General features: G+C 35.0%; 3 protein-coding genes across 4 annotated transcripts in view; 1 reads left to right on the plus strand and 2 right to left on the minus strand.

Annotated features, from left to right (window-relative positions):
* Positions 1–590: 590 nt before the first annotated feature.
* LOC128866181 (CD81 protein) lies at positions 591–37,584 on the plus strand. Its single transcript, XM_054106712.1, has 5 exons — positions 591–1,001; positions 27,808–28,002; positions 28,682–28,861; positions 29,008–29,223; positions 31,431–37,584. The coding sequence occupies exons 1-5, from the start codon at positions 936–938 to the stop codon at positions 31,578–31,580; spliced, it is 807 nt and encodes a 268-aa protein (XP_053962687.1). The 5' UTR covers positions 591–935; the 3' UTR covers positions 31,581–37,584.
* A 23,709-nt stretch (positions 37,585–61,293) lies between these two features.
* On the minus strand, positions 61,294–73,588 carry LOC128866189 (Kv channel-interacting protein 1). 2 transcript variants are annotated; one of them, XM_054106733.1, is made up of 7 exons: positions 72,376–73,588; positions 69,705–69,774; positions 69,477–69,547; positions 69,201–69,395; positions 67,709–67,957; positions 66,394–66,591; positions 61,294–65,821 (listed from the first exon to the last, which is right to left on the minus strand). In XM_054106733.1, exons 1-5 carry the CDS (start codon positions 72,529–72,531, stop codon positions 67,829–67,831), a joined length of 621 nt encoding a protein of 206 aa, XP_053962708.1. In that variant the 5' UTR covers positions 72,532–73,588; the 3' UTR covers positions 61,294–65,821; positions 66,394–66,591; positions 67,709–67,828. The 2 variants fall into 2 exon arrangements, with proteins under 2 accessions (XP_053962708.1, XP_053962700.1); XM_054106725.1 differs by having other exon boundaries at positions 61,294–66,591.
* A 50,226-nt stretch (positions 73,589–123,814) lies between these two features.
* The window catches only part of LOC128866202 (gamma-taxilin), a 3,939-nt gene continuing 3,003 nt past the window's right edge, over positions 123,815–124,750 (minus strand). The window contains exon 6 of the mRNA XM_054106747.1: positions 123,815–124,750. This exon is cut by the window's right edge and continues 568 nt beyond it. Within this exon, the coding sequence (XP_053962722.1) occupies positions 124,320–124,750 (431 nt within the window). The 3' untranslated portion in view covers positions 123,815–124,319.

The following is a 124,750-nucleotide window of genomic DNA, read 5'->3' on the forward strand; positions in this document are numbered from 1 at the left end:
ACCACTCCAATGGGAGACTAAAGTCAACGGATGGATTAAGGTTAAATTTTATTGGATTTGGTGCTACAGTTAAAAAAGAGTAAAAATATCAAAGTTAAAAAGCATTTGGGACGCATTTACCACATATTATTGTTGCTACTTAATGACAGTACTTGACAGGAGACATATGTTCGCCTGCAAAAATCTATATGAGTGCGTAGCACAGCGTAGTTTTTTAAATTATAAGGCATACATTGTTTTTTTAGTTTCACGCAAGGAACATTGAACAGATAGTAACAGTAGAGACGCTGATATGATTTATTTATATTTATTTGGTCTGTAAATTGTAAAAGTTTGTTAAGGGATTGTTCATAGATTTTGACACTTTTTGTTTACTGTACTATTACTAGCTACCGCTCCATGTGATTGTTGATTTAGTTAATTAAGTTTTGTTAGTTAATTTTCATATCAATTCAAATTTAGAATTAAAATACCAATAGTTTTTTAAAGGTCACGATCGCATATTGGCAGCCCTGTCTACGGCCAGAGCGCCTGCATGTTCCACACGCACTCAAAAAACGCCATTCAGAAATCAAATGAGCAATGAACAAATGAGTGAATTTCGTAGAAAAACAGAAACAGAAGCGGATAGAGAAGCAACCATTGTACAACCGATAGAAAACGCAGCGGAAGCAGCTAAATATTTCAAGTAGTAAAGATTAGTGCAGTAGAAATTTGCAAAATTTCTCCGAAAGTTGAATTAAATAGTGATAAATCGGTGGAAAACTCGAAAATAAGTGCGACAACAAATAAAAAGATGCAAAGCCCTGCATAGTGCGGCTGTGTATGAAATTGTGTGGAATATACCATAGTTGTGTAGTGATTATCAAATTGAAAAATACCTACTATAAAAAAGGTCAAAGAAGAAGCAGAAAAGCAAAATACAAAGCGGTAAAATGGGCTTGAACGGCTGCTGTTCGTGTGTAAAATACTTGATGGTGCTCATAAACATCTTATTTTGGGTATGTACTACGTGGAGGCAATTGTTGGAAGACAGCAGGTGAATAGCATCTGAATGGGTGGGATGTGTTGTTGGGTGGTGGGAGTTCAGTCGATTTACGACTGTCTTCTAACATGAGAATGAACCAATTTATATTTGTGTGTGTATATGTGTGTCGGATTCGTGTGATGCTCTCCAAAGTATTTAAAATGCGCTAAACAGATATTTATAGTGGAAAAATTGTACACAAGTTAAATAAGGAATGAAAAATTATGTACAAATTCATAAAATCTTCTATCTAACTATCGAAAATCTCTTCAAATGCCCTTGTCCTTTTTCGATTATTACTTCATGTAAGCCTCTTACTTTGGCTTAAGCTGTTAGCTGCCTCCTCCCGTAAGTCATTCGTTTGCAAATTCATTGAATTGGTGGGAGTTGTGAGTGCCAAGAGCGATCACTGCCGGAAATGTGTGTGTATGTTTTGCAGGATTAAAAGAATTGCTTTAAAACATACGGATGTTTTCTTTGTTTTTGTTCCAAAACCATTGGCCCCTCTGCCATCATCTTTACTGCTATTATTGTTGCCGCTTTCCCCAGCCCGCAGGTATTTAAACGCCCTATGTTGGAGTTTGCAGTAAATTAACTAGTATACAATGCACGCAGCCTGCATTGGCGCTAGCCTACACACGTGTGTGTATATACAGTGACGACATATGTACAATGCATGCCTGCACAAAGTGTCATTGCTTCCGTTACGTTGTCACTCGACTACATACATAACTTCTTACATACGCATATAAATATGCGCACACATATGGTATCTACGTCCAATGTATGACCCTATATTGTGCCAGGCTATGCACATATAGCTATGCGTAGCTATTGTTGTTTTCATTGGTATACCCCTGTATACTTGTTTCTTGATAGTACTATAAATGAGTGAGTGCTCCCCCGCGCTGCAGCCGAAGTTGCCATTGCGGTAGCTGTTGTTGCCACACCAGCCGCAATTAGCGTAGTGTGTGTTTATGCGGTAAATTTTATGCTTTGCTTTTTTTAGTTTTAGGCGAGCTGTGTTTGTCTGCCTACAAATTATTGTTTCTTTGTTATTTCTTTTATACAAAATTTCTTATCTTGTTACTTTTTGCGCTCGGGCATGCAGTTGCTCCGCACAACCTTTCCCAATCAAGTTTTCGAACGTCTAAGCTGCCTGTCTTTTGGCTTATCTGTCTGTTTGTCAGTCAACACAACCCAATGTGCAGATCGCCAAGTCAAGGCAGTATAGGGCGCACAGAAACAACCATTCAATTGTGCCATAAGGAGAACTAAATGAGGAAAGTTAAGAGGAAGCAAAGAAAAATGGCTATAGGAAGTAGTGGCATGCCTTTGCTAGATAGTTTGCGTCCCTATTGTCATTTATTGCTATTGTATGCAATGTAGGTTGGATTGAACAGGCGGTGGCTGCGTACACTGTGTGTATTTGAGGTGCGTGCGAAAATGTGAGAATCAAAGGCAATATTGCTGTAATCGTAGTAGAGGGCCTTGTGAGCCATGCAGTTTATTCTGGATTCGTGCACTGTGGGCATGAAGTATTTAATGATTCTAATAGCCGTTGTTCTTGCACGGGCAATAACGATAGTCCAAGTTTTCGTTCGGAAGCGACATATAACTCAGGATACCTCTATTTGTAGGATAACATCAAGCCACGCTCTTAAAATTGGACGATAAATTCGGCCAAACAGCTAAAAAGGAATATACATCTGTACATAGAGAACAAGCGAACATGGATTTTTAAGGCCGAATCGAACTTCGGCCGACTTCAGCCGAAGCTGCATTGAAACGGAACCGATCATTTTAAAAGACCCATGTAGGTTAGGTTAGGTTTTTTTAGGACAATGGTTTTTTTTTAAATAACCTACTTTTTTAAATAAAAATTTAGCAAAATTGCATAAGTTTCAATCATATTAATTTCAGCTCATAACATAGACTTGTGACCACATAATTAAGTCAGTTAAGATGTTAAGAATTTTTCATATAAAACACAGCTTCCGAACTTAATACTCAAAATTCAATAATTTTATATTAAAACGTAAAAACATTAACTTATCGTTTCTGCGAATATTTTGAGTTTAGCAAATTTATCAATTTATCACTAAATGGAAACGGTTAGAAACAAAACTTTTATTAGCTTCATATTTTAGGATGATGATGTTTGTTTATTTTTCTTGCTTCTTACATTAAAATACATGTTTTTCGAAAAAGTGGACTTAGCAACTTTCAAGTTAAGCACTGTTTTAGACAATCAAGAAAGAAGTCGAATTTATTGTCGTATTACTACCGAAAACCAACCGACATCGAATAGATCCAAAGCATCCATGTTTTTTGAATATCCCTAAGTCCTGGGCAAAATATAACAATACTGAAATTTAAGTGTGACTGCTGACCAGAATTCAATTGCGTTCTAGCCGAACGGCCAGACACAACCGTCTATGCCAACTACCTCAGTGTTAACCTTCTCAACGTCGCATATGAAACCCGGCGTTGATAAACTCATTGGACCCTCTCTGTATTAACTTAGGCATAGAAAATCTACCAGGTATTCCTTACATACATACATTACGCCAAGTCCTGGGAAAAATAATCATAAAAATCATCGACAAGCATTTAAATTTTCCGATTTCAAAGCTGTTGTCGATAGTGAAAAGAAAGTCAAGTGAAGGAAAGTTGCTTTATGCCGCATAGATGGATTTGGAATCGCCACAAAATTTAACCGGCTTCGTAAAAAAACATTAACCTGAATTTGAAAGGACTCCTCCGAGGCGTTTACTGAGATTTCAGTTAGTGGGAATCTCTATCAAGTAATTTTTATCATCTGATATCAGAGAAGATGGTGCTTAAACTTCTGCGCACAATTCAAAACGAAGTAGAAGAGCACATGATGAGAAAGGCGAAAGGCTGATGGGTTAGTTTAACCAACTACGAAGTGGCTAGGAAAATGTGTAGCGCGCATACGTTTGTAGATATATTGACTCGGTTATATCGTTCGGTAGAAGAAACTGTAGAACTTTAGTTGGTGTATTAACAGGGCACTGCCTAGTTGCAGCGCATGTCTACAAGCTAAATCTAACACTTAACGATGCTTCCAGGAAATGTAATGAGCCGGGTATCATAGAAACCCTGGAGCATCTCCTTTGCTGCTGTTTGGCTCTCTCGAAAAGTAGTTTTGAAAAACTAGAATGTATCCCTGAACTGGAGCTTGAGGGACTCCTAAACTTTGCGAACAGTGCGCGCATCTTGAGCGATGCATATTTTCGCTAAAAATAGAAATCTTATCCTCTGGACTAAAATGGTCTTTGCTTCATTTTGGCCAACCAGTATAATTTAACCTAACTTATCATAGAAGATAGTTTCAGCTGTAAATATCTCTATCAACGAACATACACAAACTTTTGTTGATCTGACCAACCCCCTACCACCCTAGCCACCCTCGGATTAAAATACGCTTCTGCCTATTTCTTAAAATGTTTTCGAACTTTTCCAGCGATGTGGTCATAATCTTCTCAATTGTGTCAAATTTTTGTATTTTCATCGGTCTTTCTAGTTTTGGAAACAGGAAAGATCACAAGATCCAGTGAATGTGGTGGCTAATTCTTGATTATGATTTTATTATTGGCCAAAAAATCACGAACAGCAATGATGTGTAAGCTGGCACATAGCCATAGTACAATACCGTGACAACGAAAATGAAAACGAAGCATACCTGTAACTATCAAAAAGGAATTTCGTGATTAACGACTTAATTCGGAATTATCTCAGGAATTAAGTGCAATTAATGCGGATTGACAACTATTCTTAATTTTTATAATTTAAGTGGATTAGGGGAATTTTTGATGGTAACATTTGCCGAAAAATGGCAGTTAATATCCATTGCTAATGAAAAATAAAATAAAAATTCCTTAATTGTTTTGATATTTCGTTGCAGTTTGAAAAATTGCAACTAAAAATATTTTTATTAAATATTTTTCCTTAGTATCAGGGTAGTATTTGTTGCCTGCGGTCCATCTTTTATTGACAAAACTATACAATAAACAAATCAGATGTCTACTAATCCGCTTAACAGCCGTCTGTCACACTACAATTTTAATCAGAATTAACTGCGCCGGTAATCCCGATTAACGCCTTTGTCTATCTAGGCTATAAAATGGTTGATAAAGTCAGCATATGTTGGAGACTTATGTACAAATATACCAAATGAAATCGAAAATGGAATGATCACATGAATGATCGCGAAATTTAAAGTACGCTCTTTTTGAGCAAATCTCGTACGGAAATCTCCATCAACATTTGAATCAAAGATTTTTTTTTTACTTTGATATGTCAGAAATTTAGTTCATGGTTAGATATTTTCAAATATAAGTCTTTCACTTGAGCAAAGTTGGGAAATATTAAAAAACCAGTGGGAACGGTGATGTCAATTGTCCGCCTAGAAGCTGCGCTTTTTCTCCATCAGACTATGTTTTGTTGGGCACAGTTAAGGATAAATATTACGCCTATCGTCCAGAGACGATTTAAGAGTTGAAACATGAATTGGTGAAATATTAGTGTCAAAACTCGCGAAAATCTACTAAACAATCGATTGACGGAATGAGCTTTTGTAAAGCCAGACGAAGTTAGTTTTAATTCAAATGACTTGTCTTGTACTGCAATGGTAAAATCTACTCTTTCCAAAAAAGAAAACAAAATTCATTGAAAAATATACATACGTCTTTTATTTATAGCTGTACTAAATTATAAACGCCAGATGGACCACCCTCTACATATAATTCGACTATCCTAGGGAATTTTAGAATATAGTACGCATTTATTTAGTTGAGTGTGTGCGTGCATTTCGTTGGCAGGCAACCGCAATTTGGAAAAGCGAATGTCGGTCATTGGCTGCAATATTAAAAGGCATAAAATCAAAAGATTTGCCGCTTGCTAGTAATTATTTTCAGTTTAATAATAAGGAGCACACATTTCGTAAGCATAAAAACTACATATACTGACTTGACTGTGCATACATGTGTGCCTACATATGCATGTATGTGTATGACTTGTATATAACGATTTCTTGCGCAAATGCAGCAATCAACAGTGTGCACATTACTACCGAATATGCGGTAGACCTACAGCATTTTTTTTTTAATTTGAGGATCTACACATCTACAGTACAAGGCTTGAAATCTACCGCATTTTCGGATGCAAAACTTGTTTCGTTTTGTCTGGCAACTTTTGTTCAAAATATTGAGCTTCGTGGCAACATTTGAAAATAAGATGCTACAAAACCATGTTTTGCAGCAACTTCATATCTAGCTGGTGGCTGTTTTACTTAATGGCAGTGCGGCTGTTATAAAAATCATAAGAACCGAAAAAATTGGTTAAAAACTGAGTCCATAAGCAATCTTAGTACAGTGTATGGTATATAGATAGTTCCTGAAGAAATATATAATGGAAATAATTTATATGAACCCCCAATGACTTAAATATTTTTGCGCAGAAGTATAAAGTTGTGCATGGAATATAAGTTACATCAAATAAATCTTAAACGCTTTCTAATCAATGAAAAATCTTTTTGTATAGCAAATATTTATTATATGTGCTTATAAATACATGTGAACACAGTGTATGTGTATTGTGTTTAAAATAAATAATATTCTATCGCATCAAAACCAATAAGTTTGCACACTGGCCATCAACTCCAGCGCATCTCTCAACAACCCGATGTAGGCTTGTGTGTGTGTGTGAGTATTCTACCGATAGCATCTGTGCGCAACAAACACAAAAAATGCTCTTGCCATTGGGGAGCTACATGGGTGGGTGGCGTCACCATCACTGCGGCGCGCCGCAGACAATACAAACGTAATCTGCCCAAAACTTACAAATCCATAAATAATTGTATTAATATGGTAATGGAATACGCACATTTCGTAATTTCCAACATTTCATTGGTTGGCCAAGTCGTTTCCTCTGCAGCGACTAGGCGGTCATTTGTTACTGTCGCGGTAGCCATTTCAAAAGAGTCGGTGGTGATGACAATTGTTCAACGCCTTTGGCTATCATACCTACAATATATGTGCATATTAATTTTCCATTTCTTAATTTTTTTTTATTTTGCTTTGTTGTTTTACTACTATGCGCCGCTGATCATGCATACATTTCCCCCCGTGGTGTGACGCGCCCTATTTCACACATTGCCATACGTACACAGCAGCATTGCAGTTTGCCGCAGTGAACGAGTGTATGCATGAGTGTGTGAGCTTCCTCTCAAAAGGTATGCTTGTACATACTCTCATACTATGATATGCATGTTTTTCAATATTATTTTCTTATTTCATTCCAATTGTCGTGCTTCGAAAGTTCCTCCCATTCCTATCAATCTCATCGCAAATGTACATACATACATGTATTTATTAGTCAAGATCTATTTTAAAATATCAATACAATATCGATGCCTTGTTGTTTTTTTTTTTGCTTGAGCACTCATTTCTTGTATGTATGTACTTGTGGACGTATTTGTTATTATTGCACCGTTGCGCATTCACAATGCATCATAGTTTTAATATATGCATACATACATATACATTTCATAATTCTCCTACACTTCTGTTTTGTGACTCTTCTTAGTAATTATTTTTGAAATTTTCTCACGCAATCAGAATTTTAAAAAGCGACCAAACATCGATGCCAACTAAAATTAATAGAAAATGAAATAATTTACGTATATAATATATGAATGTATGTATATCCATACATATTCTTATGAACATATACAATTTATAAAATAACAATGACAACAAGTGCTAAAAATAATTAAATATATGTACATTCTTCCACATAAGCGACCAGCTGTTGGAAAGTCAGAAATAAATTAATAATCATGTTTTTATTTTTATTGTTGTTTTTTCATTCTCTGGGGTGGTACATATGTACCATAAATCTGCAATGTCAACATACAGTTATGTGAAAACTTATAGAGACAAACTCATTTAGAGAACTGACATTAGAGAGTGGCAGAACTTACAAAAAAATGTATTAAAGTGCAAACAATGAGAATATAAAAAAATAAGTTGGGTTTATATACGTTTTTTTTTAAATGCGTTACTTACTTGAATAATATATATAGAATAATTACGTACAACTTTAGTGGTCTTATAATATAAGATTCTATTTATATAAAATTCGAAGCATTAGAATGTAATGGGGTGTTTTCTATCTGCATGAGAATTATCGATATCGATAGCTATTGCCGAGAATGGCAAACTATGACATTTCTGTTCAGCTGGGTTTGACAAGTCATCAGGAATCCTTTAACGTCAGAAGAATGCCTCCAAATTGGGGAAATTGAAAAAAAAAAAAAATAAATAAGTTCGCGAAATTCATACACGTTGCGTTGAATGGCGAGCGCTACCGAGCCATGCTGACTGAATTTTTGTTTCCAAAAATTAATCAGCTAAACATCGACGACATTTGGTTCTAACCAGACAGTGCACCTTGCCATAGAGCGCGCTTAACAATCGGTTTATTGCCAGATTTGTAAACTAGCTTCGATTGAGGAATTGGAAGCCAGCATTACTAAAGTTATTCACGAGATACCGACCGAAGTCCTTCAGCGAGTCCTTCAAAATTGGTGTTTACGGATGTTCGAATTACGGCGCAGTTGAGGGCAATATTTGAAAGGGATTATCTTTAAAAAATAAATGCCATGAATGGTTCTACACAAAAATAATAAAGATACAGAAATAAAGATTGCCCAATTAATTTGAATTTTTGTTATTTAATTTCAATTTAAAATCCAATACCTCTAAATTGATCACCCTTTATTGAAATAAAATTATTTCTTGCTCACAACTAAATACAAAATAAATAAAAATAAAACGAGCTGATGCGAAAGAGAGTAAAAATGTGGTATTCTGCGCTTGTTTGTTTAATTAAAACTATTCTATGAACCTTCAAAAGGGCGTGACTCGCAAGTCCCTGTTGAATTTTATGCTAATAATATTTGCTGTCTAATTAACTGAATAAACACATACATACATATACATATATGTATTGTACGTCAGTCTGCAAATGAATTTAGCCTTCCAAACCATCTTCATTACTCACATCCATTTTGAACATTTTATTTATTTTTTCGTTTTTTTTTATATTTTGTTTTCATACATATACACATACATATTTGTGTGTACATAGGTATACTTTTTGCAATGCTCTAACTACCATTAACAATTTTGAACGGAACTAGGTCATTGCGGCCAAAAGGGCTTTGTACGCTCTCACTTGCACTCTCGCATGAATTGTTACTCTCAGGCACTCGTACTTACGTAGTTACTACCAATATTTCTCTATACTATACGAAGCTCTCTTTTTCCATTTTTTTGTGTTTTGTTTTTGTTTTTGCAGCAAAAAGGAAGGATAGTAGAAAAGTGGTGGGCGTTTTGACCCATCGTAGGTTCTGTTATCCTCTGAAGGCAGTGTGCCACCAATCGACGAATACCCAGACAATTTGGCGCAATGACACTTGTTTATATGTAGCCGACATCCTCGCCCTGCGCCTGTGCTCATATGGCACACTGAGCCGTATGCTACCGTTCTACTTCTTAACATACCAATTTTCTACAATACCATAAATATGTACATACTATATGTACTCGTATATCCGCAGGTACGTATGTATGTGTATATGTGAACATTCACAGGAGTACGTGTATTTCATACATGCGCATGTACTCACTAGGGCGCTCAGTCCAGTTTCTAAACCGATTCTGTACAAACATTTTGAATGTTCCATGGCCACCCTTTTTGAATATGTGGATCGCACAGAACATAACAAATTCCCGTTAGTAAGCGCATACCAAGCCGTAAGAATAAGTGAGTTAGGTTAGGTTAGGTTGAGTGGCTGCCTTCGCCTATATCAAGGAAAGACATTATACATTCGATAACGCAGAGGGCCGTTGTAATACCATCGTCCACCCTTGTTCCGCTTTCCAAGAAATATAAACAGTTTATCCCTTTAATAAAGCAAACGAGTACATGATGAGTATTGATGTAATATAATTAGCCGTCAATTAAGGAACTGGGTCTGGATGAGGTACTGTGATGAGTAGAAGAAGTGCAAACCTCCAATAAATCTAAATCTATGCCGTCACTAGAACGTGACAGTGGAAAAAATAATAATATAATCGATTTTCCCATCTCCACGACCCCTATGGGAAAACTTGATTGCCAGAATTCTCATCCACACGTGTGCGTCTCCATTAGAAAGCGAGCTGTCCATGCTGCAGAAGGCAGTCTTTCGAAAGTCAAGCCGCGTGGCTTACAAGCAGTGCAAACTTACGCCTCCCCGTTTTATCCAAAGTTTTTTATTGAATTTCTACTACCTACAAGTAACTCGTTTTACGCCAGTCGGTCGTTTTAAAAGCAACCGATTTCTTTGTCATACAAATCATTTTCTCAGGTTTTCTGACAACAAGATACAATCGAAGGCCGATTATGTTGCTCTCATGCAGCAGGATTATGCAGTTAGCGGCTATTATATATTGGGCTATTTATGAATTTGAGCTTTAACAAGACGATAAGCTAAACCGTAGTTAGGATCTCTGCTTACCTTTACTTTACCTACCTAACCTATTATTACAATTATATTAACCTACCTTTTTTGACTCAAAGAGGTCGTGCGACAGTTTATTCATGAAAGCAAAATATTTGACAATGGAATCCAATACCCGCTTCTTGACCATCTAAACATGATTTTGATAAACTCGCTCCCAGAGCTCAATTAATGAAATTTAAGTTGTACCATCGTTCCCTTCCCACAAGATGGAATACCGTAGGCGGCGAAATCTCTCCCACCATGGATCCAAAACTGTATTCCCGCTCCTTTACAAGGCAACTGGACTCCTCTATCGCGTCTCCTGGATGATGATGGTAGCAGTCGAGAAGAAATCGGATACTCCATGTGCCCACCCTTAAACAAATCCCTGAATATGTTTGTAATCCTAAAAAAGTCATTCGCTTTAATTCTACTGGAATCCCCAGGGTCAGCGGAACCGAGGCAGTCCTAAGAGCTCATGGCACCATTGTATCGAAAATGAAATAAAAGCTGGGAACAAAATCCCGCGTGGCAGCAAGTAAAAGCAAAGCGAGGGAACAGAACGGAGTGGAAGAATTTTACTTTTGCCCTATGCTTCGTAACGGAGCTCGAGGAACTATGATGATGATGACACGCTTTATTTGCGGTATGATGCTGCCCGAAAGGTCGTGGAATTGTAACTGCCAACCAAGATGCACCTTTTTTATTCGATTCAATGATATGAACAGCAGTTTTGTCCTCCTTCTTCACTCCTCTCGAGTGAACTCAGTCTTGCGTTGGTTTCGTTAATCTATTTTGATTTCTGACAGGGTAGGAGATTAGCCTGCCGCTATGAACAACAGTAAATTGCTTAAAATGTTGTTTTACCTCCCAAAGTTATCAAAAGTTAACGACTACTGGATTGTCTGAGTTTTTCATATTTGCATGCGAAAACACATTTTTAGAAACTGTAAAATAAGCAATAACCCTAGTACGTCTGCATCAGCCTATCCGCCTATTCCGCCTCACTGGAGCGTTGCAGTCGTACTTTTGGTTTTATCGCGTGAAATGCACTGTTTCCATCGCTTCCCGCGCGGAGCCGCCACGTCTCGTGCTCCATAAAAACATCAAAAGTCGATTTGTGGTTATTTTGCTAGGCCATGCGCCTGAAAGTATGTCACATGTTTTTGTTCGCACACGTGCATGCATACATGCATGTGAAATTTTCTTTGTTACTTTTGTTTGTTTTTGGTTTTGGTGTTAATTTTTTGTTTGCAAACTTTCAATCTGATTTTGATGTGCCACTTAAAAAGAATCTTGCTGGCAAGATATTCCACATTGGAGGATTCAGTCAAGTAAATTAAGTTTTATACAAAGAGAAAACATGGGTGTAAAATTCGATTGTAGATATAAATTTAAAAAGTAGATAGAAATATGAGAACAAATTGGGGAACAATTATTTATGTAAGTTTCCAACACGTCCAATTAACTTGATTTGCATTAATTGTTGATTTTGAGGAGTCAGAAAGCAGCGCCAACTCATCCTTGCAGAACATTTATACCATTTATTTGCATATGGCTGGTGTGTCCGTATTTTTCGCAAAGAAATTTACGAACATTTCACCCCGGTTTCCTTTACCAGCAGCCACGTCGGAAAACATTAATGTCCGTTCGTCGAATTAGTAGTCGTATCAATACTTTGTCGATGGCCTACTACAAATCTAATACTAAATTGAAAAGCCTAAGTCTGATGAGTGCAGAGAAAGCACCTTGTCCTACCAATGTTTGCATTTTCTACACTTTTTGTGTCTTATAAAGCCCAGTTTCGATACATGTACTGCCAAGAAACAGTGCGCCATCAGCAGTTGAACTAAAAGCTTTGAGTTCTCTCTTTTAAGATACCATCAACTAAGTTCTAAGCTACTAGTATTTTTGAAGTTGGCCTGTCCTGAATACCACCTTCATCAAAAAGGAATATATTCATAATAATTCAGAATTCAAGTTTCTTCCTCAAAAGTGATATTATCGCCTTCAAAGTACTCCCCATCAACTGCAACGCATTTATGTAAGCGTTTGATTCAGCTCTCGAAATGTTTCTGGAACTCAATTTATAGTACTACTGTGGGCAAAAAGTAAGGTGAATTTATTTGTCAAACTTCGCGCGATTAAAATTTCGCTCTAGTTATTATTTTCATGAGTTGGCAGCACTGTTAATAACATCTGGACCAACTTTCATGTGAATGTCATTATCAGTAATATATTTACGCTTGTGTTTACCAAACAACCAAGAATGCATTTTTCGATTTTTACAATGTCTGATTTGATTGAGCAGAGAAGTGCCATAAAATTTTGTTTGCGGAATGAAATTTCGGCTGCGGAAACGTTTAGCATGTTGCAGAAGGCATTTGGTGATTCGACCATGTCGCAGAAAAATGTTTATAAGTGGTGCAAAGACTTCAAAGAGTGTCGGGTACGTGTTGATGACTTGGAGCGCTCCAGACGACCATCGACGTCAACAGACGACCAACACGTCAATAAAGTGAAGGGGTTAGTGCTCAAAAATCGTAGGTTGACTGTTAAAGACCTTACTAATATGATCGGAATATCAGAAGGATCTGTGAAAACCATTTTAAAAGACCATTTGGGCCTACGAAAAGTCAAATCTCGTTTGGTACCGAAAACTCTCAATTTCTTGGAAAAAAGTCGTCGCGTTGATGTGTGTGAAACAATGCTTTCAGACTATCAGGACAAGCTCAAATGCATCATTACGGGAGATGAGACTTGGATTTATGCTTACGACCCTGAAACAACCGACCAATCAAGCGAATATCGTGCTAAAGGCGAGGCCAGACCGAAAAGAGCACGTCAAAGTCGTTCAAAAATAAAGGTCAGGATGACAGTTTTTTTCGATTTTCGTGGTGTGGGGCACTATGAATTCCTTCCACCTGCCCAAACTGTTAATAAGGAATATTATTTGAGCATTATGCTTCGTTTACGTGAAGCAATTCGTCTAAAAATACCAGAATTATGGTCCAACAACTCTTGGTTTTTGCATCACGATAATGCACCGTCTTACATTGCACTCGTTCTTCGTGACCATTTCGCCAAAAATTCCACGCATATCGTTCCGCAACCACCGTATTCGCCTGATTTGGCTCCGTGTGGCTTCTGGCTACTCCCGAAACTCAAGAGACCACTCCGGGGAACGCGTTTCGAGTCGATTGAGGAGATAAAAGCTGAATCGAAGAAGGTGCTGATGGCTATACCGGAAATGGACTATTTGGCACGTTTCGGGGATTGGAAAAATCGTTGGCATAAGTGTATTTCATCGAGAGGGGATTATTTTGAAGGGGATGAAATTGATTTACAAGAATAAATAAAGATTTTTCATTTTACAACCAAATTCAACTTACTTTTTGCCCACAGTAGTATATAGCCATCAGAGCCATCTTCGATGTTCCATTAAAACGCGCACCCTGTAGTGGTTTTTTGACTCGATCAAAGAGAAAAGAAATCGCAGGGAGCCATATCAGGTGAATTCGATGGCTGTTAGAGGGTATTCGTTTCTTGGTCGGAAATTCACGGATAATAATGCCACTGCGATTGGGCTTAATTATGGTGCAAAATTCACGCGTTGTTTTCCCACAAATAATTTCTTTTTCTGCGTGTAATAGTGTTTATTAATTATCTGACCTTCTGGCGAAAATTCGTGGGGCACAATAACGTTGTAATCCATAAAAGCCCTAAGTATCCCTTTATTTTTAGGCTAAAAACAACGTGATTTGTTTGGTATTGGTTCATTCGGAGCTCTCCACCCACTCGCCTGATGTCTGGATTGAGTATTGTGCTCATAAACCCACGTCTCGTCTCCAGTAATGATACGTTTTATGAATGTTAGATCCGATCCGCCTTGGAAATCATGCCTTCGGCGATATCAAACGGTTCTTTTTTGCATAAAATTCAGATCCTACCAACGCTGGGACCAATTTTGCAGCAACACGACGCGAACTCAAATCATATACTACAATGCCCTGTAAGGATCCATAAGTAATGTTCAAGTCCTCTGTCAGCTATCTGATGGTTATTTTGCGCTTATTGATCAACTTTTCTTTCACTTTATTGAATTTTTCATCAGTTTTCGATGTCGACTGCCTGCCCGTTACCGACCAGTTTTCCCAATCCATTCTTCCCAAAACTTTTTTCCCAATGCTTACTTTCCCCAAAGGCAAATGTTCCCAAATTTTTTCATCCGAACTGTTTTTCCCAAGACTTTTTTCCCAAAAGTCATTTTTCCCAAAACTTTTGTTCCCAATAAAATAAATTCTTTAGAGGAGTTCTACGCAAAAATACGGTGGATTGCGTAGCCGGAGTCGGACTGATGAGGGTTATTTTTTTGAAGCGCGGCCGAAGGCCGCCAAGGCGAAAAGGAGTTCTACGCAAAAATACGGTGGATTGCGTAGCCGGAGCTGGACTGATGAGGGTTATTTTTTTGAAGCGCGGCCGAAAGCCGCCCACGCGAAAAGGAGTTCTACGCAAAAAAAAAAACAAGTTTGGGAAAAATAGGATTTTAATTGAATTTGGAAAATTGTTTTTGGGAAAATTGGCTTGGGAGTTATTTTATTGGGAACAAAAGTTTTGGGAAAAATGACTTTTGGGAAAAATGGATTGGGAAAAGTGTACGGTAACCCGGCCTGCCACTACGTTCGTCATCCGCCGTGCTTAACAAACGATGTAAGGTTTTCGATTCGCAGCTCTTCATTTGACTTTCGTCGTACCATACGGCGAATTGTGTGCTCTATATGAAACTATTTAACCAATTCGATTTTAACAAACTGCATTTTATGAGCTATTCACCACTTCTCTGATCACTATCTCTATGCTCGATTAACTTGACGAAACATTTGCATGTGCAAGCAACAACAAAGTTATCGAGTAAGATTCACCACTAGCGATAATTCACTATTTTACAAGCAAATGTAATTTAAGGGGTTACATACATATGTCCAGCAGGGCCAAAAATGCGCTAAAATAAAAACTGTTTTTAAAAGGGATAACAATAGAAATAAATATAAAAAAATTATACATTATTTATTAGTACTTAAACTTAATAAAAAAAAAATTATTTTAATTTTTCTTTACAAAAATTATATATGTATATAATTGGCGCGTACACCCTTTTTGGGTGTTTCGCCGAATTCCTCCTCCTAGGCGACTTTCAGTTTCAAGCCGACTTCGAACGGCAGATATTTTTTTTTATGAGGAGCTTTTATTCATGGCAGAAATACACTCGGAGTTTTGCCATTGCCTGCCTAGATTGACCGCTATAAGAAAAAAAGTTTTCTTCTTTTTGATCTTTCACCGAGATTCGAACCTACGTTCTCTCTGTGAATTCCGAATGGTAGTCACGCCCCAACCATTCGGCTACGGCGGCCGCCAACAAAAATTAGTATATAAAAAATCACGTGACCCAAAGTACAATGAAAAAAAGTTGCTTCACAGTCTGCATCATTTCTCCTCGAAATGTTGATGGATCTGTAAAAAGCAAACAAATTATAGCAAAATAAAGTTGTAGTTATAGTCGAGCCGGATCTTTGATTTTCGAAAAATTTTACAACTTACGGCATTTAAAAAAAAAGTATGCGTTTTACGTCATAAATGTCCCCCCGGTTTATAAGGTAAAAAAAATCAATTTTTTTTTTTCATTTTAAGCGATTCCTAATATATTTCAGAATATTCACACAAAGTTACAGAGCCTAATTCTCAATATTTCCGTAGATACAAAGCCTAAGGTAGGCGAGCGTTAGGTAGTTACGCTGTGACCGGACAGCTATAGTACAAACTTTATCTTCTTTTCTCGACTTTTCATTTTTATGATTTCTTTGAATTGGCGTACATGAATGAAAAAAATCTAATGAACCTTTTGAAATGAATCATAGCTTGTTCCCTTCAGTATTGAATTCTCTTCTATTTGAACTAACAAAATAGATAAAACAAAAATTTTCAAGATTTTTATACCAAGTTGAAGTGAATTTTTTTTTATAGAAAGGCATTTTTTTCTTTAAAACCTCCAAAAAGTTGAAATTTTGGAATTTCTCTCAGTTTTCTTAGTTCATCTAGAATAAAAAATCATGATAATTAGAAATCCATTTGAATTTTTTGCTTTAGATAATAATTACGAGCTGTATCTTGTACGCCAGTTGGAAACTCCAGCGTTGCAGCGCTCTACTAATTTCTATGTTAAACATTTTTTTCAACTTATTTTAACCAGTACAAAAATGTTTTATACTTTTTAAATGTTCATTAAAAGATAGAAAAAACTTTGCAGTGCTAAATTAATTTTTTCCTTAAAAAAAAATCGCAAAGAGATGCAATTTTTAGACCTCATAAACCAGGCTCCCCCCTTAACTATGTTTATAAAATTTTTTAATAAAAATATCAAAAACCAAATCTATAGAGAAAACACTTTCTAATATTATATTAAAAAAAAACTGCATCAAAAAATATTAAAAACTATGAGTTATCATGCAGAAAATGCCGGAAAAAGTAATTTTGAGAAAAAGTGTGAGGTAGAGGAGTTATGTACATGGTCCGCCATATAGCTTTACGGAATTAAAAATGCTATAAAAAAGAAACTACTCAATATTTTTTCAAACTGTTTTTTTTATTTTGAAGTACAATCTTTCCGGTTAATGATGGAACACAACTTCATTCATATGGCTGCCTCGGCTAGCCATGCACCATCCCATACGATCGGTCCAATTTTTCAACACATTTTCGATTGTATGCGGCTGTATTTCAGCTATGACATCGCGTATGTTGGTCTTCAGTGCATCAATTGTTGCTAGTTTGTTGGCATAACACTGGTCTTTGACGGCACCCCAAAGATAATAATCCAACGGCGTCAAATCGCAGCTCCGAGGCGGCCAAACGATATCAGAATTTCGAAGAAAAATGGACCAATGATGCCTCTCGACCAAAATCCGCACCAAACAGTGACTCGTTGTGAATGCATCGGCTTTTCTTCGAGTGCGTGCGGGTTTTCTGAGTCCCAAATGCGGCAATTTTGCTTGTTAACATACCCGCCGAGATGGAAATGAGCTTCATCCATACGCTTCATTCGGTGCTTTTCTTCTTCCCATTGCCGTACGTAATTTTCGTACAATAGTGATGTTAAACAAATGTTAAACAATATAAACGATGATGAATGTTAAGAAGTTAAATGTTAAGAACTGTTAATGGAAAAACAATAGATTAAATTAAATAGTTTTAGTAACAACAAATAGTAAAAATGAATGTTGGATGGAAAAATACAATTGCAACTGAGCTTTTAGGTGGCGTGATGCTTTTTGTTTAACTGTTCATAAAATGCAGCTTTGTTTTAGGTAATAAGCAATTTATTTTAGAATGTCCAGATTAGTCTTAAGTTGACGTTGAAGATTAAAGTCATGTTTTCTGCAAACTACTCACTTCACTTTAAATAAAGGGTGGCGCAAAATTAATCGGGTGGCGGAAAATTAACCATTCAACTTTTTACTAAAAATGGTTGCCGTAGGACGATATTTGCAAATATTATAAATCTTTCCATAATTGATTAATTTTGCGCCACCTGTTATATAATTCGCGCGGACCGCTCTCTTCTTACATAGTTAATGGGCTGTAGAAGCTATAATACTGGAAATTTCCACATGAAAATTTCACAGTATTTTCTTAAGATACTATACTTTTGAAATAACGAAAAAAATCGATTTTTTGAAAATTCTGGACGTTGTAACCCCTTAAGGCAGCTCTATTTCCGCATTGCCAAGATTTATACCAGTTGTTTCATCTATTCGCCACTTGCTAACACTTGGCGAAAAGAAGAGGCCTAATATTTATTATACGAAATATATTCACCATTGGATATAATGCCTTCATATTTGTTTTCCTATTGCCCACATATGTATTTTCAACAGGCTTGGCATCAGGCAACTGTGAAGGTCACCAATCCCACATTCCAATCCCATTTTGCTGTTTCCACTCCACACACCTACGGCTGCGATGCTTTGGACTCGTCGATCTTCCAAACATCTTCGCACCTGACAGCAGTAATTGTAAATTTTATTCATTCAAACTGCATTCAAATTGGCGGTAAACACAAATAAAAAATCATTTGATTCACATTTTATTTTACAATATTTTGCTCTGTTTTATTGCATTTCCTTTTATTTTTATTTTTTTAATTTGATTTTCTTTTACTTTACTCTGTTTTATTTAATTTATATTATCTTATCTTATTTTTTACTATTTTTGTTTTTATTTTATTGATATTTTTATATACTTAGTCCTGCCATAAGTTCTGTTACAAGTGAAGTCCGTTATACATATGAAATTATAATACTTTTTGACGTGATAACGTCTTATAAGTCGATTTAGCCGGCTGCACGCACGAAAAAATGTGTCGTTACCTTGCTCATTAGTGTTACCTTGCTCATTTGTCGTTACCTTACTCATTTGTCGTTACCTTTCTCATTGCCGTTACCTTGAATGAACTGCAAGCGAAAGCGCGGAACGAACGGCACCGTTCGACATCTTGCTCTCTCCTACTTAAGTGAGCGTATATATGTATGTATATCCGCATATGTACATATATAAATTCACGTATTTGTATTGTATTTGTACTTGAAGAATTTAAAATAAAACCAAGTTTGTTAATAATACCTGTTGTCTTAATGTTATTATTATTAATTTTTTTATAATATATGAAGGAAAAAATGTATGGTAATATTTACCACATACCTTATAAGATATGTTGTATACTAATATATGTATATAAACATGCATATACATATACAATTTCGCGCAATTTTCAAAAAGAACAAATCTATATGTAAAGATGCATACAAATCATATGGACATATCAAATATACGAATCTATGTATTCCGTACGCAAGCAAATGTAAGCTAATGTGCTTGAACTGCAAGCGAGAGCGCGGAACGAACGACAAAGAGCACAATCGGCCCCCGCGTTCGGCAACGTTCGACATCTGGCTCTGTCCTACTTGAGTGAGCATATATATGTATGTATATGCGCATATGTAGGTATATAAATTCACATACTTGTATTTGCATATGCCTTCTTCCTGTGTGCATGGTAATGAACCATTTCTCTGTTGAGAATAGAACGATGATAGAAAAAGTAGGAAATGAAAGGAAGTGTTTCGAGTTTAAAGTGCCTTGAAAAAGGCAAATCGATGATGGTGGCTCTTAGTTGACTTATTAACGTCTGATGCACAATCGAAATTGAAGATATCTTTCATGAATTTGATAAGTGTTTCGTCATTTTTCACGTTTGTGTAAATGTAACTTGACCTATTCCATTGCAATTCCATTTACTTCCTCCTCTATATCCATACAAAATATCTATCAAACAAATAAAATTAAAATTTTGTTTTGAAAATTGCAACCCTTACATCAGTATTTTCTTATGACGTTTTCACGTTAAACTATCGTCAGTAAACCGACTTTACAGACAACCTCTTTTTTTTTAACGAAGTTAGTTTTACTTAATCATGTACATAAATATTAAAAAAAAAATTACTTTTCATTCGAAATGGTCACCATTTTCTTATATTCCATTTGCGTACCTTCAAACGATTAGGCCATTCAGCTACTACAGCACGCACGGTTTAAATGGATATTGACGTAGCTGCTCGAACCAAAGATTTTTTGAGACTCTCCAAATTTCTGTAAGGCCATACTCTTCAATTCTGATCACAATTGTAGTCCAATGGATTCAGATCTGGACTTCCACACGGCCAATCTTCTGCGGCTATAAACCCAGGAATATCAGGAATATTGTTTTTTAACCACTGTTGGGTGGTTTTTGCCTTATGGGCTATAGCGAAATCTTGTTGGAAGATTCAACGCTCTCCATTGAAGAGAGTACTGCTCAACTGCTTCCCCACGCCGTTTTAGACATCTTCTCGTACATTTTGGCCCGATTTTAACCATTTTTTTGCAGAAATGAAGAAATGTAACACCTTTGCAAGACACTCTCCACCAAACCATTACGGAGGCTGGACGGTGGCCACGCTGCACCAGTGGAGTTTTAAAATAGCTTTTGTTATTTTGCTTTAAAAAACTTCTTCAACAGTGAAAATTGTCTCATCTGTGAAAAAAATATTTTCATGGCCGTTGGCTGCGTGCCACCATCTGTCGAATCTAATTTTCTTCAAGTGCGTTGTTAAAAGATGACCAGCCGAGCGGCGGAAGGTTTTCATGTGAAGAGCACCTCTAATTAGTCTTGACATGAATCTGGTCGATACATTCATTTCCCAGGACATGATTTTATGCTTCCTAAACGGATTTATGCGAATTCTTTCTCGAACGGCTTTTATGGCTGCACTGGTGCTAACCGCGCTAAGACGACCACTTTTTTTCTGCCTGTCACTTCAGACGTTGGGGAAAAGTTAATTGAGTTTGATCGTGCGGTAAACAAACATTCTCGATATATTAAGTTTTTTCAGCAATTCGTAAATCTCACTTGCACTTTTACCACACTTTTGTAATGCAGTCACTGCAATGCGATTTTCCTTAGCTCCCACCTCCATTGTTAACACGCGAAATTTGCCACGAAACTGAGTATAATTTATGAGTAGAAAATGCATTTGAACAAAAGGAAAAATAACCGAACTTTTTTCTGTGAATCTCGCCATATGCATTGAAATGGCAAAACTAAGTATAAGATTTTATTTTTGTTTTTTTATTAGTATTTTGAATTTAAATCATTTGACTTTTATGTTTAAACTTTATTGTATTTTGTTTAATCTTATTACACTTTATATAAATTTTTCTTTTCTAAATTTTATTTGAGTTTATGTTACTTGACTTGATTTTATTTTACTTTTTTTATTTTATTTTTAATTTTTTTAATTTTATTATTATTCATATTTTTTGTTAATTTTACTTTGTTTTATTTTATATTATTTTTAACTTTATTTGATTTTATTTCACTTTGCTTTATTTTTTTAATTGTACTTTATTTTATTTATTTGATTTTATTTCACTTCACTTTATTTTATTTTACTTTTTTTAGTTTTATTTGATTTTATTTCACTTTACATTATTTTATTTTACTTAATTTTTCTTTTTTTATTTTCGTTTTTTAATTTTATTTGATTTTATTTCACTTCACTTTATTTTATTTTACTTAATTTTTTTATCGTATTTTATTTTCTTTTGTTAATTTTATTATTATTCATATTTTTTTTAATTTTACTTTATTTTATTTTACTTTTTTTAAATTTTATTTGCTTGATTTCACTTTGCTTTATTTTATTTTAATACATTTTTAAATTTTACTTTATTTTATTTATTTGCTTTATTTCACTTTGCTTTATTTTATTTTACTTAATTTTTTATTTTATGTTATTTTATTAATTTTATTATTATTCATATCGTTTTTAATTTTATTTTACTTTTTTTAATTTTATTTGATTTCATTTCACTTTGCTTTAGTTTATTTTATTTAATTTTTTTAATTTTACTTTATTTTATTTATTTGATTTTTGTATTATTATATTTTATTTTGTTTCACGAGTATTTCAATAAATTTTCCGTATTGAAGAGCAATAAACATTTCCTAAATTTATGGCTAAAACATCGATTTGTATTTACTAAACAAGTGTATACGTATTTGCATATGCGGATATACGAAAGTTTATTTGTATTCCAAACATTTCACGCCGCTTACGCACGGTGGCGCTATCGAATAGCCGGGAAAAGCAATACACATTCACCATATGGGCACTTTCAATTGAATCAAACAGAAATTGCAAACATGCCATATACGTATACATGCACACATATGTACGTATGTTTATTCACTAAGTAATAAAAACAATTTAAAAAAAATTTGTGAAATGTAAAAAATTTTGTGGTAGTGTGTGCTATGAATTATTGATATGGAAACTTATGAACTCGAGTGCGTCCAACCCACAGCTAACGTAGACAAAGAAATTACACCAAAAAGAACTTGATATACATACATACATATGTATGTACTTCGATATAAGAATACACATACTTCGTATTTATTGAACATAAATATGTATGTATGTACATTGAACTCATAATATAACATATTTATACAAAAATTGGCTTCAAATATTATAATTTGGTCTCATATAATTGTAAATATTTGAATGAGGAATCGCATTAAAGGGAGGAGAGGAACTACAAAAGGGTACATAAAAGGTGCCGGCACCTTTTAGGATTCATAAAGGCCTTTACTTTACTTTTTACACGATTTTGAAATGACACGGTTCACTAACAAATTTTTATACACGTTCTTGCGCGAATCTCAAAACAAAAAATGTTGTTCAAAGCAAAACGTAATTCTTACAATTATACAATTATTAACTAAAAATCTGTCATGTAAGATAAAAGCAATAAGTACATTTTAGAGCTAACCAAGTCCGACTGGGCATTAACATTTCCAGGTCATCTGTAGGCCACGTCTGGCTGAATAACAAGCATTGTACAAGGTGGCATAGGAATAATCATCCCATTTAGTTTTTGAATCATTTTTTTTTTTACTGAAAAAAAAATTATTTCGAGTGATGCGCATCTACTCGTATAACTATATTTTGAGCTTTAAGCGCTCCACTACTTGTATGTTTTTATACTGAAGCTGTCTAGCGAATGCACAAGCGTCGGATATGACGTAATTTGCAAAAATTGTATTATTTTATTAATTTTCCGTTAGGATGATTAATTTTGCGCCACCTTGATAAACAACTCGAGAAGCCAAAAAAACAGTCGCTAATAACAGACTTTGTTGCAACGAAAAAAACAACAGAAGCCGTTAATAATTTCAATAAAACCCGACCCGACTGGACATATCTGACATACGTAAAACATTGCTTTTTTCTTAATTTCAATTCGAGTTTTTACTCAAATATTAACTTTTTTGTTTTTTGTAATAAAAATCAATTGTTTTTGTTCTATAAATATTTATGTAATATGGACTTCATTAGTACTCCTTCTGCACGGTTTTTTGAGAAAATATTTAGGTTTTTCATTTTACACGATTTTTTGAAGGATATAAAGGGTTTTTCAATTGGCACGGGTCGATTTTGGCGCCCTGTGGCAGCCATTTTGTTTTGGTGACATCTGTCAAATCTTTTGTTTATTATTCAGTTGTTTATGCCAAATCATCATGGCAAGTTACACGATTGAACAGCACGTTCAAATGATAAAACTTTATTCAAAGTCGACTCTTCAACGTTTGGTGGCCAAATTTGAGACGACCGGGTCAGTAAACAACCAGCGAACATCCGTACGTTCAAGGAACGCAAGATCAGCCGAGAACATTGCCGTGGTCCGTGAAAGTGTACAGCTGAACCCGAGACAGTCTATTCCTCGCCGTGCACAAGAACTTGGCCTTTCGCAGACTTCAACTTGGCGAATTTTGCGTCGGGACTTGGGCCTACACCCGTACAAGATCCAACTGACCCAGGAGCTCAAAGTTGATGACCATAGACAACGCCGTTTGTTCGCTGACTGGGCGTCGAATCGTTTGGAAGAGAACCCCAGTTTTGGGCGAAAAATCATCTTTAGTGACGAGGCGCATTTTTGGATGAATGGCTGTGTTGACAAACAAAATTGCCGTATATGGGACGACACCAATCCACACGAGGTTCACCAGGTGATAATGCATCCTCAAAAAGTTACCGTTTGGTGTGGATTTTGGGCCGGCGGCGTCATTGGTCCGTCCTTTTTTGAAAACGACGTTGGTTAGGCGGTCACCGTCAACAGCGAGCGCTACACAACGATGATAACCAATTTCTTATGGCCCATATTGAACCATATGGACCTAGACGACATGTGGTTCCAGCAGGACGGCGCTACGTGCCACACAGCAAACGCCACGATTGACATTCTGCACATCTACCCGCCCTTATTGAAAAACCCTTTACTAATCTCCCAAATTTACTATGTATATGTCGCATGTACATATTTCTTTTTTCTACAGTGTAAAAACAGAGTTGGATGTATTTTGTTGCCGCTCATCGATTGTTGGGAGGTTGTTTTCACCAGAGTACTACTATGGCAATAAATTATGAAGCATTTTAAGAATTGCAAATGTTTCTGCCAGACGAATAAAATAATGATCGGCATGGAATACGCTTAGTAACCACTTTTTTATGAGTTGGCAGGTTTCTTAAGCATCTTCTGGCTAATCTCACGCTTATACGGAGTTAAATGCTTTGCATATCGCCAATTGCCATAATAATATATTAGTTTGGTGAAAAAGAAATCCATTAATTTTGCGCAAACGGTTTAAAATGATTTCCAGAGCGGATGGACACCAAATTGACGCAATATAAACGGACTTCTCTAAAGGCTTCGATAAAATCTCCCATACGATTTTAGTAACTAAATTGACATTTCTCGGTTTCCCTTGATTGGATTCGATTCTATTTAATAAAGAGGTGCAGCACAATAGTTATTGATGGGGTTTCGAGACAGTTTATTGATACATCTGGTGCACCTCTGCGTAGCATTTTTAGGACCTTTGTTATTTGTTTTGCTTATTAATGATATCTGTTCGTGTTTCTTCCTTGCTAATTTTTTTTCCTATGCTGATGATCTAAAAGTTTGTGGTGAAATAAGAAATTCTAATGATTCAGCCATCCTACAGTCTGAGCTGAATATTTTAACATTAGATAACAATAAATTGTTCTGCTTTCCGTCTTGCTGCTCAGAATCGATCGTTGGACCCATATGCTTCATAAAAGTGGCATGATACGTAGAATTGCTTTTGTTGACCTAAAAACTATCATTCAACAAATTTCAAAGAACAATTCTTACATGCATACATACAAGCAAACAAACTTCTCTGATAGCAGAATTAGTCGCTGCAACGTTAGCCGAGCACTGGCTAAGGAGTGAAGGAGTCAAGTCTACATACAGCAGCATAATTTCATATTTCCCAGAAGGTATACAATAACTGAAAAAACTGTTGATGTAGTTTTTTTCAGAATTCATATTTATTTCAAAATATACAAAATATAAATTATTTCACTTGCTTCATAACAAGAAAATAAACCATACAATAAAAAAGCGGTATGACAAAAGTACGCATACATCCATTTGATTTGGTTCACGCAAGCAAGGCAAGCATTGGAAAAGTAGCTGTAAAGTATCGTTCTCCGAAAGTTGATAAATCGTCGTTGCTATTACAAACATGCGATTTTTTATTTCTTGGTTTGTCGCTAGTCCTGTCATGTGGGTAAAATAGTGACCCCGAAAAAAGATTTAAGAAAATTGTTGTTAAGCACAGAAAAGAATATACATAAATCTTTCGGCGAAATTGCAAAAATAATAATAATAATAAAAATTTGAGACGAACAACGGTAAAAATGATTGTTACAAACACAGAAGAGACTAATTCGTTTGGAAATAAAAAGCGAACCGGCCACCCAAAGAAGCTGTCCAGAAGAGATGTAAGCTCCATTTTAAGTGAAGTCGACAAAAATCCGCGACAGTGTGCTCCGAAACTGGTCCAACATATGTCGAGACATCCGGAAAAAGTGTTCATCCAAGAACTATTAAAAAATATCTTAATATTAGCTGATATTTCAACAGGACATCACGTAAAAAGCCTCTGATTTCAGAAAAAACCGTCGCCTTTGGCTTGAGTTTGACAAGGCAATGGATTTCTGGTCTAAAGTTTTGTTTACGATCAATCAAAATTCAATATATTTGGAAGTGATAACCGTGCGAAAACAGGGAAAAGTAGGAATGCGGATATGGAATGAAAACTTTGATACCTACTGTCAACCACGGCGGAGGTAGCGTAAGGGTCTGAGGAGCTATAGCTGGGAGCTGCATTTGATGTTAGAAGATTCTACGGACAGATTTAAATATAAAAAACATTTTGGAACAACATTTGAGGTCATCAGTAGAATGTTTCGGTGTTGAACAAGATTGGGTTTCCAACAGAACAGTGACCCTAAGCATACTGCACTAAATGATAGAGCATGTTTGGGAGCTTTTAGAGCGAAAAATTCGACAAAGTATAGTAACACCAAAATTAGGAAAAAAAAATGTCTAATAGCGGTCGCCCCTTGGCAAGCAATGACGAACCTTCGATTGTATTTCTGCCATGAAAAAGCTCCTCATAAAAATATCTGCCCTTCGGAGTCGGCTTGAAATTGTAGGTCCCTCCATTTGCGGAACAACATCAAGACGCACACCACAAATAAGAGGAGGAGCTCGGCCAAACACCCAAAAAGGGTGTACGCGCCAAAATACATATGTATACATATATATATCCATATATAGTAACTGACGCAAAACCGTTACAAAATAGTTGATGGAGGCATGGAAGCAATAAATGCGGGAAGAGCTTGTCCAACTGGTTAGATCAATGCCACGACGCCTTCAAACAGCCTACTAAATACTAAAAGTATTCAGCAAAGTTAGTTTTAAAATGAATAAATTTGTTTTTTGTTTTAAGGTAATTGAACTGTAGAGAAACTTTTGCCATACCGTTTTTTTTTTTTTTGTTTTGTTGTGAAGGGAAATAATTAAATTTTTATATATTCATGAATAAATATGAGTGCCAAAAAAACTACATCAAGAGTTTTTTTCAAATATTGCATACACTCTGGGCAATAAGAAAATATTATGCTATATGTAGACTTAATTCCTTCACTGTATGTGTAAGGGAAAATGGTAAACACATATGTACATATGTACATACATATATGTTCATGCGCATACATATGTATGTAATTCTTTTAGGTTAAGTGGGTAAAATTTGCAAATATTTAATTCTTCCGGAACTTCTCCGATATTTTCTAATTTTGTGTTTTCGCACGCAAACAAAGCAGGTGATGTATGGATGGCCACTTTATACATTTCTACTCGAACAAAAGGTCCGGAATGTTTCGCATTGGAAGAAGAAACCATTTACAGTCCAACATCATTCAATCCTCATTCCCTCTTCATGCCCATTTTTCGAATACAAAAAAGCTTTCTGAGCTGTTTTGGGCGTTCGCGTGTTTGCGCGTTATATTGGAAAAAAAATAAACATTAGCAGACCACTTTGTTAGCCTGCCCATTTTCACTCACTTAAATTCACATTTATCTAAGTTTTATTTGCGAATTTACTTCCAATAATTTTCGAATGTTATAAATTTTCTCAATTGCGATTTGTGTTTTGGTTTCTTTGCAGATTATTGGTTTGGTCATAGTGGTCGCCTCGGTATGGATGCTCACCGATCCCACATTCGTACTCTCGATGACGCAATCGTATAATCACTACTACATAGCGCTCTATGTCTTCCTTGGCATTGGTGTGCTGATCACGCTGGGCGCTTTCTTTGGCTGTTGTGGCGTTGTGAAAGAGTCGCAATGTCTGCTTGTATCGGTGAGTTTTACATATAAACATACACATATGCATATCATATACATATTTATGGTATGATACATTTAATTTTATATGTCATGCGACAACCTCAAAAATTTGTGGCTGTGAATTCCAATTATCGCCCATAAAAATCAATTGAAGTGGACGCTATCGCCCACGCCTTGAACGGCTGCACTCTCCAGCCGGCGATGAGGCGGTGTACGCATTTAGCCACCCACTGCGCGCTGTATAAGTAAGCGTGCTGCCATTCGTAGCGCCGTAGGCGCCATGGGTATGTTTGTAGGCGACTCGCGAAAATTCTTAGCAGCTGCAAACTGGCGGCGTGTTGCATACATTTTTTTTATGCATATGTACTTGCATATCGCTCATTTGCTGCAAGAGTGTCAAAATCAAAAAAAATAAGTATCATAAATTAGATAACTGCAAAAATTAACGCAAGCTCTTATTGTATGCTGCGTAAAAAATACGTGGTCATATCCATTGACAGTATCTTATTAGATGGAGGCCTGCCCTTACTTTTACTTAGGGAAACAAAGTAAAGTGAGAACTTTGAAGCCGTTTTTCTCAAAATAAGTCTTTTTTTTTATTGTGACACTCTTGCAGCAAAAGAATGATGTGTATTTTTATTCTGTTTTTATGATTACGAACATGATTTATGACTTCAGTGTTTATTTTGTAGTTCTTCTGCGTAATTTTGGTTGTGATGGTGGCCCAGATTGCCGCCGGCGCATGGGCATTCCACAATAAAGACAAACTCGATGACATTGTACGCGCTTCGGTGAAGTATTCCGTGCAGGAGGAGTATGGCCAATTGAGCATGAGTTCGCGCACCGTCACATTTGATACCATACAGAAGAATGTATGTAGATGCCATAGATACGAGTGGAATGTGCAATGTTTATTTATTTTCATATGCACAGATTTTCACGCCTACAAATGTAAACACAAACAAGTTGATACTCAAATTTCTTCTCTTTTTTTTTTGCTATTTTTACTTCGTTACAGTTGAAATGTTGCGGCGCTGATGGACCGGCCGATTGGGCAACGAGCCGTTTCAATAATGTCGATCGCACAAATATCGTTGATATTGCCATTTCATCGATGAATGTATTCTACAATATACCCGAGTCGTGTTGCAAAGATGAGCTGAAGGAAAACGTGTGCGAGATGTCGAGAAAATTGAAATTTGGTGGTTCACTTAATCAGGCAATATATCAACAGGTTCGTTGGAAACTATACTTATTGACATACCAGGGTTGTTTGAAAAGTTTGTGTAAAAATAAAAACCACTTAATTGTTTGGCGCAATCCTTTTTTCATTTTTCTACATATGATAGTTTCCTTTTAGACTTATACAATTCGTCCAACGCTGTTCTAGTTTGTTGATCCCATTCGAATAATAGAATTTATCCAAGTCTGAAAAATAATAAAATTCAGAAATCAAATGAATAAAATATTTTTCCCGCCAGCCATTTTTGCCAATGCAACTAGTAGTCCGTGGTATCCGAGAGAGACAAGTCTGGAAAATAGGGAAGATGTGAAACAAGTGTGAACCCTATTTCCATATTAATTTTGCGCCCACAACTGCTGAGGCCTGAGCTGATGCGTTGTCGTGATGGAAAAAAAATCAATATTCGAATGCCAAATACAAAGAAATATAGCGATCTGGCCAAAACTTGGTGTGTGTTCCTCCAAGAGATGCTACTAACTAAACATACTTACGATACGCGCCAGCATTGCCATGTCTCCGACTTTGTACAGACTTTTCAAACGACCCTCGTACATATAGTGTTTTCTTTTCTCAAATTTACTTTTCAAGAATTTCCTCGCACGCCCTGTGAAAATGTTGCTTATTTCATATGAAAAAAAAACAGAAATCTAGTAAAAAAAAATTGTAATGCACCTTATTTCAAACGTCAATACTGACAAATATGAAACGAAGGGATGCCTATAAACTCACTGCAGTGATAACTGGCTTGTGGTCTATTGGAAAACAAGCAGCCAAAATAGGCATCCCTCACAACACACACTGTCACAGTTGTAAACAACCGGAGAAAAAGTAAACAATCTTCCATTTCCTCTGTGAATGCCCTGCCCTTTGGAAGGAGAGAAATTCAACCCTTGGCAAACCACTGTTCGAGAGTCCCGAACAACTGTCTGGCTTGGACGTCAACAACCTAATAAGGTTCTTAAACCACACAGTGAAGGTTCATAGATCCCCTCCCTTCTGAGCCAAGAAGTAGCAGTAAAACGTCCTTCGATGGGAGATTAAATGGTCTAGCGTGTATAAGTCCTGGGTAAAATCGTTACGGACCATGTGCTCGTCGCCGTCATAGGCTGGTAGTCTCCCAATAAGATTGCATAGATCGTTTGCGACAGTGAGGCCAACATCCATCAGTTTTGATGCATTTTTGTGACCCACCGCACGGACATTTAGGTAAAAGCTTTAGACCCTACTCGTAATCCAATGTTTTGCAAGATTTAGTAAATTGATTTTCCTATAGTTCGTTGTTATTGTTGTTATAGTAGCTTGCGAATCTCTTCTTAAAGCGGAGAAGCCATCATCAAGTCCGCCTTATTTCTCAATGAGGGGGAAGAACATAGAACGTGGACAGCTAAGTATAAACTTCCCCATAATAACTTGAGAAATGCTGCTGGTGTGACAGTCATTGGAGGGGCATAAATCCAGTACTGGGCAGTGGCACAAAATTTGCTTTAAGATATTGCAAGATTACAAACTGTGATAGGTGTACTGTGCACCCGTCCTAGTTTTGTCGGCGGAAATGGTGAAAGGCAGTGCCCCGTTAGCATCGCTACTCCTAGTCCACTATCTGCCCTTGGGAATATTTAAAAATATTTGGCGAATCATATTTATGAGAGTACTGTAAAATGTTAATACAAGGTGGCACGAAATTAATCATCCAATAATGTTTTTGAATAACTTTTTTATGAAATCAAAAAATGATTTGGAGTGATGAAAATGTATGATGATGACCTTTACGCGCTCCATTGCGTATCTGTTTTTTATACTGCAGCTGTATAGTTCACAAGTGTCAAATATGAGTCTTCCGTTAAGGTGATTAATTGTGTGCCACCTTATCGATACCACAAGACCTTCACTTTATTGTTGTTGTATCATTGAAATATCTAGCTCAGTTCTAAAGGAGTCGAAAGAGGGGTAGATATGTGGCATGTTGACCCATAATAGACCTTATTATGCCCTTCTAGTCTATTGTGCCGCGACACCCTGTAGATAGCTTGTCGTCTGTTAGCGCAAATAATAACGCACATATTAACAATTCAACTATTTAACATTTTAAGACTTCTTATTTATAGTCCTCTTATTTTCATACAAATAAATTAATTTAACTACTTTTTTCTTCTTTTCCATACCCAATTCATCTGCATACACACATGCGACTGGAGTAGGGTTGCGTTGACAAATTAATTGAGCTCATCTACGAGAATTGGGTACTGCTATTCGGCATCACCGCGGGTGTGATTCTATTGGAACTGTTGGCGCTGACCTTCTCATTGAGCCTTTGCTGTGCGGTACGCAATCAACACTACAAAGCCTGAGAATTACTGAATTCCCAACGGGAAATAAATGACGACGAAAAGTACTAACAAACCAAACCGAAGAGAATGAGGGCAAAAGCATATTAAATCGAAAAAAATGTGAACAAACAAAACTTGTAGGAAGCAAACTCAGCTATGGTGAAGTTGAGGAAAATTAGAGAAAATTATTTAAAATTAAGTGCGGTGTTAAATAATTTAACAATTTTGAAAGTACTGTGCTAAGCTAGTGAAGCCAAGTAGTAGAGCGCAAAGAAATTGTGAAATGTAAGTGCGAAGTAAATTCGAAAAGTGGCATGCAAGTAGTGCAAAAAGGTAAGAAAAATGATTTAAGCGCTTAAAGGAAAATAGTAATATTATGAAAAATAACAGGACTTTGCAGACAGAAAACGTTAAAAAACAAACAAACATAGCATAAAGATATCTAGAAACATTCTAGTAAAATTTTTCACAAAAACTTTTTGTATTTTCCAAACCTTTTTAAAGCAGCAAATAAATAAATAAAACACTCTTTATAAAGGAAACTGAACTTTCATCTTCATACAACAATAATCAAAATGCATAGATACCAAAGCGAATCTATATAAGGCGGCACTAGAGCGACAACCGCATTTACGTGTATTTTGTTTTTGCAGTTTGGTGTTTCGAATGTTTCAAATTTCCATGAGCATGTAAACAAACAAGCAATGTAAACAAAGAAGCAGGTCACTTTGACATTCAAAACATCAAATCGTAAAATGAGCTGCTCTAATGCCACCACCTGAAATGTATTCGCCCCGATAGATACTATAAAAAATAAGGAAAGCACAAAATAGTTTTGATGAAAATTTGCAAATAAATGTAACAAATATAATTTTAGTGCTCCCATGCCCAACTGCACTACTTTGTATAGTTGAAGGAGAAGTTAAAATATGCACTTTGATCCCAACATGTAACTATTTTTAACACTTTATGATGCCAAATTTACGTTTTGCGAAGCACAAATTAAATAATTAAGTAAATATGTTGACAAATAATTTTCTTCAACTGAACAAAAACTGTATAAGTTTTGAGTCTTCCGCTAAAAAAATGTATGATTAGTTTTTGCCAAATGTAAATGTAACAAAAATTTTAATTATTTAAAAGTAAAAAAAATGTTATGAGAATCTCTCAAAGTGAAAAGTACAGTGTGAGATGAAGATGTGAAACTGATTATTTTTTTTTTATTATAATTTTTGTTTATTATTTATGTAAGATATTTTATTTAACATCCTCAACTCATAAACTCATAAATCAGCAGGTGATTTGCTGCAGCGGCATTTTGAAGGTCGATTTCCTAATAGAATGCAACATCTGGAATACGGAATAGTCATGCACGAAGAAACGTCTAATTTCAAATTGCGTGGGCGCGCGCTATACACAATTAGAGCTGCCTTTAGGTTATGTAGTGCTGGCTGTTCTGTACAAAATCTCACTTTCTCCTCTCCTCTAGTGCTCTGTATTTGGAGTCGAAGATATTATTTTATGTAATTCTTAATGTACCTCTTCGCGAGTTTTAACAAGCCGTTCAGCCTTTAGTCAGCAATATCCTTCAAGAATGCGAAATATTTTGATCCTAAGCCCATTTGCCGAGTCCTACAAAGGGCAGGGCAGTGGCAATGTGGGTGTTCCAAAATACGCCTAACATTCGCTTCGTTGCTTGTGTTACACGCATTGGCATCTTGGCTGCATGATGTGGGGTGAGACAGTATCCCGTCAGTACTCCAACCAGAGTTGCCTTTTAATTAGAGAAGAAATTCACATCAGAAAATCAGATTAGGTTCAGTGAACGGCTTGAAATCCAAAATTATGAAAATTTTCCTTTGCCCAATTATTTCATATGTACGTACTTACATACCGAATAGGCTGGAGCGTGAATAGCATTCGGGAGTGCGTAGGTTCGAATCTCAGCAAAATTATAGAAAAAGTTTTTTCTAATAGCGGTCGTCCTCGGTAGGCAATGGCAAAACCTCCGAGAGTATTTCGGCCATTAAAATGGGTCTCATAAAAATATTGTCTGCCATTCTTAGGTGGCACAGAACAGTAAGTCTCTCCATTGGTGGAAAAACATAAACACGCACACTACAAATAGGAGGAGAAGATCAGCTACATAAGTAACCAATCAAAGGTGTAAGCGCCAATTTTATACTTACTTACATACAATAAATGCTGAACATGTGCTCATTATGAATAGGGCCAATGTAATTTTTTAATTTTATACAAAAAATTTCATTGTTTAAACAAAGTCCAAAGTACAAGTTAGCTCAAATTACATTTATGCCTAATTTGCTTCTTTATATATTTATTTTCTCGAAATACAACAATGTGCCATTAAAGATCTATTTTTTACAAAAAGACTTTTCCTTATAAAAGTTGTTAGGTACAAAAACTTTATTTATTTTTTATTTTATTTTTTTTGTATAAACATATCCCAATATAAGGAGTGCTTTGCCATTTTGCTCACACTGTACGTATTAAGAAATTTATTTTTGTACTACTTTTTATGCAGATTTTTTTAGAGTAATTTTTATGGTTTGGAGTATTGACATTCCATAAACAAAGCAATTAGAGATGGGCAAAGGAATGAGAGTCAAGAAAAATTTTAATTATAATTTAGCAATTTTCTGATTTTTTTATATTTACTTATATAATTTTATTTAACGACATTTCTTAAAATGATTGTATTAAAAATAATTAGTAAGAAACAAAAAAATCAGTCAAATAACAAAAATTTTCTTAAAATGGTTTTATTAAAAATAATTAGCAACAAACAAAAAATCAACCTATTTGTAAAAATTAAAAGCTCTCGTCTCGATAAATCGATTATATTCTTCTGTTCGATTATCAACCAAATTTTTTATAAATAAATGATTTTTCAAAATATCACATAAAATAATTATGCCAATGCGTATAAAAGTTATGTTGTGTAGTCGCATAAAATACTTTCCAAAAAATGTTGAAAAAGATACTGGGCATCGTTCTGGCAGCGTAGAATCCACTGCCGTGGAATTGTGTGATGTTATTTTATAGTCGGTATTTATAAGACAATCTCAGAGAAGAACAAGAGAGTAAAAACTTAAATGAATATTTTGTAAAGAATCATTTTTTTCCTCTTTTTTAAATGAAATTAGTTGATGATACCCCAGATTCAAGCGATAAATTTAATTTTTTGGCAATTGGCATAAATAAAAGATCATAGAAAAGATGCAAAATCCTTATTTTTTATTTAAAAAAACAACGTTGTTTGAAAATATATTGTATACATATGTATATACGTACGTTGTTTACATATTTGAAAATTTTTAATGGAAATTATTTAAATAATTGTCATAAATTGACCTGCAACTAAACGAATTTCAAAGTTATGCAATTTTGTAGACAATTTTGTCTACGTTTTTATTTTTACAAAAACTATTACATATATTAAAAAGTAATATTTCATTTTTAACGTCAACTTCATGTCAACAAATAATTGCAATAAATTACGAAGCAGTACAAAAACAAAAATCCTTCAAAACGCACACCCCAAGTGGGAGGAGGAGCTCGGCCAAACACGCAGAAACGGGTGTAAGCGCTAATCATATAAAAATCACAAAATGTGCGAGCTACAGTGAAACCTCAATGCAACTAGCCTTGATAAAATTAAAAACTCAATGTAAAAACATTTCTTCGGACCCCCGAAAAAACCGAGTTGTTGCGAAATTTTTCATACAAAAATGGTCCATAGAAGTAAACATGAAAACCATCGGAATATAAGTATTTACGGTTAAAGTCACGTTGGTAAAAGTCTTGTTCAATCTAAGACAGGCAAAAAATAAAAACCAAAAAAACTAAACTATATTTATAATGAATTTTTTCAAAAAGTCTCCTTGCACTGATGTGTTGTTATGCCATAAATACGAAATATCGAGGTCTCACTGTACTAAGTTTATTTTTGTACTGTAATGTACTTATCATTTATGGATATGATTGTTCACATGAAATTCGCGTTGAGGCTGATTATATTTAATTTTTTTTATTATTAAAAAATAACAAAAAATAAAACTAAATAAGCAAGAAATGCATATTCAAGGAACTTAATTTCGAATTCTTCGAACTTTTTTCAAATGAACCCATCTCTATGGCGAAAAGTGAAATGAACGGTGATGTAGTCGAGTATTTAAATGCATGCCAATCAATTTTTAATTAATGTTGCACATACATACTCACATATGTATGGCAAGTGTAAATACCTAACCGGCCCCAAGCATAAAAAATCTACGTTTGTCACAAACTCCACGAGAATGTCAAGAAACACAAATCTATTTTTCTACCCCTTGCTTTTAACGAATGAATTTATTTTAGATACGAATATATGTATGTATGTGAATTTAGTGATACTTTTTTATTCTAAAGTCCGTTATTTTAATTTTGCTTCATGAATTAATTTATTATTTTTTTTTTTTGCTATTTTTTTTGTTGTTTTGGTTTATTTTTTTTTTTTAAGAAAATTTTAATTTTATTATTTTTTTATGTTATTTGGCTTTTTTTGTTTTTTGTTTGTTTTTGCTTGAATTAATTTATATTTTATTCTGTTATAGTATCTTTTTATTTAATTTAGAAATCATTAATTTTAATTGAATTGAGTTTCACTCTTTAGTTTCGTTTTATTTAATTTCCTTTTATTTTATTTTATTTTATTTTATTTTACAATATTTTATTTTATTTTATTTTATTTCATTTCCTTTTATTTTATTTTACTTTATTTTATTTTATTTTATTTTATTTTATTTTATTTTATTTTATTTTATTTTATTTTATTTTATTTTATTCTATTTTATTCTTATTATATTTTTTTTTGCGCTTAATCCATCTCGGCTATTGCCGGAGATTACACATCCCGGATAAAACTTTCAAGGGATTGTGCTCTGGTGGAGCCTAGTCGAAGTTCTACGCCCAGGCGATTGCAATTGCTTAAATACCATATTTAAAAACTACGAACTATTGCACATGTGTCCAGTATGGTCGACTTCTGCATGTCTTCTAAAAGGTGTTGGCAGTCATACTTCTTCAAATTTTTGATTCGATGCTTAGGCACTAATCCAGTGGACGATATAATTATTGGAACTATATTCACTTCCATCGCTTTGTACATCCGTTTTAGTTCTATGGCCAAGCAGCATACTTTGATATTTTGGTGGAGTATGTGCTTTGGATGTTACGATTAAGAGGCACCGCTATATCAATTACTTCGATTGTTTTACCTATCATGTCGAACAAGATGATGTCAGGTTTGTTGGCAGCTGCGGATTGATCTGTGGAAATAAATCTGTCCCAGTATAGTTTAAAATTTGCATTTTCCAATATTGTCTTTGGTTGATATATAAAATACAAGACTTCTTGTAAGAGACCGTCTTTTATCGCAAGTTGTTGGTATAGGATCTTTGCTATATTGTTATGTCTCATGACATATTCACGGGGGGGGAGGGGGGGCAAATACGTTACATCCAGCAATTACATGGTCAATTGTTTCACCATAAATGCCGCACCTTCGGCACCTATCTTCTATTGCCGTTATTTTATTTTATTCTATTTTATTTTATTTCATTTTATTTTATTTTGTTTTATTTTATTTTATTTTATTTTTCATTAAACATGCAAATTTTAAGTACCTATTCACGCCTTACAAATTATTATAATTTTGTTACAATAAATTATTAATAATTTATGCATTATATATTTCTCTATTTTTTTCATTTATTATATGCAATTTTATTTCATTTAATTTTTTTGATTTTATTTTTATTCATTTTTTTGATTTTATTTTATTTTTAATTTTTTAGAATAAATTTTAAATTACAATTAAAGACATGTTTTTATTGTTTTTAAGAGAATTTTAGTTTTGTTGTTTTTTGCTATTATTTTATTTTCTTAATTTTTTTCTCTTTACTTGAATTAAATTATATTTTATGCTTTTGTATTATTATTTTTTTTTTTATTTATAAGTTATTAATTTCAATTGAATTGAGTTTTACCTTATTTAATTTCACTTTTTAGTTTCAATTTATTTGCAAGGAAATGTAATCAATCCTTTTATTTTATTTTTTAATGTTTTGTTAAATTGTTTTTTTTTTTTTGTTTTAAGAAAATGTTAGATTTGTTAGTTTTAACTGGTATTGTATTTTATTATTATTAGTTTTTTTTTTTTTTGCTTTAATGGAATTATGTTTAATGCTTTTATATTATTATTTTAAAATTTAATTTATAAATTAATAGTTTTAATTGAATTGAGTTGTACTTAATTTAATTTCAGTTTCCTTTTATTTTATTTTTTATTAAACTTGCAAATTTTAAGTACCTATTCTCACCTCACAAAGTATTGTAATTAATTTTTGAATTTGTTTCGAATTTTTTTTATACATGCATACATTTAAATTTGGTCTGATCTGGTATCGCTATGGACCAAAATCGCCTCTGCGTGGCTTCGGCCAGCCAGTACGACCTAACCTAACCAAGGTTTAAATTAACTTTTATTAAATTTTTTTTATTTTATTAATAAATTTTTGTATTAATTTATTTCATTTTTTTACATTTTGTAAAATAAACATAAATTTTTTTTTCGAAATTTTCGTGTATTAACTCAACTAACGAACGAACGCGCATCAACTCACAAACATTCATACATACAACATAATGTTAAAAAATATGTATAAATTGTAAGCATTTTTAATTAAGTTTAATGTCTACGATAAAATATTTTTTATATTGTAACTATATTAATATTAATTACAAATGTAATTGTAGCACAAGAAATCCACACAAAGAAGTTATTTAAGCAAAATGACATAAAATGATTGTTGTTATTATTGATTAAATAAATTATATAATATTTTGAAAATAAACTTATTATTATCAAAGCCCTGTTTTTGTTACTTGAAAGTGTACACCTTTTAAATTTTACATCAAATATACAAAAATGTCTCAAACAAAACCAAAATACAGAATAATAGAGAAATTAACCAAAAAATAAAAAACTTAAAAAAAAATTAAAAAGAAATGTAAAGTGTTAGTAAGTACTGAAACCCGCACTCGTTTTGAAGTTGCCATCGTAGCGAAAAAAAGGAGAAAAATAGCAAAGTAAAAAATAGTAAATAATAAATATAAAACCGAAAACAGAAAATTCTGGAAGTGAATTTAGTTATGAAAAGAGTTGTTAGCAAAAATTTTACTAATATACATATACACTTTGAGAGCAAAATAATTGTAGAATCGTAAGTAAAAGTGTTTGGTAGTGTAAAAATAAACTTAAGAATGTGATTAGTCAATGAAATGCAATATTTTACAGTGGCGGAGTGCAGGTTTGATTCAGCAAAAAACAGAAAAATAATAAAAAACCAAATAGTCAAACAAACCAGAGCTTAAGAATCGATTGCACTAAATTTTGAATGCATTTGAAAATTTGCAGTGAAAAATTAAGATTTATTGTCTTGCACTCAAAAGTACACAGCTATGTTCATGTAAAAGCGCTGGAATGCTTTAAAACCTTCAAAAATCACCAATAAAAAAAATTTCATTTTTTCCACCTTCCTTTAGCAAACCAAAAAACACTCGCATGCCATTGAATTTCTTACACATGCCACATCTATGCATTCAAATTTATTTATGCCATAGAATATTGGAATGTCACTGCACTCTGCCTTCAGTAAGAGAACTTGCGCCAGTCAGTTTAAGGATATAAGAAATCCCTATTTAATATGAACGGATGAGCAATGTTTAAATTAATTTTACATTAACTAAAATATACACAATATTTAAAAATATAAAACCAAAATACTAAAAGAAGAACTATTAAAAAAAATGGTCTAATAAAATTGTAGGTGAGTTAGATGCACTAACTCAACCAACCAGTTTTGGAAAGTAGCAATAGTGTGGTAAAAAAAAACGGTAAAAAATGATGGATTTGGAAAAAAAAATATTTTTATGAATTATTAAAAAAAAGCTATTCTCACCGACTTAGTATATTCTGCAAGTGCTATAATTTAATTATAAATTTCTTATGAGGAATATTAGTAGAAAATCAAAAATTTTACGAGTAATGAATATCGTCCAGATTTACCTGTTCAAATATCTTATTTACACATCCCCAGCCAATTCGCCATCTCCTGCGACTCCATTAATCGAATACATGACATCGCCAACTACTTTTCCATGCATTGAAGTCAGATTATAATTGACCTTTAAGGAAGTTATCTCCTCCACAACCATTTTGCTGTAGGCCTAGAAAATGAATTGTTTCGATATGTTTGGGGTATCCTCTGTGATATGCCACTTAACATGCGAAGTGGGTGAGGGCTAACGTGTACTTTGCACACCGCGCACGTACCTGTACATTCAATATGACAGGATCAACTCTGGATAAGTAGGCGTTGAAACCAATGCACCAGCCTGCACAAAGTTACGTGAGAATAACGCGAGTTTCTCTAAAGAAGTAAGAAGTTTTCATCAGCTATGCAAATACTGCTAAAGTGAAACCACTTGGCCGAATATATCCTGATAATCTCATCATGCTCCAAGTACGGCAAGCAAATATTAGTCCATTAGTTGTCACTGAAGTTCTACCTAATCGAGAATTTATTCAGTGATTATCTCATATAATTTCAAATCTACTAGAAAAATCTCCACTGATGTCTTTTAGCACGCCAAAAAGTGTCCATTCGACTGGCCTTCGAGGTATTTACCTAACAAAAACTCTCTGTTCCGCAATGTAGGTATTCTCTGAAAAGGAGCATCTGCTTGCGGGTGTGGTTCATATATCTGCATACATTAGAAAAATCCCTAGGGCTGCTTAAGGGGGTATGGCCTGCCTAACAAAAACCTGACCGACAAACTTCAAACTTAGGATTCCGTTATAAAAAAAATTTAAATGTTTCTTAATATATTACAATACGCGTTGTGCACAATTTGTTAATTTTGTGAGAAATTTGGAAAGCGTACGAGGTTTTTACAAAATGAGTTCCGCGTATGAGAAACGATTTGAAGTAGTGCTCCTAGGTACGTCAAAACATGTCACGTGAATATGCAGCAAAATATTTGAAGAAGTCGAAAACGTTCATAAATAAATGGATGCAACGGTATATCGAAGTGAAAAACGGTGCCGACCTCCCTGAACGAGGCCCAAAATACCTCTCCAAAGCAGAATCAGAAGATCATTGATTGGTTTGTAACAAAACCGGACTTATCGTTAAATGAAGCTGAACCAGTTTTATCGAAAAGTGGTGTTAATGTCTCCAAGGACACAATTCAAGGACGTTTACCTTATTAGAGGAGACCTCAAATTCCAGAGCACATTGAAAAAACCACTGCTCTCATTATCACACATTGATAAAGCACTTACGTGAACTAAGGGAAGTTCAGAACGGAATTGAGCAAACGGTTGAATCTTTATTTTTGGGCGAATAGTTGCATAAGTCGGTCCCAATGTTCTGATGATAACCGATAACTTCAACGAACTGTTAAGCATCCAGTTAAGGATTATGTTTGGGGCTGCTAATCTGAAAAATCATTTGGCAGTTTATTTGTATGCATCGCCAATTTGAATGCCGTTTTGATGAATAATATTTACCAAAAAACATCATTGCCATCAGCTGCGAAGATATTTGGAACAACTAGCCAAGCTTGCATTTTACAAAAGCACGATTCCAAGCGTCAAGGCCGAAGGTGTGTAAAGTGGAAACAGCAAAATGGGATTGAAATATTGGATTGACCTTCACAGTCGCCTGATGCCAACCCTATTGAAAATGTTTGGGCAAGAGATAAGCAAAAACTCGAGGGAAAGCAAATAAGGACGCTCAAACAGTTGTCAAGGCAAATTAGGCTGATTTGGAGCCGATTACCTCCACTACTGGCGCAGAAATTAACCTAAAGTATGACTCGAAGATGTACAGTCATTATAGTTAATGGTGGTGGCTATAGATTATATTGCGTATTATAAATCTTATAAGCCCATTCAATGCAATTTATTAAAATCGATTTCATCAAATAGTTTCCAAGTTATGGAGAACACATTTTTATTAGACAGACTGTAAGTGCATGTTTACTTTACTACATTACTCTGGTGATGGATCCGTGTGATTTACTATGTCTTGACCGCTAATTTGTTAGTTGCCAGTGAATTGAGGATCCCGAAAGAAAAACAAGCTATCCAAGCAGACGCCCAAAATCAAGTATTCCCTTATGACTGGTACTTTTCGTCAAACACATACATTCATAGCTAAGAGCTCATATATCCTGTCATTCTTCGCGCATGCGAGGCAATTCAAGGCTCCTGGTAGAGAATGGCCAAACAAGATTTTATATATGCATAGAAAATGCCCGACATCAAGAGTAGCTATTTTCTCAGACGGTCAAGCAGTTATCAAGGCCTTAGATTCCAATTCCATTTCATTAAAACTAATTTCCCGGTCATAGGAATATAGAGGGTAATGAGACAGCAGATGAGCTAGCAAGAAACGAGTCGGCATTAGACAGAACAGTGGCGATGGCAGTTGCTAACCCATTCAACACAATAAAAACATCCAGTGCTTCACACTACCATGCTTTAACCGAAAGAGCAATTCACTACGCGTACTACAACAAGAAAAACATGGCCATCGTACAACAACCAGACGACGAATTACCTGTTAGGAGGCTTTCGCCCAAACATCTCACGTATCACTGCAACCCTTAGAGGTCATTGGAAAATAGGGGATAATGCAGGCAGACTTAACCTTCCTTTCAATCCCATCTGCAGAAGCTGTCTGGGGGAAGGGTGAAAGAAAGTCTTTTCCACATTTATGCGAATGTCCAGGTCTAGCTAGAGCAAGACTTCCCTCTTTCCCACAGCATATTAATGAAATCTTAAACATAGAGATAAAAAGTTTGCTGCTATACTTGGATCTCAAGAAATGTATCTCACTCCAAAAAAAGAAATCTATAAAAAGCAGGACATCACAAGAGAACAGTGGTAATAAAATGGCGCTCGATTGCTAATAAGAACTATTTCAGTAGAAATACTGAAGAAATTCAAAAACAACAACGTTATTCCTTATCCGAATTTGTGGCTGACCTTCCTGAAATGGCATTGTAATTCGCACATCTAAGGCGTCTTCACTATTTATTGGGATAATTTCTGTCGAGTTCACCATACAGGTCTATTTGATACGAGAGTCAAGGAACGTATAAAAATAAGCAGACGCCGTTCCCGTCTAACAAAATTCGCATAGCACATTTTGCCCCACAAAAACCAATTGGTGCTAAATTGACTCCAATGACGCGTATTTAGAAATAGAAAATGGAGTTTTTTTAAATTAAATATACAAATCACTTTTAAAGGCGATGGTTATCAGCAAAAAATATATACAATATTAAATTTTCTTTGTGTAAATTGAACCAATTTTATGCCAAAAACTATCCCAAACTTGCTCAACTATTTCCGTTTTGGTTTGTGATAAGGAATTGCACCAGCAGAAAATAGGTCAAGTAGTTTACAAAAATAATTACAGTCGATGACTAAAAATATAAAAAACAGCAAATATAATTCCAAATATAGAAAAGGTGTTATTTTGGGAAAAACGCATTGCGTACGAAATCCATAAATCGATCTTTGAACTAAACTCTAATGAAGGATGGTGATTTGTTCAAATTAGATTTTGTGAAAAGGAATGAATTGATGTTAGATCCAGAAATGCGCTTCGCTATTTTTACATCGTCCAAAGTGCAAAATGAAAATGCGCTCATAAAATTGAACAAGTTTTTTCACAGATCTATAAAATCTTAATAATAATTACATACAATAATTGTGAAGAATTTTCAGGCGTGTAATATTTATGTATTCAGGATTTTTTGCGGATGAAAATTTAGCCAATTTAATTGAGGAATCTCTTTGAAAACATTGATTACTTTATAAAAAAAAACAAGTCAATAAATAGAATACTCGAAATTTTTTACCAATTATGTAATAAGGCCTTTAAAACTTTGAATAAAAATAATATTGCGCACTCTAAATGTATCAGAATATGCTGTCAAAGTATTGTACCTTTTTGGGATATTTTTTTAAAACGACTAGAACCTTCGCGTTGAAGTGTTCAAACTGTGGCTTAATTTAAAATATGAAAACCCATGTACAAATGTGTGGCATGTGAACTTCACGTAAAGTGGAATGCTCAAATAAAACGAAATCAGTTGATAGAATTCTTAAATTCACCATAGCTAAGTTCAAAGCCATTATGTGGTTGAGCCTGTGGGGAAATGTATGGAACAAAAGCCGGTTTTTCAGTGCAAGTTTAATTGTGGTTTATCTGGCGGGGTTGGGCTAACTTTAAACTATTAGTTGTTTGGCTTTGACTATCAGTAATTAATGGAAATTTAAGAAAGGTAAATTTAAAAAAATTGTAACTATAAAAATGTATACCTTATCTAACCAGAGTTGCTATTAGTGATCTAGAAGTTAATTTGGCCGGGTTAAACTAAGTTTGATCTATTAGTTGTTTAGCAGACAGCGTTGACTATTGATAATTGATGAACATTTAAGAAAGGTAAATTAAAAAAAATATTTTTTTATTTAAATTTAAACAAATTGTTAATATAAAAATGAGTACTTTACAGTGTACTCTCTCTTAAGTGGAACCCTAAGGGATTGAAAAATTTGCCCGCTTATCAGAAAAGTGTAAAAAAAGTTAAAAATATGTTATGAAAAGGTTGTCAAGAGAAAAAAACTTTTAAAAAGTCTTAAGGATTTGCGGTATGTACTGAAAATAGTGTCCGCTTATGGGAGCTGTACACTTAAGAGAGGTGTCCGTTAGGAGAGAGTACACTGAATTTAATTTTATACTTAGAAAAAAGAGAGTTGTTAGCTAAAAATATTTCAAAGTTTGATTTTCGCATTTTTTCAAAGTTTGATTTTCATAGTTTGATTTTTTTGCTTACGCCCAAGTCTCACTGACTAAATTAAATAAATTATAAGGTGCGCCAATTAAATTAAGACTTATTGATTTCAAAGTTCAAGCCATTGTACAAAATTACAACTAAAAACACTCTTCTTCTTCCTATTTTTTTGACTGGCACCTAAGTGTGTGATGGTGTGAGTGATTGGTCTTTCTGATTGAGCCTATTGACGAGGTTGTTATACCAAATTAGAATTTGTATGCTAACATTAAAAAATAATAGAATATCGTCACAAAAATCCTACTCCGATTTTGTCAAAGTTTTTTTCCTTTGGCTGTGGTTACAAAATTTGAAGCTCACAATCAGTAAATGCCGAAATTCATAGCTAGAAGTCAGACATTACCTTCTTCTTCTTCTTCTTGATTGGCGCTATAAACGCTTATGCGATTTTGGTGCCCCAGTAATTTCTTACCGGTGGCAGTTGGTCACACCAAGTTAGGCCAAGTCTTTCTCCACCTGATCTTTCTAGCACAGAGGAAGCCTTCCTCTGGTACCACCAGCTGGTACCCCATCGAATACTTTTAGAGCGTTTGTATCCACATGACCTAGCCAATGAAGCTGTTGGATCTTTATTCGCTGCGCTTTGTCTATGTCGTCGTAAAGCTCATACAGCTCATTGTCCCATCGCCTACGATACTCACCGTCACTAACGTGCAAAGGTTCAAAAGTCTTCCGCAGAATCTCTCTTTGAAGCACTCCAAGCGACGCCTCATCGGATATTGTGATCGTCCAAGCTTCTGCGTCATGCGTTAGAACGGGCGTGATGTGAGCCTTGTAGAGTGTTAGTTTTGTTCGCAGAGAGAGGAGAGGACTACCTACCCAAAGTAACACTTGTTGGCAAGAGTTATTCTTCGATAGATTGAACATTCTGTTAGGTACTCATATTAGGAAGTCACCGCAACTGAATGGATTTGTGTGTGACCACCACTCGCCAGGGTTCAAATTCGAAACCCACAGCAGGCAGGAAACACAAAATAATAGAGGAAGGTTTTTTCTAATAGCGGTCGCCCTTCGGCAGGCAATGGTAAACTCTCGAGTTTATTTCTATTAACAGCTCCTCATAAATAACCATCTGCCGTTCGGAGCCTGCATAAAACTGTTAGGTCCTCCATTTGTGGAACAACATCAAATCCCGCACCCCACAAATTGTAGAAAACGCTCGGTCAGAAACCTAACAAAATGTTTGCCCTCCAATCATATATGAATTCAACATGTATTCTTACCCAAACATAGATGAGACTTTCAATACAAAGTTTATTCTACTTTCCAGCCGAGTACGTGTAAATGCAAGGAAAAGTAATTCCAGTTCTTTCCTCTAACAAAACTTGGTTATGAAGTTTGATTACACAAAATGCTAAGGACTCAGCTAAATTATGTTTAAACATATTCACCACAGTTGAACAGGTATTCGAAAACAGAAAGATGGTGAAAAGATTTTAAAGATGAGTGCTTTAACATACCGTTATTCGGCTCTGAGTGAATTTGATAGAATCAGCTGATGGGCTGACGTCACTTGAGGTGAAAAAATCAACCAATGAAACTTCGTTGCCGTCTGAGCAAGAACTGATTGAACGAGTGTGTGAATACATGTAAAATGATCATGCAGAACTCGTCCATGGTGAAAAGATTTTATAAGTGTACTACCTAGCAGACCGTTATTCGGCTCTGAGCGAACTTGACAGTTACGTCGACTTAGCTGAAACACAAAATGATCGACGTAGGATCCAAAGTTCCCCTCAATTTTTTTTCACCATACCTAACGAGCAAACCTGGTATCTATCATCCTTGGAATTCGGCTGCCGCATACCCAAGTGACGTGGCCCTCAAAACTCCCCTCACAATTTTCTTTTCCACCAAAGTTAAAGAGCAAACCTTGAAATCTAACACCAGCTTCTTATTTTTATGTACATACATATATGTATTGTTGTAATGCATGTACAAATACAGTTACAGATTCTGTTTTCATGCAGTTTTGAAATAGTGCGGTTTTTAAAAAAAATAAAAAATTCATGTCGACCTATCGGGAGTTGTATAAACAAGATTCTAAACCAGCTAAGCTAAAACTCATCACAGATTCATCAGAAATGCTAGCCCTACAAGTATGGAACCGCCTAATTCACCATCTTGATCAGACGTGTACATTTCCTAAAGTGACGAAAGTGATTTTACGCCAAATCCTAAACGAATGCGCAATATGCGGATATTGTCTGATTCTATTTCTGACGATGTAAATTTATTTTTCGATTCTGACGTTTCTTAAATAAAGATATAATTTTCAAAAACACAATTTTTTGTTTATGCGATTTTATTTAATTATTTCTGATTCATGCGGTCTATAGAACGTATCTATAGTAATAATATGAGACTAGTACCCTTTTTTATGCGATTTTATTACATTATTTCATATTTATGCGGTTCTTAGCATTTTTGAAACGTATCTATAGTTTTACTGTAGAACTGGTAGCTTTTTTTATGCTGTTTCTTGCGGAACGTATATACCGCATAAAAACAGAATCTACTGTATATCATATTTGTTGTGACACAATCAAACTTCGCTGAAATAGAACGCAGGTTTAAAGGCTGAAAACCGCGAAACTCGTTGCTCATAGCTTTCCATGGCTTAGAACTAAAATCAATTATGAATTATTCCACCACAGTTTTTCAATTTTTCGCCTTCGCGAAATTCTCTAAATTAGTCGCTTTAGCCAAGCGTAAAGTTAAAAAATTTTGAAAATAAAAATGTTTAATTAAAAAAATTGAGATAGTTTCATTTGTCAAGTGATTTCCCTTTATTTTCTGATGTCAAACGACGCATTGTTGCATGTGCCAGTAAAAAATGTACTTACTTTACAAAAAACAAAAAAAATTGCCATATATTTGTAAAATTATGCATCAAAAGTAAAAAATATGGGAACATGAAAAAAATAAATAAATAAACGAAAAACAATGAAATTGTGCGCTCAAATGCATACAAATTTAAAAACCGACTTTAATTGATTTTATAAGCCCTGTTATTTTTTTTTTAACTTCATATTTTCCATGAATTCTGGTTTAGAATAATTTCAACATCAAATATTTTCCATCCTAGAACTTGATGGCATTGCATTTTAAGCGTGCATTGCGCACATATACACATACATATATAAATGTATAGGAATACAAATTTATAAAAACCGAAAAACGTCTACTTTCAAAAACAAAAAACAATAATTACATGAAATAAGATGAAAAAAATAGAAAATATTTCAAATAAAAAGGAAGCAAACACTTATTACTTTAAATACTTTTTACAGGAATGTTAAATTAGCAAATGAAAAACAAAAACAAAAACAAAAAAATGTATGCAATAGTGGCATATCTTTCTTTTTGGTTAATACGAAAAATGCTCATAGAAGTGTCGACGCTCATTCTTCACACTACTTACGTTAAATTTTGAAAAAGTAAATAACATCAAAAATAGGTACATATATCTGTTAATATTAAATAATAAAATATAATATTTACTAGCTCGTAAGTTCTTCAAAACACATTCTACATACTGATAAATCAAATTTAAAAACAAGAAAAAACTCAAACCATTGAAATCATTAAAATAAATAAAAGAAAATATTATAGAAAAATTGACGAAATTTTTAATTTTTTTTTTTTTAATTTTAATTCCTTCGATGAGCATTTACTGTAAAATCGACGTACCAACAACAGCTTAAAAGTTTTACTCGCTTACAGTGGCGGCATAAAATTGATTGCACCTGAACTCACATTTTCTATTATTTCAAGAGTGAAAACATGTTTTATATGAGAATCAGTGAAAATAAAATTAGATTAAATTTCAAGGGCCGATGTTGAATGTAAACCACACCTAAACGTCAAGTTTTTTCTGCATTTCATTTGACATTTTTCAATTTCAGGCTAACTCAAGTGGAACCATGGAAAGATACACAATCGAGCAACGCGTTAAAGTTATTCAGGCTTATTATGAAAACGGGCGTTCAAATCAAAATGCATATCGCGCACTTCATAGTGATGAGACACATTTTCACCTCAGTGGATTCGTCAATAAGCAGAATTGCCGTATTTGGGCGAATGATAATCCAAGAGTGATCACCCACAAAGAATGACTGTTTGGTGCGGTTTATGGGCCGGCGGCATCATTGTGCCGTATTTTTTTCCAAAATGAGGCCGGTCAGGCAGTTACTGTGAATAGTGTTCGCTATCGTGAAATGATAACGAACTTTTTTTGGCCCGGATTGGAAGATATGGATGTGGAGGATATGTGGTTTCAACACGTCGGTGCCACTTGTAAGACAGTTAACGAAACAATGGCTCTTTTGCGCGAAAAATTTGATGGCCGAATAATCTCACGTCGCGGCAATGTCAATTGGCCGCCAAGAACATGTGATTTGACACCGTTGGACTTCTTTTTTTGGGGTCATTTGAAAGAAAAGGTGTACGTGGATAAGCCAGCAACACTTCAAGAGCTAAAGGATGAGATAATTCGGCACATTAACGGCATAGAACCTCAATTATGCCTCAGCGTCGCGAAAATTTGGACCATCGGATGGAGGTGTGCCGCCGAGGCCGCGGCGGCTATTTGGCCGATATTTTATTCCATACGTAATTGAGCCATACTAATATTATCATAATAAAGAGAAATTACAATAATTTCTTTAAAAAATTGTATTTTATGTAAAATCAATACCGGCCCTTGAAACTTAACCACCCTTTATATTGGGATGGGGAATAAGTTCATAACGTTTTTATATTTTCTTTTATTTTACAACGAGTTGTTTGCTATTTGGCAAAGGGTAAGTATTCATTCGATAGAACTCTTTCTGCTCTACAAAACTATGTCAATTGTATTTTTGAGTTATTTAATTTTTTATTAGTTTTGAGGCTTAGAAAGAGAGTACCCAGGAGGTAAAAATCAACATTTTCGACACCTGCTCTTCTTTGCTTTTCATCGAGGTCAAAAAGCTGCCGAAGTAGCTCGGAACATTTGCGTCGTGTACGGAGAAGGTGCCATAGGCGATTCTGCAGCACGAAAATGGTTGGCAAAGTTCCAAAGTACCGACTTTGACTTGAATTTGGCGACTTTGGCTTTGATCAAGAACGTCTCCAATCGGTTTTGAAGGCGAACGGTCGCCAAACTAGTCGTGAATTGGCGGAAAAAATTTAACTGCGTTCGTAAAACGGTGGAAGCCTGGGTGCCTCACGAGCTCAATGCAAAAAACAAAGAAAGTCGCCTTCAAATTGCTTCTCAGCATCTAGGACGCCATCGAGAACACGCGGTCATAAACAGCGATTTTTGTACCTTATCGTCAAGGGAGATGAGAAATGGTGCCTATACATATCAATGAAACAAAGAAAGGAGTAGGTGGCTCCAGGAGATATGCTTTGGTGGAAGGGCATGGTGCACTGGGAAATGCTCGAAAGGAATGCCACAATCAACAAGGAGCTCTACATTGCCCAGCTACACCGCGTGAGTGAAGGTATTCGGCTGAAAAGACCTGATCAACATGGTCAAACCATATTCTTTCACGACAACGCCAGGCCAGGTGTAGTAGTGTAAATCGCCAGAGTCAGTAAAACACTCGTCAAAAACAGTTGAATTACTCAAATTATTATGCGAAGTATTTCAATATTTTCAAATAAACCTGATCTAAGTGCCAGGACATAGAAATAAAGAAGGTAATTGCAAGAAATTATACAACTCTATATATTCACCCAGATAATTTACTATTACCGAATTTCCTTAGCTACGCGCAAATTATTAATATCAATGTTGCCAATGCCCATTGGAGGCAATCACCTTTTGCCAAATAAGCAGGCGTTACTTGGCTGGAATGGGACCACGGCCGCACAAAATCGCTGCTGAATCTTAGGAGACAGGATATGAGAAACACGATAGGGGTACTAACAGAGCAGTGTCCAATTGGAAAGCATGCAAATAGACTGGGGGTACCACGTAATGACTTCTGTCGAAGCTGTCAAGATATTAAAGAAGAGGGAACCGTGGAACAACTCCTGTTTGCATGTACAGAAAAAGACTTTAAACTCTCGGATTCACTTTACTTGACAGAATTGAAGAAGTCTCACAAATTGCGTTACCGAAATTAACAAAATTATTATACAAAATATCAAATTATTTATTTATTAAGGTTTACATAACAATAAAATTATTATACAAACTGAAAGTAGTGCAGCGCTAGCATCGGAGGCTTTCGGCTGGCAGGTTGATTATGTCTCGATTAGATCCGACGAAGTAGATCAGTATCTTTGAGATAGTTATATAATATAGATATGTTGGAAGACCTTTGCAACATTTTTTTGTATGCCCAAGTTTTTGACAGGACTTACATCTCATGGGTTGGACGAACGGACAGAATTCTCCAGGCAACTTCAATTTTTTCCGGTAATTTATATTTATCAAAAGACAAAAGAATGCAGCCAGTAGGGTTTGATACACCATTTGTTGTTTTTACAAATTTATATATAGATGTAACTCCATGTGGCTTAAGTCCTTCGATAATATCAACATCTGTCACATTCGAAAGAAATAGCGCAAATATGGTTCCTTTTACACAGTTGAGTTTGTCGTGTAGTTTGACTTTAATTTCACACACTCCTGGTAGGGATTTAGCAGCGAGAAACTTTTCCGCAATTTTAATGTTTTTGACGAGTAATAGCAAGCTTCCATCGCGGAGCTCAGTGATGTTGTTAATTTCCTTGCTTATGGCTAAAATACCTTTGTGTACAGCGAAACATGAAAGAGAACTCAGCGGTTTATTATCATCCAAAGAATTAATTGTGATGTATTTCGGATCATCTTTTTTGACGGTAGGTAGTTCTGCGTAGATTTCGAGTTTGGTTGATTCAGCTTTCTTTCGTTTTGGTCTGCTGCTCGAAGGTAGCAGGGCAAACCTGTTATCTCCGAGATTTGTGGCCCCAGGGGGCATCGCGACGGGTTTTTATTCACAACACTACAACTGTTAACGGAGCTTAGTTGGACAAGAGTATGTAGTAATGTAGTATTAATGGAAACAATCTTTTACGACACCACTACTGGTTTATTAGGCACAATAAATAACCGAAATTTACAACTTGCGGCCAACTTTGTCACCCGATTCAGATATTGAAGAAGATTCAAAAAAAAAAAAAAAAACGAAATTGTTAAATAAAACTCGAATAGATTGTTAAAAAATTTTTTCCGAGACAATTTTTTCACCGGCAACTTCTGTACGAGTATGTATGAAAAATATCAAATTAACCACAGGTTGGTTTAGAGAAGACTCAGACAAGTAAGGGACGAGCTCCGATGGTAACACAATGGGACTATTCAGGCGTAAGTGTGTCGGATGACTGCCACTCAACCTAACCTAGCCTAACTTGCTAACGGTTTTCTGCTTCTCTTAAGTTTTTTCCCGGACAAGAAAAAAAGAAATCAAGAATAATTTTTATTTTTCAGCTTTTTATTTAAAAAGTTAATTATTGTTGTTAATTACATATTATAACCAAAATAAATGATTTAAACTGTTTCAATGGCCCCCAAGCATTCAGATCTCATGTTTTTTTTAGTTTATTTTATGTCTTGAGCTCACACAATAACAATACGAAAAATAGAAATTAATAATTGCGTTAGGTTATGTTAAGTTGAATCGGTTGTCCTGTAGGACACATTCAGACTCATAGCGTATTCTGTTGCCACCTGGGGAGCTTGGCCTTATCTCTCTTAAAACCAGTGCGTACTTTTCAAAAATTTTAGAAGGTCCCTGATTTCCACAGTACTAAAATCTTTCAACTGATGAAAGAATTGTCTACCAAAAATGGTAAATCTGCGTCTGGATGGAGCAAGACAATGACACAAGAAATTCGAGACCGTCTCTTACTCTTCCTCATCTAGACAGCTTCAGCAGAAGAAGCCTATCCTGGGTCGTGCCTGCCCATTAGGCAGTGCCCCGCTATAGATGAAATCACTGTGCTTATTTTGGCTTAGCAATGATTCTGTGCGCTTAACATTTGACAAATATTGCCATTGTCTGTGTACTCATCGGTCAACTTGGTGCCAAGTCTCGCTAGTTCATCGACTGTGCAGTTACCCTCAATGCCAGGAACCCACCTTACCTTTGGGTGAAATGACTCAGCATCTCCTGGCTATCTTGGAGGTTGTCGACTGTTTTGTGAGGAATTTTTTCGCCGTCTGGCCATCAGTGAAACGGTAAAATATCATCTCCAGGTATCGCATCGCCGATTTTTAGAAAATTGGTGTTGTTGTAAAGATGACTAAATGCTCTTTTCTTTGATATGCATAATTAAATACTTTGTATATTAAAATAAAAATAAGCTTTTAAATTAAAAATTAGTCACAATTTATTAAAATATGAGGTTTTGAAATTTTCGAAGATCTGATCTTTGGCACCTAATAGCACCTGTAATGAAATTTTTTGAGAAAAAAATTATATCCTATTTAAGTAGATGGAACAAGCGGCTCATAACGATATTTTTCCTTTTTTAATTTATTTGTACACATTAATTTTAAATATTTTTTTACTAAAGCCCCTTTTTGGAACTTCAAAGGCCCATATTTCGATTTCGGAGGTTAACTTCGAAAATCGGAAAAATTACTTTTTTACTTATGACTCAATCTTTAAAAAAATTGGTTTAGTCCAATACCCAGCCGAGTGTTGTACAGTGTAATTGCTTTATAATTCTACAGTAAATGTGGAAAAAGATAAATTCAAAAACTAATAATGTAAAGATTTCAATTTTCTTAACTATATTTTTTATTACATAAATTGTAAACGCCACCCCAACCAATTTCGTTTCTGCCTCTGCTTCAAGACTTATTTCCCAATAATTTAATTAAATAAAAAACTCCATTTTGTTTTTTAATTTCATTTATCAATTCTATTGCATAATTTTTATTTAAATTTTAATTATTTCTGTACTGTTATAATTTTTATTTTTACATTCTATTTATTTATTTATTGTATTATTACTAATAACACATATCTGATGCATAAGAAAATATGTAGTAACAAATTTAGCCATAAAATACATTTTTAAGAAATAAAATGATTTGAAAATGTTTCATTTACAATAGAAATTAAACTTATCAAAGTTATTTCTGGTTTTTTCAATTATTTTTCAGTTGTCTTACACTTTTTTTTTTTTACCCCCTGTACCCTTATAAATTGTTATGTGGCATAAGCGCCTAATCAGCGGCCACAAAAATGGCACATATGTATGTACAAACAGGCATATGAATGTGGATGCCGATATAATTGCTTGGATTCTCAATTCTTTGTAACACCCTGCATTGCATAGATCAGAGAACGTAAATGTATTTATTTACATTCTCTACGTTACGTTCTCTGCATAGATCAGAAGAATGTGACCATACTCAAAATGGTGCATAGTGTTTGTCCGGCATAAAAATCACATTCATAACAAAATGTGCAAAATCCCAAAATCAGCTGCACCTTAAATAAATTCGAATTGAATAGTTTAAAGCCCATTTCCACCAAAAACTTTATTGCACTTGAGAGATCTGTTAAGTTTCAGATACGACAACGATTACGTGAGAATTTGGGCATTTGAAAGCGATCGCTGTAGAACTAACTGTAATTAAGGCTAGGTTAAAATAGGCAAATTGTTTGTTATTTATTTAAGTCTATGATATTGGTATTTCCACACTCAAGACAAGAATTTTATTTTGAATGTGAGCAGCCAATATGTAGTAATTATAATTGTTCAGTTACGCGATAGTAGTTGTAGTTGTCTATTCTAATTGCGTTCAAAGTTTGTTCCTTCTATGCTACCTATGTTCGAGTGAAGGAAACTACTTATATGAAGCTAGAATTCCACACCAGTCCTTTTCGAAGTTGTTTAGCTTTTACAGTCGTAGCCGGCAAACATGTTTAGCTTGTCATGCTTGCTTTTTTTTTTTTGCTGTGCTTTACTTTGAAAGATTATGTGGCCAAATGTTAGCTTTGAATGTCTTCTGAATAATATGAAAATATGAAGCGGCGAGTGAAATTGAAAGGTCTAAGGCCGACAAAGCAATGTAAATTCAAACTTTTCGCTATTAGAAACTTCAAAGCCCTTCAAGAGAGAGTAGCAAGGCTGCCATTTAGCCAACTTTCATACATTACAGGACATTTCTATTCATTTTTGTAAGTAAGCAAATTTATGATATTTAGGCCTGAAATTTCTTCTACTTTTTGCAACGAACATTTGTGGGCAGTGCAGCATTTTATTATTTATTGTGATTTTCATTTTTAATACGTAAATAGCAAATGAAATGCAGCAACGAACAAAAAAAACCAAAATGTGCCTATTTATGTACAAAAGTGTGGGGAAGAATTTGCAGACATGTAAATTAACGACTAAATTTGAATTCAACTGTTGCACTGTAGGCCTTCTTCAAGAACGTATTAACTTAAAAAAAGTACGTATTAGCTTCTTCTGTTATTAGATTGTCAATATTTTATGCAAAACTTGTATAGTGTTGTAGCATAGAGTTATTGATTACATTGTTGCTGTATTCACTCGCACCAGAACTAATGTTGGAAACATCTACATACATACATACATATGTATTTGTCACCAACGGCTGAAACATTTATAAAAAGAGGAAAATTTGACTACTTTCAAGCGTTCTGTTCATTTCGGGCTTCGCTTGTGGAGGCGTTTTCATATATAGAGCATAGTTCATTTAATTTATCTTTCGAGTCATAATCGGCGTACGAGGCAACACCTGAAAGGAGCTCTGGCGTGACGACCAATCTAGGCAAATTTGTGCCAGCTGTTACTACTAGAGCAAAAACATTTTTCTTTTTTTTTGCAATTCGGTCATTTGAACGCCAAAGAGATCTGCTTTTTAGTTGTAGCTTTGTTTCTTTATTTTTATTCTGATTGAAATTTGAACATTCAAAACGACCTAATTGCAAAAACAAAATACACGTACATAAATGTGGCTGTTGTGCTAGTGACTCCACATATTGGATAATATTCGAATTGCAAATGCAAGGTGCACAATATGCATGGTTTGCAAGCGCAGCATGCACAAGGTGTTCATGCTATTCAATTTTTCACAAACAGTCCAGGAATTGATCGGCTGTTATTATTTACGTACAAACCTATACGTACCTATGCATTTAAATATACACACATGTATATTTATTTCCGTTTTTTAATCATTTTTTATTTTCTTTAGTTTTCTATTTTCTAGCTTAGTATTTACGTGCTACCAAAAATTATTGAATACACATAATTACATATACATATGTAATGTTGTTTAAATTAATATACATACACGTACTTTTGTATTTTTAAAATTGTATTTATGTTAATTTTTGTTTTTGCTTTTTTTCATCTTATGCTTAAACATTCCAATCACTAACCACAATTTGTTGTTGCTAAGTTCTTATTACTTTTTAACATTGTTGTGAGTTGTTGCCATATTATTTCAGATTAGTTCTTGAACATAATTTAGTTATGTATTATTATAACATTTTTCCTGCTTGTTTTACTTGCTGAACAGCTCAACAATATTTACTAAATAATATTCATATGTGACTGATTTATATTTTTATGTTGTTTTAGTAAAAATTGTTCAATCGAATTTTTATGTTTAATAACAAATGTATTTTATTACACAAAAGATAAATTGTTTGCTTAAATTTTTTTAATATTTCGTTTATCTTTCAGCTCCTAATTTATTTTAGATATATTTTAGTACTATCTTCTTCAGTATTTACTGCATTGGAGCTATTTTATGCTTAAAACAAAAATTCATTCTAAAAATGTATTATTCTCTTAAATTTTGTAAACAGCTCAGAAAATTAAACTAAATATTCGCACTAAGTATATCCAAGCTGGACATATAAGTTATTACTTTTGTTTTCTAACTTAATTATTTTTAAATTATTCTTATTTTGTTTAAGGTACATTTTGATTTGCAAATTTTGTTAAAATTATTTTTAAAGTAATGCTAAAAAGGAACTCAAACTCGTACGTTGAGATCACAGAAATCGAACTTAAGCATCAGTAAAAAGTTCAATGTTTCTAAGAAAATGTTTGTCAAAAAACAGTTTTATATATTAATATTAAATACACTTACATGTAAGTAGTTGCCTAGTTGTGTATGCTTTGTGTTAATAAAGTAATATTTTTAACATTTTTTTTTTCGTTTTGGCTTAATACGTATATAAGATGAAATATATATGTATATGTAAATTTATATTTAACATATATTGTTAATTTACACGAAATGTACAAACAAATTTACGTAGCTTTCTAAAACTCAGAAATTCTCGAAAGCAAACTCTCTAAAAACGTTAATTAACAAAAAAAACTAAAATAAATTAACAAAACAGTTTATAATTTCATACAGAACAAATGTATGAAAAACTTGTCCAATTGCTTTAGACTCTCTCTGATCCACATATGTGACTTGCTTTGCATTCCGATTCCTTTTGAGTAAAACACTAAACAGTTCCTCAAATCAAAATACATCTCAAATCTGTATGATTTAATTTTTCATTCAATTAGAGATCGGAACCAGGCCAACCTTGCCGAAATTTCGCGAATCGTCTTCGCAAAAAATTCTGAATCCGATTTCGTAACGGGTTAGAAATTTCAAATTTGGAGAGATTTATCCATAAATGTTGTATATATGTCCATTAATAAATCAGTGCGAATTTTTTTGGCAGGGCTTGGGAACAGTTCATGTCTATGTTGGACTTTTAAAACACAAACTTTAATCAATTAAATTAATTTATTAATACATAAAATAAAAAATAACCGCTTCATACAAAATTTTTAGATGTTTTCTTGTGTTTGAAAAGAAAGTTGGAGAAGCGAAAATAATTGTGTTCGAAAAACTCGAAAGATGAATACTCTTTACAAAAGGTAAAAAACCGCTGATATCCTTAAATGTAAAAATAGTAAATTTGCATATTAAATATAAGCACATAAGTTTCTTGGAAGGATATTCGTTCCGCTATACAAATATAGGACGTTAAATTATTCAGTTTTTCCGTAATTATGTTTTGAATTTTTATTTCCTTTTTTCTAAGTTTGATAGATAAATATTAAATATTAGTAGTAGGAGTAGTAGTCACCTTTTGATTACTTAAATCAAGCGCTTGTAAGAGCTTTCATGAAGTTTCCGTCTTTAAAAGCGCATTGAATGTGAGCTTCACTAAAATTCACGGCATTTTATCACAATTTCTTCTAGTTTTTTTTAATTTTTAGATTTATGTGAATACTTTCATAAAAGTACTTGCAAGCGCTCATATGAAACTAACACTCAAAATACTGCCTTTGCACCACTCTGTGATTTTGGAAACTCAAAATACCTTTCGAGATAACCGATAACCACAGAGTGACACATACGCTAGCATTATCAAAAATACAACAATTCACATGCACATAAAGTTAGTTAGGATCTTAAATACATTCATGTATATATGTACAAATATACATACCATATGTTGTATACATAGTGGATATTTTCGGTATTTTTTTTTAGTAATAGTTTATTCGTTTAGTTTAGTAGCTTACTAAGTAGCCTAGACACACACAGTTTTGGAAGAATCTCTAATTCGATTTCGTTCTTTTAGATTAATTCATTATTTACCTAAATGGAAGGACAGTTAGTTAGTTTGATAATTACCTTCTTTTTTCAATTTCTTGTTCATATTTTTTTTAACCATTGAGAAAAGGAAAGAGTTGCAAAAAAAACCAGAACTTGCAAAAATTAACTTTTACATTTGAAAAAAAAGAGTTAAATCGAACATTTTCGGTCTTATAAATTCACTGCGTGTGCTGAGTAATAAATAGTATATTGTAATATTTGGGTTAATACAAAACTTTTCAAAAATGTGAACCCGCTTTGATTGTCCATTTCGTTTTAATACGTGTTGTACTAATACATGTGTATGCCAACAACAGCTTCGTTAAGCGGAAAAAATTAAAGTCCCTTTAATTAATACATTTGGTAATAAGCGAATGATAAATATTTCATAGCAGCATTTGTTTTTGTTTTACAGCAAAATAATAGTATATATTATACAATACAATTATATTAAAATTCTTAAAGTTGTTGGGAATTTTGTCTTAATCCAGTCTATGGTATTTGTAAATTCGCACACAAACTTTTAAAGAGAGCTTTCCCAAACACGTAATGGAATAAAGAGAGGAAACGTGAGTATTTGAATGCAATAACAATATAAAACAAATTATCGTTGAATTCTGGGAGAACTTTAAAGTAATATATTTGAGAATGAAGAAAGTAATAAATATTTTGAAGCTTTCATTTTTTTCTTTTTTTATACAATCCTGCGTAGTTCAAAGAGTCGACTTACGTCCAGTTTTCAGTGCTAGTTTGGCTGGTGAGTTTTTAAACAGAATTATACAGGGTGTATGCGGCAATTTAATACATATATATACACCCTTTTGGGTGTTTGGCCGAGCTCCTCCTCCTATTTGAGGTGTGCGCCTTGATGTTGTTCCACAAATGGAGAGACCTATAGTTTCAAGCCGATTTCGAACGGCAGATATTTTTTATGAGGCGCTTTTTCATGGCAGAAATACACTCGGAGGTTTGCCATTGCCTGTCGAGGAGCGACCGCTATTAGAAAATTCTTATTTTGTTAATTTTGGTGTTTCACCGAGATACGAACCAACGTTCTCTCTGTGAACTCCGAATGGTAGTCACGCACCAACCCATTCGGCTACGGCGGCCGCCACAGAATTAGACCCTGCGAAATTGCGCATCTAAACTTGGTTTAACTCGAAAGTTGGGTGTAGCTTGCAAAAATTTTAGAAATAAATTATACTTTGAACAAAGACAATATAAAGACAAGAAAGTGTCATGGCGAAAATATTTAAAAGGCGAGCTCTTTAACCGGCCTTTACGAAGTGGTTTGTTTACGAAAAAACTAAGATTGTGTTAGTGATATACGAAAAAAATTAACCAATGACACTTCGTTGCTTTCTGAACAACGGCTGATTAGACGAGTGTGGGAATACATGTGAAATGATCGGGCAGAATTCGGCTGCCGAATGTCCAAGTGATGTGCCAACCGAAGCTCCCCTCACAATTTTCTTGTATACCATAGTTGAAGAGCAAACATTGTAAATCTGTCATCCTTGTGCCGCACCATTAAAAATCTTTTCACCGTGAAAACCAATTCGAATTTAACAAGTCCCTGTCTAGTGAGTTCTTCTGCTCAAGTGAAAGTAATAGGTATTATAGCAAAATAAAAGTTCGTGAAATTATTTTTGAGGAAAAGAGGTGCTCAAAATTTAATTTTCCAATTACTGGCTAATGTACTGAAAATGTTTTCTTAAAAACCGAACTTGCTGGTGGAACTTGAGGTGAAATAAATAAAAGACAAAAATGCATAAAAATGAAATGTAATATTAAGTGCTTCAAAGGAATTTTTATACTCATTTTACATAGAATTTTACATATACACAAGGTGGCACGAGCTATCGGAAGATGTATAATTTTTGCAATTAGCTTCGTACGTCTGTCACATTTGACACTTGTAAACTGTACAGCTTCAATATACAAACAGACAGAAGCAATGGGCCGGGTAAGTGTCAAAATAAAGATGTCCATCATTCAGAATAATTTTTTAATTTATTAAATAAATCATTCAAAAACCCAAAGGAACATTAATTTTTGGCCACCTTGTAATAAAGCATTGCTGAAATACTCGTTCATTTAGCCGTTTCGTAAAAATACGACCACATTGAACTTATAATGAACAGGAGATTTGCCAAGCTATGGACAATACCAAAAATGTTCGAATCAATTAATACTGAAAAAGTATTTTATTCTGTCTCTCTAGCTGTTGAATCATGTTTCGATGATTTATACATGTTTATTTATTGTGAGGCTAAATCGAAAGACTTAGAAAAAGGTACTTAACCAGATACCCAGATGAGTCTAATATCAAAGAATTCTGATGCTATCGAAAAAGAAGTGTGGCATTCCCTGAATAATTTCGAGTAGACATTTACTTCCCTGACAGTTGTTGCACAAGTAAGCAGCCACTCTTATCTTCTCTACCTCTTTGATTGAATGTGAATTCGATGGAGGTGCTCCTTGCAGATTATTCCTTCATCCAACTTCACGCCATCCGTGAACAGCTTCACCAGTCCTTGTGTCCAGATGCTGCACCCGAGCGGGGGTGTACATTGAATTATTTAAGTACAGGTTCGCTTTTTTTGGAGTACTCTTGAACTGCACTCTGAAAGCTCACATTCACCCGAATGTCTCGAAAACCTAGCGATTAGTCAGTGTTAACTTGGGAAAATAAATCCATTATTTTTGCGTAAAATTTTTAGGCAAGTGGTTTAAAACTGTTTTATGGCCGATCCTTAGCTCCTGGGCGATGCTAGAACTACTAACATGCCGGTCAACTTTGATTATTTCTGATTATTTCACAATTACAGCGGCCTGGATTGCATCTTCGCCTTTATCAAACAAAAACTGTAAAATGTAAGGAATTTTCTCGTTTTTTCCATTGTTAACACCCTGTAACTCACAACTGAATGGAACAAACAAAAAAAACAAACGCATTTTTTAGTGTGAAATGTCTCGTTTACAACGAGCAAAAACTTTAAATTGCCATCTACCAAGGAAATATGGATTTCTTTTTCCTCAATAATATTATCCTGTAACCAAAATAGCAAAACAAAATACCCAGAATATGTGAGAATATATGTATGTATACAATGCTATTGTAATGTATAATATCATGCGTTTCCTCTTTGGTGCTCTTTGTTCCAGTAGGTGACTTGAGTGCTCAATAATTTTAGATGCTGGTGTTGAGATCAAAGCCAAGGCGTATTCATATAAGGTGAAGTTACTAGAGCGACTGAATGTTTTTTTGTTTTGCTTTTTGGTGGTTTCAACGTTTGTTCTTTATTGTTTTTCTTCTTATTTTTCTAACATTCTGATTTTCACATTCAAACCGCCAAATTGCAAACACAAAATGCATGTAAATTTTGTATTGTATTTTTTGTACTGCAGCTGTCACCTTGTCTGGATGCGCCTGGATCAAATCTATTGCGTAAATCATTTTTTATATGTTTCCTTTATTATAAGTATGTATTTGTTTTTTATTTGCGTGTAACATTTTACAAAATAATCAATGTTGCGTATGTTTGTAGTTTATTAATTTTTTTGTTATATTTTACTTCAGGTATTGCTTACAGCTTCGGTGGAATTTGGCTCCATATAAGTGAAAAATTAGATTGAAATAAAACGAAAAAACAAAACAATTCCAAAAAGTACATAAATACATACATATATTATTTCTTTTCTATTTTTGTAAAGTGTTTTATACAATTTTCATAATTTTTTGTTTTTATTTTCACGTGTCGACTAATATTATTTTTACAATAAGAACACGCTATAAGCTGCATTTTACGTTCAAATTCATTTTGTATTTTTTATCCTATTGGCGCTGGGCTATCGGTGCACGAAATTCATTTTTGTAATTTTAATTTTTTAATTTTTTGCTTGTTTTACATTAGTTGGACTTCTCTGTCTATTAATATTTATTTTGTCGTTATACTTTTTCTCTATTTCTTTATCATTTAGGTATTATTTGCTGTTTACAAATGGATATTTTAAATGTTCAAATGAATTTCAATACATTTTCAGTTCTTAAAAATAGTTAGTACGTGTACTATATTTTTGTGAGTTTTGAGTTTTTTACGTATGAATGTACTTAAATGGAATCTTAGAAATAAATTGCCTTTGGAATTACATTTCAAATTGTCATTCATATGTTTCGGTTAAGAATTAATTGACCGGAAATACGTAATAACAGCAAAAAATTATAACAACAGTGGTTACGACATTTATTCGTACATAAGTAGAATTATCATAGTTGGCAGATGTGTTTACATAGTATACTAATTACTAGAAATATTGCCAAAATTCACGCGGTGTATCGTTCCTTTAACTTACTTTTAATAACTCAAAGTTGTACTCGTCTAGTTAATAAAGTGAATTATTAAATTTAACATAATATTTCCACAAATATTAGAAAACTTTACTTGTATTAGGAAACTTTAGATTCCAGCAGAGAAATCCTGAAAATATTTTAAACGAAATGAAGTTTCATCTACAAGTTATTCATGCAGTAAGAAAACGTATGTATGCAAGTACGTGCTTAAATAACCAGTGTTGCCGTTTGTATGACCACAAACTTCAAATTGCTTGCAACTACAAACTTCAGAATCGAATTCAACTCAGCTCGGAGCTTAGATTCCGACACTCAATAACTCTGGACGAGGTCCGTGTAAGCTTACGAGCGCTATGACTGCCCTATTCCTTTAATCGCTATTGACAATAAATTATCCAAACGTTTTTTTGGGTTGAACAAAGAAGCATGGGTCATCACGCACATAGTCATCTCTACCGATAGTTCAAAACTAAACCCAGCCTATTGTTTGGCATTTGGCGATTGGCAGCAATAAAGGATGCCGACTGCTGTAATTTATTATGGCTACTCTGGCAGCCGAGCTATATTTAAACCTAACGATACCTTTTCGCAGGTAGCTATGTATGCATAAGGGTCCTTGACGTAGCACGATAATAGTATTTTTTTTTCCTTGTCACAGGGGCATCGATGGAAACAGCGCCTCAGTTGAGCTAGCAAGTAAAACGACCGTATTACTCTGGTCGCTCGATTCTAAACTACGCTGCGCCGGTCTGGTAGCCTGGCACTAGCGATTCGCAGTGGACAAAGCTTTAGACGTGCCACAATACTGATATCAGGACAGCCAGAGAACCTCCTGATGTCTCACCTGCAACAAATTCACAACGAGGCTTCCATACTCCCGGTTAAGGAGTGCAGTAAGTTGCTCAGACAGCAATTTCTGTGAGGTGTTACCGTAGGAATCACGTCTGCAAGCACTAAGGTACAGCCTGAGCCACCTCCCAGGTGAATCAGAATGCATCTCTTCGACGAGACCCAGGACCAAACTCGACTACAACTACTGGATCGGACAGTGTACAAACAGATATTAAATGACATTCATCGAGAGCCTCTTACCACCTTCCTAAACGACCGACTATCAAATCTCGTTATTGGAATATAACTACAGCCCTTGTAATTTTGGCTCAATTACTTTCTAGATATTGTAGCAGGTCAAACTCCTAATTATCCAGAATCCACCCCGACATCCTCAAAATATGTCCGGCATGTGAAAATACCCCATGATACTAAACACCTATTCACATCCCCTCTTAAACCCACTCAACTAACACCCCTCTCCCTCTGGATCCCACCCGTTGAAACAGCATGCTTCCTGGGCCTACCGTTAGATGAGTTAGATGGTGACGATCGGTGACTGTACTGCACTCGCAGGGCTTAATGAACATTTACAACGACAACAACAACCGAATTACTATAATAAAGAAATACCTTTCTTTTTTTAAATTTTCATGTCACGGAATCCACATAGGGTGGCCAGAAAGATCAGACTAAAAGTCGGCAAACAATGTATCTGGGTCATTTTCATATAAGGTTATTGGGTGCAGACGTGTAGCGTTTTTCCTCGACTTTCTGTAGCAGCTACAAGAACGACGAGGAGGTAGAGTATGTAGATTTTTAGCTTTGCCACCGACCTGTTTTGTTCAAAAAGCGGCACTGCTACTTACAAAAGTGGTTATTTGAATACCTGGTAGGCTTAGTTTCTGCGAGCATTCGCAACATTCTACTCTTCGTAAAGTTGGTGATTAAATTTCGTGAGAAGTTGAAGAGAAGCATGTGTAAAATTCTCTAAAAGGCTAGGGAATGGGTAAATTACTAGTGTGCTTTGGCAGTCATCTCAACCGAATAGAGTAGACTGGTTGCAGGGTTAAAGCTCAAAGTAGTGGTGCCATATCCACAACTCCATAAATTTGCTGATTGAACCAACATATAGTATGAGTGTTACTGTAATAGATTAGAAGTGACATGCCATAATTCCGTAGTCATAACCAAAACCAATTGAATTTAGTTTTTTCGCCGTAACCGTAAACAGCTGATTGTTGATGAATAAATTTCTAATTTCCCCGTCAGTGCTCATGTTGTTATCTTTTCTTTGGTTAGGTAAGCATGTTGCATGCAATTAGGCACACAATAAAATACAAATTCCGTAGAGTATTAAATAAAAGTTTTGTAAAATGATGTTTGTAAGTTTAGTTTTAATACACTAAAATTTCGTAATCTAATGCGAACTGAGAGAGCTTAAAGCACGATTTGCAAAATTTCGCTGCTGGCAAAGTCAATATTAGTGTAGAGTAAATTGCTTTAAAATTTTCAAATTTAAATTAAAATGTTGAGATTTTTAATTAACAAATTTTTCCATACGTTCACGAAATTTTTGTTTTGGTTTTGTTTGTACATATTTTAAATTTACTTCATTTATTCCTTTCTTTCCTTTCTTTAATACTTTCTCAAAACATTCCATCACACTTTGGTAAATTATACGATTTTATTGTTTTGCAGCGATTATTACTAATACCCTAATTTTTGCAACTTTCATACTCTATGTAATTACTGTTATTACTAATAAGTAAAGTAATTCTTTCTCGGGATTTTGGTTCTACACTTTTCGATTTATTGAATCTTGTTCGATATTTATTTCTTAGTGCTTTGTCGCATTTAACTTTATTCAATTCAAGAGTAACTGTTCTAGGTTTGACACTTGACAGCTGTTCAAGGCCGATTTTTCAATGGCCTTGAGTAGACCATTGACGCAAATTTAAAATAAACGGCAGAATTTAAATTTTTTAACTTTGTCCACTCTAACTTTGTACAAGTTCTTTCAAAGCTGTTCGCCAACGGTGAAAGTTAAATAGTCCAAAATTAAAGTAAAATGAATTGAAATAAAAAAATACACATAATGACGCGTACATAATTTGTTAGGTTTTCGGCCGAACTAATAAAAAATATTAAGCTTCAAAATATTCATCTGCTTTGAAATCTTATGCTCGTTCGTATAAACTGTCTAAAGTTATGTTTACTAAAAATGCCTTCTGTTAAGGACATGAGACATGTACCTGACCAATGCACTTGGCTTACCGCTATTACATGAACTTGATCAGCGTACTTGGCTTAATACTGGGTACTCACCACCCGACTCTCCACTCACGCCAGGTAGACTTGTAATTGCCTGAGAAAAAGGACAACGGGACATTCTTTCTTGCGCGCTGTTAGGCATCGGCGGTGATTCAATTTATTTTTAAGCTTAGTTTTAAAATGAATGCAAGAAATGTGCATTTATTGTAATTAAAAGGCGTATACAACAAATTTAATTAAATAAAATGGCATAAAACTAAAGAGACTAAAATGTTTTAAAAACAAAAATTAAATTATATAAAAACAACAATGAAATAATAAACTCCTTCATTTAGCCCCTGCTGCCAACAAAAAAAAAAAAAAATTATAATAAAAATATGTTCCCATATCTTCTCGTAACTGGTGGATATTCAGATTTATAGAAATAAGTACGTATTTTTGTAAAAAATTATGTGCCTTTCCAGCGAAAAATGTCAACTCTAGCTCATTTCTTTGCCGCTGCTTCAAATATTCTACATGCATTCCTTTATGTACTTACTATAATTTTTCTTGGTATAATTAGTATGCTATATGTATTTGACTTATTGGAGCATTCAATTCGTATTTAATTCCTAGAAATTTTCTATGTCTATTTTCAATTTGTGTTTGTATCCGTTTTTTATTTATTTTGTACAATAATATTTACTATACCCAATTTATTGTAATTTCCACCTAAATTACAACATAGTTTTTCCATTTACCTATTCGCGTACACGGCAGGATGAAATTCTCAGACGCATATCCAGTGCTAAATGCTTTATACAAATGCACCACTTCATACGGCTTGTTACCTTGCATCCACGCTTTTCCCTTTTTCACTCAACTCAATTTCATTTTTACAAGTTGCAGATTTTCTCGTAATTTTACGTTTTCTTATTTTTGTTCAACGGCTTACTCGTCTGTAAAACAAACAAAAAATTAGAACAAGAAATTAGACCAATTTTCGATAAATGCTCAATTGCCATTTTCACAGTGTTAGGTTAACGTCAAGTTGAATTTAACACGGTGAGGCGCTAACCTTCAAATAAAAGGAAGGGTAATCAGCTAATTTCCCTAATGAAAGCTATATATTTCTTTTAATTCATCGCAGCTACTAGGATATGCGGTGATACATTAGATAGCAGATTTTCCTCCATAAATGAAGCACAACTGAATTTGTCGAAAGGTTTTTATTTTTTATTTCATCATGTTTTTTTTTTTGCATTTCATCTGTTAAATGCCTACAACAACGCCTACGGCCACACTGAAAGCGCGTACTTCTTGGAATAATTCCTGCTGTAACGAGGTTTGTTTGAAAAATCCGTGCAAAAATAAAAACTACTTAATGGTTTGGAGTAAACCATTTTTTTATTTTTCGAGACTATCTCCTTTTAGGCTTATACACTTCGTCCAACGCTATTCTAGTTTGTTGATCCCTCCCGAATAATAGAATTTATCCAAGGCGAAAAAATAGCCATTTGTTTCTGCAATCACATCCCCGCTTGAATGAAGAATAATTGTCCTGGGATTCGAGAGACACAAGTCTGGAAAAAGTGAAGCATTTAAAACAGGTGGGAACCCTATTTCCCTTAATTTTGCGACCACAACTGCTGACGCGTGAGCTGGTGCATTGTCGTGATGGAAAAGGAAAGGAAAATCACGCGACTTTCTCGATTCAAAGTAATGCCAGAAACACAAAAAAAATACATCGATCTGGCTGAAATTTGATGTGTGTTCTGCCAAGAGGTGCTACTAACTAAACAAATCCTAGATATGCGCCAGTAGTACCATCTGTCTGAATTTGCACGAACTTTTCAAACGAATAAGGAATAATTTGAGTTTTACATTCATATTTTAATTTCAACGAGCATTCAAATTGCTAGACACTAACTCACGTTTTATATTAGCAGTAAACTTTAAATGAACTTGGTACTATAAAATTGAAGAGAGTTAAGTCGATAGTTAACTGCCGAATGCGAATTAACTCACCACTGTTCAAACGGGCAAAAGTGATGTTTTTCTCCTTCTTGCACTTACCTGGGGATTAACGCTGGTTTTTCGTGCATTCCTGTCATTATTAGGTTTACTTTCTCAGAGATCTATAAGCGATATAACTTCTTGATTATTCAAAATACTCTCGAAGTCACTCTCCGACCATCAGGGATCCGAGTGAAAGACATGAAAAGAATTCACTATGGTTCGGTTGGTGAGCAAACCTTTCATCCACATTTCGAAATTAATGTAGCCGACATTGTGTGGATCGAATGAACGGAAGGTACGTTCCAACTGAAAGAGGAAAGAAAAATGTACATTTATATAAGAAAAGTGGCGGATTGCATGCTTAAAACTACTTAAATTATATTCTAATGAGGACTTTAATACGAGTAAGTTCTTTTCTGCGATCCTCCTATTTTAGGTCACCATCCTCCATTATTATTCCCATTTACGAAGTGAACTATTTTAACCTTCTTTTCGCTACACACGAGGGAAATGAGTTGATTGGTTTAACTTCAGCACAAGGCATTACGCGATTCTTTTGGCCGGCCACATTGTCTGACTAAGTTTGTGCATGACCCCCAAAGGGGATCCGATACCCACTGTAATCATGGCACATTAAATGATAGAACAAATTTTCTAATAGCGGTCGCCCCTCAACTGGCAATAAAAAACTTCTGAGACGTTTGTACCATAAAATATCTCCATAAAAAGTATTTGCTATTCTGAGACTCTCCTATTTGTAGGAGAACTTAGAATAAACCTGCCTAAAGACTTGCAGCCACTAAAATAAAATAGGTCTGCTTACAGACGGTTTATGTACAGCCCACTCTTTAGACTTTATAGGACTCACAAATGTAATTTTGAGGTTACAGGCAACAAGCGCTGAAATGCAATATAAACAGTACAAGTTGTAAACCCTTGACAGGAGAGAAAAATACATTAAAAATTCTTCAAAAGCAAAATTATTCAAATTCAGAAAGGGCGAAGGAGCTTTTTCATGGCAGAAATACACTCGTAGGATTACCATTGCCTGCCAAAGTACAGCCGCTATTAGAAAACCATTTTTCCATAATTTCCTGTTTGATCTACGGAGATTCGAACCTGCGTGCTTCCGAATGGTAGTCACGCACCAACCGATTCGGTTACTACGGCCTCCTCTTTTGGTGTTCGCGTCCTGTTTTGAGAGAATTGCTCGCTCAAAAGAGAAAAATGTAAAAGATCCCTAAGGATACTGAAAAAAGTGTCTGCTTAGAGGAGGTGTCCGTTACGAGGGAGCACATTCCACAAACTTTTTAGCAGATTTTGCAACAATAATTATTAGACTTCACCTACTCGTATGGCATTACTGGTCTGAGATAAAGAAAGTTTTTCATATAAAGGACTGTATTTTTAATAGCATTATAAGGTTTGAATGCATTAAAAACCTTTTCAAATTCATTTGCATACTTTTATTTTAGTGCAATTTATTTGATTTGTATTTGTCATCTTCTAATAACTGCAATTTTCTCTATTCAGTGCCATTTCATTTTACCTGTTCTTTGGCTTTTCGGTCCTCATCAGGTTGGTGCGGCCGTCGTCCCATTAGCTCATGTATCGAATGAAATAAATCACTCATTTCACCGAGTGTTATTCGACCATCAGCATTCACATCGTACAATTTGAAGGTCCACTTAACTTTGTCGTACACTGTACCGCGCAACAGTGTCGAGAGGATATTAAGAAAGTCCTATTGCGAAAATTGTTTCATTAAAAAATTACATAACATAAACTTAAACTAAATCGATTTTTTAAGTGCGTGAATACTCACCCGAAAGTTCACAGACCCAGTACTGTTTATATCGAATGTCCTGAACACATGATGAGCGTATAAACTGGAGTCTAAAATATAAAAAAAAATATTACCTTTTTGCACAAATTTGGAATTATAAAAATCACACTATAAATATTTATGTATGCACGTGTGCGTTCTTAATGTAATACTGTTGAATTCTGAAAATCACCATAGTTTTCAATAAAATATTTTACTGATACTTACTACCATGTGGAAAGAACTTGGCGTAAATTTCTTTGAAGCATTCCTCATGTACAACGCCTTCGGGACATTCCTGCAAAAGCAAAAATAAAGCAAAGTAAAAAAGATGTGGAGTATAAGTGCATCCATTAAATCGCAATGATATCGTAAATATTTTATGCGCTTATTACTTTTTATAAATAAAGCAAATTATATGGACATAAGTAGTCATACGAGATGGTCCATGTAATTCGGCTATAAATAAAAGACGCCTGAATATTTTCCAATGAAGTTTTATTGGAATGAGTAAAAAGTGTCATTAAACGTGGAATATAATTTCATTCAAATGACGTCCACGTTTGGCTTTACATTGCAGCTCATTCTGCTAATCCAATTTTTCACGAGTATCGACATTTTTCTCAGCAATGATAACTTCAATGTCATGTTTCAACTCTTAAATCGTCTGGCGATGGTTGTAAAAATCTAACCGTAAACTAAATTTCTAATAAACCACAAAAGTTACAATATTTTAGCTATCAAAGCCAAAAAATTGATGGTTGAAATTCCTAATGCTAGATGGTCCAGCATGTACGAGTATGCATATGCATCAAAGCACATTAAACGGATAGCAGCAGTAAAACGAAAACAGTAAGAGCAACGTATTTTGTTTTTGCTTTTTGTACCTAGAATGTCAAAATCTATAAACAAAGTTTGACAGCTTAGAGTTACTTAAGGGGGTCTTCTGGTCTCCAGCGAAAAAAAAATCGATTTTTTTTTTTTGCATAATTTTGTTGTATGTGTATGCGAGAATACGCCACAGAAAGGATTTTTTGAAAATCGCATTTTTCACATTTTTCTGGGCACCGAAGTGTACCCTCCTCCGGCCGTTTTCATCATAAACTTTATCTTTAAACGCGTTTCTCCGAAAATCGTGTTTTTTAAGCATTTTGGTCACACTTTTCATAGTAGTTATACTCCGATTTCAATGGTTTTGGTCTTAAAAGGTTCGGAAAACTTACCGCTAAGTTTCCCCGTGTACGATTTTTGAAATTTTTTTTCATTCCATTTTTATAACCTTTTAAAGTTCAAAAAATGAGCAAAAAAAAATTTTTTTTTGCAAATTGTTGCAAAACTTTTGAAAAAAATTTAAAAAAAAAAATCTGTCACGGGAAAACTTAACCAGGGCAACTCTGAAGACAACGCATATCTAATTTTTGCTTTCTGATTACCCAGGTGGAAAAACCGTGACCAAAATGGAGACCTGTTTCGTTTGGAGGTGGACGTCTTCAGCGCCATTTCAAGGTCGCGGGTGTTAATTTTTTTCAAAGTCAAAACCATTTTTTAAAAGCCAAGACATGTACCTTTAAAATAAAAAAAAAAAATTTTTTTAAATATTTACAGGATTTGTCACAATCAATCCCCAAAAAAACCCTTCATTTCAGGGCCTCGAGACCAGAAGACCCCCTTAACAAAATTTGACAATTTAGAGACCAATTACATAAAATGCAATCAAAATTGCAACCCTACTGCTGCTACCTAATTAATATGCCCGGATATGCGTACGAAATTGCTCATCCGATTTTCTTTTTCGCGGCCGCCGTAGTCGAATGGCTTTATACGTGACTACCATTCGGAAGTACATAGGTTCAAATCTCCGTGCATTAAACACCAAAATGAGTTTTTTCTAATAGCGGTCGCCCCTCGGCAAGCAATGACAATTTTTTGTTGTCTCCATAGTAAATAATCATAAAAAAAGAATTGAGAAGGTGTCGAAAATAACAGACTATTATCCGGCTCTCACTGAATTTGACGGAATCAGGTGATAGGCTGACGAAACAGGGGATGTATTTAGAAATAAATTGAGATTGGTGATATTCGAAACAAATCAACTCAACGTCATTTCGTTGCCGTCTGAACAACGACTGATTGGACAAGGGTGTACATATGTGTGAAATGAACGTGCAGAATTCGGCTGGCAATAAGATTGTGTTAGTGATATACGAAAAAAAAAATCAACACAGTCTTCGCTCATGTTGCTTCGTTGTCATCTTGGTAACGATCGATGGCGCGAGTGTGTAAATACATGTGAAATGATTGTGCAGAATTCCATGGTGAAAAGATTTTGAGAGGTGTACTACCTAGCAGACCGTTATTCGGCTCTGAGTGAATTTGACAGATATGCCGACGCCATTCGTTTTGTGTTTCACTAAGCTAAATCTAAATTTTGTGAAACACAAAACGAATGACGTAGAATCCAAAGTTCCCCTCAACATTTTTTGTTCACCATACCTAACGAGCAAACCTCCTTGCATCATCCTTGCAGAACTCAACTGCCGAGTCCCTGTAACGTGGCAGCCGAGGTTGCTCGCACAATTTTGTTTCTCCCATAGCTAATGGCCAAACCTGGTAATCTATCATTCAAATAATTGTATTTGCTTTCGAATAAATTTTGTGTATCTACCTTCGTGGAGAGACAAGAGAAATAAAAATGGCTGACATTCCTGGAGCGTTCGATTTGGACCTTAACTTTAAACTAAACTCTGTTTCGCCATGAAATTAACCACAAAATGTAACCTTAAAGTATTTGTGTCGATAACAAAATATTCTAATATAGTAAAATTCAATACTCCTTACAGGATTTGTTTCCTTCTTTATTTCACATACATAACTATTTCTTAATTCTTTCATCACTTACCGTTTTAAATCCACGATACATAATTCGTATTTCCTGCTTTGAGAACTTCGTTTCGCGATACAAATCTTCTATCGTTACGTTTATTGGCTTAGGCACTCGGGTGTGTTCCAATTCGAAGACAACCTCTTCGATGGGGCTTTCCGGTGGCGAAGTCATATTGTTTTAATATTTGTATATTTCGTTACGTTTTGTTTGTTTTGATGAAACTGATGTGTTTTGTTTTTGTGCTTGCTTTCGTTCTAAGAAAATGAGAATTTTCCCTACCTGTGAATGCCAAACGCAAAGGACCTATAAAGGCTTGTCTTTATAAAGACTTGTCTTTATATGTTCTTTGCAGAATGTCGATAACGGGATAAAGGAGTTGTATAAAATGGCGATTGTGGTGGTTGAAGTAATATCAATTATAAGTAAAGTTTGTGTTAAGTTGGAGTCAGAATTCGTTGGCTAATTCTGTTGTCCTTAGAAATTTAGAAATCAGTTGAACTTTTTAATTAAATTGACATAAGCCGATAGTAGTTTTGCGTTGGCCGATAAGAAACTTTAAATTTTTTTAGTTGCATTGCAATGCGTGATAATTCTGTTAAAATCAATTCGACTGTTTAGTTTTGTTTCATGCTTTTTATTGTTTATTGGTTAGTTGGATGGTTGGTTAATTAGTCAGTTCGCTGGTTGATTAAGTATTTGGTTTGGCTTGGCTTGCTACCAGGTCGTGGGTTGCATTCTTTGGTTGACCGAAACGGCGTTTAGTTGAATAGCACTTGATTAAACAGTTGTTCTAGTAATAATAGTGGTTATTGTTGATTAGTGAACAACAACTTGTTCGTTTGTGGTACTTTTTGGTGTGTTTGTAGCTCTATTTGTTGTTGTTTGGTATTAATTAGGTAATAGTTTTTGGTTGGTTACCCTGTTAACTTTTTGTTTCGGCGGTTTCGAATTTATTTTATAAATTTTTTGTTGTTGCTATATATTGTATTTACACATTTTTGTTTTGTTTTATTTTATTTAACTATTCAGTTCTTCCTTGAACATAGTTGTTCACTGCAGTGTGTGGTTGCGATCAACGCAAATTATACACTTTTTGTTATTACAAAATCAAAATCCTCTTATTGCTGCCTGCAACTGAAAGAAGAATAAGGAGAATAAAGTATTACTATAAAATATAATAACAATTGTTAATGCGGTTTTAGTTTATTACCTAAAATGCCCCAAACAAAATATAGGCGAGGTTTATACTAATGAAAATTGAGTAAGCTCAGAGGCAGTAGAACTTTCAGAATCTCGACTAAGAATGTCGTGTGCTAAAACTAAAAATAATAATAATACAAGATTTCGAGATATTATTCCCGTTATAAGAATCTCTGGCTGAGTAAAAAGGAATAGTGGTGTTTGAAGATTTTTGGCAGCGTGGAAAACGCGAGCGTGAATGCGTTAAGAAACTTTGAATTTCGCAATAGCGGCGCCAGAATATGCATTTTTACAAGAGTATTATACGGTGGACAGATGCCATATAATAGGTTCACATATAACTAGATTATCTACTTTTTCGAGCTTAGCTCCCAATATCCGTAATTAAAAAATGTAATTACCCATACAAAATTCCTCTCCCGAAATCCGAGAATATAAAATAAATATTAGATTATAAAATAATCTAATATTATAAAAATACTTTTTCCATAGAACCCTGTGTTTTCTGTATTATCGATGATTACACAGGCCTGCGAAATTTAACTTTTTTCAGTTTCTAGAATGGCTGTACTTGTTTCTTGTAGTTTTTTATGCGCTGAAAATGAATCTGACCTTCAAAATGCTCCATCACGTCAGGATTTTTGGTAAATGAAGCCTAAAAGGTCAAAAAATGGCCATTTTAGCCATTTTTGATAATTTTTTTTGGGATAGAAAATTTTCGACGAAAAGGTCGCATAGTACAACTCTTTAGCTTTAAAACCCATTTTTTTAAATTATTGTACGATTTTTAAAAAAAAAGTTATGACATTTTGAAATTAACAGTTTCAGTTACGCCAATAGACGTTATACCCACTGAAACTGAACTGAAACTGTTAATTTCAAAATGTCATAACTTTTTTTTTAAAAATCGTACAATAATTTAAAAAAATGGGTTTTAAAGCTAAAGAGTTATACTATGCAACCTTTTCATCGAAAATTTAAAAAAAAAATTTTCTATCCCAAAAAAAATTATCAAAAATTGCTAAAATGGCCATTTTTTGACCTTTTAGGCTTCATTTACCAAAAATCCTGACGTGATGGAGCATTTTGAAGGTCAGATTCGTTTTCAGCGCATAAAAAACTACAAGAAACAAGTACAGCCATTCTAGAAACTCACCCTCGCAGGACTGTGTTATTATTATGAAGTAATGGTGCTCACACTCACCAACGTAAACGCAGGCTTGTGTCAACTGACACGATGAAACTAATGAGAGCCCCATGTAAATGAACTCTCACCACCGTTCCGTTCGGTAGTATCGTAGATCATTGTTTTATCGGGTCAGCTGATACGGGCGTACGGGCGTAAGTTTACATGGGTGAGTGTAAGCACCATAAGGAGAAACGTGGAAGTAGGTTAGATTAGGTTTTTGTGGCAATATTTTAGAATAACCAACTCCACTTTTGTAAGTCCATGTAACACGGGAGCCATAGTGTTTGTTTTTTCGTGGAAACACTAAGACGCTCATATGAAGCGTAGGATAGGTTTTATCCCAACACCTGATAGTTCCGCAAAAGAGTCAAAAGAGTATTTTCCTTACAACCTTGCTCTACTCCTAGCTAAGGCTGGACAATTACAATGGAGGTATTCTACTGTTTCTTCCTGTTTCTCTTCTCTACAGCATCTGCAGTATTCCTGAGAAAACACTCCTTACCTAGAAAAGTGCCTCCCTACCGGGAGCAAAAGCCACGACAATTGAGGTTGAGCTATTCTCTGACCTTTTCTTATCTATTTGTGGTCAATTACGCTAGTTGTAACACAAGTGTTTTCTTCTCTTCTTGGCCTATTGACCTCGTGGAGAATATTATTTTTATCCTTAATTTGCAAGTTACCATAGGAATTCGAATATTGCCTCTGTTCTCAAGCAATAGTAGCCTTTCTGTCTAAATCATCATACTTCTTAGCTAGCTAGCACTTTCCTTCAATAACACCATGTCCTGGAACCCATATTAGGCTGACCTTGAAGACAGGGCTAATATCATTGAGAGCTGCCAGGCAATCCTGAGCAAACTTTCATCTTAGTATAACTGCCTTCATTGATATGATAGCAGCCTGGCTATCCGAAATGTTAAGTATCGTAGTTTTCGTTACTGCCTGTGTATTAAGGTACACAGTCACCTTCTTTATGGCTGAGACTTCTGCTTGGTAGACGCCACAGTAGTCGTGAAATTGGACAGATATCTCAAGTCCTAATTCTTTTATAAAAAACTCCACAGCCTACTTTGTTTTCTAGCTTGGATCCATCCGTGTAAAAACTTATTTCTCCTTCAAAGTAAAAACTAAATAACGCCAGCAAATAAAAGAGGTTTGCAGACATAATTCTAAAATCAAACGGTTAGATACGATATTATTAATTATGCATTCATATTACAGAAAAAAAAACGAATGTATATAGACACTTTGGCGTGTTATTGCTCGTTATAAAATGGAATATCGAATTTGGCATACGCATTGCATTGCTGCAACCTCGGTAGACGTCGTTTACGGATTTCCTCCAACTGGCTATTCATCAAATTGCGCATTTAAATTAACTATTGCTTTAAACAAACCAAAAACACTGACTATAGAGAAACCTTTCAAAGCAGTCTTAACAGCTCATTGTCAATTTTGCAACTAATCTGCCATACGTGAACGTGTAGATTATTTTTTTGGCTTTATTGCTAATCACTGCATATGTGAACGTACTTCTAATGTATATTGAGGGCAATTGCACAACGGAGCAATTGCACAACGGTCTCCTTCTCCGAAAGGTCCTCACAGCTTCTGCAATGGGGATTAAATGGTAACGCTAGCTGTGCTGTGCGTGTCCGAGGGTCCAATCACCGTTCAGATACGAGTTTGGAAATTAAATGACGTGGAGTCCCCAGCGTCTTGCGTCTATTGTACTGGGGCCAAAGCAGAAGCAAAAACGGACTATTTAAAAATGCTGAAAAATGAGCGCCACACCATCTAGTTACGGGTACGAGTAAACGTGCATATGTATGAAACTTCTTTATGAAATTCTAATAAACTTTGTGTAATATGGCATTTGATCTCATCAAATCATCTTCATTTGATTTTAAAAATTATTGAAGTTATTAAAATATGCCCAACAATACATCCACCTCCCACCCACTTAAAATTTTGCTCTCCGTCCGCGTTGTACGCATATAAATTTAGCTTAGTCTCGCTTCAGTATTTGTTTAGCTTTTTTATGGCCTATTATACTCGCACTTAAAGCAGTATCCTTATCAATAATATAGTAAAGCGTTTTTACAAAATCTTTAGCACAGTGGTTTGACTTTTTACTTTTTTTTTTGTTTTTTTCGAATTGTACACTCGTAAAAGCATCCACGAATGATGAAATAGAAGATTGCTCCATTCCAGCATAGTGACGTACATACAGAAAATAAACAAACGAAAAGAAGAGGAAGAATAAGCGGAAGTAAGTGGAAAACATGTAACACTTGTACATACATACACGCACACATCCTCACATAGAATTGTTAGCAATGACATAAATGTTGAGTTTATCTTACTTTCACTGCTTCCTGCTATTTTCGAGAGCATACAAAACATGACATAAAAATACGTTGTGCAACAAAGTTATGAAAAATAGCTACACGAAAACTTCATAGAGAAAATGTGTAAAAACCAGAAATCAGCATAAATATTCATTTAGATGGCGTGACATTTTTTAAGTATGTGAAATAGTTTCTAAGTAGTTATGTCTATGGGTGCGAAGTAGTGCATGAGAAGGAGATGAAGCGTTAAATCGCAAATGGTTTGATGCACGCAAAACATTGCTTTGAAGGACTATGCCATGTATACCCTAACCTCCTTTCCTAGTCAGTGCCACAAAGGACGGCTTGCATGCTGACATGCAATGCGTGAGGGAGTGCCACCACGGCGTATGGCGCCTCCACAGGCTATAGCAATACATACATGCCTACACATATGTATGTACGTGCATATGCGACACCGCTACCACCATCAACAGTTACAAATGGCAGCATTGATAAATAAGACAACTTAACAAATTGTGTCAAGTACAGTTGTTGCACTTAAACAAGCAAATAAATGAGCGAAATAGGCTGAAATCACTTACAAACCAACTAAAAAGAAAATAAATACTATATAAAAGAAATATGGCATAACTAAAATTTAATATACTTCAAATAAGTCAAAACCGACCAAGCCCACTGAACGTTAGAAACGGCGGCCAAGGCGCGATTATATGTGCATGCCCATATAAGACGCGCCTCTAAACAACTCTACATGACACAATTACGCGCTCAAAACAAATTGCCCAAAGTCATTCCAACTTTTGTTCTTCAAACCGTTTTTTAAGCATTTAAGCCAAAAGCCAAAAAACGGTTCATCGTTCGCCACATTGACTTCATAAGCCTTGGGTAGCGTTGCCAAAAATGTGGGCAACCATGATGACAAAAATACCCCCGACTACGAGTGCGAGATTTTACATAAATCAACGCCAATAATTGTCATTTATTTTTTGTCAAATTAAATATTACAAAATGACCTCAAATTTGTGGCGATAAGGCGGAATTGGCAAAATTACAAGAAATTGCTAAAAGTTAAGCAAAATGACAACCGAAGTCGATTTAGGCAGCCAAAAACATATTTTAGCAGCACGCGACTTAATATTAAATAAAGAAAAAACACATAAAAGCATATTCACTCACAGACATATGAAATGGTGTGCATGAGAACACTTATTAGATACTATCGATTTTTTTTTTACTCTCTTAAATTATCTAATCATTCGTATTGAACGGATTCATGGATTCCCACAATCGCATATAATACGTATGTATGGCATGATGGTAAGATCGATTGTGTTTTTTGGTGCACAGGTTTGAGGTGTAGGAAAATATGAGCCAGTAGCGAGAGTTTTACATTTCTTTATTAAAAAAATTGATAATTTTGGTTGCTCTGTTTGTTTCTCCCAAATGACAGAGTTCCTTCCGCATATCTTTGCTAAAGAGACTGTGCGCCTTGGCGTACACTGGGTTAAAAAAGGGAAAGATTTATCACAAACTGTGAATATGTAACCTCTAAATGTGTTTTCTTCTGCTTCTTTGAGGGCATATATTCAGTAGTTTATAAAAAAACTAAATAATAAAAAATAATTCTCGGTATTTTTAAACTCAATAAAAAAATCTACATCTCACGATTTGTATCCGGGTTTATCACTTACAAATATCAACAGTTTCAGTGACGACTTTTCGCTTATGCTATAAATTTGATCTTTCGTGCAAGTCGAAGCCGTTCTTGAGGGAAGTTGGTGTTAGTATCGTGTGCTGTCATCTATTAAACGACGGCGAAACAAGTTGTAGACTGATTGATAGGTTAGTTTCGATTTGGCAGCTATTCGAGTAAGACGTATGTCGTGATTTTTGTTAAGATGAAAAAAGAGCAGTACCGTTCGGTTATTCACTTTTTGTTTTTAAATGAGAAAAAATGCGAGGAAATAGGAAATTTGGATGCGGTCTATGGGAACGCTTCGCCATCTATGACCACAGTTAGATATTGGTTCAACGAATTTAAACGTGGGCGAACATCCGTTTTTGATGAGAAACGACCAGGACACCCTACAGACGTGGTTACCGAGGAAATCATTCAAAAAGTCCACGACATGATTCTCGCTGATCGACGAACAAAAGTGTGCGAAGTAACAAAGACCATAGGTGTGTAGACCGGAGTGGCAATTAATCTTTTACGTGATAAGTTGTTGATGAAAAAATTGTCGGCTCGATAGATGCCGCGATTGCTCACGGTGGTCACCAAGCGGATGCGGCTTTAACTTCGAAGCAGTGCTTGGAACAATCTATGTAAGTGAGATCCGAATGAATTTTTGCGTCGAGTTATCACCGCTGATGAAACCTGGATTCATCATTACACTCCAGAAACTAAGCAACAATCAAAGCAATGGATTTCTCCCGATGAATCTGCTCCAGAGAAGACAAAGACAGTCCCATCAGCCGGAAAGATCATGGCGACGATTTTTTGGGATGCGAACAGCGTTATCCTCATGGATTTTTTAGAAAACAAAAAAACGATCACTAGACAATACCACAGTGAGTTATTGAACCGCTTTCATAAAAAATTTAAGGAGACACGGCGACATTTGGCGAAAAAGAAGTTGCTGTTTCACCACGATAACCCAACAGCACATTCATCCGGAGTTGTTGCCGCCAAACTGCACGAATTGCGTTATGAATTGCTGCCGCACCTCCCGTATTCACCCGATCTGGCTTCGTGCAACTTTTTCTTGTTCCCTAACATGAAGAAATGACTCGCGGGAAAAAAATTATTTTTTGGAGGGGTTAAGAAAACGGCCAGAGCTTTGGGAGAAGTGTATCTTTCTAAAAGGGGACAATGTTGAAAAATAAAAAAAAAATTTTTAACAAATCGTGTCTTCGTTTCTAACACGGGTACTTATTGAACCCCTCTCGTACAAATTTTCGTTGTAAGTACTTGGGTGAAAAGACATTGGATTTCTTAAATATAAACACGTTTTGAACGGTAGTGATTATAAAGCTCTGTATATAACCTTATCTAGCTGCCTCAAATACAGGGAACTTGTTCTTAATAAATTCTCGTAATTTCCTTGTTATTTGTTATGTACTGATTAACTTATATTTTCATTTAAGGACTACTTTTGAATAAGTAAAAAATAGCTGTGTACCAAAATGCTATTTTTATTCGAATGGCCCTCTCACAATATCATCAGTGTATAGCCCACTCAAGCATTCTATCAAAACAAAGGAGTATGAAAAATTCTTTAAAACCCTTGGAAACAGGTTTCTAGCTGGAGGAGACTATAATGCCAAACACACCCATTGGGGATTCCATCTCTCCACCTCAAAAGGTCGCCAACTATTGACAACCATCACGAAATTGAACCTCACCGCAGCCTCTTCAAGCTCTGCAACGTATAGTACCAGATCTCATCGACTTTTGTGTAGGTGTTCCAGCTAATGAAATAACCTGCAGCTCATGTTATGAACTATCTTCCGATCACTCTCTTGTATTTGTCACATTAAATAAAGATTCAGCTGAATCACTTGCCCACCAACTGGCCGTTTTTCCGACCCCTTATTACTTCTACCATTAACTTCAATTTTTTTTTCGTTTTAAGCGATTCCTAATATATTTCAGAATATTCACACAAAGTTACAGAGCCTAATTCTCAATCTTTCCGTAGATACAAAGCCTAAGGTAGGCGAGCGTTAGGTAGTGACGCTGTGACCGGACAGCTATAGTACAAACTTTATCTTCTTTTCTCGACTTTTCAGTTTTATGATTTCTTTGAATTGGGGTACATGAATGAAAAAAATCTAATTAACCTTTTGAAATGAATCAAAGCTTGTTCCCTTCAGTATTAAATTCTCTTCTATTTGAACTAACAAAATAGATAAAAACAAATTTTTCAAGATTTTTATACCAAGTTGAAGTGAATTTTTTTTTTATGGCTTAAAATCACCAAGGTTGCGAATTTCAAAATCGGTTTTATGACAAAAAAAATTGCAAGCTATAATGATGACTATTAGCTTATACTGTTGCTTAATTTGTATATTTTTAAACCTTTACAGGGCAGCGCACAGAATTCTTTATTTTTTTAGTAATATTGCTTAGCAGTAAATATCTTGTAGAAAACCATCATTTCGGGAACGTTTTCCTAAGTTTCATAAAATCCGCAAAAACCAAACAAAGCGCAGAATTTGAGCTTTGTTTAAAAACATGGGTATATTATATATCTATATTGAATAAGCAATAATGAAATCAATACATTCAAAATTTTCTACAAGCAAAATACGTCAAAAAATTAAAGAAGTTGCTATTGTTCCGCATAAAATTTAAGAAATTTCAAAATATTTAAAACTCTTATAATCAAATTAACGTAATATGTAAAGAACAAAAATTCTGTAATGTAATAAATATATATATAATATGGAATACCTCCATTTATGCGTATTTTATTGAAATATTGTAATGTTCCCGAAAATGATCAACCGTTCCCGGAATGACAAAAATGTTCTCGAAATTATGATATTGATATAATTAATTAGGTAGAAATAAGGAAATATTTAAATTATAAACAACCGTTTAAAGAACTTAGTTATTTATTTATTTATTTTTTACAAAACTTATTATTTTTCAAAAACATCAATATCATTATCAAAATAATAACATTCTTGACTTTTTTCTTTTTTTAGCGTCGGTGTTGGAATAATACTGATTATTTGCTCAAAATCAATATATGATATATCCTTAGATACCAGATTAAATTTTCTAATATTGTTACGCACAGATCTCAAAAAGGGTACTAATATTTCTTCATCATCGTCATCGACACATGTCTGGCAGGTAGCAACATATCTGAAGCAAATATTTGGCTTCTCAGTAGGAACTTTAACAAGCAATAATGTCCCAGGGGATACGAGATATGGATTCTTTGCAATAAGACGTATTTGCTTCAACATCAATCTGTTTAACTTTAATCTGCTGACGACGAGATATTGTCTCTAAATCTTCATTGTCCGAGGAAGATGACCAGTTTCAGATTCATAGATGCTTACTCTATTTTTAAATCTCAAATCGTTATCTGTGATCATGGGCTCTTCGTCAACAGGAGATTCAATTGCAGGCATTAAAACTTCCTTAGGTTCAACTGCACTCATATTACAAAGGCTAGAAAGCCTCGATAGTTTTAGCTCTTTATGAAAATGTTCGTATCGATATAATTATATTAAAACGTCTAGTCCTTTTTGCCAGTACACTTTTGTGATGTCCATTATACCTGGAATAGCATCCAGAGACTTCGGAACGCGGTTTTTCTTCTAAATCACGTTGTCTTCTGGGATTACTTTTACTTCGATAGCAGCATTTTTGAACAAATCAGCGAATTCTGAGGCTGTTCTAACATCATTACCCATCAAGACATGTCTGTCAGCTGTTCTTTTTAGGTATCTTCCTACACCATCCATTGGGCCTTTACCATGACCAGCCTCGCCTTTTTTTCTATAATATTCTCTGTCCTTAGCCCGTTTAATTTCTTTCTGTTCTTCAGTCATCTTATCCAAAAACTTTCTTCTTCTAGCATTCACCTTTTATCTTTGGCGCAAATAAGCTGCAATATCCTTTTTAAGCTTTTTTTGAGATTTTTTTTTTTATTTTTTTCTTTATCAGGAGTTTCCATTATGCTGTAATTGTAAAGAGACAAAATTTTAAAATAAATTTATTAAAAAATTCTAAATGATTCGCCCTTAGAAATATTAATCATCATTCCGTGAACGCAACAGTCATTTCGGGAACGTGTCATCATGTCCGGGAACGTTCCCGAAATGACCGTTCACGAAATGACGATTTCAAATAAGCGCGCGCTTTGATTAGACGGCGGCCATCTTAAATGCGATCTGGGCTTGCCAATAGGAAAATGTGTGAGTTTACTTTGTTATTTCGTGTCGTAAAAAAGAATTTCATCAATAATTAAATGTAATAATTACGTTCACGAAATGACGGACTATTGATGTACGCTCTACGAATAATGAATTGAAAGGTACTTACCATTTGGATTTATTTTATTTGACGATAAATACTCTGACAGCCCGCTTTGTTATTGTTTTCTTCCTCGGCTGACGTTAGACACCGAATGGCTGCATTCACTTAAAATTATTTTTGATCTATTATCGAAACGTTCACTGAAATGACTTGTGCGGTATCGGACAAACTATATTGGATATTTTTATAGTTAAAAATAAATCATCTTTTAGTATCCTTTCTAAAACTAAATTTTGTATAAAAAATACGATGTATTAGGTAATGAAATGGGTAACTTACCTCAAATTTTTATATTTAATTTTGGACTTGTTGCTGAAGATTGTACATTAGGACGCGTTCCCGAAATGATTATCCATGCATGTATATTGATTTTATTTAAAATTTGCTTTATTAATTAGTTATATTGTTTCATGTACACACAAAACAGGTTAGTTGAAGTAATTTATTAATTTTTTTTCTCAAATAAGTCAAGATTTAAGATATTAAATTGCTAGCAAAGCCAATTCTGCACCTTGGTGATTTTGAGCCTTATAGAAAGGCATTTTTTTCTTTAAAACCTCCAAAAAGTTGAAATTTTGGAATTTCTCTCAGTTTTCTTAGTTCATCTAGAATAAAAAATCATGATAATTAGAAATCCATTTGAATTTTTTGCTTTAGATAATAATTACGAGCTGTATCTTGTACGCCAGTTGGAAACTCCAGCGTTGCAGCGCTCTACTAATTTCTATGTTAAACATTTTTTTCAACTTATTTTAACCAGTACAAAAATTTTTTATACTTTTTAAATGTTCATTAAAAGATAGATAAAACTTTGCAGTGCTAAATTAATTTTTTCCTTAAAAAAAAAAAATCGCAAAGAGATGCAATTTTTAGACCTCATAAACCAGGCTCCCCCCTTAAAACACCCACTCAAGAGTCCAACATACAGCATAAAACTCCACACCAAGCAACACCACACACAGATATCCCTTAAAGTAAAAGAAAAATTGGAGGAAAACCGACAGGCAAGACAAACATGGTAAAGAAGCAAACGCCCTGAGAACCAAAAACACTTAACTCACTTACTGAAGAGCTCAAAGAACATCTTAAAAAAGAACACAACTCTCAGCTCCAAAACTATCTCAGCAAACTTGATGCAACCCCTGCCACTGACTACTCTCTATGGAAAGCAACCAAGGTAGTATTATGGGCCCCATTTTATACTTGCTATACACATACGATCTACCAGCTTCTGAAGAAACAATAGTTGGAACGTCCGCGTTGCCGCACTCACAATTGACCCCCACCACCACCCATGTGGCCCCCAAAAACTCCAGAAAGGACTTGATAAAATTACTGATTAGTTAAAAGAGTGGCGCATTAAGCCCAACGAGGCAAAATCTTCCCAAGTCACTTTTACACTAAATCGAAAAACTTGCCCACCCGTTAAGCTCAATAATATAATCATCCACCAAACTAATGTCACAAAATATCTCGGCATGCGTCTTGATAGCAAACTCACATGGGTAACCCATATTTTCACCAAACGGGAGGCTCTAGGAATAAAACTTAGAAACCTAAATTGGTTACTACATCGAAATTCACTTATTTCTCTCGAAAGTAAGCTCTCACTTCACGGCATTCAGCTTTGGGGCACTACACTACTACTACCAACATCGAAATACTTCAAAGATTCCAGTCCAAAACTCTCAGAATGATCGCAAGCGTCCCTTATTATATCACAAATGCACAAATTCATCGTAATTCTAAAGTACCCATCACACAACACACGACTCCAATCGCACTCAAACCCTCTTGTCACAGGAATAATTGCAAATCCCATAACCTTCACCCGGCTCAAAAGAAAATCTACAAAAGATCTCATTATTATTTATCATAAAATTAGTAAATGGTTGCACCACTGGGTGTATTCCATAAATTTTTTTCTTCTCTTAAATTAATCAAAAATTTTTAAGTAAAAATATTGCTTAATGTTTCAAAAACAGATCGCAATAAAGAAATAGATTAAACAAACAAAAAATTAATATATATAAAATAAAGAATATCATATATATAAAATAAAGAATATCAGTGGCATCTTATCCTTAAGCACAGCCATGGTTTCTCCGAGACGCTTGCATCAGCACATCGAGCATAGATGGACATCAAAGGTATTAAGTCACTTGTTGAGCTTTAAAAACGAAATATTTAACTGGACTGGACAAAGATGTACAAAAGAATGTTTTTTGGACCTCTTGGATTACGAAAAACCCTCGTTACTAAAACATGATAAGCTGTTTGAAATTGGGCAGACACTGAATATATACGAAAAAGAAATCCGTCGCATAAAAAATCTTTACTAGAATCACACAGCCGCAGTAAAAGTTGATGATCAGCTGACCAGCGAAGTGCGCATTTTTAAAGGACCTCTACTTTTTAACGCGAAACAAATTTTCATAGAAGCACTCCACGATACTCATGAGGGTATTAAAGTCAATAGTGTTCCTATAAATAACACCAGATACGCCGATGCTACCACCCTATTAGCAAGTAATATCGAAGACTTGCAAAGTGTGATATCGAAAGTAACTGGTAAATAATACAACATCAAGTTAAACGTCAGCCAAACTAAACTCATGGTGGTCTGTAGGAAAAATATATCCAAAAATGTAAAATTGTGTATTAATGGCCAAGGAATCGAAAAAGTAAGAGAGTTTAAGTATCTACAATAGGGTAAAGTATCTGAAAACTAGGATTTCTGCTCAGATATTAAAACGATAATAGAAATAGCACGGCAATCGTTTTGAAAGTACAAAAAAATTACAACTTAAACTTAAATCTTAAAATACGCTTTGCCAAATGTTATGTTTTATCAAAATTTGCCGCTGATATGAAATGCCGCTGCAAGCAATAGAAATGTGGTTCTTCAAACAATACTGAAATATTGAAATTTCTCCATACTGATCATGTTTCTAACAATGAAATATTATTACATATACGAAAAGACCGAGAACTTCTAAAAACTATTGTATTAAACGGAAAAAACCAGCGTACCTCGGTCATATTATCAGAAATCCGAAATATCATCTGTTGCAACTTATTTTAGAAGGAAAATAGAAGGTAAACGTGGCATTGGGGGAAAACAAATGTCTGGAGAAAACAAATGTCTAGGATGCGAAATATACGCCATTAGACTGGTATCGGAAGATTTGGTGAGCAATGCTGCAAGGCAGAGATATGGACTTATATAAAATCATCGTAAATAGTATAAAATAGGTTCAGTTTTGTTAGCTGAAAATTATATTTATTTCTTTAAGAAGTGGGATCTGTATGATCGCTTATAATTCGAAATCGAATAGACATAATAAAGAAGAAGATCATATATTTTTGTTCCGACTCTATCGGAATGAGTGGTGCAATAACAGCCGCAGATGTCGATGCAATTTCTCTTTTACTACGTTCATATCAACTCGCTTTCTTTTTTATCCGAGATTTCAGCAGCAACTTTGCAGGCGGTTTTTAAGCAATTCGCCGATGAGCTAGAGACTCAAAATTTTGAATATAGCTCAAACCCTGGCTGCAGTTCAACAAAAACTATTTTTCAGGTTTTATCAATAGTTTTTTAATCAATAAGGTTAAATTGTCAAAACAAGGCTATGCGAGGAGTTATGTAATTAATCTGTGATTGGATGCAGTCAGTTTGCGTCATTTTTGATAATTTCTGCTACCACCTAAAAGTATGCTTCAAAATCTTGGCTTTAAGCACTCAATTAATAAAAAATTGCTATTCATTGTTATTGAGTACGTGAGAACGACGAAACAATACTTCCAATACGTCAAAGTTTTGGGCGCAACAATTAAATGAATTTGCACAGGATGAGTTTCGTCATTGCGCAATGGGTAATTTGATCAATTTTTGAAGCAACAAGTCGTGTTTTTATTGTTAAAAATTAACGTATACGTATGAACAAATGGTCAAAGATGTAAGTGAGCAAAGTCCGAATCTCCACTCAGTGCATTTAGCCGAAAAAAAGGTTTAAATTTCAGGGTCTGTATAATCTATCTAATTTCCATGCTTTAATAAATGCATACATACCCACATACCCTCATATCTTCATACAGTCAAAATATTGTCGCGTGCGTGTCTTTTACCGCTAAGCCAAGTCTAGTCCGGAACGCATTTGAATCGCCATTCCATTTCTGTGTTTTATTGTTGTTTGTTTTCGCGTCGTCGACAATCGGGTTAATGCATATTTATTTGGTAAGCGAAGGATGGTCGTAAATTATTTGATGGCGGAAATAAATTAAACAAAGCAATAAATTTTCTCACAAAAGCCAAAAACGAAACCAGCTAATAGCAAACTAAACCGCAAAAAAACAAAGCGTAACAACAAACCCCGTTAGGTGATTCACAAAGTATCACAGCCCGAATGGCAGTTGTGAAGTTATTAAGTTTTAAAATATAATGAAATATACGCTTCTGGGAATTCATTCAAAATTATTTTTGTTCTTGATTACAATTTTTTTCTGAAAAAGAGAATTAATTACCGAACATCGGAAAAAAACAAGAAAAATGCTATTTTTTAATATAAATGATGATATTTATTTCATTATAAAGAGGAAGGTATGCCGTTAATAGTGGAAAATAACATGAAGCAAATGACCACCACGACCATGCTTACAGGACAATATCCTTTTCATGAAATTTTCCACAACCGAATTGCAAAGTGGCTGCCCTATGTCCTCGATATCCTCACGAATTCCATCTTTTAATCGACTTTGGGCTGTTGGCGTAGACCTTCTCTTTCACGTGGCTCCAAAGAAAAAAGTCACAAGGTGTTAAATCACAAGATCTGTGTGGCCAATTGTGATCACCTCTTCGAGAGATAACACGTTCCGGAAACTTTTTCGTAAAAGATCAATGGCTTCGATGCTTGTGTGGCAAGTAGCACCGTCTTGTTGAAAATAAACGTTGGCCGGCTACAAAAAATCGTTAATCAACAACCCATAACACCTGCCATTGGAAAACCCTTTGTTTTGTTATGGTTTCCATCTTACTTTATAGTACCATGGATAGCTTTACAGCAGCAATATGAGCATATTAAACTAGGAAAAATAAAGAAGGCACAGTGACAATGCGGCAAACATGAGCCCTCAATATTCTTTCCAATTGGTCTTCGTATAATGCACACTACAATAGTGTCTGCTGGGTAACTCTGAGAGCTGGACTTACGAAATGAGATGTTGATGGGACAATCCGCCACCATCAGACAGAATGCTGATTGTAAACGATCCCAAAGAGAATTCCACAGATTCCCTGAGATTATTGTTCATCGAGATCTGGCTGGGGCAGTGAATTACCTGGATCAACTACTTACTTATATACGCCGACAACTCCAAGATAGATCATGGAATAGGAACTTCAGACTTTCAGACTTCAGGAAGGCTAGAAAATCCATTTTCTTCAAATCCTGATTTTGCACGTTCTATCCAGCCAGAAGTGCTTCCTATTGCAGAAGTCTTACGCCCTTTGAACCCCGAGGGTTAGTGTAGCTTAAAATAATGACTACAGAAGCTGCTCGATGAAAATAAGCAGAAGATATTTGAGCTCTTGCAGTATAACTTTATTGTGGACGTATAACTACTACGGGAGCGTATAAATAAAATTAAAAATTTTGGAAAAAAGCTGGACCATTTTAACATAGTCAACACAGTCACAGTGTAGTATGGAATAAGAATGGCATTTATTTCATATTTGGACGTTGAGTATCTTCACCGTCATCTTAACCTATCCCCTCTTGAAAAATATTGACATGACTACCCAGTAGTAGTACGTATACAACTTTGCTTCCGTTGTTTTTCGATAGATGACGGCAGTGGTGAGCGCTAGTTAAAATTGGTAGTTACAGAATATTTTACAGTAAGCTTGGACATATGTGAACATACTTATCATTTAGAGGATGAGCGTCAATCTGAGAGGTGAGACTGTAATTAGAGAAAGAATGCGTTGTCAGTAGTATGAACGCTTCAAGAATGGTGTCAAAAACCGACATGGATTTGTATCACAGGGGGCCGCAATGGAACGCAATCAATGGATCTAAGTCGAACACTGAAGGACGACGGTATATCAAGGGAGACATGACAAAGTTATCCTTCGGCAAACTGAATATTATATTCAAAATATGTCGAAAATCATATTAAAAATAAAGCCATGAAATAATCTACCAGGTTATACTAAAAATATTCAGTCCAAAAATATTTCTGTTTTGTATTATCATTTTAAGTTCTCAAGCTCTCAAATAAAAATGGTCTCTTAGAAACACTAAAACAGGAGGTCTTACCTCATCCGCCTTACTCTACAGATGTTGCTCTCACCACTATCATTAGGTTCGATAGGGGTAGTTGCTCGGTCTGAAAAGCCGTTCCACTCTTATAAACATGTCAAGAATTAGATCCGTTAATGGATTGTCTCAAAAGACAAGGAACTCGGGAGCTATTTTCTAAAATTTTGCGGAAAAAAACGGCGGAAGCAAAGTTGGGTACTTAGTATCATTTTTTATATTCAGCCGAAATATTAACCAGGTTACCCGTCGGAAAATCAATGTAATTTTTTTTCTGTGATGTAACATTCGAGTAAAGAAATAATATGTCATAAAAAAAAATCTGAAGCATACGCTCATGTCTCATTTTTCATTACAATTAAAAGTTTTCAAGATATTTACACGTTAAAAAATTTTTTTTTTTACAAACATGAAAATTTTCAAGAAACTAATCATTCACTTTTGTTTTGGAATAACTTTTTTTTATTACATAAAAAAAATATTTTGAGTAATGGAAATCTTTATTTTGATCTTAACGCGCTCCATTGCTTGGCTGCAATATTTATTTCATATAAATATAAAGGGTGATTTTTTAAGAGCTATAGGAACGTTTTTCAAAAAAACACACGTAAAATTCAGAATAATGCATGAAATTTCTATTTAAATCGATAGTACAGTCCATATAATTTAATGTTTGAAGATTATTTCATGCAAATGTTCACCGCGACTGCGCTTCAAATAGTCCATCCGCTTAGTCCACTTTTGGCATACTCTTTCCAATGTTTCGGCCGGTATCTCACATATAAATGCTTTAATGTTGTCTTCCAATGCGTTAATTGAAGCTGGCTTGTCTGAATAGACATGAGCTTTAACATAGCCTCACAAAAAATAATCTAAAGGCGTTATATCGCACGATTTGGGTCACCAACTGACAGGTCCCGAACGTGAAATAAAATGTTCACCGAACTCATCTCTGAACAAGTCCATTGTTACGCGTGCTGTGTGGCATGTGGCACCGTCTTGCTGAAACCACATGTCATGCAAGTCAAGCTCTTGCATTTTGGGCAAAAAAAATTCGCAAAATTTTCCACGTTGTTGAGTAACAGAGGCCCAATTGCTGCGAACGTCGACGAATCGATAATTGATGGTCATCATTAACACTGGCCGATACAGCTGCGATATTTTCTTCAGTTCACACTCTACGTAAGCGTGTTGGTGGTTTGATGTCCAATAATGTAAATTTGGTTCTAAATTTAGTCACAATAGCTCGAATAGCCGCTTTAGTGGGTCGATTAAACTGACCATAAAATGGAAGAAGCGCGCTATAAACTTTCTTAACAGAACACGCATTTTTATAATAAAATTCAATGATTTGCAAGCGTTGTTCGTTTGTAAGACGATTCATGGTTAAATTATAGACCTAACTGAAGATGTTTGGCAGTGAAACAAATCACGAAACGTGCGTCAGCTGTTTAAACCAACTGTTTAAAAGGATAATAGCTAAAAAATCACCCCTTATATTTCATATAAATAAATAAATAAATATAAATCTTCCGATAAGATGATTAATTTAGTGGATTTTCAGACTTATCGACGATTTTAAATTAAAAATACTACATCATCAATTATCTATGCCGCTGTGTTATCACTTCGCCTCTTTCTCTATCCGCTGGTTTTTTTTCCAATACACCGATTCTACCGCTGTCATCACTACCTCCAGTGCAGTCTATTTAATTTTTCTGGCGCTCTACACACACACACATACACTTTTTAAATAACCTTAATTTTCACTTTGGTCGTTATAGGCCCTGTGAATACCCCAAATAACTAGCTTGGCGTACGATGTTTTTGATTTTTCAACCAGAAATCAAAATAGCAAGAGTAACAAATGATTTTATGTAAACTTTCTGCTACACTTTTATAACACCACCGACATACACACGAACCCTTGCGTATTATGCACACAATTAGTTTTTTTTTGTTTTTTACAAAACTGAAATTACATTTTCGACAATGTTTTCTACTAAAAAGTTGCTTTATTTGCTTATCTTTGTTTTGTTTTCTCAATCTACTGCTACCCTCTAAGCGAATATATGCTTTTTAGTGAGCACTTAAGCTTTTGATAGCGCCACATGTGTATGTATGTATGAGTTTCTATTTTCGAGCAGTCCAAAGTTGCGAAGCGCACACCCGCGCTTTCAAGGAATAACAAACTTGTGCAATAAATTTAGCAACATTTTTCGCTGAGTACGCGAAATTTATATAGAATTTTCACTAGCCGCTACGTTGTTTCACCCGCCCTCATCAATGGCAAACTTTTACTTTTACTATTTTACTGGTGGTTGAATGTGTTTTGGTTTTGAATTTGGTCTGCTGTGGTCGTTTGAGTATTTACACGCACACTCGGTTTCGTTGGACTGAGCTGGACTGAGCTGGACTGAGCCGGGCTGTGCTGGCATGTTTGGTTGATATTATACAGACTGTTTTAGAATTTTTATGTTTTTTATTTTTAATTTTACCATTTTGTTATTTTTGTTTTTCTTATTTATCCACACATACAAGCACACATCTATGCATATACTTTGTATTTAGTAATTTCGGCACACCAAATTCCTTGAATTTGAATTTCGTGTGACCGGAAACGAAAGGAAAAAACTTCTGAGGCAATAAGAGTTTTGATATTACTCTCCATGTAGTTGGTGTAGTTTTCGTGTTTACTACTTATTTGCCCTCGTTACTTTGCAGTGGTTTAAGCAAGTTGCAGAAGGAAGGCCACTTCTTAAGTGAGCTCTTTAATTTTTATACCCGCGCGTTAGGATATTGCAATTTGATCACATAACGGTAGTTTGCAGATATTGTAGATATGTGTGTACTATAAATTTGAGTATTCAGAATGAAGAAAGGAATTGCATTGGCTATGGCCCCTATTATGAGCAACATTCGATCTTCGACTGTAGTCGAAAGTGCTGATCGAACGAATTTTCATTTGGTATTATGGTGCTCATTCGTTGAAGAATAGGACTATTGTGAATTTCGATCGCTCGACGCATTTACAATAGATAATTTTTTCTCAGCTGATACAGCAAATCAAAATAAAAGAACAACCGATTGTGTTGAAATTCTTTGCTAACAACATTTTTAAAAGTTAAAAAAAAGTATTTTTTGTGAAAATGAGTACAACGGAGTTGTGGTGCGACGATTCATCGGACGATGAAAGATTAGTGGAACTAGCTAGAAGTAGTAAACAGTTGAGGGGCGCATCCAACCCCCTAGAAATTGCTTCCACTGAGTAAGTTTAGAATTTTCAAAATGTGTTGACGTACATAATATTACAGAAATTTCCTTACAGTTTTTTAAAGAACTTTAGATTATCTAAAGAGCCGTTCATGAACCTACTGTCCAGTACAAAAAACCAGTTGCAGCAGTGCACCCGAGCCAAGAGCTCTTCACTATTCTCCAAAAAAAGCAAAACAAATTATTAATGTGTGTGCAGCTTTGCACAACATTTGCTTGTTTTATAATGTTCAACTTCCGGATGAAGAGTTATCCGATGAGACCCTCAACGATGATGCTGAAGATATTGAAGTGGAGCCAAATAACGGAGAAGCAGAAAACATAAGAAATGAAATTCTTAGAATATTATAGAAAAATCTAAAAAGTATTAAATAGAAACCTTTACGCCACAGTTTCTGTTTTATTTTTGTTATAAATTTTCTTTATTCAATTATTCGTCATTCGAAAAAATATGTATTTCAGTTCCTCTACGTATTTCAGCCCATACCTACCAAGGGAAAATAAAAATGTATTTCTATAAACATAAAAAAAACCATTATTAAGCTTAATTCATTTTGCTGCCGTTTTCACTGGTGGTCCCAAGCAATTCAGCTCCGTTGTAAATTCCTCCCATTTTTTTGCTGCTTGAACTTTGGTGCAAATCCCTTTTGCGAATTGTGGATTCGCCTTTCTAATTGTTGTTTGGTACTCACGACTTTCGCCCTGCATAAAATTAACAAAATTAGTATATATTTATTATTTGGTTACTATAAAACCATAAATAATCGCAAACAACTTACACTTTAACAAGTTTTCCCACAATACGCTACACGATCGAAAGCAAAATTGCATTCGACTCTAAATTCGGTAAGCAACGAAAATTTCGATAGGGTTGCACCGCTCATAATACCAAATTAACATTCGATTTTCGATCTTCGACAACCAGCGAATATCGAAGATCGAATGTAACTCATAATAGGGGCCTATGTCTGTCTGTCCGTCTACGCATATGGTAATTTGAGTAAACATTTAAATATCTGAACAAAGCTTGGGTGAGGCTGCGTGGTATTAAAAATCGAACATAAATGGTGTTCATGGATTATCCATTCAACAGTAAATGTCGAAAATGCTTAAACGGCGGCAGCTGTAGCCGAATGTGTTGATGCGTGGCTATCAAGTGCACTGGTTCGAAACCCCGGACCAAATAATAGAAAAATGATTTTCTAATAGCTGTTGCTCCTCGGCAAGCAAAGGCAAACCTCCGAATGTATTTCCGATATGAAAAAGCTCCACATCTGCCGTTCGTGGCATTAGAACTGGGTCCCTACATTTTCGACAAAATTTCAAGACGCACACCGCAAATAGGAGAAGCAGCCATGCAAACCACCCAATAAAGGACGTAAGTGCCAATTATATAAAGAATAAACATCTGGAATATAGCGAAAGTTCATTTATTTTAAAGTCTTGGAAGTGGTGGTACCGCTCTCTCTTGTGTGTGTGTGAATTATCAAATATGTTTGACTTTCAACTTTTTCGATTAAATTAATTATATATTTAATATTTCATTGTTGACGAACCTTTAAACATAAATACAGAACTTTTGTATACTTCTTCATTTCCTACCTCAAAAAGCTATAGCCAGTATCAATCTGAATACTTTGCTCTTCTACATATACCAAAAAAAATAGGCGCAATAATGTCAACAATTTTTAAAATATGTGAAAAATTTCGAAACCTTCGAAAGTTTGAGTATGTATGGAGCACTTTAACGCTTCTGCCATGATCTATTTCCGTTTTTTATTAAAGTATCGGTATTTGAAAAAAGCTGTTATGTACATATTGGTCTTCATACTTAAGGATTGGACTTACACACCTTCTAAAAATATCAAAATTTACCTCTTCGGGCCAAAGCAATAAGCAAGCTTTAAACAAATATTTTCATGATAGACCTAATTCAGATTCCTAATCATGTATTATCAAACTTAAATTCTACCTGCACATACCACCTTGATCAAAAAGTTCCCAGAACAACCGCCAAGTGACGATCTAAGTCAACTGGTGAATATTCCTACCAAAATTGTATCGCCATTGCTTAACATTTGTAAATAGTATGCCGTCTTGAGTAAATCTATAATACTTCCGCTGGTTTTTTCGACTTTGAACAGTTTTAAAAATGGATTTGAGTTAGTATCAAATTTTGCTTTAATCATGAATTCAATGGTACGGATCCTTAGAAATCTTGGGGAACTGTTTCGGTAACGATACTCTAAAGAAAACAACCGTTTACAAGTGGCATCAACATTTCAGAAAAGCCCATCGAGCATGACGAACGTACTGATAGGTCGCCGACATCGAAAACATCAATAAAGTGAAATAAAAGTTGATCAATAACCGCAAATGAACTATCAAAGAACTGGCAGAGGACTTGAACATTGCTTATGGATCCGTTCAGGAGATTGTAGTTTATGATTTGGGTTTGCGTCGTGTTTTTCCCAAACGACCTGCATGTCATGCGGTACAGAGTACGTTGATAAGATATAGTTTCCCAGGCTGAATCCAACCCAATATTCATAAAACGCATCATTACTGGAGACGAGACTTGAGTAGAGGTGAGTGAGTGAAGAGCTCCGAATGAAGCCTTTTCCTTTCAAAAAAGCCACGTCGTTTTCAAAAAAGCCACGTCATTTTCAGTTAAAACAGAAAGCGATGCTCACGGTTTTTATTGACTATAACGGTATTGAACACCAAGAATTTTTGCTATAAGGACGCAGGTTAATAAGGACTATTATTTGGGCGTTATGAAAGGTTTATGTGAAGCAATTCGCCAAAAAAAATATTTGTGAGAAAACAGCTCGTGGATTTGCAGCTTGATAAAGCACCATCGCACAGAGCCAGCATTAATTGATTGAATTTTTGACCAAGAACAAAACGAATACCATCCCGCAGCCATCGAATTCACCACGATCCCTGCGATTTTTCTTATTTTTGATCGAGTGAAAAAACAACTACAGGGAGCGCGTTTTAACAGCCAAAAGAGAGTTATGGAAAACTCAAAGGCCGCGCTGATTGCTATTTCGAAAATAGGGTTCCAGAAATTATTAGAAAACTGGATCAAACGATATCATAAATACCTTGCAGTTGATGAGAAGTACCTTGAAGACGATAGCATCACTAAGAATGAACTTATATTTTGAATTTTCTGAATAAATTCCGGAAACTTTTTGATCATGGTGGTATTCTATTTATTCAAGGAATTCAAGAAAAAGGTGCACACACGTAGGTGTACGGAGGCTCTGAAGAGATTAAGATCGATTTACATAATATGAATGCATATTTTTTAAGCGCGAACTCTTAAACTTATTTCAGTAGCTTCTGAAATATGAAATATACATATGTTGAGTTGAGTCTTGCAACGAAAACTAGTGTAACGTAATTAAAATCATATGCATAAAAACGAGGTTAGGTGTTTGGCCGGGCTCCCTCTCCTATTTGCGACGTGCGTTTTGATGTTGTTTCACAAGTGGAGGGACCTACACTTTTAAGTCGCTTCCGAACGGAGCTTTTGCGTAGCAGGAATACACTCGAAGGTTTGCCATTGTCTGCCGATGAGTGACCGCTAATAGAAAAAGGTTTTTCTATCATTTTGCTCTTTCATGTACGGAGATTCATATCTACGCACTCGCGAACGGTAGTCACGCACCAATCCTTTCGGATACGACAGTCGCCTATATTAATTTTATACCTTCCTTCACGTTATACGTTACCAACTTTCTTTTTAAAATTTCGTGATATGAATAAAACTTGAACTCAATAGCCAGAGCTGAACTCTTTTGCTACAACTTGGAACTCAAGCTAATTTTTATGAAAAGAGACCCATAAACTTCGAAAAGGATTTATATATGAAAAAATATGCAATTTTTTATCCATCAGAACAGATGTAATATTAATATTTATAAAATTGAACTAAACTAATTGTGAACTAAAAAAACATTATTCGAACTCCTTCCGTGATTCTGCACGTTAACATTCAAGAATGTTTACTGTAGGAACTATTCTCCCACCATTCACACATCCAACGTAACAATCATTACTATTTTCACCTTTGACTGCCTTAAGACGCCTCTCTAACCAAATTAATAAAAATTTAAAAATTCAAGCAAACTTTTACTGTGAGCGCATTTCCGGTATACTGTAGAAGCCACACCGTCAATCAATGGTTTCATCGTTTATTGGGCTGTCGGTCAGTCAGTCAGTCAGTCACTTAAAGAGGCAGTTAAGATATCCTGTGAAATCCGCCACTACTTAACTGCTTTAACTACATATATTTAGTTGTACCTCCAGCAAGCAGTTAAAAACTATCACCGAACAGGTCATAAAAAACGAGCGAAACGATTTTTAGTGCCTTAGCACACGTGCACCCGAGCTCATGAAAGGTTTAATGCGAACAAGTGTAAAGGAATTCACGAACACAAACATGTACTACCTACATACATACATAGAAAATATGCATAGTATTTGTATGGCATATATTCACATATGATTATGACGGTTTACCACAAGTACAAGAAAAGCTCTTCATATGCAAATTAGGGTGCGGTTTCAAATATACGTTTGCATGGCCCCCTAGGAATGGGCATATGTAAGTGTTTTGTCGCTATTTACTATTGTTATTTGGAATCAAAATACTTAACATTCTTCAAGTAGCTTTTCAATTATTAAATATAAATTGTATATTAGCCGAAAACGACATAATGCATCTTTCCAGCCATGCACCAGCTTTGGAAAGTAGAAATTGTAGGAACGTTTTTCACACGTCTCTCCTGCGTAATTTTCCAAACCAGAAAGACATGAAAATGTAATGAATATCAAGTGTTCCGCCTTTGTCCCGCATTTTATTCGTTACTTTAAAATTCACGGCAGCAGCCCTTTACTGATTAAAACATAAGCCGTTATCGCTAGTAACTACCAATACCCTTGAGCATATAATTATTGCAAAGGCATTTTCGTGAGTGCTATGGAGTGATTGAAGATTGAAGTTGAAAAAAAACTCTCTTTGTTATGATAATTTTTTTGCTGACGGTATTGTGCACTTTCTTCCATATAAAAAAATTTAATAGGCTATAAAATTGCATACCAAAATATTTTCTAGAAACTCTAATTAAAAAGCTTGAAGCTCTGATGAAGCTTTGTTAATTTTTTTTTTAATTTTTAAGCAAAGTTTAAAATTTGGTTTTATATGCTTATAAATTTTGCTCTATAATGAGCTATACATTTAAAAAAAATGAATGAACATCAAACAAACAAAAGAAAAATAGTCAGAACTAATCAAAATATTGCGGTATTATTATTTTGACAAGCGCTTTATCTTCTGTCATAGCAAACGTACGTACGAGACCACTTGTATTAGTTCCTGCTGATTCCTCCTGATTAGCCTGCCGTTGTCTATCTTTATTTAAATACCAAATTTCAAAGCTAATGTGGAAAAAAATATTGCTTAAATATATTTTTCTTGTAACGAACTCAAAAGAAGGTAACGCAATATATATATTTGGTCGTTCGTGACGCGCAATCCAGTTTTTTTTCGTTGAAATGAAGCTTAAATGCAGTCGAATTTGCAAAAGCATTGTCAGGGCGTATGAGTGATATTTGTATAGGCTATGTCAGTAAGATATTCCAGATTGACATACATTCTATTATTGATAGGTAGGTTTAACAATTTTCTATTGCAGGTATGGTAAAGTAAAGAGAGTTTACAAGAGGCTTGAGATAAAAGGCTCCGCAAAGTGGTGGAAATCCATTAAAAGCTTTCACTGACACAAAATATCAAACGGGACGTCTTATGAGTGTGTTAACCGCTTCGTTCTACTGATAAAATTCATCATTGTTGGAATCTGAATCTGCTAAATCTGAAAACGTTGTAGAAAAGACAGGCTTTCTCCATTTGTGACTAGAAGGATATCACGACCTTTCCACAGACAGCCCATAGGTGGTCAAGGGAATCATAATCCTCTCACTTCACGGGAAACCATCGCATTGCCATATTCTAGATAGCTGACCCCTGCAGCAGTTTCCTGTAATACATATTCTTGTGAATAGGTATTCAAATGGTCTTAATTTGAAAGCATTCAAATGTGCTCGGGAGCGATGTCAGGTATTTCCGACTTGTTTCGAGCGCACTGTCAGCCAATTTTTATTTCCTTGACAGTTATCATAAAGGGTGATCAATTTACAGGTATCGGACTTTAAATTGAAGTAAAAGAACAAAAATTCAAATTGATTGGACAATATTTATTATTTTTGTGCAGAACTATTTATACCATTTATTTTTTATAGATAATTCCTTTCAAATATTGGCCGCAATTGCGCCGTACTTCGGTCATCCGTAAACACCAATTTTGAATGACTCGCTGGAGGACTTCGGTCGGTATTTCGTGAATAACTTTAATAATGTTGCCTTCCAATGCCTCACTCGAAGCTGGTTTATCCACAAAGTATTTAGGATTTACATACCATTAATAAATGTCCAAAGGTGTGATATCACACGATCTTGGTGGCCAATACACTAGTCCGAGACAAGCGATAAATTGCTCACCGAAACGACAACGCAGTAAGTCCATTGTTTCATGGGATGTATGGCAAGAAGCGCCGTCTTTTTGGAACACATTGTTGTGGATATCTCAGGTTTCAATTTTCGCCATCAAGAAGTTGTTTATCATGGCGCGATTGCGTTCGCCATTCACTGTTACATTGGCGTCAGCCTCGTCTTTGAAGAAATATGGGCTGATGATTCCTCCAGCCCATAGGTCGCACTAAACGGTTATTTTCAATGTATATAATCGCTGTTCTTGAATGGCTTTGAGTTGCTCTTCAACCCAAATATGGCAATTTTGCTTATTGACGTAGCCATTAATTCAAAAATGGGTCTCATCGCTGAACACCATAAGTGAGCCTAAGCGCGCGATGAACACTTTTCACAAAGCGTTGATTTTCGCAATAAAATTGTACGGTTTGTAAACATTGTTTAGGCATAAGTCTTTCCATGATGAAATGTCAATGAATACTGAAAAAAATTGTGTATTTAGTTGGCAGTAGTCACACGCGGTCTGCCAAAAAACTCAGTTGGAAAAAGTACCACCAATCTGATCACCCTTTACAAGAGAGCAGCCAATCAACTGGTTCTTTGATTGCGGCTACCACCATGAAATTGAGATTGATGGGTAGATCCTCTCGGAACACCCCTCCATCAAACTTGATGTCCAACTTTGAGCTATCGACAACAGTAAAGGAGGATACTTCGTACATATGTAAAGTAATTTTACAATTAAATAATTTGTCACTTCACCCTAATGCAAAACACAGCAAACATCTGCATATAGAACAGGCATTAATCTTTATATTATACATACTTGCATACAATAGCGTATAGTACACATCAATATGAATGTGAGCCTACTCGCATGAGCCAAGTTTCTCAACAACTTTTGTTTGGGTATTAAATTTAATCACACATCAATTTGCGCGATGGTGTTGTTATGAGGAATTCTACAGGCTAAACTACCTTCACTTGAGAATGACTTTGAAAAGTTTGTGGTGGAACTAAGTGGCGGTAATGAAGGCGGAAAGTACTTTTGCAAATTCCTTTGTCATAATTAAGAGTGAAAATTCATTGAAGGCCATTAAAATAACATGAGAATTGTTGCGCAACACAACACACATAAATTTAATGTAAACCAAAAACAACCAACAAAATAAAAATGAAGGAAAATGTAAAACAATAAAAAAATAATAATAATTCAATTCTAAAAAAAAACTATAAATACTAAATGCAAGTAAAGAAGCAGAAGAAAAATTAAGCAAAATCAAATAAGAAAGTTCAGAAAACAGATGTGCAGAACAGTGTGCTGCACCACTGTCAATCGCAACTGTCACACGTCCCCAGCAGGAGCATGTCAAAGTTGATTAGCACTGTTAATAGTGACAATTATAGGATGTCACCGTGCAGTCGACATACATGCTCATTCGGGCTCGAATCGCGTCAACGTACACCCTTCAACAAGCGATACAGAGAGTCACGAGTGAGCATTTGAAATAAGGGAGCGATATTTGGGGGGAACATTTGTGGAACAACATCAAGACGCGCACCACAAATTGGAGGAAAAGCTCGCCTAAACACCCAACAAAGGATGATTATATATATACATATATAAATACAAACATATTTGTGGGGAAGTGAGATTCCCTTCACAAGTTTTAAATACCTGCTTATGTGTGTGCAATGTTTGCCTGCCTAGTAGCCAGTCTACGTGGCAAACTGGACATATAGCCCACATACAGCATTTATACTCACACGCCCGACCGTAGCGTGTATTATACGCGAATATTTGTTTATTCAGTCAAACACTTAACAAATATCGTAATAGCCGAGCGTAAATGAAGGGATGGGGTGAAATGAACAGTACAATTTTTATGTTGGTTATTTATATGCGAATGTGTCCTAAGCGAATAGTGGCGAATGCGTGCATTGATCTGTGTTCGGGTGTGTGTGCGTGTTTCTTAAGGATAATACATATATATATATATTTATATATAAGTGAGTGTGTGTATAAAGGTTAAGCAGTGTACAAACTTTTATGGCTAACTTGCAGCTGGAGGCGCCAGTTTGTGTGCGGCTTGTTACGCGCGTATAGACCCAGAGCTTGGTCGTTACTTTAGCGTAAATTTACATATTTTATTTGTGTTGTTTGTTGTTTTTTTTTTTGTTCTTTTATGTAATATCGATTTTCATAATATCTTTTGATGACTTTTTCTTTTAATTTCTTATTGTTTTGTTTTTCTGTTATTATTACTACGTTTTCTAAAAAGTGTTTCTGCCTGACTCGGCGTGTTGGCCACGAATTGGAGTCGGTCAATGCCATGCCAGCTCGGTGAAGCCTTGCTAAGAAGAAAATTGTGTACGACTAAAATGACCATTTGTCTTTCCAAATGCGAAAATGACAATAATAAATGATTTGAGCGATTGTTTATAGTCCGTTTTTATTTTTTTTATTTTTGCTGCTCGGAAATATGCATATGTAAAAATACCATAAAAGTGATTAATAACTTCATTTCACGTAATTCAGTTATATTATGTCTGTACGTTTGCGTGTATGCACATAGTTCAATGGGTGAAAGTTTTACTAGAAATAAGACGTGTTTACATATGCTTATATGAATATGTACATACTTATACCAGCAAAATGTTTATATTGCAGATATCATTTGAGATTTAAACTGGTAACTTTTTTAGATAGTCGCAAATGGTTCTTTTAGCCGCAGAGTCCAATAATAATAATGGTGGATGAAACGAATGATGAATTAAACGACAATTTACATATATATATTAAATGACGGGTGGATATATATATATAATTCGCGCGTACAGCCTTTTTGGGTATTTGGCCGAGCTCCTCCTCCTATTCGTGGCGTGCCTCTTGATGTTGTTCTACAAATGGAGAGACCTACAGTTTCAAGCCTACTCCGAACGGCAGATATTTTTTATGAGGAGCTTTTTCATGGCAGAAATACACTCGGAGGTGTGTCATTGCCTGCCGAGGGGTGACTGCTATTAGAAAAAACATTTTCTTAATTTTGGTGTTTCACCGAGATTCGAACCTACGTTCTCTCTGAATTCCGAATGGTAGTCACGCACCAACCCATTCGGCCACGGCGGCCGAATATACATACATATATACTCTACTCTCTACTGTCATATTTAACCTAGTTTTAAATTTTGTAATCAGCGATATAGGCCCTGGAGCTGACGACCTTGCTATGGCTGCGAGAAAACCACGCTCACTTGCTGACTGTAGGCTGGTCAATAAGACAAATACCTCGTTCGGTCTTTAAGCGCCACACGCTATGACCACCTGGAGATCGGTCCATATACTTTTCACAAAGTGGAGAGTTTTATGTACCTGGGTGTAAAACTGCGCTGCAGACCCCCTAATCGGCGTGAATGATAAACTACAAGCTGTTAAAAGAAGTTATTTTGCTCACCTGAAACTTCTCCAAAATAAATTACTATCGAGCTCATATAAGCTACAAATCTACAGAACTCTTCTAAGACCAGTAGCAACATATGGATGCAAAGCATGCTTAATGACATCTAACATAAAGAACCACATTCTCTGCTTTAAGCGTAAAATCTTAAGAAGGATATTTGAACCAGTAAGGGAAGCTGATGGATTCTATAGAATCGGATACAATGATGAGATCGAACAGCTCATATCAGGTGAAAATATTGTGCATTACGCTAAAGCTCAGCGGCTGAGATGGTTTGGACACCTACTCAGGATGGACTACAGCTAGATTATGAAAAAGGCCTTCAACTATCTTATTATGCACAGTAAAAACCGTGGAAGGCAGTCAACAAGATGGGCAGACGGTGTAGAATTACGCTTTATATATACTAGCAGAAGCGACGCCCTTAACCGATTCGTATGGAACGCGATTGTGAAGGAAGCACTGGCTCACCCCGAGCTGTAATTGCTATGATGATGATGATATATATTTACTATATGGTATATACAGTCTGTCTAAAAGCAGTCCCAAAAATATCACGTGCACCTGCAGGAAAATATTTGAAGAAGACGTTCATAAATAATAGGTGCATTTGAGGAACAACATCAACACGCACACCACAAATAGGAGGAGGAGCTCGGCCAAGCACCTAACAGAAGTGTACGCGCCAATTATTTTTTTTTTTAACGGTATATGTAAATATGTAAATATAATTGGCACTTACACCCTTTTTGGGTGTTTGGCCAAGCTCCTCCTCCTATTTGTGGCATGCGTCTTGCTGTTGTTCCGCAAATGGACAGACCTACAGTTTTCAGCCGACTCTAAACAGCAGATATTTTTTATAAGGAGCTTTTTCATGGCTGAAATACACTCGGAGGTTTGCCATAACCCGCCGGGGGCAACCGCTATTAAAAAAATGTGTTCTATCATGCGCGCTACCAAATGAAGGTTAAAAACGTTAACGACGTCCCCGGACGAAGAACCCCTCTCCAAAGCAGGATCAGGGGATCATTGATTTGTTTATGACAAAGCTGAACTTATCGTTGCGCGAAGCTGAAGCAGCGTGAATAACGTAATATTCCTTGGTGAATAGTTGTATACGTCGATCCCAGTGTACTCCTGATAGTCGACAACTTCAACGAACTGTTAAGCATCAAATTAAGGTTTATGTTTGGCGCTGGTTCCTCGAAAAAGTATTTGGCTGTTTATTTGTGTTTACCGCCAATTTGAATGCAGTTTCCAAAAAAACTTCTTTATCCTCAGCTGTTGTAAGAACTTTCTAACCTTGAATTTTACACGAAGAAAACGATCCCAAGCATTAAAGCCGGGGTGTAGAGTGGAACCACCCAAATGGAGGCACCTGCAGTTTGAAGCCGACGCCGAACGGCAAATAGTGTTTACGAAGAGGTTTTTCATGTCAGAAATACCCTTAGAGGCTTGCCATTGACGGAAAATGTTTTTTCTAATAGTGACTGCCCTCGACAGGCAATGGCAAACCGCAAAGTGTATTTCTGACATGAAAAAGCTCCTCATAAAAAAACAAATAAAAACCATCTGCCATTCGGGAGCGATGAGAAGTTATAGGTCCCTCTATTTGTGCAGAAACATCAAGACGCACACCTCAAATGAGAAGAGGAGCTCGACCAAACACCCAATAAGGGGTATAAACGCCAATTTTATATACATCACCATCATTATTGTTTAGTCAATAACCCGGGCCGGGTCTGGGCTTTCTGTATCATTTGTCTCCAGTTCGATTTATCCCTCGCTTCAGTTCTCCAACAACGTATATCAAATAGCTCAGCGTCCCGATCTACGACATCCAACCATCGAGGTTTTGGTCATCTTTTGCCTCTTTTTTTTCTGTACGTACCCAGTATGATTTTCTTCGGTGGGTATGCTTCGTCTGCCCTTGAAATATGACTAGCTCATCGTAGACGGTTAAGCTTTATTGTCGTGACAATACCCGGGTGGTTACACTGTCTTTGAAGCTCGTGATTGAATGGTGTTCTCCAAATACCGTTTTCGCAAAGAGCACCAAATATTTTTCGTAGGATTTTACTTTCAAAAACGTTGAGTTTTTTCTCATCGGCCTTGTTTAGTGTCCAAGTTTTACTTTATATATATTATAAATATATGCAAATAGAATCCCTTAGGTAATCTTCTTGTTGCGTGCATTAAAATACAAATGCCATTAGGATGTGGAATACTGTTGCACATGTTGTGAACGTACGAGTATGCACATAGGAGTTTATTATATGTATGTAACCATGAAATCCAGCTGGTATATTCACATGGCAATCAAGTAATACAAACGTACATACATACATATCCAATTTAAATAATTAATAAAGCTGGCTTGAATTTTATTATTCTAGAATCAGTTCTATTGCATTCAGAAATTTTAAAAATCTTAAAATGCATCCTAGCAACAACGAATTCGGTCATTTGTTTAGGATGTCTTCTCTGGTACTCGAGGATAAGTCACTCGTCTTGAGATTTTCATTGCCAGGATACATACGAATGTGCAGCTTACGGAAGGTTTCAAGTCCAGGGCATTGTACTGTAAGAACAAAGGCTGGATTGGTGACTGACGTCCATACTTAAGTTATGGAAAGAGTACTTCTCACACCTGTTGAATGGTGACAGCCTTAGATGCCACAGAGAAAATGAATACCCCAATCATTGACGGTAGAACTGTCGTTCCCTTACACGACCATAAAGAGGGGCGGATAGCAAAACGCGGTTAAGGAGCAAGAAAGTCGCGTGAGCCAACAAACTGCCGGCTGAACCTTTCAATCATGTTGGTGAGGAGCGGGCCAGCTACACGCATCAACTCCTGTGCAAAATATGGTCGGAAATGTGGTCGAAGCATGCCTGTGGATTCGACTTTAAGTATATTCTGCCTCATCGATAAGAAGGGTCATCCTGCAATCTGTGCCAACTACCGCTGAATTAGTCTTCTAAACATCGCGTACAAGGTTTTATCGAGCGCATTTTGCGATTAGATCTTATCAGTGTGGCTTTAGATTTCGAAAATACACAATTTACCAGGTATTTATAATACTCCAACTCTTGTAAGAGGCCCATGAAAAGACGATATCTAAGCCAATGAATGTTCTATGAAAAGACGATATCTAAACCAATGAATGTTCTATGTAATTGACGAAAATGTAATCACCAATTTCCAATAAATTAAAGCTGGGGTCTCACAAGGCAGTATATTATGTTCTATCTTGAATCTAATTTTTGCATACAATCTGCAACCACAAATGGTGTACAGCGGATCCCGCAGAAACCTCTTATATGCCCCAAATAGGCATAAATAAAATCTCCAAATGGTTCCGGAGCTGGCGGTTGAAAGTGAACGAAAATAAATCTCAACACGAAACCTTTACCACAAAGAGAAGCACCGGCCTACAAACCAACTTAAGCCGTATCTCAATCCCACAATGTGATACTGCTAAATGTCTAAGCAATCATTTGGATAAACGGCTCACGTCTTTGACAAAAGAAAGCTCTTGGATTAATAATTCGACATATGTATTGGCTGTTAAACTGTAAATTCACCCTCTCAATGGACAGCAAGCTTATTCTTTACAAATCTGTGATAAAGCCAGTTTGGGCTTATGGAATCCAACTGTGGGGTACAGGATCAAATTTAAACTTACAAGTCTTGCAATGGTGTCAGTCCAAACCCCTACGCAACCTAGTCAACGCTCCATGGCACGTGACAAATGCACAAACTCTTCGGGACTTAAACATCCCTTCAATAAACGAGAAAATACAAAATTAAACCAGAAAGTACCGAAATCCACTTCCATCGCACCCAAATGAACTGGATTCTACCCTCATGTCACCACCATGTCTTTTTAAGATTGAAAAAAAAGCACCGATCCAACTCGTCTAAGAGCTGCCTATAAAATATTGAATTTATTTGTTAGAAAGGATATTTCAGAGGAAATATACCTTTGATACTAAAATCAAAGTTACTAATGTAATCAAATATTTGTAAAATGTCTTCTATGAATTATAAGTATAGACAGAATACAAAATAAAGTTTAATACTAAAAATAAAACAATTTAGGAAACAGCATTAATGCCGATAATAATATAATATCATCCTTGAAATCCAACAGAGAATCTCTCTTATCAACAAGTGCTACCTTAAACTAAGTAGGTAATTGAGTAGTAAAGTTCTCTTTCGAGTAACAAAAGCCACAGTTTAAGAATCTCTCATCATGCCGATCCAATTGTACGCCCGCTGTATTGTATGCAGAAGCTTGGACAATGACAACATCCGATGCGGCGGCATCGAGAAAGATTCTGCGAAGGATTTTGAAGCCTTTCCATGTTTAGGAGAGTATAACCTAAGTTTTTCCAAAGTTTATCAATTTCGTCCATAAGAGTTTTCTGCTACCTGAATTAAATATAAAATTTTCCAGTGTAAAACAAGTATTTTACCAAAATTTATGATCAGTGTCATGCATAAAACTTCAATTGAATAACAGAAAATAAAATACAAAAGGTTCTACAGTATTTTTTAGAGCAGTTAAGTACGCAAATTTAGACATTCTGTGGCTTCTACAATCGGGCGAGACCTCGACAAATGATTTCTGATGACAATTATTCGAACTGCATTACGTGATTTTTTCGGTCAACATAGCAAGCACATTTTCATCTAAGCGGATGCATTAACAAGCAATATTGCCGTATCTGGGGTACTGAAAATCCACTTATCATTAAAAAAATAACTATGCACGCACAACGATGCACTGGTTGTGCCGTTTTTGGGCTGATAGAGTCATCGCTCTTCACTTCTTCGAAAATAATGGCGCTGAAAATTTTCCGGACGTGGTAATAAACTTTTTATATGTTAACTTGAATCAGATTGTACGAACTTACGAGACGTCGCATGAAACAAAGGCTCTATTACAAACGATGCTCTCAGGACAAACGATGCTCAAGTCCATTTGACTCCACTGGACTACTTTTACTGGGCCTAAGTGAAAAGTATGGTATTTGCCAATAAGGAGCTCAAGAACGAAATCAAATCAACCCCCAAAAGTTCCTGTGTTGCCAGAGGAGCCGTAAGGGGTATTTAATGGATATTGGGCTTTACACATAAATACCATAAATTACTAAAAAAAAAACTTTATGAAATAAAAACAATAATGTCGAAAAATTTTGTTGTGTTTTAATTTATTAAAGGAAATCTGCGATCTTATTGAATCACCCATAATAATTACGTTTCTAGAAGCATCATGAATGCCCTCGCCCATTCTCAACTTCATATCGAAAATTTGGATTATTTTTTTTATAACAACCTATAACACAATGCTGGCTGAACTTTGCAGGTATAATATTTTTTTAACAGGAGTGAGTAAATCTTACAGGGTCGTTTTAAATGTACGTGCAAAGTCAGAGTCATGGTAGTGCTGGTGCGTATCGGGGCTATGTTTAATTGGCAGCATCTCTTGAAAAATCACACACCAAGTCAGTCGGTCTATTTCTTTATGTCTAGCATTCGTGTGAACCGAGGAAATCGAGTGATTTTCCTTTTACAACACGACAACGTATCAACTCACGCCTAAGCAGTTGTGGTCACAAAATTAATATGGAAATAGGGTTCCAATTCATTTCACATCCCCCCCTATTCTCCAGACTTGGTTTCCTCAAATCCCTCGGAATACTATTTGTCCTCCAATTTGAAGAAATGGCTGGCGGGGAAAATATTTTATTCAAACGAGGAGGTGATTGCAGCAACGAATGGCTATTTTCCGACTTGGACAATTCCTATTATTCGGAAGGGATTCGACTAGAACAGCGTTGGACGAATTGTATAAGCCTAAAAAGAGACTATGTCGAAAATTAAAAAAAAAGTTTACCCCAAACAATTAAGTAGTTGTTATTTTTGCATGGACTTTTCAAACGATACTCGTAATATTCGAGGGTTAGGGCAATCATAAGTGTGTTTATTCTTGACCACTCTTAGAAATTTAAATCGCTAAAAAATTACTCCAAAAGATTACTCATATTGGAAATGAGAATTTATCTTAAGTTATACATGCGTAGTGACAGTATAGTTAATAACAGGGTTTAGAAAATCAATTATTCAAAATAACAAAATAATATTTTTTTCAAATATGAAAAGTTGCTTGTATTGTTCTGTCCGTAGTCGCATATAGGCATACAACTTTCTTTTGAATTCGTTTATATTTTTATAAATTTACCTATGAATCAGAGGTGTTTTTTTTTAGCTGTATGAGAGATATCGATGTCAATAACTATGGTCTAACAGCCGAGAATGGCAAACTGTGTTGACATCTGTTTTTAGTAAGATTTGGCAAGTCTCCATAAACCGTTTGACGCCAGAACAACGCTTACCAATTGTGGAAATTTACTTAGAAAAAAAATAAATCTGTTCGCAAAGTTCTTATAGCACTGGCTTCAACACCGGTCCATAATTCTGTCGTAATCAGGAAAAAGCTGTCGTAGAATGACGAGCCATGCCGACTGAATTTTTGACGGCGCAATTTGCCATACATCGCTCTTAAGGGGGGAGCCTGGTTTATAAGGTCAAAAAATCATTTTTTTTTTTTCGTTTTAAGCGATTCCTAATATATTTCAGAATATTCACACAAAGTTACAGAGCCTAATTCTCAATATTTCCGTAGATACAAAGCCAAAGGTAGGCGAGCGTTAGGTAGTTACGCTGTGACCGGACAGCTATAGTACATACAAACTTTATCTTCTTTTCTCGACTTTTCATTTTTATGATTTCTTTGAATTGGCGTACATGAATGAAAAAAATCTAATTAACCTTTTGAAATGAATCATAGCTTGTTCCCTTCAGTATTAAATTCTCTTCTATTTGAACTAACAAAATAGATAAAAAAAAAAATTTTCAAGATTTTTATACCAAGTTGAAGTGAATTTTTTTTTATAGAAAGGCATTTTTTTTCTTTAAAACCTCCAAAAAGTTGAAATTTTGGAATTTCTCTCAGTTTTCTTAGTTCATCTAGATTCTAGAATAAAAAATCATGATAATTACAATAGAAATCCATTTGAATTTTTTGCTTTAGATAATAATTACGAGCTGTATCTTGTACGCCAGTTGGAAACTCCAGCGTTGCAGCGCTCTACTAATTTCTTTTTTAAACATTTTTTTCAACTTATTTTAACCAGTACCAAAATTTTTTATACTTTTTAAATATTCATTAAAATATAGAAAAAACTTTGCAGTGCTAAATTAATTTTTTTCTTAAAAACAAAAAATCGCAAAGAGATGCAATTTTTAGACCTCACAAACCAGGCTCCCCCACTTAAGAATCGATTTATTGTTTAAATTTAGTTTAAAATTGGACTGTTCGAATAGGCCATGAAATTCGTAGCTACGGAAGACGTATGCCAGATATCATATTACTATGAAAATATCTACCAAATTATAATAAAAAAATGTATTCCAACAATATTTTTATTTTATATTACCATTTTAAGTTATCAAGCTCTTAAAAAACAGCCGATTTAAGTGCCAAGAGTTGTATTTCAATCTTGTAAGACAAATTTTAAACTGCTTTGTTAATCATTGCAATATGTTCACTTAGCATGGCATTTAAAACACATACATACATACATATATTGTGATTACCATCATTGTCTACATACGTTTGTATATTTAAGTATAAGGACATGTGATATTAATACTCGCCACAGAGCTTTTCGCATAACTTTTTTCATTTGCATTAACACTTGATTTGCTACTGTAAATCAGTAACTGACAAACAGACACGAGCCATTGTGTTTCGAGTAATTTCAGACATTCGGCAACACCTTCACTACTAAGTACGTGCGCATGTATTCTTGTACTAATTGTATAAATTATAATCATTAAATGTATTCACTGCAAATTATTTACGCTCTTCTAATTTACTCAGAAATTTCAGGAATAGTTAATAAATATTATAAAATATATTATATATTTAGCTTATAATTTTATGATGTCTCTATTTATTTTTACATTTTTCCATTCTTTTCATACGAGGGTTTTTTTGATTACAGTTTTATTAGTAAATCTTTTCTTTTACTTTTAGTTTAGGCTTTTTTAATCATTTAAGTCTAATTTGCGACTTATTTAGGTTCAATATTTATTTATTTTATTTTGAGTTTAATCCATCTCGGCTATTGCCGGAGATTACACATCCCGGATAAAATTTTCAAGGGATTGTGCTCTGGTGGAGCCTAGTCCAAGTTCGACGCCCATGCGATTGCAATTGCTGAAATATTTAAAAATCTACGGACTATTGCACATGTGTCCAGTATGGTCGACTTCTGCATGTCTTCTAAAAGGTGTTGGCAGTCGTACTTCTTTAAATTTTTGATTAGATGCTTAAGCACTAATTCAGAGGAAGATATAATTATTGGTATTATATTCATTTCCCTCGATTTGTATGTTGCGATTGAGAGGCACCGCTATATCAATTACTTTGATTGTTTTATTTATCTTGTCGAACAAGATGATGTCAGGTTTGTTGGCAGCTGATCTGTGGAAATAAACCTGCCCCAGTATAGTTTAAGGTACTTGACCACCTTATAAGTTTCAAAAAATTAAATTTTTTTTTTTTACATTTTTTCAATCCTTATACTTTTAAAAATCATCACCTGAAACTGTTTTTTTAAATTCGAATTCTAACAAAATGAAATCTGTGAAAATGTGCAGGCGCATCCTGCACTCATTACTTGCTGACTCAGCTGAAAGAAAATAGCAAGTTTTAACTTTAAACGCGTTTTTCCAGAAATTACTTTTTTTCGAATGGCGGACACTTTATCTCCGAAACTGCTTAGCCGATTTTAATGATTTTGGTCTTGTTTTATTTGTTAAGATGTTTTGTATGCCAATTTACCACATTTTGCAAAAAAAAAGTTAATAAAGTATTGCTTTTTAAGCATAACATTGTGAAAAACAGGGGTATTTTCTTAACTTTTTTTCAAACATCCGCCATTTTTTTATTATTATTTTTTTTTGTCAGTTTGTGGTAAATTCTCACGCAAGGAACCTTCCTTTTGAAAATTTTGTTTCTCTCTTTTGTTTTAGAATTACCATTTCTAAGATTAACTGTCCGCCGCAAGACATGATTTTCTTCAGGCCTCGACTTTGGCGCCTCCTGGATATATGTTAAAAAAAGAAATTTTAATAAATCAATTTTTTTTTGTATTATATAAGCTCTAAATAAAAATTAAAAAAAAAATGTATTTTAATATATTATACAGAACATGAAAAAAAAATTATTGAATATGTTGTACTTTTTAGCTTTCCAAGGTGGTCAAGTACCTTAAAACTTGCATTTTCTAATATTGCCTTTGGTTCATATTTAAAATACAAGACTTCTGCTTGTAAGAGGCCGTGTTTTATCGCAAGTTGTTGGTGGAGGATCTTTGCTATATTATTATGTCGCATGACATATTATTTATTTTATTTTATTTTATTTTTTTATTTTATCTTTCCTCTTTTATTTTATTTCGTTTTACTTATTTTCTTTTATTTTTATTATTTTGTTTATGTTTATGTTTATGTTTATTATTTTATTGATTTTTTGCTTTGTTTTTATTTGTACCTTTCTTTCTAATTTTAATATTTTATCTTCCTTTTTTATTTTATTTGTTTCATTAATTTTATTTTTATTATTATGCTTATTATGTTATTATTTTTTTTCTCTTTTTTTTTGACCTTTTTTTATTTTTTTCTAATTTTTTGATTTCATTTTCATTCTTTTACTTTATTTTGTTCTACTTCTTGTCTTTTATTTTTATTATTATGTTTATGCTAATTTTTATTGTGTTATTATTTTAGTCATTATTTCTTTCTTCTTTTTATTTGTTTGTCTTTTTTCTTTTTTTCTAATTTTTTATTTCGCCTTCCTCCTTTTATTTGTTTTTGTACTTATTCTATTTTATTGTTAGTATTACGTTTATGTTTATTATATTATTAATTTATTGACTTTTTTATTTTATCTCCCTTCTTTTATTGTATTTTATTTTTCCTTCTTATATTTTATTATGTTATTATTTTATTAATTTTTTTCTCTTTTATATTTTTTCTTTTTTTCTGTTTTTCTACTTTTTTTATTTTATCTGCCTTCTTTCTTTGGTTTTTGTAGTGTTTGTGTTTATTATGTTATTTTATTATTATTTTATTACTTTTTTACTCGTTTTTACTTTTTTTTGTTTCTTTGTTTTCTTTTTTTCTAATTTTTTACAATCTACATCTTTTGTTATAATAAACTGCTTCCGTTCTTGCTTTAATTATTATTATTACTACAAATATTATTATTATTATTATAACACGTTAAGCTTGCGTTTGTTGCTATTGTAGTTTGCATTTTAACTTTGCTTAACACTTTGTGGAGCCCTGCTGTCTGTTGTTGATGGCCAACGTTCTCTCGTTTTTTCTTACTTTTTTCCTTTTGCTTTGCTTTCGTTTGCCTGCTGTGGTTTGAGACAAGAAAAAAAATTTCCAACAATGTTGCTGATACAACAAATTTTTCTCAAAAAAAATTAATTAGTTAAAGGTTTTTTAAGTTAGCCTTTTTATAGTAATATATTTTTTATTTGTAATTATTTGTAGACACTCATTTTAAAACCAATTAAACATCTAATTAAATTTTTCAACTATTTCAATTTAAATCACTTCTGCACCAACAGCACGAGTAGGTTCTGTATGCTTTCACAGCACACACTCCCACATGCCCAGCCACACAATTCGCCGTTTGCAAACTTTCAATTTTCACTATTTTCTCTCTTTCTTTACATCATTATTAGATCTAACTGCTTACATTTCGCACATTCCACGCAATTCGTACACTCACGCACATTGCACAGTCTCTGATTTTTCTTTCATCTGCGCTTTACGACTATCTTCCTCTCCTATTATTCTGCTTCATTTATATTCCTGGCTCATCTCGCGTTGCCGCTGCTACGCCAAGCATCCAGCTTCATTTGTTAACTTTTTTTTTCTTCTTTTTAATGCGAGCAGTAGTAGTCTGTCTGCCAACGCCGCAGCCCTTTTGTTCGTAAAAAAATATATATATCTCGTTATACAGCGAAATAACTAGAGGGTACAAAAGAAATGGCAAAGCAGCGACCGTCTTAGGTTAAAACATTTCATATAAAATTCCTTCCTTTTACAGGAAGATGCCACAATGACTAAAGTCATTGCAGATAACAGATTTAAGGACAGCAGAAAAGATTGGAAGGAGCAACGGTGTATACATACACATAGCAGCAAAAAAATTATTCGATTTCTTTAAGAAATTACCGCACTTTTCGTCCGGTTCGCCGTTTTTCTTATCAAACAAATATTATTAATTCACATTAAAGAGAGAAAAGGTAAAGTTTTAACGCACACAAGAGTTTATGCAAGCGCACGCTTTCTAGCCACAGCACTTTACAGTCAAGTAAAATAAATAAATACCGATTCACCGTGGCCAAAAGACAAACCTGTGTACACGAGCAGTCCAAACACGCAACTGATGCTAAACGCTACTCGTCGGTTGCTATTTTCTGCTGCTACTGCTGTTCTTGCTGCAAATTGGAGCCCTGTTAACGTCGACTTTGTTGCCGCTACTACTACTATCAGTTTCACATAGTTTTCGTGTGGAAATACACGCATCAATGCGTTAGCAGCAGTATTTTCTGCGCTTAGCCGAAGTCCGACCACCAAGCGACTGCCGATTACATGCGCCAACGTTTGCTTTTTCTTTCAGATAATATTTGTACATATGTTTTAACTTCTACTAATGAAATACCAATCCTCCTCCTCCTCTTATTAACAAGAGTTTATATGAGCTACATCTAAATGTGTATCCGCTCTTAACAGACGCGCATGTCAACAATTGTGCTCCAATGGGTGGGGGTACCTTCCGCCTTTAAATTTTTTCACCCACTTCTTTTTATATCTACATTCCGCGTTCCCTTTAAGCGCGCTTCATATCAGTCGCCTTTTATGGCGTTTCATGTATGCAAATACTTGTAATGGCTTGTGTGCGCGGATATTTGTCCATTTGCCGCGTAAGCACAGCCACTTGGTGCTTTAAATGCTCTCAAGAGCTTTTTAACGGCAGTTAGTTGCCCTCTAGCACTGTTGTTATTCACCCAATAACAGCGAACTGGCCGTCCACTTCACTTTTAACAACACTTTCAAGTTCTGTTATTAGTGCTGTTATCCTTTCTGCAGCTCTGGTAGTCAGCACCCTCACTTGCTTGCTGTTAGATTGTTATTGTCAGACAGGCGCACATTTTTTTGTTTTATGATAACTTTTTATTTACTTCTGTAGTTAGCAGAAGATCAAGTTGAAATTTGGTCTCACTTTGGATGCAGAGTTCACTGAAAACCAAAATGCAATGTTTTATTAGGGTTTTCTAAGATGTAGCTTTTGCGTTTGAAACATAAAACTCATCTGAACAACAAGTTCACACCTTATTGAAAATCTTTCTCCTTACTTTCACTCTTCCACCACACTTCACTTAAGTCATAATGTCGTTACTAAACATTTGTGTTGTCCACCTGTTACAGCTATGTTTCTTACCAAAATCATTTGCGAGTCTTTATGATGAACTCTGGTAAATATTAAGGCACTAAAAGTTAATAGATTTAATATAAGTTCTTTTCATGAGCCTTCTTGTAGTTCTTCCAATGAAAAAGTAGCAATGTTGTCATACCGAGCTGTTTTTCGAAATTCACTTTCACTTTTTTTAACTTTACCTCAGCGTAGCTGCTTTACTATCCACCATCCTTCTCTCTGTCTAATATGACCTTCCGGTGAGCATTAAGTTGTTAGATTGGACTAACATTCTTAATCGGGAAAAGTATAACAAACGATTTTTTAATAAAAGTTGAAAACTCTAATTACCAAATTGAGTTGTAAGCCTCGATGTAGAGAACACAAAGGTGGCGCCAACCACAATACCACTTCCTAAATTTTGGCGAATTTGACAGAACCTGTGTCTGTTTGGCTCAGGTGGAAACATGTGCAGATTAATAGTTTACCTTCTGAATATGTGCCTTCATAAGAAGCACAAGTCGGCCGTTTGCGCTGAATTCTAATCCGATTTTCTAAATATTTAGTATTTAAATGCAAACACGTCTAAATTTATTTTATGATTGAAATTTAAATAAAATTTATTTTAGTTTATTTATTTTACTTTATTTTCAATGTCAAAACGCTATTTAAGGTCAACATTTGTATTTGAAAATCATTAAAAATTACAAATGAAATTGTGAGTCGGTAGTCGCAACTTAAGTTTTTTTTTCCACTCAGACACGATTAAGTCTATTGTACTGCACTCGATTACGTTTTTAATTTTCTTTAAATCTATTCGACATCCGAAGAAATCTGAGTAGATCTTGTGGTGCCAAGGAGCCAAGGTGGTCGCTTCTTAACACATCAGTGCCAAAGACCTCAATCCCTATGCGAGCGAAGGCGGGCAGACGCACAGGAAATGGTCCGCCGTCTGATCCTCCTCTTTACAAGCTGGGCAGAGTACACTGTCTGAGATACCTACCTTTTCCATGTGCTTTGCCCACAGAAAGTGGCCCGTCATCAGTCCAACCAGCTGTCTGCAGTCCCTTCTGCTTAATGACAGGAGGATTTGCGACAGTCGGTCGGACATGACAGGTAACATCAGTTTAATCCATCTGCAGCCTCTCTCAGCCTGCCAAGCTCGCTTGTGGGTGGTAGTTACCCATTTGCTAACCGTGGCTGTGATGGCCGCAGAAGGGAGTGGCAAAACGGGCTCTGGGCCAAAGAAGTTGGCCTAAGAGCCCATTATGGCTGAAGAGTCAGAGATCTCGTTACCCGCGATACCCACGTGTCCCGGGACCCATGTTAGTATCAGGCTATTATATCTACCGACATAGTTCAGCCTGGATTTACAGGACTCGACTACCTTTGAAGTGGTTGGGGAGCTGTCTAAAGCCATGAGCGCAGCTTGGCTGTCACTGCAGACACAGCGATGGATGGAGGACTTAATTTGATAGTTCGTAATAATTAGGTGTGCACGCTCATGGATAAATACGAGTCAATATTTTCACTATTGAATATTTCTGTTGCAATGGGGCAGCTTCTGTTCAAACAAACCCAGTTCAGCTTGTGGTAAATTTTTACTTAAAGATTTTAACCTTACATGATCCCATAAACTTAACAAGTGACCTCTCGATCATTTCATGTTATATTTTGTCCTTATTGAAAATTCGTATAGCTAAAATATTTGTGGTTAGGTTAGGCTAAGTTGGGATAAAACCCATAAGAGCATCTAGATGGTTACATGATGGATAAACACTGAGGTTCCCGTGTTACACAGAGGTACCACAACGCAGCTACCTGGGTCTAAATGAGTTGACTATTCTAAGCCGGCTGCTACAAAAACCTAACCCAAACTAAAGGGTTTTTCAATAAGAGCGGGTAGATGTTGAAATGGAACGAAATGGCGTTTGCTGTGTGGCACGTAGCGCCATCCTGCTGGAACCACATGTCGTCTAGATCCATATGGTGCAATATGGGCCATAAGAAATTGGAAGGGCCACTACGTCTACCGAAAAATGGGCGCAATGCCCATAATAAAGTTTTATCATTTGAACGTGCTGTTCAATCGTGTAACTTGCCATGATGATTTGGCATAAACAACTGAATAATAAGCAAAAGATTTGACAGATGTCACCAAAACAAAGTGGCTGCCACAGGGCGCCAAAATCGACCCGCGCCAATTGAAAAACAGAACGATTATTTTCATAAAAAATTTGCACGATTTGCAATCGTTGCTGAAGTGTGTAGTGTTCCATGATGAAATGTATACTAATGAAGTTTACAAATGACAAGCGAAAAATAAAAAGTATAGCGTCGTTCGCTCTCCCTATCGGAAAAAAGTTGAAGGTGCGCTGAAGCCCCCTATATTTGTGAAAGACATAATTGTTTTTTTTTTGGAGTCGTCTCGGGGGTAGAGTTGTGAATAATTGAAGCTTCGGGAGGTAATAGGTGCTCAAAGTATGTTAGGCACTTCATTAAAAAAACACTCGGGGCACATTCAGGAAATATGATTTATGTATGATTCATAAATTGTTAAGTCTCTACAAAACATATACTGATTTTTATTCAAAATAGGTGTTTAGTTTGAAATTAAAAAAGTATGGTAACTTGATTTTAAGAGACCTTAAATAAATGTTTTAATTATTAGCTACACAGCCTTATTACCACGTAGAGCAAACATGAGAAATGGGCTAAACCATATTTTTTATGTTCTAAGCATTTTTATTCAAAAAACAAAAATTTACAAATTTGGTATTTCGTACTGAATATTTTTCGCTTATTCATAATATTTAGGTTGCATTCCCCAATACACAACTGATTAAGACTTTTTTTTATAAAACCTACTACTACAAAATAAGTGTCGTTGGCTTCTTTAAGGTTTTTAAGCTACAAGGTGGCGCAAAACTAGTCAGCCTATTGAAAAGTTTATATTTTTTGCAAATGGCGTCGTACGTCAGTCATATTTAACACCTGTGAACTAGACAGCTTCAGTATACACACAGACAAGCAGGAAAGCGCGTAAAGGTGTAAATAAATATTTCCTTCACCTAAAATCATTTTTTAATAAAGTTATTCAAAATCAAAATCGGATGATTAACTTTGCACCACCTTGTAAACACAGCCTTCGAAATTTCAATTCTGTTACTATTTCGAGTTAGTTTTGCTTTCCATCACCTTTTTCCATTCAGACGCGTGAAAACAGCTTTAAAAGCGCTTTGAGGTATTTTTGAATATTTGATATTTTATTATTTGAAATAAGTGAAACGATCAAATCTATCAAAAATATTTCTATCACGTCGGTTTGATCAGCGTTTCGACCTACACTGCGTATACGTAATCAAACGTCTGCCACGACTACATTTGAAACAAATGACGCATGCGATCAATTTCGATTTTGACTACATTTTAAGAGCAGATATCATTTATCAATTTTTCATAATAGCAAATATGTAGATGCCACAAATTTATATATACATACATATATATGTATTTATAATTTAAAAACTTTTAATTTGTAGAAAGCTTTGTTTGAAAATGGATATTCACATAACCACTTGTCCTTCTCCCAAGAGCCATGAGTGGCTTGGTACTACTTCTTTCTTTGTAATTTGTTTAATTGTCGTTATTTAGACTCATTACAACCGCCCACCCTCTACCCAAACCTTTCTGCCCTTTTCAACATCTCTCAAGCAGCTGCGGCAAATTCTGCCCGCTGGCAAGTTTTATTTGTCAACATTTGCAGCCTAAATCGACACTTACAACACTTAGTAGCACTTACATATGTATGTATGTAGGCGTATACACGTACACGTATGCACAAAACACAAGTTGCGACATCACTCTACCTTACTTTCTCCTATTGTACCGCCGCTGCCCCCTCTATTCTCATCAAAAGGGCAAACGTACTTGCTTACATAAGCACACGCCCGTTTTACGTATCATGTGCACTTTTGTTGTTTACCAACAATGCCAACTTAACGGCTTTTGAAAAGCTCATTTCATATTTGACAAGTGTGCGACTTAAGGCTGTCCAAAGGCTTATGTACGAAGAACAGGACAGGGGTGTAAAAAAATGGGTATATGTACATACATACGCACGTACATATTGATGTAATACATTCAACTGAGCAAGGTGAGAAGAAGGAAGGGGAGGGAAGCATTGTTTCTTTTGATGTGGAGTCTTTGTTCAGTTTTTTTGTTTGGTTTTGATCTTGATTTTTATACATGTGTATGTAAATATACTTATAAATATGTCAGTATGCCCAGAGCCGCAATTGCATACACGTTATACATGCAAGCATATGTATTACCAAATTATTCCATAATTCTCCACAAGATTTGGGTAATTGTTTCTAACTATTGTAGTTCTGATTAATTTCACCTGAGCTCTGCATGTACAGCGGCTAAGCTGTTCCAGTTGTATACGTGGCATTCAAACTGTTCCGCAGTGAGTGCATTCGAATGTTACTCATACGCACTGTATCACAGAGAGTATATCACAATGAATACACACTCATGGCCGGAAAGAGTAAACTTGAGTTCTGTTCGCACACCAACGCTGATAACTAAGAAACATCGATTTATATTATTTTAAGGCACTTTTCGGTTATTGATTTTAAATTTTTTTGAAATTTACGACTACCTTAGAGCGTTTGACAATTTATAAACTAGGAACAAGTGAAATTGAATTCTACTTTGTCGGTCATGACAACTCGAGTGAAGTGAATCCGACGTCTGATTATTTTTTTTTCATTTTTATATAGCAATTGCGGAACTGGAGAAGCTAAATATGTGTTGTGCAAAAATATTGAATACATCGGCTAGGCTAAATAAGACTTACCAATCTTAAACATGTCGTAACTTTGTAAAAGTCGTAAAAGTAAACGACTTTTTGAGGCTTGAAACCACCTTAATAAATAATCCTTTCTGAATTGATATATGAGAGTCGTTTGAAAAGTCCGTGCAAAGTCAGAGATGGCACTATTGGCTCAAATCGAGGTTATGTTTAGTTAGTAGCATCTCTTGGAAGAACACACACCAAGTTTAAGCCAGATCAGTATATTTCTTTGTGTTTGCCATTCGTTTGAATCGAAGAAGTCGAGTGATTTTCCTTTTCCATCATGACAACGCACCAGCTCGCACCTCAGCAGCTCGTTTCACATCCCCCCTATTCTTCAGACTTGGATCCCTCGGATTATTATTTGTCCCGCGATTTGAAGAAATAACTAGTGGGAAAAAATTTGTATTCAAACGAGGAGGTGATTGCAGAAACGAATGGCTATTTTTCAGACTTGGACAAATCCTATTATTCGGAAGATATCAACAAACTAGAACGGCGTTGGACGAAGTGAATAAGCCTAAAAGGGGGTATGTCAAAAAAGAAAAAAAATTGTTTCCAAAAATAAAAAATTTAGTTTAAAAAAATAAAAAATTAGTTTTCAAAAATAAAAAAATTAGTTTTTAAAATAAAAAAACAGCTTTTATTATTATTTTTTTTTTTTTAATTTTGCATAAACTTTTCAAACGACCATCGAGATACTTTGATTGGATCTCAGAAAGTCTCTTATGTACTACACATATAAGAATAAAGAGGGGTTTTCAATAGGACATAATTTTTGCAGAGAATAACCGAAGAAGCTATAGCGCCTCAAAAGACCAAGTGTCTACACTGCCCAACTCTCTAGTGAGTGATCAAAACTCTGTAATCCTAGGAAAAGGTCACACAATTATTTAAAGCCACGTTTCTAATAACTGAACCTGAACTTCATAATTTGCTGCAGACCCTGCACCCTATATTTTAAGGCCTTTTAAAAATTTTGGCACATTCTGGAGTTTATTGCTCCACATTTTATGTAAATACACGGCAGTACCACCGGTACTGGTACGCACCGAAAGCAAGCAATTCGATTCCTGGAGTCAAATTATTAGCTGTGCGTATGATAGAAGCCGGTGGAAGAGATTAAATTCCACCCTATGCTCAAAGAGCCGCGCTTCTTCTAAATTTATGCATGCTATTTGTATACTTTTGAGATGTTCCAAGGAATAAATAAATACCACCAAGGAGCTTCCACGCGTAATTCTAAGACCTTGCCTTCGCTGATAATATATGCCTTATCTTCGTTAAACACACCGACATGCAGAACAAATTGATGATCTCTTCTCAACCTCATTGAATCAGCCACCCCTTCTTCTTAAGGGGGGAGCCTGGTTTATGAGGTCTAAAAATTGAATCTCTTTGCGATCTTTTTTTTTAAAGGAAAAAAATTAATTTAGCACTGCAAAGTTTTTTCTATCTTTTAATGAACATTTAAAAAGTATAAAAAATGTTTGTACTGATTAAAATAAGTTGAGAAAAATGTTTAACATAGAAATTAGTAGAGCGCTGCAACGCTGGAGTTTCCAACTAGCGTACAAGATACAGCTCGTAATTATTACCTAAAGCAAAAGATTCAAATGGATTTCTAATTATCATGATTTTTTATTCTAGATGAACTAAGAAAACTGAGAGAAATTCCAAAATTTCAACTTTTTGGAGGTTTTAAAGAAAAAAATGTCTTTCTATAAAAAAAAAATTCACTTCAACTTGGTATAAAATCTTGAAAAAAATTTTTTATCTATTTTGTTAGTTCAAATAGAAGAGAATTTAATACTGAAGGGAACAAGCTATGATTCATTTCAAAAGGTTCATTAGTTTTTTTTCATTCATGTACGCCAATTCAAAGAAATCATAAAAATGAAAAGTCGAGAAAAGAAGATAAAGTTTGTACTATAGCTGTCCGGTCACAGCGTAACTACCTAACGCTCGCCTACCTTAGGCTTTGTATCTACGGAAATATTGAGAAATAGGCTCTGTAACTTTGTGTGAATATTCTGAAATATATTAGGAATCGCTTAAAACGAAAAAAAAAATTGATTTTTTTGGCCTTATAAACCAGGCCCCCCCCCCCCCCCCCCCCCTTAAATGGTGATCAAATTGAGAACGTTGGCACTTTTACTTACTTGGGTAGTACCATTGCCGCTGAAAGCCGCTGAGTGCGAAACTAGACATTATCGCCAGAATAAATAAAACGATCACAACTCCGATCTATTTAGTCGTCGAGTATCCTCAGCGTATACACAAATTTGCGGATTTTTAAATCAAATATACTTTCAGTAAAACCTGGCTCACAAACGACTGGATTGAAAACAAAATTCAAAGCTGTGTAAACAGATGTTTAAAACTGCGAAAATGGAGCTGGATTGGGCATACGATTCGCAAAGATGCAAATGAAATCTGTCGTCAAACAATGGATTGGAATCCTCAAAGTGTACCCAAAGTTGGCCGTCCAAAAATATCTTGAAGGAGAACGGTTCAAAAGGAAGCTTCTTGCAAAAAACAAAACCAGAGGTGTTTTACTGAAGCCCTAAGCTCCAATGGGAGAAACAGGAACCGATGATGATTATGACCAAGGTGGTGTAGCATTTTTCTGCCTAGTGCACGACATTCACAAAGAATGTGTTCTGAATTTCAGTATCCATTTCACAGAATCGAGATCTCAGAGAGGCCGATCGAATTTCGCCAGTGTTCGACGAATTTCTGCTCCTCCAACTTTCTGGGAAATTTCTTAATGTGCCTTTATTGTTAGTCCACAAAAAGGCGCAGGACCAGTTAGAGGTATGTTTGTCCCCTTTTTAGCTAAATAATCAGCCATTTCATTTCCCTCATTGTCCCTTATGTCCAGGAAACGAACCCAATAATACTATGTTGAAGTTGCCTAAGAAGGTTCAGGCAGTTAATTACCACCTACTAACTATCTGAAAGTATGTAAATGTGGGTTGCTCTCGTTGCGTAAAAACCCATTGGGCCGATTAAAATAACTTTAAAGATTGATTTCTTCAATATCGACTAAAACCGATCGTCACACTTTTCCCAATTTTGTGGGCCTACCACAGCTAGGAGTTCTCTAAACAGTTTTTTAATTCGTAAAAAAATATCGTTCATATAAACAAACTTGGTTTATCGTCGATAGCAAATCATTGGACCAAAATGGCCTTTTCTCGGTTTTTATGCTCTTAACAGCAATCAGAACAGAACCTCCGTCCAGGGTTTACAAAAGATTAGGCCAGGCTTTCAATGGGTTGCTTTGTCAAGTTTTTCTAGTGAATACTAAATTCAGCATTCATTACTTAAAATCAGGACGAATTGGAATTGGCGGAAACTTTACTTATATAAATGTTAAATTATCAATATTTAGGAGGGCCTAACACTGGTGGATCTTGCACGAGAACATTTCATAAACCTTGTCATTATTACTTTGATTGCTTTGTTGATTCCTATTGGGAGTGTTACTTTACTTTCCTATAAAAAACGTGGTATTTTCTAACTCTGTTTTTTCACATGATATTTGTGCCTGGAAAGCCACTATTTCACACGAGAAACCATAATAAAATATTCAAATGCATATATTTTATTGATAGAATTTTATTAATTTTTTTTCGCTTATAATTTCGAAACTTTTACATTATTATGTTTTTATTTATGTGCTCATGAATGAGAAAAATTAAAAAATTTTGCTAATGCAAAAAAATAGTAATAAATAATGAGATATTTTCGTTACAAATTTAAGGCGAAAAAATTTAAAAAGTTTATACACACATATCAAATAAAGAGATATGTATAGCCACGCATTAAGGAAACATCCAAAAGATGTCACTGAATTGCCGAAAAATTGTATCCAAAAAACGACTTAAAGTTAAGAGTTAATAAATAAGACGGCGAAAAATAATGTTCACAAATAATCGATAGCTAATTGAACGCACGCAAACATAGACAATGTGATGAGGGCGCATTTCATGGTCATGGTGAATATGTAGATTTGCGAGTATGCATTCGTTGTATACACAGCAATCAATTTTAAAGTTGTTGGTATACTAAATATAATATCGAAAGTATGGAAAATGGCAACTTTAATTTGGCACTGGTTCATTGATTTGTTGTTGTTGTTGTTGTTGCTGCTGCTGCTGTTGCTGTTGCTCTTGCTGCTGGGGTTGCTGCTGCGGTTCTATTGCCGATTTGTGATCAGCACAATTTTTCAACTCAGCTACGGTCGCGACCGCAGCTTCCGTTACACCAGCAATTGTTAATTCTGCAACCTTCGCGGCAATTTCCGCAGACACTGGTGATTCTGACCCATTTGCTACGGTTGCTGCATTCGCAGTATACTCTGGTGCCAATGGTTTTGGCACCACGTCATCAGCCTCATCCATTGCTTCTACTTCAATCGTATTTTCATTCGCTGTTGGTGACGCAGTCGACAAGTCAGTGGTACTAACAGTTACAACTTCTTCCGGCAGATTAATAACTTCTCTTGCTGTTTGATCGGCATTTGTGGTGGAAT

Source organism: Anastrepha ludens, chromosome 2, assembly GCF_028408465.1.
Source record: "Anastrepha ludens isolate Willacy chromosome 2, idAnaLude1.1, whole genome shotgun sequence".
In the NCBI taxonomy this organism is placed as follows: Eukaryota; Metazoa; Arthropoda; class Insecta; order Diptera; family Tephritidae; genus Anastrepha; species Anastrepha ludens.

Coding starts and splice junctions, on each gene's coding strand:
- LOC128866181 (XM_054106712.1), top strand. CDS start 936: ATGGGCTTGAACGGCTGCTGTTCGTGTGTAAAATACTTGATGGTGCTC. Junction 28,003..28,681: donor CGCAATGTCTGCTTGTATCG/GTGAGTTTTACA, acceptor TTTATTTTGTAG/TTCTTCTGCGTAATTTTGGT. Junction 28,862..29,007: donor TTGATACCATACAGAAGAAT/GTATGTAGATGC, acceptor ACTTCGTTACAG/TTGAAATGTTGCGGCGCTGA.
- LOC128866189 (XM_054106733.1), bottom strand. CDS start 72,531: ATGACTTCGCCACCGGAAAGCCCCATCGAAGAGGTTGTCTTCGAATTG. Junction 69,396..69,476: donor CTGGGTCTGTGAACTTTCGG/GTGAGTATTCAC, acceptor TTTTCGCAATAG/GACTTTCTTAATATCCTCTC. Junction 67,958..69,200: donor ACCGAAAAGCCAAAGAACAG/GTAAAATGAAAT, acceptor TTCCTCTTTCAG/TTGGAACGTACCTTCCGTTC.